We start from the raw sequence: 144,179 nt of genomic DNA, 5'->3' as shown, positions 1-144,179 counted from the left end.
CCACACACACATGTGCATAAGGGCAACGATTCCCTGTGGAGCCTCATAGGCTATTGACACAAGTCACGGGCTAGTGGTGGGGAGGAGGGGGAGGAGAGGTGGAGGGGGGGGGCTGGTGGTGGTGGGGGGGATGCGGTATGAACCGGTTAACCTCGGCTCGGCCACGGCTAACGTTAGTCAGTATCAAGGCCGTTATTATAATAATCAAATATGCTCAACATGTCCCCCAACAATATATTGCAATAAACAATATATTTTTTTAAATAATAATTGTTATGCTATGTAAATAAAAACAAGAATTTGCTAAACCTTGGCCGCAATATTGGATTTTAGGCAGTAAATGGCAGGAAATTAGTTTTCAAATTTAGATTTTTTTTCTGGGGGGGGGAGGGCGGCCCCTAGACCCCCTGGAAGATTTGGTCCCCACCAATGTTGACTCCATGGCCTTCGGCCTTGGTCAGTAGAGACTGCCTATATCATCTACATTTTAGCACTGCATTCATGTTCGATTTTCATAAGTAGCACAATCAAACACTGTCGTTATTTTTACTACAATAAATAGCATATTCTTCATCATCATCATCACGATCTTCAACAACAACATCTTCGTCATCATCATCATCATCATCATAAAAATGGACCACGGCAGATATTTTTGACAGGACTTCTGACAAATCCGTCAAGTGGCCTTTTTGTCCCTTGCACAGCATGAGGGGGGGGGGGGGAGCACATTGTTACTCACTCTGCAACGAATTTCTTGTCGCTCGACACTCAAACTCAATGGCTGTCTCTGCAGAATTCTCTTAATCTCTTTCATTCTCTCGACATGCAGTTATGTTTCTTTTATATTGCGTTTGTTACGGGTGCACAGCCCCCCTTTCAACCCACAGCAGTCAACGATGTTGGGAATTAGTTGAACCACACTTCACTATGCCAGTCAGAGTGGGTTGGTGAACCTGCCATGTAGCATAGACCAAATGGGGGTTAAAGTAAAATACAATTTAAAAAAAAATCCGTCGGACACCACTTTAAAATTGGACGTGTTGATCGATCAACTCAAACTAATTTCCGGCAAATGTGGAGAGCACTAGTTAAATTTACACCAGTTGGGGACAGCCGTGGTGCGGAAGGCATCTTCGTAGGGATCAGCACAATAGGAGCGAGCATCATCTCCACGACATACACCACAAACCTGCTCAGAATAGTAAATTAATCCAACTCCCAAGCATCGCTAAGTCCATTAATGAACTATTCTTTAACAGTGCCTGAATGTGAATCCTGATGAATGTCAGTTCCACTGAGAATTCTCAAAGTAATTTCACTCTGCATAATTTGACTTCCAATCACATTCAATATATCAAGGCGCTCTTTTAGCTTCTCTTGGAATGTATTAATGTATTTACGCGCCCATACAGACGAGCTCCGCAAGGAAATATTTAATTCCATAGATGGTGTATACCTAGTGGTGTCTGGGCAATCTAATCCTTGCATTCGATACACAAACAGAACTTTGAAGTCAAGTGCATTGTGTTTAGCATTTGAAGGATTAACTTAAACTACAAATCCATAAGCCAAATTGATCTGACCTGTTCTTCAATATGTTTCGCACATGAGATATAAAAGACACTGAATGCTGGATCATTCACATGGGCGTATCATTCTTGTGATATTGATATTTTTAGTACTGCCTGTGGCCAAATCACCACCCAAATCATTAATAAATGTGCCCGATTTCGTAAGATCTCAGGGCTGAGATATACTTGCAGACATATACAAAGATCGCATGCACACGAACACCTGTACTTATGCGAGACATCAAGCTTGTGTGCATGGACAAACAGAAATGCATAGATGACATATGCGCATATCAATGGACACAGTATACAATAAAACACTTTTTTTATTAACACTTATTGCATATAATTGCAACCACATATTTGAAACATTGTACAAATAAAACTGGCAAAAAGGAGGCTTTTTTATTACATGCATAACTAACTTTCAATTTAACTAACTGTACACGTTTTTTTAAATACACAGTCAAATCATAATCATGGAATATGAGGAAGGTCTCGAGGCTTTACTTCAAGAGGAGTTTCAAACAAGACACCAAATGATCTGAAAAGCATTCGGCCTTTACGTGTTGTGAAAACAAGTCGACAGCAGTTCCTGAAGTGCATTGTGGTTCTATTATCTAAGATGCCACATTGACACGGATACAACTGTAAACCGGCGTCATCTTTATTAAGATTCATCAGCAACAGCATAATCACGAATGCTCACTGCTGCAAGTTCAGCAGCAGCACAGATAACTGGTGAAAGAGGAGTTCCAGATGACCAGAGCAACAGTGAAGGAGCGACCGCACACAAAGCAGAGGCTGACTTGGGGCTTCCACGGAGGGACTTGTTTGCTGGTGTGGGGAGCACGCATGCAATGGGCTGCAGAGTGATATTGAAGGGGGAGCAGTGACAGGAGCCGAGTCCATGGATGATGTCGAAGATGGGGAGGACAAGCGCGTCGTTGTTCCAAGACTAGATTTGAGCATTGGGGTGATGTGGTCTTGTTTACATGTCTGAGCAAGAAGAAGCGACCAATTGGCTGCTATAAATGTCCACGTGATAAGCCACTTCGCGCAGCTATCAATCGTGGCCAGGTGGCTTCTGAAAAAGTGCTATATAGCTCAGCGGGCCTTATGTGGTTAAAAAAAATAAAAAATAGTATCCGCCATTTGGAGATGAGAGATGTGGGGAGAGTGTGGAGGAGTTGTTGTAGTAGTCACTGTCGATATGTGACGAAGGGCGTGTATGGGGATCACAGCGACCACTGGGACGAGAGGTGTGCAGATGGGAGGTGTGAGGTCCTGCAAGGACAATCAACTAAAGACAAAAAGCAGTTCTAAAGACGTGAGCGCTCGGAGAGAGATACGCTGAGAAGAGCAAAGGGCCAAGGATGGAAGTCTGTGGAGAAGGAGATGGCCACCGTGTGGAAACGTCGGAGGAGACATTCGAGAGGCAAGAGCAGAGCCGGCGACGCTTACAGCCCCTACGCATCTCCTCGTTTAAAGGAGAGTGCAATTCAACAAACTAGAGGGGGCACGGCGCAGGCGATGTTTCACAGACTTTCAACTATTTAGCGGAGGGGGTGAGGGCTGAGCTTTTATCATGGGGGGGGGGGGGGGGGGGGCATGGCCCCTTGCAGCCTCCCCGCCGCTAAGGGGCTAGATGCCTGCGTGGGATGGAGATGCTTGAGGAGGGTACCGTATCGTGGTCGTTGGTGTCCAAAGCGGTGGGAGTGGTCACGGAGATCTTGGACGGAGAGGCATCCACGGTCAAAGTGAGGAGGTGGTGGACCGCAAAACAGTTTCATGTTCAGAAAGGTACGTCAACAAACACACGCAGGTGCTGCACGTATATTGCACCAGGCATGTCGATTCATGCAAAATTCTGTATAATTATACACAGTTTTGTATAAATCCATGTAAAATTATGATGAAAAAGGGCAATTATGGCCTTAGGGCAGACATTTGAATGGCTCTGGTGGATGCACTGTTGTGTATTCTCTAGCTCGGCCATGATCGGCATGATTAACCTCATGTTGTAAAATGGCAAGGGACACCCATTTATCAATTATCATACAAGCACTGACTTAATGGCTTCATTTCAGCCTTTGACTTCTTGGAATTCCCCCCCCCCCCCCCCACGTGGGGTCTGCCTTCTTAGCCCTCCTCTTCCACTCATTCCTGTCCTGGGTCATCATCTCCAAATCCACTCCACAGTCCTTCACATCCTCGCTTACCAGCTGGAGCCACCCCTCTCAAGGCATGCCTCCTGCCTCTAGACCTCTGCCCTGTCGCTTCCATGTCCATCACCTCTCTGCTTCCGATGTGGTTCTTTAGAACTGTTTTTTGTGTGTGTCGTTTGTTGTCCTTCCCCCGAACCTCCGATTTGCACGGTTAGCTACGTACATCGGAGTCAACTTTCCCTCAGCCAGACTGAGACGGGCACCGCTAACACCTAAGCCTAACCGACATATCCCCCTCGCCACCTGAGTCAATTTTCTGTTGGCTTGCCTTCTTCCTGGACTCTTTATTTCAGACCAAACTTTTCGCTCCTACTTTAAGAACTTAAGTACCATCCATTCGTCTGATTTGCTTCTTCTGTGCTGTGGCATTATCCTTGTTTGCGAAACAATAACAAAGGTTAGCGTCAGCTTGTTAAAGACTGCATGTAATGAAAGGGGCCAAGATAGTAAGAATGTGTTCCTGTTTTTTTTATTCATCTTAGAAAACGGACAAACGGGCCTATATATGCACGGCATGTCTGTAGAACTTTTTTTTAGCACCGCACGTAGCCAGCCGTGCTAATCGGAGGTTGCAGGGCAAGAACAACAATTGGGCCTAGATATGAAATTTCGGAAGATCTGAAAAAAAATATTCATAGATATGGATTGACCTGAAAATGTGACGTCAGAGAAAATAACATCACATTATGGCAACATCTCTGATTTACCCGCCAAAAAGCAGCGTCAAGTGACACTGGGTGAAGTAGATTCTTGTTAAAGCGGAGACACGTTAAGTTATTTAATGACTTAACAATCCAGAAATCTGAAGATATCCTAAAACTGTCTTTAGAAATACAAAATCTGAAACATTTAAATCCGAAACTCTTCCCTATAACATAGCATAGCGATAAATCTGGAATAACAATTGTGCACTCTTTGCCTTACATTTCGATTTAAAGCTTTCGTGACTGCAGGGATTCATATTATTGGTTCTTTTGGTAAAGTCACGTAGAAGGGAAATAATAAAATAATAAAAATATAACAATAAAATTCTCACGACGTTTCAGTTCTGTTCTTCGCCTGAGGACGGCTGCTTGTGTTGTGGCCGAAACGTCGTGAGAATTTTATTATGTTTATTTTTATTATTTTATTATTTATCATCTACGTTACTCTTTGCCTCGTTTACAAGATGCAATATGATTCGAGCATCACACGTGAACAATTACATTAACATAAATTCACAAGCTGGAGTTTGCCAGCACATTTTTACGATGCCGTAAAAGGTTCAGGCTGCCAAATGTTGAGGAATAAAAATAAAGCAAGGTAGGCAGAGCACATTTCATTTTGCTACGATGATAAATCAAACGCACAGACAGATGCTCCCCCAAGAAGCTCATACCACTAACAGGAGCACACTCTCTTAATAGAGTGTTGGCCCCAGAGTGATTATATCTAAAGCACCCTTCAATTATCTGTTTCGGTAGCCTTCTGTTTAGCCACGCTCTCCAAATAAAATCATAGTCCCTTTGTCAATCCACCGCTGGATGAAAGCATCCCCATGTCTAGTATCACACTGGGCAGTGCAGTTTGGTGAATAGATTTTCAATACTGATTCATATATTACTTGCCAGTGATTAGATCCCTGGCTGGGAATTACATATTACGTTGTTTTGTTTGTTTTATAGCCACTAACGAGCGTCAAAATGTCAGAGTTGCAAAATAATATTGCACTGCATTATTTGCCACGGCCGTGGCTTCACACACAATGGATTATGCGTGTGTAATCATAATCATCAGGCACGGTCAAACGTTGATGGATGAAGTCCTACCCCCCGAGGAGGTCGCTATCTTGGTCCCGTGATTCTGCGATGTAATAATCCACGTGGTGGCTCTCCGCACGCCGATTTCATCGCTCTATCTCTCGGTGGTAGACGTAACGTTTGAATTTAGTGTTTAACCCCGGTGTATGATCTCCAAATCACGTCTCTCAGTGTAATCCCAAGCGTGCATCTCTTTCAGTGCATCTTTGCACACTTTTCAATTGCTGTGTGGCACAGTGGTATCACTCGTGCCTCGCACCAGAAATGCCCTGAGTGTGTTTCCCTACACGAGCGCCTTTTTCCGTGGAGTTTGTACGTTTCTCACGCTATTCTGCGTGGGCTTCCACCGAGTTCTTCCTAAATTAAAACAAAACACACAAACACAATGTAACTGGTATTGGCCAAACATCTCATTCCTCAAAAAAATAACGACGACATTACTCAATTGGGATGACAACTTCTGAGCAGCATAATCACCCACTCATGAAAAGGACAAAACAGTTGACAGGACCCTCGTGAACAAGAGACATGAGACTCGGTGAGGTTTTTCATGGGTTAGTGTACACATAATAATAATAATAATTAACATACCAATGCTCCCGCAAAAAAAACATATTTAATCGGTAAGTACAACCATGTAGCTTTGAAACATGGCCAGTAACAAACAACACAAATAATTAGCGAAATCTATAATTTTAAATAAATCTGTTTGTAAAAGCAAAAGTACTTGTGAGTGGAAGGTATAAACCATACAACAAAAAACTAAAATCCACGTGCTCTGACCTTAATCGGATTTGTTGGGAACAAACTGCTCCCAAAGAAAGCGGCGGTACGATCGGTGTGCCATTGAAAATGCAGCCCCACAAAAGGCACCTTTGACCTTATTCCGGCTAGCTCGGACCATGATGAATGCCTGGGATTTGGCATATCGATCCTTATTTTACAAAAAACCAATTAGGAGCTTTAAAAGAATTGCCGGGGGGCGGGAGGAGGGTGAGAGAAAAAATCTCACCTGACCCTTGTTGAATGCTCCGTGATACCATCAGCAATGTGTGATGCAAAAAAAACACCCCCAGAAAACGAGAAATAGAGAAATTAGGGGTGCCCAAACAGGTGGCCACTGGGTGCGTTTAATTGGAATTTTGCAATGATAATGACCCAGATGGCAGTTGGTGATGTGTAGGGCTGATGTGCCACACAGTGATTGTGATATTCTACATTTACTCGCGCAGATTATGTTAAAGATCATTAATATATGGATTCATATATATTGAATTATATATCAATGCATAATCTAAAAGGCGCGGCCATGCAAGTGCTTGATTACGCCACCGCGAGCAGAATGGTCTCCACTAGAGGGAGTTTTGCAGAGCTCCTCGAGAAAAGGTATCGGCCTCCTCTTCTACGCTGACCAGTCGTCTCAGAAGGGGTGGACACACCTAACGTTGACTCCACCACCCACAGCCTGCGATCCACAAACGGGAGGTGCATCCATTTATACCGTGGGTACTAACAGAGGCGGGCGCATTAAAGAGCTTGCCCCACAGTTTCAACTGCCGCACAGGTTGATCGAACCGGTGACCTCTGGATTGCAAGTCCAGTTCCGCCCACCATTATATCACAGGAGCATCCACCCCGCCCCCCCCTGAATGGATTAACTATGTATATATATATATGCCGCATACAGGACGGCACAAAAGACCGGCATTTATTTTAACAAATGTTTAAAGCGACTTCCGTGAATATTAATGCACGCACGAATTAATTATCTTTCGAAATGAATTTATTGATATAATAAAAATGTTTCATCGGTGAACGTTCATGAATTACGTTTTGTCTCAATCCACTCAGGGTTCTTGGTTGAGTTTTGTACATGACGGATTTGAGGTGACCCCACAGGAAGAAGAAAAAATGATATTAATAATAATAGATACAATATTAACTTGAAGAATAACCAATACAAATGTTGTAATGACAGTGTTGAAATAAATTAAATAACCCTATATGTCCTGCCTTTGGGGCATTATTATGTATAGCATGAGTATGAGGTATAATACATCTTGAGAAAAGCCCTTCTAAGTAAAACTGTAATCTTTTCCCCATATTGAAAAAAAGGCTCCGTTCCTGTGGTCTTATATATATTATGACATTTGCTATCATAACCTGGTAGACTGCTGAATGTACCAGTGAGAAAAGCTTCTTTAAATAAATTTGAAATCTCAAGTCAATTTGCTCTGATGAAATGCAAATCTTTCTATTGTTTGCTTATTGAAAAAAAGGCAACATAATTTAGGTTCAGTGAATAGATAAACTATAATAGCTGGCAAAGACTGAAGAATTATAGTGTGTTCACTCAAACGTAGTATGCATATACTGTACAATTGAAATGAATAAAAATGTTACAAAGGGCTCATTGTAAAGTCTGATATAAAATTGGAGGGGGTCAAATGTGGTCACTAAACAATCATTTTAATCAACAGAAGCTTGTACAACTTCGTAGCAAATAATATTGCATTACATCTTGTTTTTCTTCCACTGTTCGTATCGGAACTAGACACAAAATACAAATGACACTTGAAATGAATTGTTCAAAATCACATTCAATAGTTGTAATTTAAAATTCAATCAATCGGTCTCATTTAAATAAATGCGAGCGAGTTACCTGCTGTCGTGATTATTTATGTGAACAATTGAAGACTCAATCCCATACTTGGCAAAATAACTACATTGTCAAAGCAATGGTGTACTACAACTACTCATTCGGATCACACAGCAGTAAAAATGTAACAAGGCACAATACACAAAAATGTGCGTTTAAGATTCAAATGTAGTTTGTTTAACCAGGTGAGAAAGTCAAGAGACCAGGATGAGTCCCGTTTGCAAGAGTGGCCTGGGGCATTAGTCTGCCAGTAGGGGGCTACGATTACTGCTGTGTGTATAATCCCAACTGTGTAATTTGCAGGTCATTTTGTTTTTTTACATTGACAAATATGGCCTACTCCTGCGACTGATCTCAAGAGATCTTGAACATCCACCGTGCATCAGACTGCGCGTATCGTTATGGTCACTACACCCCACAGTAATAACCAGGGCGGCCGCTGGATTAGAAAAACACGCACCTCTTCAACAAGGGGCGAACGCGCTACGGCTGGGCAACGTCACCACCATGATCCGTGGACCCAGTTGGGGTGGTCGCATATCATTGACAATCACGTCTGCACAGCTGAACCCTTGCGCATAATGTTTTCGGCTGAAAGACAAAGACAACGAAATTCCTGGAGAAAAATCTACACGAATTTAAAAAAAGTATTGAGCCAGCAAACTACTTTCTGTATTGTTCCATGCATATACTCGGTGCCATGGCAAATAGGTGGCTCATTTACATGTGATCCACCCACACTGCCTCCAATCGGTAGATTGTAGGTGGTGCCATCACGATACCTGGCCACAATGCCATTCCATTAGCGTTGAGTGTTTGTTGTGTTAGTTTCCAGAAATGTTAATGTATTATCGGCATCATGTCACGAGACTATCACAAATCTGTTTGAAACTCTTTCAGCTTCCAGCGCAATTCAATCAGGCCTCTTTATTCAGACGCACCTTGAATAGGCCCTGCAGAGAGTGTTCGTCGCATTTTAATCAGAGATTTAAAAAAATCTTCACACAACTGGAATAAGCCAGATTGAGTGACAAATCAAATTCAGCGCGCGGCTTTTTGTAGCGCTATTGGTGACCAGGCTGAGACCATGAACTCGCTTTCCTTGAAAACCCGGATGAATAATGGTTGGCTGAAACTTGTAACTTTGACCGTTACCTGTGCATCGATAGTTCAATGTTCACGTGCCGTTTTATTGAGGGACCGCTGCTGCCCTGGTGTTATCTTGGTGTGGTCTGGGATTTTTTATTGTCCTTTTTGCTGCCTTTCCCAAGCTTGATAAATCGGATGTATATAATGATTATTGTATTTTATGTATTTTTTTATATTTAGTGACTTGCTTACCTTTTCCTATATGTTGCGATCCTATCGGGTTGTGTTGTATTTATTTAATTATTTTATACCCACGTGACTTTACCGAAAGAACCAAAGAGTATGGATCCCTGCAGTCACGAAAACTTCAAATCTAGATTGTGTTGTATTAATCTTCTTGGTTCTTTCGGTAAAGTCACGTAGAAGGTAAATAAGAATCACAGCGGAGTGGCAGCCAAGGAATGGGCACGGTGGCTGCCGAGGACACGCACAGGCGAGAGGTGGAATGTTGCACGCCAGGTGGAATGTTGCACGCCAGGTGGATTGTTGCACGCCAGGTGGAATGTTGCACGCCAGGTGGATTGTTACACGCCAGGATCGTGAGGGATGGCGGCGGCTTTGGGAGGACTTCATCCAGCAGTGGATTGACCATGGCTGATGATATGTATGTCGCATCTAATAAATTATGGAACAAGAAGTTGGTCCTTTCGAGGACGTAACATTCCTGAATTGTTCCACTGTTTCCCTTGCGGCCTATTTGCACATTCGGTCATCGACCAGTTTCTCTTTAAATTATATGGCTGCTTATTAAAAAAGTTAGAGCTCGTACAATAAGCAGTTGCGAGAGTGATTCACAAGTGTTGAATTTTGTGTTTATCAATTCCCACTATTTTTTTTATTATGAAAATTACACTGGTTGCCAGTAGGGTTAAGTTTAAAATGTAAGTTTTGCACACAAAGCAGTGAACATGTGAGTACCTGCTGCTCATAAGTGCAATCTGTTCAGGCCGTATAGGTTACCAAGAGATCTCCTCTCAAACAATGAGTTAAGTAAATCTGATCACTTGTTATTGCGCGCTCTTATCAGTCCAGTAAAGTCCATTACGAATGCGTGCTGATCACATATAGTAGCCAGCTCTTTGGAAAAAAACTGCTTTAATACTCTTCTTCTTGGTTCTTTCGGTAAAGTCACGTAGAAGGGAAATAATACAATAATAAAAATATAACATAATAAAATAATTATCACGACGTTTCGGCCACAACGCAAGCAGCCGTCCTCAGGTGAAGAACAGGTCTGTCGGAAAGACAGCGTCTGAAATACTGCTGCAAAACTGGCTCAGACTCAAGGATGGATACTGATCCTTTGCTGTCGGTAACTGGGCCCGGTGTGTCTGGGCCAGAGACCCTGTATCGCCGCAAGAGGTGTGACACGGTTAGAGCAGCAGCAGGAGCAGTAGGGTCACTGTGGACTGCTCGTCATAGACGACGTCGATTGGAGTCCATTGAGGCTGCTACTGCACACTGCTTAGTGAGATGGGACGGTGCAGATCGGTGAAGACTCTTTTAGACGAGTAGACATAGTTGATCAATAATCCCATGTGCGATGGGTAGCCGATGTAACTCGTGCGCTATCGAGGTCGTGATGGGATCAAGTTGAGCCGTAGCATTCAACACCGACTGTAGCGGATGTGTAGTGACAATACAGCGCCTAGCGCCATCTACCGACAGAGAGAGGGGAATTGCGTGTGTAGTAGCCCTCTCTGCTAGCAGAGTACACGATGTCATGGAAGAGGTCTCTAGGGGAGCATGGTTCTGGGGGCTGGCAGAGTAGGGGGCATTTGAGGATGTAGTAGCCCGATTGGCTGGCAAGGGCACGTGATAGGGCGAGGTGAAGATGTAGGCCGAAGGTGACAGAGGGGACACGTGTCGTAGGGCCCAGAACCTTCCAGTAGGTTCCAGAAGGGGGCGTGTCCGAGGGCGGAGCGGGACCACGCTGAGGGGCATAAAAGTGGAGTCCTGGGGCTGCATCGGGGCTGTCTGCTGGAATGGATCCCGCCGTGCTACGTCTTCTCCTCCGTCTCCGGTCTCCCTGCTCGGCATCGTGGGTCAGGCAGTGTGCCAACTGACTTGACCCGTTAATATAGTTACCCCGTGGTGGTTACCGGTTATGTAGTTATCCCGTTGTGGTTACTGGATATGTAGTTACCCCGTTGTGGTCGTAGAATAGACGTGTTGCCTCCTGAATTTGTGTGTCTCTCAAGTGAACCTACTACAGATGCACTCACTGCTAGCACAGCCAAAGCTGCAATAGTCGGTGTGGCTGATGACGAATGCATGGACAAGCACCGTAGCTGTCTCGACAGTCAGTGCACGACGGACAGCGCACAGTTGTCGAAGCCGATAGAATCACCGTCGAGCCAAACGCCTGATGTGAGCGGCGGTCAATGGCAAGTCAGCGGTGCCACGGTCAAGGAGGGTTGATCGCACATTTGCCTGTGCTGCACTGACAATTAGGAATGGACTGGTCGTGCAACAATCAGCCCAGCACCTCCACATAGTTAACCCTCTTATGGGATTATGTCCGCAGCGGTGGACTGCTACGACATTGTCATTTCAGGCACGGTGCACACGCCTCAAGGCTACCCCCTCCATAAGATGTCATCGATTAAATGCAACAACTGAGTGGTGAGCCATATGACGACAATGGCAGCATCATTGGGAAAATTAGAGCTTAGCTTCAAAGACGGTGACTGCGAGAATCTCGGTGTGCATTGTCATGTCTGCTTCTGAACTATTGGGTGAGCCGCAATCATTTGACACTGGACACTGAGATTCTCTACCAGCCACCATCTTGGCCCATTATAATGTCCATTGTAATGGACATTGAGATTCTCCCAGCCATCATCATTGTAATGGACATTGAGATTCCCTACCAGCCTTCATCATTGTCATGGACACTGAGATTCTTCCCGCCATCATCACTGCAATGGACACTGTCCGTTATAATGAGCACTGAGATTACATTGTGAGTAAATAAAATTAAGAAAAAACACATTTCTGGCGATGCCATTGACTACATTCACATTAAATCCCAAAACAATAATTTAGATTATTTTTCACCCCCTTTAAATAATTCATGCCGAACCCACTACTGAAGACGCAGACCCCCTTCTAAAATAAAAATGTGTTCGTAAAATATTTCACACGAGTGGCAATTAAGCGATGGTCGTGTCCCCGACCACAGGGGCTGAGTGCTGGAGCAGAATGCATGACAGCTATCGTTCCTCGTTCTCTCACGACAGATATCGTCACTCGCTCTCTCACGTGACAGCGCTGATTCTTTCATCAGAGAGTAAAACGTTAAAAGGTTAATCAGGGCCATTATCGCCTCCATTACTGTGGCTATCGTTATCGTAATCAAGAAGTCCACCTTCAAGACAGGTCTTAAGTCAAATTTGTCCACATTGGATTTTCCAGATTTTGCATTATTTCATTGAAGGAGGTTTTTGTTAATATTAGGGTACGGGTATCGGGTACCCGGTTGCGACCTCTGGCAGAGGCCCTACCTTCCACACATTACTAAATAAAATACTCTTATTCCTCTTCACCAACATCAGTCATCATTTGCATGAATTAAGAATCGTAATTCATCATGTGCTGGTTTTTTTTGTTACACAATATAAACTAATAGATATTGCATATGCCCAATTACGTGGCTGAAAACACATGTGTATTAAACGGAAGTGTGCAAACCTCCTCACATTAATCCGTCAAAGAAAGGCGCTGTAATTATTGTCCAAATCAGTGGGACACCATCACCTACACCGTGTGCCTGCATAGGAGATAGAATACACGTAAATCTGTCTCATCTTGGTTATGCAGACACACTCAATTTCGCCTTCCTCCTCCTCCCCTTCCCATCACAAAAGCTCACCATATATTGCCTGCCCACATGTTCCTCCTCAGTATCCTGCCGCTTGCATACATGCCACACAGCGTGGGGTTATATAGCCTTGAGCGCGCCTCTTTAAATGTCAGATTCACGCCCACACGGTGACGGGCCAGACTTATTTTTTTTTCCTTCCCCAAAACATTTTACACAGGAGCAGAGAGAACCACTAACTCAAGTCAAATATGGTTTTCCTTTTCCATAAAAGGATGTGCTGATTTTATGGTCTTTTTTTTATAAGGGCCCTGTTATGAACAATTATTCTACAGTTTCACGTCTTTCAATTTTTTATGTATTTCCAACAGCAGCCCGCAGCGCTATATAACCATGGGCGAAAGCTAGCTGTTCAATTCAATTCTACGTGGAAGGTTCCAGCATACGCAGCGAAATTTCTGGACCTTACACTGAACAACACGCGGTAAGAACCCAAAAACACATCAGAGAGCTGTACAGCACAGCGGCCAAAAACCTACGCAGCGCCATTCCTAATTTACATCTCCCGTGGATGTTTCATGAAAAATAAAAGCTACGAGGCTTGAATGTTTTAGTAACATTCATAATTTAATCTTTGTATTTTCTAGCAATGTTTTTTTTTGCGGTGAACTGCAAGCTATTCGTCAGGCTATGGCCTGAAGCATCACATAAAGCGACAGCTTTTAGCACGCCACGAATGATTAATGCATTTCACGCGGGAATGCGGCCATTTAAAAGTATTATAATTTTCCCAGCCTTATTAAACCAAATATTTCTCAAATAATACTCGAGACACCTTGCGAATATGAATGTATATATGTTTATTAATATCAGAGTAAATGAGCGCTGGCCCATGTTGAACACGATTAGACATTCAAGTCTTTAGGAGGGAGACAAAAGCACCGCATCGAAGGGCTGCGTGGTAATGTCCTTACCAAGGACTTGAATGCATAATGTGTTTGTAATGAAGCTAGGTTAGAGGTTTGCCTCTCAGCCCGGCGTCCACGACGTCGCAATTGCCAAATTATACGTTTTCCATGAATACATTTAACTATTATTTCAGTTCGGAAATATTTAATAGCTGTTACAGTTTTTGGAGACAAAAAAAAATATTAATCTGTTCCCTGTGTGCTAGATATTCTCTTGATACCAATCAACATTGAAATCCATTATGCAGTTCACTTTTTTTGCCCATATTAAAGGTATAAACATCTTCAAAACAGGTGTATGTTAAATATATAATTTAGTGATCACACTCATAATTAGCACTGCCTTTTAACATAAAAATATGCAACAAGGTACATTTTTTGGGGAAGGAATAACCTTTTTTTATCCATAATGTCAGCCTCTTATGTTGTCATGAAGCAGTGTTAATGATTCATGTGATATTTTTTTTAATGGTATTCTTGTGCACAACTCTTTTCAACGCGGTGATTTTAAGGCGGCATGCATATAGTGTATGACAAAAATACAAGATACAATTACAAGTTGGGAAACGTTGAATAGAAAAAAAGTAGAGATACAAAACACCTTGCAGCACAACCGTTCTCAAGAAGAAGAGCATGCTCCGGACAATACCTCATTCCAGCTCCAAGCTCCTCAAAATGGCTTAATGCATCAGCTACACGTGCATAACGTCAATTGCGTTCTGCAAAAGAGCGTTTCAAGTACGCCGGCCCGAACAGCGTCTCTCCCCCGCTGCAGATCTGTCACCGATTGTGCCGCGCAAGATTGATGAACAATTATACCTTGTGAAGGCGGTAAAAAAAGCACGCACTTGCCAGGGATTGTTGTCAAATTAATATCCTGAGTCGTGCTTGTTTCACAGGCAGCCGGCCACGTCGCTGAGCATTCGCGCAGAATGAGTGAAGACACAAACGAGTATTCCGCACAAACCAATGTAAATGTATACAACAACAACAACAAAAAAAAGCATAACACTCCCGAGGGAAAAGTAATCCATTCCGTTTCTGTGTAACGGCTATCGGCAGCATTTTAATGAGGTAGATTGTTCACCTCGTGGGAGACATGCTCCTATTATTCACATAGACAACGTACACGCAAAAGTAAATAATTATACCCTTTACCCATTCATTTATTTAGTGGTTAAATAATGCTCACTCCGGACACTGGGAAAGAAAAAAAACACACAACTTGGATATGCCATTCAAATTGCACATTCGCACAAACCTTTACGAGTACATTGGAATGCTCAATGTCACTGCAATGTTTATAACGGTCCTGCGGCTACGGTCAAACGCAAACATGTCACCTCTCAGTGTCAGCATCGCTCCTAGAATACAGAATTGGGGTTGCCAGTGAACATGGAAGAACAGCTATTGGAAGAGAGCCAAAAGAACTCACAACAGCTTTGACAAATTTGCTTGCACAGTCTAGCAAGTACATTCGATCAAAATGTTCCTTTGTTACATCGCTTGGTGGAGCGAAGGCGCAGTGGTTTTGCCCATCGTCTTACGAACTCAGCGACATGAGTTCAATTCCGAGCCGCCGCCCCCCCTGCCAGACTTCAACCCACGCTCACGAATGGGAAACCGTGGTGAACCACGATAAAATACACACAAACATACACACACACACACAAAAACACACACACACACACAAAAACACACACACAAAAAAACACACACACACAAAAATACACAAAAACACACACACAAAACACACACGCACAAAAAGCACACACACACACAAAAACACACGCACAAAAACACACACACAAAAACACAAACACACACACACAAAAACACACACACACAAAACAGTCACCAACATTGCATGGGGGAGCCTTTATCTAGCAGTGCTTTTACAAAAAGGTCGTAAAAAAAGTGTGACTAATTTACGAGATTAATTTCCACCTCTTATTAATGTCAGCAAAATTAAGAACCGATTGATGACAAGAAGGGCGCAAATGCTCTGCTTTCTCTGAGTAGCTGGGACGAAGCACAGAGGTCAATATTCACACATTTCTCCCAGCAGACATGCTTGCCATCCACACATCCTCCGAGCCTACAGCTCTCATTTGTGTGTGCGTACGTGCATGCGTTTGAGTGCATTATATTACATACATATTTATTAGCTGCCCAGCATGGAGCTCATCACTTTATCTTGAATGTGCTAAGAAAAGCAAAAGGAATCGATCAATGATGCCAAGATTACGTTTGTTTTCTGGTGAGAAACATTGGAATAATCAGATCTTCTCCCACACAGCCTATCGAGCCAAACCCAGCAGGCAAAAATTAGCACGCGCGCATCGCATGTCCATCGTATGACGCGTTTCTCAGGTGTGGCACTAATTGCAATTCAGTTGTGAGCTGATTTCATCATTCCCAGCTGATAGCTGTCCGTGTCGAAGCGAAGACGACATGGCTTAAATTTCGATTTAAAGCTTTCGTGACTGCAGGGATTCATCTTCTTGGTTCTTTCGGTAAAGTCACGTAGAAGGGAAGTAATAAAATAATAAAAATAAAACATAATAAAATAATTATATGTAATTATAATTATATGTAATTATTTTATTATGTTTTATTTTTATTATTTTATTACTTCCCTTCTACGTGACTTTACCGAAAGAACCAAGAAAATGATTTTGAATTTTACGATACCGCGATCATTTTCATATCAGTTGCACTGAACTTTGTCGAGTATCTTACATCTTTGTCGTCCTGTTTCTATCCTCATGTATATTTTATGTACAAATAAACTTCACTTCAAAGTTCTTAAACTGTAGTCCACTCAACACAAGCCTGCCTTAAGTCTTCTCATCATCGCCGATTTTCAAACTATAATGCTCATGCATGGATGTGGAACTTCTTTCGCACCAAACGTAACCAACCGTGCTCATCAGAGGTGTGAGGGGAAGGTTCGCAACGCACACGGTATCCGAAGTGATGACTTGGCCATCAATTACTCCGGAAAACGCTTTACATAGCAATGATTTCATTGGTAATAAATATTTGTTTCGAACTATAATTGCTATTGTCAACTTTAATTACTATAATTATTTGAGATTTTTTTATGGAAATTAAATACTTGTGAGAAATTAAACGAGCGACGATAACCAGGAGAAAACAACGAGTACATGACAGCCGGTCTATTTGTAACGCTGATGGGCAAGGCGTGGAGTCAATGCCATTTACCTAAGAAGGCGTCACTGGATCTCACAACTCTTGTTTGGGAAGGCCCTGCGTTTTGCGATGTTTCGCCAATCCATGAAGCACCTGAATAAAATACCGCGGAATATAAAAGCCACGAAAAATACAAGCTGCAGAAAATGAAACCGCGCGCAAAATAAAAGCCGCGCAAAATAAAACCCACGCTAAGTAAGACCCGCGCAAAATAAAACCCACGCCAAATAAAAACCGTGCAAAAAAAAAACCCCGTGCAAAATAAAAGCCGCACAAAATAAAACCGCGGAAAATGAAACCCCGTGCAAGAGCCGTACAAAACAAAACCCGCGCAATTTAAAAGCAAAGCAAAATTAAACCCGCGCTAAATAAAACCCGCGCTAAACTCAAAGCTCCGCACAGATACAAGCAGCCCACAGACTCAATCCAAAGACTGGATCAAATTTGTCCATGGACCACACTCCTTGCTGTACTGCCACCTACTGGCACCTCGCAGCCCTCACGCTTTAGCACAGTGCAGTGTTGGTATCCCAAGAGAAAGAGAGAGCGATATTTAATTTGTCGTGCTTCCCCCGCACCTTCGATTATCACGGTTGGCGACGTACGGTGTCAAAGAAGTTCAACATACAGCACATACATACATGTTTTTCTTGGTGTGAACACCGCGCGTGCAGGTGATGCAACTGCACCAGGACTCTCAGGTGAGAGGGGTCGCAGGTACTGGACTACGAAGAGGTGGGGGGAGGTGCAAGAGCGGGGGGTGAAGGAGGAGGGGAGGGATATTCATCAATGGCACCAGGACCCGTGCCAACAACACTAAGCTACACTACTGGTGCAGACACCACACCTCTACCCTTCTGCTCAACCAGAAGAGGTCAACTTGACGAAGGTGAATTTAAGCAGTCTACATATAATCCTCCATTACATCAATTTGCCACGTCTGCCGCGGAAAATGCGATAAAAGCCAGGCTGAACATTACGGAAGCTTGCGCCGGTAAGCAATTCCGTCCTCAGCCGATCACAACACCATCTAAGTGGGAGCTCAAAATGTAATTAATTAATTGCTGTCAAACAGCATTTTGGCCCGATAGTAAATGGGAAATAAATTCTCTACGCATTTTAAAGGGCTACAATAGATATTTTATTTCTGAAGGAAGAGGCATGCAAATGTGACTGACCTTCGTGGTATTTTGCAAATGTGTTCATGGCATGGGAAATGACCTCAATAGTGACGCACAAAACAAATATTTGCCACATATACTTCAGGTGTTTTCAATGGGTTTTTCATAATGATTGTTATTACATTGTGTAGATATTTATTGCGTATTATTCCCAACAATATATAACAGAAACATGCAGAGGTAATCTTCAGAGGGCATGTTTCTGTTCTATCCTGTTCTTCTATTTTCACTAAATATATAGCACGTAATACACACAACGCAAAGGTAAATGTGGCTGCGAATTCCATGGACAGCAGGCGATTCGCTTCACAACGGTGTATATAACAAATAAAGGTGCAGCCCTGCAATTTCTTACTCACGCCACTGCTCCCACAAGAGGAGATCTAGAGAGGGTATTTTTGGCCTACTCTTTCCACACATCTTGGAAAAAGTGTGAGTCGTCATCATCATGGTCGTCACGATCCATTGGGCAGAGAGACCTGTAAATGTCCACGATGCATTTCATAATTTGTTTCCACTTTCCTCTGTCCTGTACCAACATGCTCAATCGACATTGTGAAGCCATTCTCTGTTAGGTCTTTCTCTGTTTACATTATTTTTTTTTTTTAAAAACACACACTTTTAATTTTCCTGCTATTGTCCATCCTACAATTGTGCCCATCCTACATGTGTCCAAGAAGAGGGAGTATCCACCCTTTACCACACCAAATTCTGCCGATCGACTAACAGTGGTGTATTCATGATATTGATGAGTGGACAGAGGTGGGAGTATTTTAGACACTTTCACCATTGTTACAACTACCGTGCTGGGAGATCGATCTGGCAACCTCTCTGGAGTGTCCAGTGTCCAGAATTGGGAGTTATTTGTATGCTACACCTGTATGATGTAGCCTATCTGAATAGGCTGGTGCTCAGCTTGCTTGCCATTGAGCAGATTAGACAGCATTGGTATTTTTATTCCTTCAGCCATCCATCCATCGCAAAAGTATTCTCTAGGACACGGAAAGTGAAATAGCCATTGAGTGAACTTGAAAATAGCCGTTCAGTGTAGCCAACATGACAAGAGTAAAGATTTCCCACAACTTAAATGTCTCGGCATCTCACAACTTACCCTCCCAGAAATGCAATGCACTTGTCACAATCCGGAGTCACGATTAGAATCAAGCACATGTATTTTTTCGTCGTAATTTTAGCCACCTATTGGAGACGTCTGTCGGAGGAACAAAACAGGAGAACACAGCTGTGTGAATGTGTGTGAACGTGGGACAGCTGGTGAAGGTGGCCATGAAAGAAATATGAATATTAAGTAAAGAGGCAGATGAGAAGATGCGACACTGCTTTTGAGCTGAACTTACCAAAGAGCCTAAAGAACAAAGTTTCCAAACATTGCATAGCACCTGCCACGACATGTGGCTAAGAAACAAGTACGGTAATTAGACATGCAAAACAAAAAACTAAACAGTGCACGAGAGAAGCGGGGAGAGATACGTGCTTGGAATTACATTGGGGAGACAACGATAAACACGTGGATGAGAGAGCATACACGTGTCAAACACATCCAAACTATTAATAAGAGTGAGTTGGCTTGTGCAGGAGACGCTGCTGGCAGATATGATGGGCGATTGTAAAGAAGAGTAATGGAGTGACAGCCAAGGAATGGAACGTATTTTCAGAGGGCGTCTACCGCGGAGACAGAGTGATGAAATCGGCTCCTGCGCAGGAACCGGGTGGATTATTTATACCGCAGGATCGGGAGAGGTCCCTGCGGCTTGTGGAGGTCTTCATCCAGTAGTGGATTGACCATGGCTTGTAAGGGTGTCGCTTTTGGTTCGCTCACATGTTTTTCCAGTAAACATTAGAATGCACTTTTCACGAATTGTAAACAGCTTATTTAAATTTTCGATATAAAGCTTTCGTGACTGCAGGGATTCATCTTCTTGGTTCTTTCGGTAAAGTCACGTAGAATGAAAATAATAAAATAATAAAATAAAATATAATAAAATAATTCTCACGACGTTTCGGTCACAACGCAAGCAGCCATCCTCAGGTGAAGAACAGGTCTGTCGATAAGACAGAGTCTGAATGACACGTCCTGGGCTTGGAGCGTCTATTTAAGCTGGGAGGGAGGAGGAAGAGCGCCTTGACAAAATAATTTACATATCAAGAGGAATTTTAGCATATTTTTGTAATATTACACTATGTATTATTCTACCCACCCTACTGCACACCACACTGCTGCATATTCACCATACAACTACGCGAATCGATGCATATGTCGTGAAGGTCAGACAATATATATAAAAGTATAAAGTATGCATCGATGCATCTCTAAAATGCCATACATTTACCCTACAGTAGTGAAGTTACCTTCACACTTTACACTCGAAGACATTTGGTCTCAGTGGACTGTTACTTTGTTTTTTTTTAAATGGACACCAACAAAGGAACATTTTCAGCACCGCGATGCATATGAATACAACAACGGTTATGGATTTACAAATTGTCTTTTAATGGTAATATATGCAACATTATTCATGACCATTTCATTATTATTGCCAGCTTTGTCTTGTACGCAGAGACTTAGTACTAATGGGAGTTGCGATGATTAAGGAGACTAATGTTCCAACTGTGTTATAATGTGCATGCACATACACAGGGCATTCAATCGATCTGCACTAATTACAGAGCACCATATAATAAGAATGCATTTTAGCTTCGAGACAGAAGCTATGTCTGAAAAAGTATCTGTTAAATATTAGGAAATAAATGTGCATACTTGGACATATAAACATAACACGTTTGTAGGAAAGCTTTGTCGCTTGACATGATACTATTACAAGCAACACGTAATCTTTTTCACAATTCCTTTTTTCACAATTTCTTGAACTGATGACACTGTGTAACAATTTGTTTCGTTCCTGAGTAGTAAGTGTTATTTTATAATTGCTTATGCCTAAAAAGTACAATAAATGACTGTTATTCCCCACAAACTTTTCTTTTGTGACCAGGACAGTGATATTTTGAAATTGACCAATTTTCCAGAATATTCCAGATAGATTCAGTGCTGAGTAAACTTGGAGTAACTTCTAGAACATTCTATTACTTTACAGCAGAGGTGGGACAAAGTCATTGTTATGCAAGTCCAAGTCGAGTCGCAAGTCATCAAATTCATGACTCGAGTCTGACTCGAGTCCAAGTCACATGACTCGAGTCCACATCTCATAGGTGGGACAAAGTCATTGTTATGCAAGTCCAAGTCGAGTCGCAAGTCATCAAATTCATGACTCGAGTCTGACTCGAGTCCAAGTCACATGACTCGAGTCCACACCTCTGCTTTACAGTAATATAAATAGTAGCATAAATACAGGGGCCTTAAGCCCACCAGTTCAGTTTAGTTCCAGCTGCCTAAGTGGATACATGTCTGCATTTTTCTGAGATGGCATCAAGAAGCTGCAAGCATCCGGCAGACACATTTTGCTTTGTCTGCGGCCAATTTATCAAGACAAGAGCGAAAAAGTACTCTGTTGAAGCATCTGCTAAGATGTGTGAGGCCTACAAGGCATATTTCGGCATGCCTGTCGGGGATCAAGACAAACCCTGGGCACCTCATTTCACCTGCGAGCAATACAAAAAAACTCTGGAAGGTAAGATGGACAATTGTTGCTCGGAATTCGATGTCATCACATTTTTTTTTTTAAATGTAAGTTTTTAATTTTAAAATGTTTTACAGTTTTCAATGTTATTGAAAAAACAAATCAGATATGAAAAATGCTGTGATAATCTCTTACACATTAGTCATGAGTGAAATAAATGTATTTTTGTAGGATGGTACAGAGGGGAAAAGAGAGCCATGAAGTTCGCTATCCAAATAGTTTGGCGGGAACCCACTGACCACTCTAGTATTGCTGCTTCTGCGTGGTGGACCCTTCCAACCGTCGGACTGGCAAGAATGCACCTGCTATCACGTACCCGGACCTTCCTGCATCCATCGCCCCGGTGCCACACTGCCATGAGCTCCCCGTACCCACTCCTCCGGAGAGAAAGCAGCCGTCTTTAGAAGAGAGCAGCAAGTCAGAGAGCGAGGAAGATGATGTAGATCCAGATGACAATTTCAGAGGTGGAGCTAAGGAGAGAAACCCATACTACCCCAACCAAAAAGACCTTAACGACTTGATCAGAGATCTTGGTCTCACCAAGTCCAATGCCGAGCTTTTGATGTCTAGGCTCAAGCAGTGGAACTTGTTGGATGAAAGTGTGCAAGTCGCAGATCAGAGGAAGTGTCACCAACCTTTTTGCAGCTTCTTCACACCTCAAGATGGGCTCTGCTTCTGCCACAATGTGACCAGTCTGTTCGAGGCAATCGGAATCGCCTGTAACCAGAATGAGTGGCGCCTCTTCATTGACAGCTCATCCAGGAGCCTTAAAGCCGTGCTGCTCTATAATGGTAATAAGTACCCGTCTCTTCCCCTGGCTCACTCGGTGCACCTCAAAGAGGATTACAACGGTATCAAGACCTTGCTGGACACCTTGAAGTATGGCTGAGAGGTCATCGGAGACTTCAAAATGGTGGCATTCCTGATGGGTCTCCAAGGCGGTTTTACCAAGTTTCCCTGCTATCTTTGCCTTTGGGACATCAGGGACACCAAGGCGCACTACCACAGGTGGGACTGGCCACAGCGGACCGAGTTCTCTGTGGGGAGTAACAAAGAAAAATGTATCTGTTTTATTTTAACCTACGTGACTTTAACGAAAAAACCAAAGAGTATGGATCCTTGCAGTCACGAAAATTTCAAATCTAGAATTAAAACCGTAATGGAACGAGCGCCGACACGTAACAGCATCTCGTCGTTTGCAGTAGCGACGGTGTGTGTTCCCTCTATGTATATATTGGCAACACAAATAAAACAACTTGAGTCTTTCAGTTAAAACTGTCTGAAGTTACGTTAAAAATGTACAGCCTTCCTTACTGACGGATTCAATATTTGGAAACTTTTGATAATGGCGCGTTGGAAATGTGGGGCAACTTTTAGAGGCAAAGGTTCAATGTGTTGGCAGCAAAACTCGACACACTTGGGTTGGAAGGGAGAACGGTGAATTCAATTAAGAATGACCTGCCACTGAAATTGCATCGGGTGTATCACACGGAAGAACAACACTTTTAATGCATGCCCAATATATAAAATCGATGGAGGCTAAGGAAACACGCCACTAAAAGACCGCGTGAAAGAGTCGAAGTAAATCATTCCAGAGGCACATGTTTTGTCACAGATGGAACGCAACACGACATGTGAACAATGATCAACTGCACAGGGGTGAGGCTGTGCGAGACAGCTGCTCCAGTTAATATTGCTTGTGTGGGCACTGCATGTGCAGTCGATAAAAAAAAACGCACACGCGGGCCGCAGGGAGCCTGGAATCCGAGTGTCATCCGGGTTCAGGTATGCTGAAAACGCTAGGTACTCGCCATGTGTTTGCGCATCTTGAAAACGCACAAATCTTACTTTCTCCCTCGTAAATTAACGGTCTAAACGTGTAGAGGACACACATGCAGGTACACAGGGACAAGTGATCAAACTGTGATGATGGCCGGTGTGTAAAAAATGACATGGCAGTTTGTCTCCAACACAAATCTAGGCAAGAAGTTTACATATATTATATACTTCCACAGGCGCTGGAGAAAATCTGCACAAAAGGCTTGTGTCACTATGTTGAGATACAGTCCCATCTTCCCGTCAAAGAGCGACTGTTTGCGAGTTACTAACCATCAGCTTTCTTTTTGCCAATTTCACGTTTACATCGTTTTTGTTACAACCATAATTTTTGCACGATGGATTGTGCTATCACACGACCACGAAAGATTGTGTCACACTGGGGAGGACTTCATACGGCTGCGGAGAGCTCATGGCCGATGATGATGATGATGCTGTATCGGCATTGAGCTGTATCAACGCCAAGATGCTTCAACAAAGGACATTACATTACAAGTGGAGCCTGGTCTTTGTTCTTGCAACGGATTTCATTTTGTTATAGCCACACCTTTCTGCTATAGACTTGCGCCAATAAGAAAAGGTTAATTAAATTGCGGCGCCACGGGCTCTCTGCAACAACAAAAAATACATCTTGAAGATTACATTTATATTGCAGCAATTAATTAGGCATAGGCTGTTATGTTACTGTGATGACATGTAACGAAAAGTACATTGATGTATTTTAATGCAGTAACTTTTTCGGTGCACTTTAAATTAAGTATGCAGTTTGTAAGTGGACCGTGAATAAGCACCAGCTTGTTTTACAAGTAATGGAATCGCAATAACAAAAAAATGTACTCCAGTCGGAGCCATTCCATGTTTGTACATTAACTTTCCTGTGCAATAGCAGCTGGGGCATCTGCCAGGGTGTACAGGGTTAGCATACTGTTTTGTAATCAAGAGTTGACAGTTGAAACAATGGGGCACGGTTATTAAATCTTGCACTCCTCCACCCACACTGTCCACACGGCAGTGTAAAATAAAATAGCGCAGTAAGGTCGATCGACAGCCCATGTGCGGCAGGGTGGGTCGAGCGTGGGTACCGAGATGTCTCGCCTAGCGTGGAAGAGTTGGCCAATATATATATATATAATCTATTTCTTGAGATGGTTCAACCAGATCTATAATAAAGGTTCGGTTTAGCATTTTTTCCCCTTCTAAATATGCATAGGCAGGCATAAGCCAGCGCGTGTAGCGAGTGGCAAATGGCAGTCATTTAGCCATGAATATACAAAAACAAGCCTCTGTATGTGTTCAAACTGGTGCCCTATGTGTGTACGAAAATGAGAGAATAGCCACTGATATTTGGATTTAAAGCTTTCGTGACTGCAGGGATTCATATTCTTGGTTCTTTCGGTAAAGTCACGTATGATGATTGCTTGTGTTGCAGTCGAAACGTCGTGAGAATTTTTTTTGTTTTATATTTTTATTATTTTATTATTTCCCTTCTACGTGACTTTACCGAAAGAACCAATAATATGAGCCACTGATATGTTTTGGAAAAACCCAAACGGATTTACGTGACCTCAGACGGGTGGAATGAACCTGCACACTAAGCCTATGTAAGCCTTCCACATAGGAATGGTTTCTTGGGATTAAGTGAGAATGCCCAAGGCTGTGAAAGCTAAAATAATTAAATAAGCCACCTGAACTATATGAGAATTAAGGCATTATAAGACATGGTTGGCAAAAATATCAAAACCATCGCAAATGCTATAATTATGCAGTGACTGCGATATGAAACATGTATTATGATATCCAGTACTTTACAAATGTTTGGCAAAATATGTGAATTTAGCAACTGAAATCCCGTAATTAAATTCCAGGACACAATTTCGAGCTTGCTCGATCTTCGCTGCAGTCCAAACCAAGAAAATCAGTCCTTAAAACTAACACACTCATCGAACTCGCCACACACACACGAAAGCATCCTAAATCTTGTACACAGTCACATGTAACGCATTTCCCAATTGTTTGAACCTCTTTTTTGTGTTCACTCATCGGGTCCTGTTCACTTATCTGGCGCCGCTCCTCCACACGTTGTTTTCTCGCCTCCACGCAGCTGCGAACGCGTTTCGAATTCACTTGACACACATGCCATCCAGCGGCTTTGCCCAGTATCACAGAATTAACAACAACAACCGCCATTCGCCACTAAGTGGCGGTGACGTCACCAAGACGCCTGTGCCAGGCCAAGTGCACCTTGAGGCCACGTGAAGTGTCGAACGCCGGCTGGCAGGAGGTCACGGGGCAGACCCAGCAGGTGCCACGGGTCGACTGACCGAGATGACCGAGATGACTTAACATAATTAACACACCCCCAACACTGCCTTCTCAGATAAAAATAGGTTCCAAGCAATGGGCATTCTTCACGAAGTGGCCTTGTTGCACCACCGCCAAAGCAGCATCGAAATAATTTGCTCGAACGGGAACGCAAAGTCTACGCGCTGACAAGCGGCAACGGAAATTCACGCGAATGGATACAACGGCGCTGCGATCCAATTATCGATACGCCACTAAAGTCACGAGGATTGTGGGTTTATACAGCAGCCAGAGTTGTATCACAACGCCTCGGCCACGTCTCCCGCCAATCTCCAGAGACGAGTTGACCCGAGAAACACTCTCATCTGTAAGATATATGGAGTCGTCGCTTCCCATCGTACAATGTTAGCGTTCATTTAGCGAACAACCAGCGGGGTTTCTATTGATGGACCACCCCTGTACGTGCATACTATTCAATTACACAATAGAATATGCTGTACTCTCTACAAGGTGGCATAGTCTACATCCTATAACAATGTGAAGCCGTCTTCTTGGTTCTTTCGGTAGTGTCACTTTACCGAAAGAACCAAGAAGATGAATCCCTGCAGTCACGAAAGCTTTAAATCGAAATTTAATGTGAAACCGTGTTAATGTTTTACCCTGGCAGCCGCAAGAGAATGAATTCCAGTTGGACTCCAATGAATAGAAACGTGTTGAGTTTGGCACTACGCATTGGGCATTTTGGCACGTCACAGAACTCTTAACAGGATCGTTCTTCTTCGCACGCATAGCGGGAAACATCAAGCGTGCTGTCCACGTGTGACTCAACAGCTCCGTGAGATACACGCGGCGTGCGAAAGTCGTGACAAAGACCCGTGGCTGATCGATGCCCGATAACACCCCATGCGTCCAATACCGAGCAAGCAATCATCCAGCTTCAGGGGTCATCCATTTAGCACGTACGCATGCATGGAGGGGGAAGGAGGGGGGGTAACCAAAATGCGTACCGCTTACGTATGGGGGGGGGGGGTCTACTGACATTGTTCGCATAGGAAACGAGGGGGGGGGGGGTGTCAAGCCTCGATAATGATTTGTCTACATTGGCCTTCAACTGAGTCAGATAGTCCGGCGGTGGACTGTCTGTTTGCGTAAACACGTGGATATTATTAATCCTTGATCGTTTCTGCGTGGATTAAATATCGGCCGTTCGATAGGATTCGGGGGGGGGTGCGTCAGGCGTACGTACGCAGGTGGGGGTAGGGGGGTAACGAGTCCGCGTGCGTACGGGGAGGGGGGAGGGGTCAAGTTTTGACAGATTTGTGCGTACCTACTCAGTGGGTGGCCCCTAAGAGGGAATTTCTTAAGCAGAGCGCTTAAGAGAGATTCAGACTCATTTAGTGGGTGACCCGCGTCGGATAAGTGAACAGTGTTGGGATAAGTGGACGTATTGAAAACTATCCATGAGACAGGTTTGTTGCGTTAGATCGCGTAAATATATAAATGTGTCGTTAAACCCGCCACCACCCGACACAGCCAATTAGAAAAGGTTTGTCACGTAGATAGAACGTGGCCAATTCGTTAAGAGTACAGTACACCCGTGTGTTACGTGATCTAACCCCAAAACAGCTGTATTATGGATGATATTGGTCGCAAAAGCCGACTTCGTGTTATATTGAAAATGAGTTACATCGTGAACATAAACAATCTGGGAATACTTCAGAAAATTCTTGCACGAGAGATTCAGAATATTTTAGTGTGTGTGGGTGTCGGATAATAATGGAACAGGGTTGGATAAGTGAACATTTTGGAAACGTGTTACACCATGAACACAAAAAGGTTATCGAACTCACAGGCAATCGCGACTGACTAGCTTATGTAAAATCTTATAATGTTCTAGAAAGACTAGCAACCTGAAATGGTATACATACTATAGTCGACGCTATGTTAATAACTACACAACTCTGAGAAGCTATTCTTAGGTTTTTTTCGGTAAAGTCACGTAGGTAAAACATAAAAATTAATAAAAGTCAAATAAAATAAAAATCATGATTTTTATTTTATTTTACTTTTATTAAAATAAAATAAAAATAAAGATTTTTATTTTAATCATGATTTTTATTTTATTTTACTTTTATTAATTTTAATGTTTTACCTACGTGACTTTACCGAAAAAACCTAACAATATGAATCCTTGCAGTCACGAAAGCTTCAAATCTGAGAAGCTACGTCCATCTCCATGACGTTACCGAAAGAGCCAAGAATCTGAGAAGCAAGAGCTTCGGCCTGGAAGTTGCTCGGTCTCACTCGGACAACCGGCTCAAGCCTGACATTCCACATTAGCTATACTGAACATTGTTTTAACCTTCACGGCTCTCACCATCCCTATCATCAGTGAATCAAGTAATTCGCCTCCCGTGGCGCTTAAGCGGATAAACGGGCAAAATGCCGCGACAAATTGCTTGCTAATTTACCATACTGCTCACAACGTGATTGCAAAAACACCAAGGACCCTTTGCAGCTCTCTGAATAAAGCACGCAACACGACCAGTCGTTCTACAGCAATATCCCATAATTGGATTTAAGGTCTATTGTTCGAAGCTATTATACATTTAATTCCGTCCAAGTGTGTTACTGACTGCGGTGTTCAATTTGAATCTCCGCGAGAGACACGCGGACAGAGAGTGCCAGAGGGTCGTGCTTTTACTTGGCTTGGTTCTCCACGAACTTCCGACGATCGAGTTCATGGCTGGAGTTGGTTGACAAAGAAGAAAAAATTAACCCGTAAAAACAAAGTTTTTCACTATAAATCCTTTATTTGCGTGGCGGCTAGAGTCCTCTCGTCCCCTGGCTTGAGATGGCTGCCACCTATGGGTCAGATGATTGCATTGCACCATTAAGCAATTGGTAAATAAATATAATATTTTTGTCCTAAAAAGTGTAAAATTTTGGAAAAAAAATTTCACGAACATTAATTGTCACGCACAACGAGTCTGTGTGCAAAATGTCAGCTCGATTGGGTCACGGGAAGTGGGTTAAAAAAGGACCGAAAGATTTGCACGGTCGTAAGCGCGCAAGCAAGCAAGTGAACTTAATATAAAGGATTTAAAAACATCGTATCGTGATGAAGGTCACTTGACATTTCACATTTGGTGCCTGGGCTAAATAATGATGGAATTATCGATGGAATTATCAAAGGCACATTCAGGTTCCAAATACGTATATAATTGCCGATCAAATGTGTTGTTTGCGACACGTTTGCTGGGGCAATTGACGACATGATGGCGAGCTGATATGACCTCGACATTTTCGAAGGTTAGATAATTATTTACTGGAGAACCCAAGCCAGACATAGCCTCAGCTGTTGAAAAGTGAAACACAGCATCAGGCAGGACACTTACTGTAGACGTGCTTAATTTGCATATCGAAGGATCCCAACTGTTAACCACCTGTGTGTATTCAATATATCGAACAAAAATAATCAGAATATTTATTCATACTGGAGGAATCCGGTGAGCGATAAAGCTCTTTTTTCACAGATGTCCAGTAGAGGCAGGTCAGAACGTTACAACAAACAATAGAAACAACACGATAGGAATATCAAAGTATAGGAAAGGTAAACACATCACTTAAAATTATACAAATAAAACTAAACGATTTATTGTATTTCGATTTAAAGCGTTTGTGACTGCAGGAATTCACATTCTTGGTTCTTTCGGTAAAGTCACGTAGAAGGGAAATAATAAAATAATAAAAATATAAAACAATACAATTCTCACGACGTTTCGATTGTAACACAAGCAATCATCATCAGGTGTGGTTTAACCAGTTAAAGCACTTCGAGCTATGTAGATTCTTTTTCAGAAGCGACCTGGCCTCAAATGATAGCTCAACAAAGTGGCTTATCACGTGGAAATGTATAGCTGCCAAATGCTCGACAATAAATGCATCGTGTATGATGTCCATTCGATTCATGTTCTCAAAGTCCCAGCGAAGGCTGACGTTTGGTATGGCTGAGGTCATGTTTATCACTAACAAAAACTCAAAACACTTGTCAACGACACCGCCTGTAAAATTGCAATATGTATCATCGGCAGACGTTTCGGCCAATATGGCCCTTAAGCATGTACACAATATTTATAAGTAGGGATGTAACGATTTACACCCCTACACGCAACGGTTAGCCGAGAGACCAACCTTGTTTTAAGTCTCGTGCTAAACGCTTCCCAATCTACTGTCCCTATAATCAATTTTGGTCATATATTCACATATTCACATATTCACTTTAAGATGTTTTCTTTTTCATGTTTATGTTTTTTTGTTTGTTGCGGTTGCACCCGATTCAAGAGTCGAATGGCTCGCAGGGCTATACCTAATAAATGAACTTGAAACTTGAAATTAAGGAAATAAATTTTCACCTTCCGTAGAGTGTGACGCTAAAAGTCGAGAAGCAAGCAATGATGATATTGCCGTGGTCAATGATCGTGGCCAGAAAATCCTGCAAAGCCACCTTCCCAGACGACCAATAACTCAGCCACAAGGGGGCGAACGGAGGTCAGGAACTCGCCCTTCAACTTTCTCCTCCGCTGTACGTATTTGCTCAGAGACGTGCGGCTACATTGAGTCCTTGCGGTCACTGAGGAGACACTGGAAGTGACAATGAAGAGGCGATCACGACCTCTGGCCCATTGATATGATCACACCTCGCCATCGCTTCTTTCCTTCTGAACTTTTATTTTTTTAATTTCTCCAAAATGTGATGATCTTTAATTCCTATTCCATGCTCGATCACACTCAAACCCGCAACATCGTGTACCCATGGTCGATCCCATGCTGTAACCCGTGGTCATGGATCCAGTGTAACTCGTGGTTGAGCATGAGGTCAACCACTCTGGAAAGGTGTTATAGATTTGAGCACGGAATCGAGCACGATGTCGACCAGAATCACAATATGTATTTATACTGGAGGAATCCGATGAGCCGTAAAACTCTTTTCCTACAAATGTCCAGTAATTCCTTGTATGGACAAGCATACGCCCAGGATAACCATATTTGGCCATCACACACCGACTTTATCATAATGTAGCCCTCCATGTCCGTGTGTGTTAATTTCTACGTATGTGCATTTGCCAGTTTTTTCTTTCAACCAATAGCTAGTCATTCAATAAAGAACACTTAATACACTTAAATGAATACAGGGATGGTAAAAATGTTGTCACATAAAAGGATTCTTTCGCAAAAGGTATTTTCCAGATTGTAAGAACATTTATACGACATTTTCTCATGTATTTGTATTTCATTTGGCTTTAAGATTTATGTTCGCATGCAGTTTATTTATCTTAGCTATGTCCAAATGACATACGAATGATACATTAGTTTCCTTCTTTTTAAAAATGTAAACTTTATGTGCAACTGATATATCGTTACCATCTTGCCAGGCCCGACTTGAAATAGAGATGTTTTTAATTATTACTCTATTTTGTTGTTCTAAGTAAATATCTGATTATGGCCGTGTTTTTCCGGATTATAAGATGCATTTTTTCCCATATGTTAAATCAGCATTGTGGGTGTTTGTTTTACCAGATTATAACTTTATTGACACTGGGCACAAGTTTGGGGTGCATCTTATTTTACGGATCGTCTTATAATCCTGAGAATACGATTTTTTATTAAACTTATAAGCTATCCAGTTATTTTTCAAGCAATTGTCCGTTTGAAATTTAATTGCACATTAAAGTGCATAGAAATATACAGTACTTACAAAACCTGTCCAAATATAGTTGTCTAAATGTCAGGATTTTTTTTGATCCCACATCAGACCTTCAACAAAATGTTAAACTGTAATTATTATTTCGTAAAAAAGAAATTACATTGTGCTATGCGGTCAATTTAGCAATTTGCCATACCCACGTGTAGAATTCAAATATTTCCAGTTTAGCTCCTATGGCATTACTTTTCATAAAGCACGCTCCAAATATTTGCTCAATTAGTTTGCACGCAATGAACCCATTTGAGAAGGAACATTTGGAACATCAATTTAAAAAGTGGAATTGGGCCAGGGCACGTCGTAAGAAGAGTTGATGATGGACGATAGTCAATAATAGTGACGGATTACCGGCCAAGAAATGTAAAGTTGGCAATAATTGAAACAACTTTCAAGACTTCTAACAATCCCGGAAGTTGGGGATGATGAAGTCAGCACGTGCTGACCAGCAGTGGAACGAACATGGCTGATGTAGATTTTGATGGAGCACATAACATCTATGACTGTACAATGTTCAACACGCGTACTGTTTTGATTTATTTACACATTTACATGTCTGACAATTGAGCCTTTGAATTTCTGCCCTGAGGATGATGGGTGGGTGGGTGGGGTGGAGGTGGGTGAAACTTTTTGAAGAATTAAACTCGATTTGATATTTCGCCACAGCCAATCGCCGGCAACCCCTGACGACCCCACGCGTGCTCGTGGCACGGAAATGTGCGGAGTATAAAGAGCAACTTGGGCTCGTACCACCCCCCCCCGCCTGCCCGCCCCAACTTCACGAGCTTCAAGGACTCTTAAAGGGGGGAGATGGGGGTTGAAAAACAGAGGGTAGGGCGAGAGGCGGCGTCGCGTGGCTCTAATCAACGACTCTCATGGAATATTGCTCAGTGCAAAAAACCGAGCGCACGGGTTACGCAACTGACGTCTCGCCCTCCCGTCGCGATGCCTCTCGTCGTTGTCACGGGCGCCACGAGGCCTCCGGCAGGAACGACACCGCGGTCTACGCATCAGGTAACCGACTGACGTCGGAGCTCCGATTTAAAGCGCACGCGGAGCTCAAAGCACATGCGGGGGCCACGCGTTTGTTGTTCGTGGGCGAGAAACTTCGCGTGAACGGCTGGACCCTGTCAGGTGATCGATGACAGACCGGGTACTGTGGTTAACATGAAATGCAACGCTACTTGCTGCTTGCTTGAGCTCAGTGCTGGGGTTTTGTTGGCTGCTGTGTACTTTTTTTTTAAGACTTCGTTGTCAACAAAATCGGCATTTATCACTTTGATTTAAAGCTTTCGTGACTGCATGGATTCATGTTATTGGTTCTTTCGGTAAAGTCACGTAGAAGGGAAATAATACAAATATAAAACAATAAAATTCTCACGACGTTTCTTGTTGTGGATTTCACACCTGATGATGATTGCTTGTGTTGCAGTCGAAACGTCGTGAGAATTTAGTTTTATATTTTTGTTATTTCCCTTCTACGTGACTTTACCGAAAGAACCGATAATATTCATCACCTTGTTGTGTAACTCAAACAGGAGCATTTTTGTCCAGCGTGCTGTGGGTTAGCCGAGGTCGTCACTGCAGCTTATGCGCTTTTAAATCTCGAGTGAAACCCCCACGTCTTTCGAACCGCTTGCTTGTGTTAAGTTCATCCTCCGAACCTCCGAGAAGCACGGTTGGCCACTACACACGGTGCCCAAAGAAGTTCTACTTAACAGCACGGACAAATTGGTTGTTTGGGACGCCCTATTCTACTCTGGGTGCGTTCCCCCGCCGCATGCGATAGTCATCGCCGTAACTGTTGCCAGGACCCAATGAATCTGGGCTACGTGAGACGGTCACATTTAGCGATGGTGGGAATTGGGCCAAACACCGGCAAGACGACAACCTGCCCGTGACACCTTCCAGCGTTACAGTACCACAACACCGGCGTGTGCCTAAACATGCGTGTTGGTATTCAATGGACATTAACTAACATGTTCATATATAAGAATCGTGTTTTTTTTAGAAGAGTCACCGAGATTAACGGACGCTATTCACGCTTAAAACATTCCTGTGGGGTCATTCAATCTATCATGTCACGAAAACTGAACGCATTTGTCAATAACACTGCCCTCAAGAGGAATATCTTTTGTTACGAAGGGACATTGCCCGAAACGTCACGTATTATGTTTTTTTTTTCTCTATCTCTAAGGCAGTGTTATTGAAGAATGTGTTATTTTATTATTTGCGGACCCAGTATCGCAAAAAAAGTAATTTTCCGTATGTCACTGCAGCGGAAACGTGATAGCTCATTTAATACACAAGCTTGACGTGTGTGCCCTATCAGTGACAGATTAACAGGTTCGAATCAATGAGGACCTAAAGGGCGCGTCTAATGTGACAAGTTAAATGGAATATTGGCCGCAGGTTTCAGTGCAGCGTTAACAGTAATAATATAGGGGATGGTTGTGACCTCCGTGATTTCTTATCGGGACATTCAATAGGACCGCTCTCAGCTGAGGTGCTTTCAGTCGTAATTACAATTCCAGACTACTTGGCCCACAGATTCATACGGACAAAATTTGTGGGTACTATTGTCCATAACAGCAAACGATAACTATTCAACCATAATCTCTCAACCGCTGAACTTAACTAGAAACTCCTAAGCTTAAGCCCTAACCCCTGATGTCCAAACACTAACCATGAACGTTTAAGTGGTAGCCATATACCGCACCCATAAACAGCACATATAAAACTAAACTCACTTGACCCTGACGCCTGTGATCGGATGAAAATATGGTCAATGCTTGAATAAACATCTTTGGGGACAGTAGCCACAATAAATAACACATGTATGGTTCGTGTTATAGGTGTAAAGCCTATGCATTTCTCGAGAAGTAATGCGTATTTTTTTTTTTACCAGGTAAGGTCCACTGAGCTGTATAGCTCTTTTTCAGAAGTGACCTGGCCACAAATGATAGCTCAACAAAGTGGCCTATCACGTGGACATTTCTGGCAGTCAAATACTGTGCACGCACGATTGTAAATGTGGAGGGAGAAAGTGGAGAACCCGGACAAAAAATCCACGTGACCACGGGGAAAGAGACACGCAAACTCAAAATACACGGGCGTCAGATCTGTCGACCCAGCTGTGAAACGCCCAAATTTCACATTTTTGCATGTACTGCTCAATGTATAACTTGAGTATATTAGTTAAATAATTTGCATTCGTAAGTCTTGTGTGCTCACTTCATACTCGAGATCCCAGTTTGAAATTTACCTGCAACTGTTTAATCATGCAGACGTGGGTACTTGCATAGGCTTCCGCATTTTTCTTGCGAAAGAGAATGTATCTCAATATGCTTCCACAAGATGACAATATCCTGCTGTTTAAAAACAACGTGTTTAAATCCAGTTGTATCTAGACGCTCTAAACAGTCCAACCTGTTTTGCGATGACATCGGTGGCGAGTGGTATCTGAACTGGCCCTGGTCACTCTTTCAATAACCAGCACTATCCAGGGGCCCACCATCCAGCCAAGTGCTGCACATTGTTTTGTTAGAACTCAGACTTGTATACAATGGGTGCACCACGGTCAACAGACATGGTGTGTGTTGTTTGGCAATGTGTGTGGATATCCCCACATCTTCCAGGACAAACTGGCCAGTGGAAGAGTAGGCCAGATTCCTTCCAAAATGACTCTCCAGAATCCCCCACCCCTCGAGTGGAGGTGTTCCCACCAGCGGTGGTTGTGAGCAAGAAATTGCAGTGCAGCACCTTCGAGCATTTTATTGCGTTGAATTGAATATAATGTGTAAAAAATTTATACATTTCCTCTTAATGAATTTTTGCAAATGCAGTAAATAATTGCAAACATAAAGTGCATAAATGCTGTAAACAGATGAAGTGCAGTGGTCAATTATTCACAAAGGGCTGTGAATGATTATTTACCATTCCATGGGGTTGTGAGATAATGCCACTTCTGCGTTTGATCTCGTGTGCAAGCAGGTGGCCTGCAGGCACAGAGGGAGAAGGGGCCTTTCCCTGCACATCGCCACCATCCTGCTGCTGTGGCTGTGCTGTGCGCAGTCGCTGACCCAGGGACCCAAGCGGCAAGCGGCTGCGGCCAGACCCCCGGGGGACTTGCCCTCGCCGCGCAAAGAGCGTCCCAACAGCTCGGCCGGACGCGCGCCCAAGGACGAGGTGCTGGCCTCCAGCCAGGACGCCCTCGTGGTGACGGAGCGCCGCTACCTCAAGAGCGACTGGTGCAAGACGCAGCCGCTGCGGCAGACCGTGAGCGAGGAGGGCTGCAACAGCCGCACGGTCATCAACCGCTTCTGCTACGGCCAGTGCAACTCGTTCTACATCCCGCGGGGCGCGGCAGGCCCCCTCGGCGCGAACGCCTTCCAGTCGTGCGCCTTCTGCAAGCCGCAGCAGGTCGGCACGCTCGCCGTGGCGCTGGACTGCCCGGGCCGCCAGCCCGCCGTGACGCGCAAGCTGGTGCCGCGCATCAAGCGGTGCCGCTGCATGTCCGTAAGCGTCGGAGACTGAGCTACGTTTCGTTTTTGCCGCCGCTCGGCCCGGTCTTGCTCGCAAGAGACGCCGGGAGAAGGCGACGATGGACTTTCGTGGTTGTCGGGCAGTGAAATGGCCAGTGTTACGTTTTCTTAAAAATATTCAGCCGTTTTTATTTCAGGTAATTATGGCTGTGAGTGGATGAAAATGACTGCAACTGCCCACCGAGATTATTACGGGAATCTTAACGAAGTCTGACTGAAAATGCAGTCTAAGATAATTTAGTTAAGTTCTTAGAGACAGCAGTGTACCGAGGAAGATCAAAGTAAGTAATTTTCGAGACCTTAGATGTATATACAAGATGTTACCCAGTTCACCGATTGGCTGACCTGATAGTATTAAGAGAAGGGGGTCAGATTGCTTGCCCCTTTACACCAACATTTAGCAACTGAGGATATACTACATTTGACTGCCTTCCCACCTTAGTCGACTAGGCTAAGATTATAATTAAAAAGTCTGACTAAACGAACACTGGTTTCGGCTGTATGTTTTTTGATGTTCCAAAATTGCTTCATGTTCAGGTGAAAGTCACCCAGTTAAAACTTAAAGTTTTTTTTATTTTACCAGGTAAGGCCCACTGAGCTATAGCTCGTTTTCAGAACTGCCCACAAATGACAGCTCAACGAAGTGGCTTATCACGTGGACAATTTAATGCAGCCAAATACCCTAAACGCGCGTTGATTCTAAATGTGGAGGGAATAACTAGAGGACCCGAGGAAATGTCACAGTCGGAATCAAACCCACGACATGCTGTATACCAGGCGAGGTAGTTAACATCTCATCACCATGGCGCCCCAATTGTTGTTGTTGTTGTTGTCTGGAGTAATAAAAAAGAGAAATACCCGCGCGTGCACGATGGAAGAATTACCGACGGCCGCGTGTAAACAATGAACAAGCCTCGGCTATTCATCTCGCCTACTCCTGGGGTTTTTATTTTCTTTTAGAGTATGTTGCTACAATTAAAACACTTAAACCTGGAAAATATCGGATCAATAGCGCATCAAAGAGGGGCACGCGGTTGGAATAATAAACACGACCCTCTTGGGAGTGATCCCTTCCTTGGACCACTTCAGCTCCGTGCGATCGACTCCACTCAACACGACTGCCGTTGAATACCCCTCCAGGAATTCATAATTTCCGATTGGTTTCCATCCGATGGGTAGCGTTCGAGACGATTTTCAAGCCAAGGGGTCTTAGTGTGTTGTGTGTCAAATGCTTAAAACTGATACGAAAGAGGTTGAATTATTGTTTCCGAGGTTCCCTATGGTGTGTGTTTCTGTACGTCTGTCACAGAGGTGGTTCTCAATCAGAATATAACCCAAGGTTTTTTGCAAAATCAATAAGTTACTCAAATGTTCAGATTTTTTTTAAGCAAAAATGTGACATTGCCTATTTTCCGTGCTTTACCGAACACAGTAGTGAACTTTAATAAAAACAAGTTTACGCAATTTCAAGATGTTATTTCATGTAAAACTAACCTATTCTCCAGAACATTATGCACCCCCAACTTTTGCTGAAGAATACTGGGGGTGGGGGGGGGGGGTGTGGGGGGAAAGCAATTATATTTTAATACGTCACAATTGTGCCATTATCGGATACATTTGATTTTGCGCGGTAGATATGAAAAAGTATATTATTATTATTATTAAGAAGAATAAGAAAAGCCTATTGTGTGTTAAGCAATGTGCATTGTATATTATGAGTCTTCATATGGCAATTGGGTTCAGTTCATTAATTTAAACCTGGGGGAAAAAAATATCTGGCCCAGGTTTCTGCAGCCCTCGCAAAGGCGATGCCCTTGCATGAAAAGCTACATCATTCTAAGCATACAGTGCAACAGCACTTTAGAGATTATTACACCACATGAATATTTAAAATTGGATTTAAAATCGTTTTTACGGCATTACACGTTCAGGTAACTGGATACGTAAAATACTGTTGGTCATAAAGAGACGCTCGTAATGATGTGCATAGTTGTAAAGATAGCATCCGAGATTTACAAAGCTGATGTTCTTTACAATGACGTGAGAAGATTTCGCCTGGGTTTCATTTGTTTTATATATAAACTGTAGCATTTTGCCCAGTTTCACTATCTTCAATAAAAGAGCCAAACTTGAGGACTTTGGACCCAACATTGATAATTACTTTGAATATTTTTTTGTTAAATATTGTCATAAAAATGCTTGGAAATATATTTTTTTATTTGTAAACTATAATCATACTTGCTTATTTGTGCATTGCAGTCCTTTTTGTGAAATACATAAAAGATACGTGGGAAAAATGAGGCTTTTAAAATTATGTGTTGTCTTTTAATAAAAAAAAAATCTTGAACTACAGTTCATCTTGATTAAGATTTCAAGATGTGCATGTGATGTGTACGCTTGTGGGCACGTGGCGATTAAAGGGCTTCGGCCTGGATAAAGGGCACATGATCCGTTTTCTTCAAGGCATCATTAACCACGAGCAGCAACGAGCGATCCACTGCTGGATGAAGGCCTCCCCTCTAGCCATCGCCAGCTCACCTAATACACAGGAGCCGATTTCACCGCTCCATCTCCACAATGGTCGGCGGTGCTCTCAGACGCGTCACAATCCTCGACTATCGGCCATCTCTCGCCATGTGTCGTGCCCACTCCCCATTTTCTTTTCTTGCTGTCGACAGTTTAAAATACATCATTTAACCACCTTATTCTAATTTGGGAGTGAAACGGAAGATGCCCACTGCAACTTGAACCCCGGCTACCTGAGTTAAGATTCCTGGCCGCTGCTAACATCGGTGGCGATTTGAATCGGAGCTGCACCTGGACACCCCTTCAGCAACTCTCACTGACCAGCATGGTGAAAAAAATATGGTCAAGTCACTCATTTATTTCTCAAATTTCCAGATAGCTGCGAGAGTAGTTCAGTAGGGTAAGTGTACAATGTCGACTTAAAAACAAAAATACTGCAGAGTTCATAAATGGCAATTATGCACGCAAAAAGACCAATGTCTGATAAAATATGGCAAGCTATGCTATAACGGCACGTACACATACACACATTGGGGCAAAGAAATAAAATTGCAAGTACACATTTGATACATTCAAATTTGAGAGACAACTACTTCACCTATACATTGCTATTGTAGGTGTAAATTATGTACAATTATTTACAATGTGCAAACTATTGCTTTTCTTGATTTCTATTTTTTTGGGAATCCTAAGCTGGATAATCATTCTCTTCGAGTTAAGGTGGCAACAAAAAGTGCATCCACCTCAATTACATCCACTGCACAAGATGCATTTTTCCATTCTCTCGGCGATATTTGCTTCCGTCGCGTGGATCTTCCTTGATATATTTTTGCAATCACTCCAGCTTTCATCATATGACTGCAACACTGGCGGATGTGTGGCATTACAATTTGGAATGTTCGAATGCACACACACACACACACGGGGGTGACACAGTGATGGCAAACCACCGGATAGTGCCACCAGTGTATGTCCTTCCTGCTATACCTTTGTAAACAACGATGCGGTAAACGGTATCACGCAGACTTGCAGAAGTCTTCAGGGCCCACTTATAAACTTCAGTGAAATACCATTGGCCACAAAATGTGCGTGGTGAATATGCAGGGGGCTTGACACTGGAAGTTTCCACGTCGGTCAACGTTTGCAGAGAACTAGGGTTTGGCCTCCTTCTGATGTAGTTTGGCTTTCTGCAAAGAAAAAAAAAATACAAATGTAGACACGTGTCTCAGACAAGTCACAGACCAAAACTCGACACATTCGTCAATAATACTACGGCCTTAAAATTGAATAAATAAAAACCAATCCTAGGTGACGTTTCAGGCAATGGCGTTTCTATCATCACGCATAACGAGTACGCAACTTTGACGCATCAATATTTGCACCAGTGCCAACGTAGCGTCGACAAATATATATTTTTGTTTCTCAGACGAGTAAGTGCTCGCCACAATTCAACATGTAACGAAGCTCTATTTTATAAGAAGTGCTCCACAGCAGCGCATGATGGGTTTGTGTACAGGATTGCGTTTTGCATCAAGTGCGAGCCCTTTCTTTTATATGGAGCGTTCTTTCCGCGAACATCCCAGAGCATTTATTTACAAGTTTTATTGCCGATGAGACCCAGAATTGTTGAAACCAGTCCAGAGTTTGCTTGGTTAAACAAATGCTGTTTGGTAATATTGGTCTGGAACGCAAATGGACTGATGGACGAAAATATTATTTTATTCTAATGTAGAGACACAGAACAGTGTTCTTGCCAATACTTATTTGACAACAAAGTAGAGGAACATAGTTTGAAAAATTTTAAAAATATTGCATCGCATTTAAAGTCTTAAATCTTGTCATTGAACACTGCTGTGCATTATTAAGAAACTGTGTAAAACATTTGAGGCATAGCTGGGTAAAAGAATGAATTGTGCAGTGTTAGACACATTGAGATGATTTACAAAAGAAATTCGTGCTGCAAAAAACCCGAGCATCACAATTTTTACGACCAACAAAGTGATTCAAATCATTAAACATAACACATTCTCATGCAATTAATTAAAAACTGTTACATCGCAACAAAAAGCTAGTCAGTATTTGTCAGTCACCCGATGAGACTACTGTACAAATGCACACGACTACACATAATATACAATGATACATTAAAGCTCTTGACATTGCCTTAATGTGTTTTTACTTGTGTTTGCAATATTTCATAAGACTTTTTTTAGTACAGTTAAGTTCACAATTGCTGGGGTGAGCAGCTGGTATGACCTTACCAGTCCTGTTGACTTTTTGACAGTAGTCGGTGCCTTCTTTTCTTCCATCTTCTGCTGGACATTCTGCTGTGCTTGTTTGAGTCTAGAATAAAAAAACAAAACCACGCGTATATGCACAGGCATGTTGTATTCTTGTCATCTTAAAAGTCAGCCGTATTTTAATTGTGATAGGAATGTCTGGAGCGCTAGGGCAGCAGTAAACGCACTGCAGTATGAACCTTAATTTGAATCTCATCAATAGCTAACATCAGTGTTGAGTGATATCTGATAATGGTAATGGGGTCAGCTACTTTGCGAATCCGCATTGACTAGTGTGGCGAAGTATGGTCAAACCCCAATGACCTTCAACATTGAACTGACCAAGGGCTGTAAATTAGGCAAAGATGCAGTCCTGTAATTGTTGCTCACATCACTGCTGACAAAAGGGCCTCTATTAAAGGGATTAGTCTTGAGGGTATTTGGCCTACTCTTCGACGATTGCAATATGCAGTCAATAATTTGTATAAAAAAGCGTATATTTTAAACACACAAGAGTACATTAAAGGGCAATGATCTCGTTCTTACAATGTTATTTGGGGGTGGTTGCCAAATACGTACGGAAAGGTCTGTGCGCCTGGGTTTGCGTGCCACTGAAAGTCACGCTAATAGCCAACGTGCAGAGGCCATGCAAGCGAGGGAAAACTCACTCATGCCAACCGCCTCGTAGAGCAGCAAGTAAAAATAAATAGATGATGCGGGAGAGGCAAAGTAAAATAAATTTCCCTCCATCATATTAAACCTAAAATTAATACATTAAAACTTATGTAGTGTAAATTATAACCTATGACAGCTTGTGTGTGTGTGTGTGAATTTTTTTAAAGTGATATACAGTGTGGATTTGCTTTTATTTATTTGGGCGAATGTGGAAAAAATTGAAAGATTCTTCAGCAACGTGGTAACCCGAACGGAGAGTTTGCCTCTCCAAATTTGTAGGGGAACTGTTTAGGCAACCACAGCAGTAGAATTGTATTTCAAGCAGATTTTTATTTTACATGTATATGAAATTTAAAACGACTCCAAATTTATTTCCCCAACTTTGTATTGGACCGTGCATTATTTTACACATACTTGCCCACCCTACCGATGGTTAAAGCGGTATGCTGGTTATTTTAAACCTTTTTCCTCTCCACCGATTTTCTAAGTAAATCATTATCGCTATATAACATTTCCGAACAGAAATTCAACGCCTTGGATGCAACACTTGTGCTGAAAGTCGGCAAGCAGTAAAAGGGTTAGCAAATCGTCAGCCTACGACTTTCAGATATGCTTCTGCAGCCGTCTGGAACGCTCTTCCTTCCAACATTAGGAAGCCACTGAAGCTACGTAATTTTAAATCTCGGATGAAAACTCATTAATTTAGAATTGCTTTTTGTGTTGAGTTTTTCGTCCTTCCCCCGCACCTTCGATTATTACTGTTGGCTACGTACTGTGCAAAAGAAGTTCAACATACATACATACATAACTGGGCAAGGACGTGACACACATGTATCTGAACTTCAGAAAGCCTCCGAGTGTCTCAGCATGGCCATATATATTTTCCAGTCCTCCCCTAATGAGCATTAGGTAGAAGCATTAGTCATCAGCGTAGGGGTTTTTATTTACACCATGTGATGATGGGAGTCGGTAATGTGACTAAGACTGGCACGGAATTAACAACGGGGAGTGTAAATCTCACGATGCGCGCATGGTTAGCTCTAAAAGCACACAAGGTGACATTGCAGTGGCAATTTGTGCCATTGTTCATAGCACACCCTGAATACTTGCCTCACCCCCAAGCCCCAACGCGCATTGCTAGCCGTCTCGTACGTAACTTATTCAATGTTACGTCAATCGCAGTGGCCGTCGCTATTATTTTATATCTGCAATTGTTTTTTTTATTTTTCCTACAAGTTAGTTCCGTAAAGAAACGCTTAAAAACTCACGTGTGAACTAAACAAAATGAACATTTTACACCACTGTTTATTATTAAAATTGAAGCACTTTGGTATAGTAACACTTAAAGTGAACCACGAGAGCCAGTGTGATTAAAGGGGATGGGAATACATGTGCAGTGGATGGCTAATTGCAGCAGCTCGCTCAGCGGTAGAGCAAGCGGCTCACATTCTGGAGGTCCCATCATCATTCCTGGGGTCATTAAAACGAGTACCACTTTGTGGTTGCCCTGTGGAAAAACCTGCCACCACCATACAAGTGTGTGATATGCACCACTGGCTCAGGACTGTAAAAACAGCAGATGACCAACACTTCAATGCTCATTGAAGCAATAACTTACTTTGAAATTCAGCAGACCGATGGGCATGTTACATAAAGGTAGAGTGGATCATATCACCAGTACAAGCAAAAGCTAACAAATATCACATAGCTCCGCATGATTGTTTAGCCATGCCTCGCCGTGCCATAGCGTACTAGAAATATCAGGATCTTACAGCTCTGCAGCGATGAGCTTGCTGTCTTTCTTCCAGCAGTCCTTGAAGTGTGAGCAGAACTCGTGCCACAGCGAAAAGAAATGATTTGGAGAGACCTCCTTCTCTCCTGACCGGGGCTTTATACCAAAGAAGCGAGCCGTCTCGAGAAAACTGACCCGATAAACAATTGCAAACGCACATCGTCATCATCATTATTATCATCGTCATCATCATCACTGACACAATCGCCTCCATCAACATAATAAAACACAGTACACACCGTCACATATCCGACTTGCAGGGAAATGTTGTTGTATATAGGTGGATATGTGAAAAGGGCCAGATTTTTGAACGTATAGATAAGCATGAATGTATCCGCCAATGCCACACAGTGAGTGTGGGCAGTCAATTGTACAAGGGACAGTCGGATATGTGTCATTGTGCTGTACGATCGTTCTCATGAGCATTGCCTTGTAACGTTAAATGTCAGCGTTAAACATGCACAAAGATAAATCGAGAAAACTATGAAATGCCACTTTTAGTAAAAGCTACGAAAAATAAAATAATTAACACTGCTGGCTTATTTTTCTGGAAAGTTAAAACATTTGCTTCGAGTGATTCAATAGTTATTTTGGCGCCGTAAAAAAGTTCGTTAGATCATGCCTGGTCTTTCATCCTGTTCCTGTGGGCTTACCTTGTGTGCGATTCTTCCAGAAACCTCTCCTCCGCATCTTGTTCAACTTTTGCTGAAAATATATACAGACACGGTAACACAAGGAGAACTCTTTAGAATTAATGTTTATTGCGCCAACTGGAATAGCGAAGCGGAATTCTGGAAATCAATATATTCCAGCAACAAAACCAATGGTGCATTACAAATGTGGGGGGGGGGCTATTCATATTTACTTGAGCGCAAGGTTGCCTTGTTTTGTCGATATCTGTGTTAATAAGTTGTCTGCTGTTGGCATTTCTCACAGCAGACTGAAAATGTGAAACACTATATCATTCATTTATGCATCAAAGCAATGTTTGGCAATAGTCATGTAACAAACACAAGTAAAAATACATATTTTTTGTTGTGTTTACTAACTCAAATCACCAACAACTATCATGGACATAATAATGCGAACGTTTACTAATTATTCAAATGGTAAGCAAGTTACACAGCATATTGATATCGGTTGAATCTAGATGCAAGATAAATCTAAATAGTAATTGTTGTTGTCATGTATGCTACATTTAAAAAATAGCGGAACAAGACAGAACACATTAACAAATACATTGCAAATAAAGATCATACAATTGAGACAGAGTGGATTCCTGAATAGAATTGTGACCTCAAATTGTGACACTTGGAAACCAGGCATGCACATTTAGAGCGCCGACACGGCCTTTCGATTTCTCACAGTTGTATACAGCTTGGAAGCACAAGCACACAAGTAGTTCGCAATAATTGTTGCGCGAATGGATCTAATTGTTGCTATTTAGCAAAGACGAGGAATTGTACTGCTGCCAACACCGTTAAACATTATTTTTTTTGGTTAGGCACCGTAAAAGGTTGGGAGTTTATTTTTCCCCACGCGTATATATTTATTGGCTTCAGAAGTCCTCGCGGGCGAGCCGAGATGCCTGACGCGGGGATGAATGTTGTTGCTGGCCAAGCTCACAGAAGCTGCGTCCAAAAACAACCGGGCGAAGACAAATCTGCTCGGTCCACTTGTTACAAAAAGCCACTGCCGTTATGGACCGCGATGTTTTCTGCTGGCACCGGGCTTACGTTACACATTTTAAGTGAATAATTTCTGATTAATATCAATCTATTTTGAACTATTAAATAGACTGAACAAAAATGTATTGCACTTTAGCGAAGTAAATTGCAAAGATTGTTTCAAACGTTAACGCAGTATACTGTCAGAAGGTTTAATTGGCTGAGGCTCAATGTAGGAAACATTCTGGCCTTCTTACAGGCTATTCTAAACGAAATCAAAGCAATCGTCCAATTATAGGCAACATTTTTTGCTACCTGAACCTTAACTCATTACACTGTTCGAGCTTTTGCACCTTAAAAAAACAAACCAAGTCTTAATCATTTCAGGATATATGCAAAGACATGTTTTAAGGTGACATCAAACACTCCTGACGTCTCGATTTGAACTGGAAAAGAATAACACGAAGAAGAAAAAAAAGCAACAGTAGAAATTTTCCAGTGAAAGAAGTTCTTTCTTGTTAAAAAATAAACAAGCAACTCATTAGACAAACAAATACGCTTGCAAGCAAAACTGCCGGCGTGACATCGCCGGGGTCTTTAAGGGGTTAAGCCCCCAGAAAGAGGGATAGTGTCCCTAACAAACCTCTCCCACTTGGGCGGCAAGAAAAAGACCGCTTAAGTCTCAGTTTTTCCCCCCTCCGCCACTCTCTCACGCGTTTGCCATTCCGTTGGGAAGTCGGACAGGATGAACTATGTATCACTTGGTGCCTCCGCAGGGTGCAGCAGCACACAGCAGGGGGGGGTGGGGGGGGGTGAGGCAGGGAGGCCGCTGCCTGGCCGTAGCCGCCCTGACCTCTGCCCTTTCTCTCCGCCCTCTCGCTCCGCTGCGCCTTTCATCAGGCGCCTTGTGACTAATGCATTGGTCTCAGGCCGTGACTTTTCCCCGCGCGCAGGCAGGCAGGCAACTCGCTGGCCCCTCTCTCTCTCCCGCTCAAATTGTGAGGCCACCTTTCATCTCGCGCGTGTTGTTTCTTCGCTACTGTTACAACGTCCACCTCCTCTCTGTCGCCGGCTCCAGCGCCGCACTCGCAGCACGCCGGATGATGGGGGTCAGGCCGTGTTGTTCCAGCAATTACATCGGCGACGCTCGAAAACTTTTCGGAAAGTTGCTCTCAATTGTAATTAAGATCGGCAATTGTACCCGTTATGTCACTACGCTGAAAATGCCACGGAAGATAAGGCAATTAGTGAAATGTCACACTTCCAGTCATGTTACTAGAATTTTTATTTAGAATTTATTGCGCCGTGTATGCATGGATGAATGCCTCCACCCACCACACTGTTGTTGGTCATGGCGGTTGATTGACCATATACTCTTAGCTTTTTCGGTAAAGTCACGTAGGTAAAAAATGAAATTAATAAAAATAAAAGAATATTATTAATTTTAATTTCATTTTTTACCTACGTGACTTTACCGAAAAAACTAAGAGTATGAATCCTTACAGTCACGAAAGCTTCAAATCTAGAATTGATTGACCATACTTCACCATGCTGTTCAGTGCCCAGGGCTCCTTCATAGATCACTCGCCACGGATGTTAGTCACGGCCGGGGAACAAACCCAAGTGGCTAGGCTCACCACGCAGTGGGCTAACCACTGTGCCACCACTGACCGCACAGCTGTGCCATTCCGCTGCAGATTATGAACAATCAGGATTGACAAAGTATCGAAGTTGGAGTTGCGGATTAATCACTCGTTACAAGGAAGCCTTGCAAGCTTTGAAAGCGGCTTTGCGAATGGGGCGATGCGTTCCTGCACACGCGATACACCAATATTCTGACACGCGAGCTCTTTACCTCCGCAAGCTGCCTTCATCTCTACGCGACATCAACTGCTCACCTTACTAAGCTTTTTGGATCAATGCGGCTGAAAAAAAATCAATTTTGAGTGGCACTGACGGAACCCGCTGTGAAGCATTTAATAGGTTGTTTTTGTAAACAAGTCACCCGATATATTGTTTCAGCACTACCCTACGGGCAGCACCGGCCCACTGCAACTGGAGGAGGGCCTAGGGATTACTGATCTGAGGGCACACGATGAGGCTTCACTTCGTCAGCCACCGCGACTACCCGCGGAGAGATACATTTCATCAACTGAAGACCTACACATATGTGAACAGATATTATTTCAGTCGCCACGAATTGTATAAAAACACGTTGCAGGCATAACGTTCTTGTTGTTGTAAAAGTAAACGTGGATTGGTGGAGACTGCCGTGGCGTTAAACAATCTGTCTAGTTTTAACAAAATATCCCTGCCACCGTCCACCCAGCGATTACAAATGGGTGCCCCACAGATAATCATCAGGTTGCATATCGTGGGGGTAAAGTGTGGGGATTTCCAACTTCTTCCAAGATGTTTGCTCAGTGTGGAAGAGTAGGCCAAACTTCCCTCCAAGGGGGCTCTCGAGACCCCTCTTGTGTCGGCCCTGTTGCTAGCAGTGGAGTGAAAAAGAAATTGCAGGACTGCACATTAACCTTTTCCATATCCACAAATCAAACATTTTTTCGTAATAATTTCTACACGAAGCAATTTAATATTTCTGTAATTGATAACGCTTAAGTTGCTATTTTAATGAGGCCATTAATGCTCACAATTACAATTGCTCTTGCTGGCAGTGTGTTCATTTTCAAGAGCAGATTAATTAAGTGGTATTTGGCCTGCTAACAAAGAACACTTTATTGCAATTTGAGAATCGCACTTTGATTAAAAATCAGCCACGGTGACCCTACACTTGCACATTATGGCTGTGAGATCAAATACAGTAATTAACTTATCGGAGGCCAATTCACTGGCCAACCAGTGGAAGGGTGTGATGATGTGTAATTCCCTTCCTGCTCTGCCCTTCATACTAAACCAAGGTCTAAGAGCCTGGGCTAAAAGCCAATGAGCTGGCAGACTCTAAGAGGGTTAAGCGAAGATACCATGCTGCGTTTCCACGGCCATCGGTAACCAGACCCGAGTAACGCTTCAACGTTCTTGTCATAGCCCGGCAGAGCTCATTTCTTGCCTCAAAGTTTCATTTTCGCACGGCTCCATGGGCTCGGGACTGGACATCTGTGAAAAAGAGCTTCATAGCCAGTGGCGGCTCCTGCAAAATCTCTCAGGGGGGGGGCAAATGTCTGGATGATTGATAAGGATAAGGTCCACCCATGCAATGGATAAATTAACAGCTTAAGCATGTAAAGGCAACTTCACTTCTTTAATATTAATGAAAAATAAAGTGACTCTTACAATACATCTTGTTTGTTTCTATACTCACTATTAAAACAAACCACTCAGGTTTATTTTATTAAAGATTCCACTAGGTGGCGACAAATTATATTGTTGGATGAAACGTGCTTACGTATGATGACGTAAGCACGTATGATGACGTAAGCACGTTAGGGCGAGCCCTCCCGGAAGCCATAGAGAATGCATTGCAGCGCCCCCGTTCGAAAAAAAACATCTTTGAATGTAAGTCTATGGGACCACTCTGGGCGATTCTCAGCTGGAGGGAAATCGCCCAAAAAGAGGCGGTACTCCACAGAACGTAGCATGACGCTGATTGGACTATATCCAGAGGCACAGTGACGGCTAGCATGACTCTGTGGTTGAATGACATTGGTGGTGCGTCGCCCAATCGCCCTAATGAAGAAACCGCCCCTGTTCATAGCTCAACGGATTTGTCCAGGATGAAGAAATATTTCTGATTCCGACTCCTCCTCCATCCCTCGCCACCTCTCCCTTCGCCCAGAGGTGGGCATGAGTAATTCATAATAAGGTTTAATAGGTGTTTGTGTTAACACATACTATACAAAGCTAAAATCTCTCCATATGTAATTTTGCCTATGCGTCGCCATTTTATGCAGATATTTCATTTTTTACTGGTTTTTTTTCTTTCTTTACAAGTGCAATTTATCTTTTTAGCTAAATAAGGCACTTAGCAGCTTCCACATAAAAGGTGCTTTAAGAGAGTACATTATTATTATCCGATGGCATTATAACTACTTCCGGAGAGCAGCTCCAATTACCGGCCTACTTTGCAGGTTTCTGATATCGAGCAAGCGGGCCTCGCGCGCGAGCCTCCTCGGCCCAGTTCGGCCGACGTGGGAAATCCGGGCCGGCTCGCCGCAGCTACCGCAGGGAACGTGGCACGAGAATCCGAAACTCCGAGCGCGGGATGGGCCACCGGCCACCGTCATCCGTGCCTTACGGCGGCCGCGCACCTTTCTCGATGAATTCTTCCATTTCGGACTTGAACGGCTCCAGGTTTTCCTCGCTGGAAAGTCGGCAAACCTTCGCCATCTCAGTCTCGCACACTGCAAGGGAGAGATGCGAAAAGGGGCCCGGTGGTTTAAGTCACAGACTTGTATGGCGAGTAACGACGCGTTGAATGAGCAATCACAGATGTAGATTTTTTCTTGCTGGTAATAGATGCGAAAAATCACGCGTGTTCATGTGCGAATGTGGAGCTTCTGTTACACGGAGCCTGATCAGAGCAAACGAAGGTGGAACTCATAGGAGGCAGGCAATACAAACGAGACAGGACATGGGAAACGGAGGGTAAAGCGAGATTGCACAAACAAGGCAGTACGAATTAATTTAAAAAAGACAAACGGAACATGAGACCTCACAATTAATCAAATCACTTTGAGGGTGAACTGTCATACGTGTACTAATCTAACAAGCATTGCAACTCGGTGGATAATAGAGCCATTGGGAATTTAAATTTGTTGACAAGTTTAAATAGTAGGTGCCAACATCAGGGGATTTCGTCAATGAAATTATATTGCTTGGTGCAAAACATGTTGCCCTTTTGTTTTCATACCAGATGTTATTACCCACATTTACATAAGTGGTACCACGTTAAGTAACAAACTTAAAACACGCTTGGCTGACATAATCATTTGAGCCTTTCTCCAGACCTGTTTTCACACCATTTGAGGCCCGGATTTATTTTGCAAAAGGAAAATATTCGGCAAGCAAAACACAGGGTGACCAGCACGGACACCTTTCAACGGGCAAACACTCACGCACACACATGGAGATTTCTTTAAAAGCTCGCAGACATTCAAAAATGCCACGTCGCACGCCACCGACCCCAATTCAATACATTCACCGAATTCTCTCCTGGACGACAAAACAACAACCCACGACACCTGAACGTGTCATCGTCTGCTCAGTTTACGCGCTGCAGGGAACAATACGTTGTTATTTCACAGTCTCACGCCTCCTGCATTGTTTCCCATTACTGCACCTTTCCTTGGTTCAGGAGTGAAGAGAGGTGCGAAGGTGGTGCTCGATTTCAGGACAATAGGTGTCAGTAACAGGTGTCCCAAGGCCTCCAAAAATAAAAGCAGAAAGTGGAAGAACTGAAGCGGGTTTTTATTTTGTTTGGAACATATATACCCGCATTTGCCAATCCACGGCTGGATTAGGGCCAAGCCACTCCGCGCAGGCCATTGCGGTTATTTAATAATTCTTCACCACGCTGGTCAGTGCGGGTCGGTGAAGATGGGAGGACACAGTCGTGAGGGCATGTTACAGTACAACAATTTATTTTGCTGCATTGGTGACAATGTAACCCCCCTCCGCCCAGCAACAGCAGCCTATAAATGCATTTGCGTGCATCGAGGATCAACTTGGAAATAGTGCTTGGAGATGATTGGGCGAATTTTAGGTAATTTGGCCATAGAGTGTGTGGGTTTATGTTTTTTTAAATATTTTTTTGTTATGCAGCTTGTGCTGGAAAATGCAGACTCTAAATTACGACACTCACGTAATAAGAAGTATGTTTAATTTGACCAGGTATGGCCCACTGAGCTACTGTATATAGCTCTTTTTCAGAAGAGACCTGGCCAACAATGGTAGCTCAACGATGTGGCTTATCACATGGAAATTGATAGCAGCGAAATACTCTAAACGCATGTTTCTAAATGTGGAGGGGAAAACCGGAGGACCCAGAAAAACATTCACGCGACCACGGGGAGAGAGACATGCAAACCCCAAATATACAGCAAAAATCATGGAAGGGATCGAACCCACGACCTCCTGTATACCAGGCGAGGTAATTTATATCTCTCCACAGCGGCGCCCTTGCACCAAGGAAAGCCTCTCTGAGTGCCACAGGCACCTTTTTAGAAGGGTCGTGCATTTGGATGTTTGTTCAATTCCAATAATAGGTATTTGGCATGTGGGAACAACAGTAGAATAGATGGGAGTAACCCCATTCATACGAGGAGGTAACGGTCTCAAAGTTCCCCACAGACAGTTTCAAAAATCCATTGGCCACATAACCCAAGCCTACATTCATCTATTCCCATAAGCCTCCCATTCAAATACCAAGTTCAAAGCGTGCTTAGCTCCAGAGATCAAACCAGATCAGGCGCAGAGTGATTTATGGAGTTCATTGGGTCGACTACAGCATTCATATAAAGGTGCGCACAAAAGTCCTTGAAGCATTGTAGGCCAAGTTTCCATGGTTGTCACCCATCACTACAGTTTACCCAAGATTGTTCCAGCTTTAATTTACAGCTCTGCGTGTGAAATATATCCTCCATGTCAAAACAAAGACAAAGATCCCCCGTATAGCCTGTAGCAGACTTTTGCGGCAAGTGCCGTTCACGAGCACAGCACACGAACGGGCCAATACCACGCTTGGCTGCCTTCGTCTCCCTAGTAGCGATGTTTACACACCGCACCAGGTACTAGTTTGAGGCCGAGTCGACCTAGGGGAGGCCCATAAACGGTTCAGATAATCGTCACTGGCGTTGGCCGTGAGCGGGAATCGAACTCGGTTCGCCTGGTTCGTAGCGCAGCGTGGCGCTAACCGCTGCACCACCGCTCGCCCACACCCACACAGGTGAGAGCACGTCGAACCAGAACGTTCAAGAACGCCAAGCGAAAATGGCGGCAGCGTATTTTGTATTTTGACCCTCATTACCTTGGTCTGTCTGTAATTTTCTTTTATTATTAGCTGTGCATTATTGGGGGGGGGGGGGGGGTGCTTCGAGTGACGCAGTACGGTAGCAGGGGCTCCCACTGACACTTTTACACTTGGGGTCTCCCCGTTTATCACCGGCTGTAAATTGTTTTTATAGACGCGCTGATTACCAGCCAGCGCCAGACACCGCTTCCTGGGGTCCAACAACCAAGGACCCCCTCTGCACTGGGCTAAAGTTTCCTCTAATCCCAGCCCGCTCTCTCTTTCATCCCATTTATTGCCGAAAACAAATTATTTTTACAACCTACAGCGATCGATCGCCAGATTCACCTTGTAACCGAGAACCTCTCGCGCCGTCGACCCGTACACGTCGCAACCGTTGCGGTAACGGCGCGTGCACCGCGCTAAAGGGGGCAGAAGCGTCCGTCAATTGTGAGGTCCATATCCCCGTCCGGCGAACATACCTCACCCCCAACCCCCCGCTCCACTGACCATCTTTGTCTTCCCAATGCGATGCCTCAACATTTTCCCAGCCTCCCCGGGCTTTCCGTTACCCTGCCAGCTACGACCAGGCCTACCGCCACCACGACCGCTCTCCTTAACTCTCGCGCGCCTGTTCTGCCGTCACGAAAACTACACCGACACTTTCAATAACCCCCATTGGTCGTCTCAAAACCAGCATCGTCTTATGGACAATTTTAGAATCGCCTTAAAAGCGTCTCTTCCAAGGCCCTATACAAATTTCGATTTGATGAGATCTCAAGTGGAGATGTTCGACAAGGAACAAGCAGCAACAGCTTTGAATGCTTGCGTTCATATTATATACGAAGGGCGTTTCAGTCGGGGTACCATTATCCCCTTCATTGTTTTCCAACCGAAAAGGTTCTGTAGCAAGCACTTCCATGTCTGTATGTTCTTTTTAAGGAAAGGAGCACAAGCCACCTGTGATTATTGTGGGGGTCCGGGCACCCAGCTAAATGTTTTGACATGGCTGAGAGGCACATTTTTAGGGGGGGAAACTCGCGGTATATTATTGAGTCCAGGCTTTTTTCTCTCTTCCACAAGGTGATTATAATCGCTGATTTCTATGTCGATGATGGAAACATTGAATACACAGCGGGGCACGCAAACAGTCCGGCTCAGTACCGAGCCAGTAGCCAGTAGTGGCATAGATTTAATTGTAGTTAGAGGACTCCTCTTATCCGCGATGATGTTGGGGGGGGGGGGGGGTGAACTTTAGGGATCCTATCTATAATCTACCCAAGAACCATCATGAACCAACCATTCACTTGTTGGGGATGCCATCTATAATCTACCCAATAGCCACCAGGAACCAACCATTCCGGCGTCGGACAGCTCCCAACTAGGGGTCGGCACGGTTTGAACCGACTCAAACTGGTTTCAAATTGAGCAATCCAAACCAAACCAGCGACGACTGAACCAAACCAAACCAAAACCAAACCAAACTAAGCTAAACCAAACCTCTTAAGTTGGCTTGAACCAAACTAGTTTGAGCCGGTTCCACCCTGTCCGAGCCAAACCGAGTCGGTTTTCGTAGCCCCAAACCAAACTGAACCAGTTCAAACAGAGCCAAACCAAACCGATTTGGTTCGGTTCAAACCGCGGTTTGGTGGTTTGAGCCAAACCGTGCCGACCCCTACTCCCAACTTCCATAGTGTGGCCGCCACCCCCCCCTCCCCCGCCCCCCGCTTGCAGGTCCCGATGCCGCTCAAAGCCCGAAACGGTCCTTTTCATCATCGGCGTTTCGACAAAAACGCGGCAGACCCCTCCGTCAACCGACGATGCGGCAAACTGCTGACGCGATGCAAACCTGGCCGTTTCGGCAACGCGTGGAGCTCGCGGCCACGATGTGGCGCTCGCGAGGTCAATGGGGCGCCGTGGTAAAGTCAGGGAATCGTTTGCCGCGTCGATATTTCTCCTTTGGTCACGATCCATCGACCACGTCCGCTCGATTACATCATCGTGCAGCGTTGTTACCGCTTTCACTGGGGTCTTCAAAAACGAAAACACATTGTAGATATTACTCTTCACTCAGTGCACGGTCAGAATTTTTTTTTCTTTTAATTTCTCTCACGACTGCCGATCAAAAGATGTTTTTACCTTCTTAAGGTTAATGAGTCAGCTTATGACAGAATCACCCAGAATTCACCTGACCTCAGCAGACCTGGGAAGCTAAGCAGGTTCGAGTCTGGATAGCCCTTGGATGGGTGACCACCTTGCATAGACCAGGTGGTGTAGGCCGCTGTGGGGTTAAGTTGTCAGCACAGACCGGTGCAGAAAAATCCACTGTTGTACTGTACAATCCTAGAACGTCTATGCTGTCCGCATTCACGAACCCGCATTGATCAGCATGTGGTCAAGTATGGTCAAATATCCCCCATCACCAGCAAGGCATTGGCGAGAGCCTGAGCCAGAAGCGGGCTGACAAACACGGATGTACATGTACAAAGTTACTGATTTAGAAAATGTAAGCAGACACCTTGTAGATCTTTCCTCAATTTCCGCAGATCTTTTTGAAAATCTTCAAACTTGAGCTGCGAGACTTGGAACAAATCCTGCGGCTCTGGCAAGGGGAACACACTGTGATCCGTGCCAGCATTCTGAAATAAGGAGACAAAAACAACCCAAAAAAGCATAAAAAATACAACTCTACACATTTTTTTCAAATAAAATACATCAGCTGCATCATTAAGATGCAAGCGCTGCTGCAGCATTTTAGGATTGTTAAAAACAGTGCGTCCACGTGAAAAATAACAATTCATAAGAAGGGATTGTATTGCCAGATGTGTAGCCAATAACATCTATCCCCTCCTCAGCTCTGAGTTAAGAGCTGTTAAGAGCCAACAGAGTGGTGCATTAGGTAGGCTAGTGCCAGAGTTTGGTGTGAGCAGGTCAGTGGGTGAGCAGTGCTGATATTTAACGTGAGATGGTGGGCATTGTAGAAGTGTTCATGCGCTTACCTTCAAGGCAAGGGCAATCGGACGAGACACATTGCGTGGACAGATGATGACTGATGCACAGAATTTATTACGGTGTGGTAGCGAAGATGCCGAAATAATACAATCAGGGCACGCAGGGATGGGTTTTGGTGATGTCAACACAGACAGATGGCGATACGTGCGCGAGTTTAGTATTGATGATGATGAAGGTGATGATCTGTATTTTATAGCGTCGTCACTTAGTGCACATTACTTGTAGGTGCATCATGGGATGTCAACACAGACAGATGGTGATACATAGATGAGTTGAGAATGAATGATGATGATGATGATGATGATTATAATGATGGTGATAATATTCATTTTTTGGTTTCATTATTTAGTTTTGTATGCATTATTTGTTTGTGCAGTATGACATCTCACGGTTTTGGCTTGTATACACTACCATGTAGTGCTCGTACATGAATTCAGCAATGTGCTACATTATCATGGAACTGTGCACGCATATATTTTGTCAGTTAAAGACACAAACACATTTATCTTCAACAAGGAAGCAATCTAACGCAGACAAGTTGCATTTAAAACAACACAACTACAAATAACAAAAAAAGCCGAGGCATGCAAGACAAGACAAACGGGACCGCCTTTATAGGCACACACGCACATAGCTCTACATGTACAAGACGCGCACACACACACACACGCGTGCAAGAAGGATATCAGGGCGAGCAAGAAAGAGAGAGGAGCATGCTACACAGACAGATAGGTAATCTCCCTAGGGAGGCGAGTGGCATCCATGGCCCTGCCCAGCAATGACAAGCGACAAGCCTGCACAACTAATTATCCGGCTCACTAAGAGGGACCCACGCCACGTCCGAACAACATGTGGAGCCGATCAAGCGAGAGCCCGAAGAATGCAAACGAAGACGGTGACGACTTTGAAACTTGCGGGGGGCTTTGATGCCGCAAGCGGCGCTGCTCGTAATGTCCCCCGAGCGTGGGGGAGGTCCCCATCGCGTTGATTAATGTAGACAGGGGCGTACCCCCCCCACCACCCCCCACACCACCATCCGCTACCTTGTCGATGTTTCTCAGATAAAACGTGACGATGTAGCTGACCAGGCTGATTCGATTGTCCTAATGGGAGGTGGGAAAAAACACAAGAGATCAGATGTACTCAATTATTCCAGGCTCTTGCCAAAGGTGAAGTGGGCAAAACTAAAAACGAATAATAAAAGGCATATGAATACATCACCGGTGAAGAATAAAATAGCTCCGTGATGTGTTCTCAGGTTGCACGGCATGTTGCTTGGCACGATACAATATGTTGTGGATTTACGTGGTGATCTATATACGTGCCGTGATGATGACTTTGCTTTGTATAAACGATCGTTCCAACTTCACAATTGAAAGAGCTCATGAACTGAAGAAGCTTCCCAGCACGTGCATCGAAACATCAGACATCACGCCGCACAACATTTGGCACAAACCCGCCGACGCACCAGAGATCTAAGCAGCGCAATGGTGACATCGCCTGCAGTAGATGTTTATGAAATATTCATTCACTGTGGCTTTCTCTTGCTCCCAAGTTTTACACAAGTATCTCCAGGAATTTTCGATTTAAGCTTTCGTGACTGCAGGGATTCATCTTCTTGGTTCTTTCGGTAAAGTCACGTAGAAGGGAAATAATAAAATAATAACATTAAAATAATAAAATTAAACATAATACCGAAAGAACCAAGAAGATATCTCCAGGAAAGCGCTTGCAGTTGAGATCCGAGCTCCTGGTAACGATGTAACGATGCCGATGTAATCTCCGGTGATATGTCGCGTCCGTTTAAATGTTGGGAGTTTGCCCTCTAACAACACCGGTGGTGCTGCCAAAGCTGTAATAAACTTGGCACGTTTAATTCACGTGACACTTTTATTAATTGGCTTTGTCGGGTGGAGGAGGGTTTACGACAAACACATTATTTAAGACCAAACCCAAAATAAGCCAATTATGAATCTAGCGTTTGTTGGTTTAAAAATCAGCTTTAAAAATGTTAAAAATAAGTATTTACTAAACCTGTGGAATAGCTACATTGAGTTGTACGTAGAAAGCACGCTGTTTGATTGCAAGTAAAGCTAATGTTAATCTGCTGGTAAAGATAAAACATTTAAAAATATCTTTAAAAAAATAATGACCAGTTATTTGTTTATGATAGTTGTTTTCTGGCCAGTATTTTATCAAGTACAATTGTTTTTGGTCTTTACAGAATTAACACGTGCAAATACCATGTAGAATTTCTATTGGCGAGAGATTTGGGTTGCATTCATTAAACATGACATACATATGACAGCATACAGTGAAAACGGCAATTCTGCATAGCCATTTAGAAACTTCAAAATGAAATAAAACGTGCTGTAAATACCTTGAAGTAATCACAGCATCTGCTTTTAGTAAGCATTGTTGATGTATGAAATATCATAAATAAATATTACATTATTTTGTAAAATAAGAACCTAGTCGATTGCTCACCTATACCAATGAGTTGCCAAATGTTTATAAATCACAGCAACATAAACAAAGTTATGCAATTCTTTTTTACAATAAAAACATTCCAGCCACTCAATACACCGATGGATGAAGGCCTCATTACACCTTGTCAGTTATGAGGGTTAGTTTTGAGCTATATTCACCACATTAGTCAATGTAGGTTGGTGAATGGGGATGGTTTTGATATCACTTGCCATTGATGTCAGTCGCCACGGTTGGGAATCGAACTCGTGTCGCTGGTTCCGTAGCACGGCGTTTTAACCGATGTACTCTCCTTATTCCCACAGCCTCTCCATTCCACCTTTCTTTCCACACGAGTGTGAATCCAAGCCCAAGAAGGTCACACGTGAGTTCATCTGGTGACTCTGGGTGCCGTGGTGGTGAAATGTTAACTGCCTCGCCTGGTATACAGGAGGTTGTGGATTCGATCCCGACCATATTTGGAGTTTGCATGTACTCCCCGTGGTCACGTGGATCTTTCTCCGGGTCCTCGGGTATTTCCTTCAACATTTTTAAACGTGCTTTTAAAGTATTTGGCTGCTATACATTTCCACACGGTAAGCCACTTCTCGTTGGGATATCATTTGTGGCCAGGTTGCTTCTCAAAAAGAGCTATAGAGCTCAATGGGCCTCATCTGGTAAAATACAAACAAATTGGTTAGTTTATAAATATTCGGTTGGTTTGAAAATATTAAGAAAAGACTGAAACCTCTGTACCATCGACAAAACTTCCAAAAAAATACTCCGACTCAATCCTGTTCGCGTTTTGGCGTCCTCTGGTCCAACACCATTTGAGACGAGGCTCTAATGAAAGCTGTCTTTGGTGTGGACCAATCAGTTTCAAAGACCATGTTCTTTTTTGTTTGCATGTTCACCACAAGTATATGTGGTTAATGCAGACATGATTCCTTGCAAAAGGTTTCTGTTTGGTTTTTTAACATCTTAACACAACCGTTTTATTGCAAGAAAGGGTAAAACCTATTCTTATGCTTTGATATTGGCAAGGGAGATCCCATGATGATTCCTATTGAGCTTGCTTCTCGGTGCTTTTTGCTTCTCGCATGGCCATGAGCGATAAGCCCGTCTCAGGATGGAAACAAGTCAGCTGTAATGCAAACCGAGTGGTTAGCGGAAAAGAAATGTCCATCAATTAGAATTAGAATCGTTATTCCAGGGTGCATAAAATACATCGTTTCTATCTATGAAGTTGGTTACCCCCACACGCCCCCGTACATATTTACTACTCGGAGGTCAAAGGTTAACCAACCAATTTCATTGTCCCATTACCTCCCGACAGTCATTCTGGTTTCACTTAGACCACATTTGTCAACGTTCGGCCATTTCTTATGGCGAGTATAAGCTTTGAGGCACACGCACAGACATAATAGATACCTGATGCTAAACACTCGACCTACACACTAGGCATGTCATAATTGATTTAAAATTATGCTTAAGCACAGAGTCAAAACTTTAACTGTAATCTGAATATCAACAATTAAATGCTAATTATATTCAAACGATGGGCTAATTGTGCCTTTTGGCTTCCTTGCGGGAACATAACCGCATATAAATGACAAAAATAATGATCACACAAATTGATGAGACTTCAAAAAATACGCAAGCAAGAATATTCCTGGATACTGAATAATGATCCTAAAAAAGTTTCATCGCCATTCTAAAACTACTGAGGACCGAATTTTTACTGTCTAACAAACATAACAATCTAAAGCCCTTTGGTAGTCCACTGCCAGTTGAAGGCTTCCCCAGGCTATCCCACTGATGTCAGCCATGGCCAAGAACCTAACTTAGGTTACCAGGTTCATAGTGTAGTGCATGGATCACTATGCCACTCTTCCTCCACCATGCCTATTTTATGCCTGCAAGTATATCATCATCATCTGTCTCTTCTATCAGCTCATCAGCAAAGATATGGCTGGATGAATTTCCACCATGGTTTTCTTTCTTTATCCAGTATCACTGCTCGTCTCAATCTCATCCCCCATTCTTCTAGATCTCTTACCACTGCATCTATCTACCTGGTGTTCTCTCTCTTCCCCTACTCCTCTTTACTTCCACTCCTGTCTGCATCACCAACGATGAGATCAACTCCTGGCTCATTCTCGTAGCGTGCACGAACACCAATGTCGTCTCTTCTCTCCTTGACTTTGTCCGCGAAAGTTGTTTTCACCACCAACCGTTTCCTTACGTCATCATTTCTCACTCTCTCTGCAGCCTCGATCCACTCTCGCGTACTTCACTGGCAGAGTGAGTAAATCTACCGATCCCTTGACCCTCGCGTGACAAGGGAGGAGAGGGGTAGGGGAGGCGCGTACGCTGCTCTTGACGTCGCTGAGCTTGGGAAGGATCTCGAGGCCGAATCCGTCTGCCTGGCCCCGAGTGCGGTTCCCTCCGTTCATGTAGTTCCCCAGCGCCAGGATGAGCCCCAGCACCTGCTGCACTCCCTCGCTGGTGCGCAGGCTCTGATGGCGGCGCCACCGGCCGCACCAGCAGCAGCAGCAGCAGCAGCGAGGTCAAGCAGACGCAGAGGGAGGACGAGGCGCAACACACAAACGCAACACACGATGATAAATTAGGAGATCAGAGGGAGATGAGGCATGAGAGGGATACGCACGTCGCGTTATGGTCCGAGGCAGTGAAAATACCCGGCGTAAAAACATTCGCGCCATCTGCTTCACGGGAGACGGGGAAGGTGCCCCCCGGCTTATGAGTGGGCCATTGTGTGCCGGCGTCATGGCACAAACATACATATTTTTATTTTACTTTTATTAATTTTAATTTTTTACCTACGTGACTTTACCGAAAAAACCTAAGAATATGAATCCTTGCAGTCACAAAAGCTTCAAATCTAGAATTAAAACCAAATTAAATTACCTGCAAATCACTCAATTGTTATTACACGCAGCAGCAGCAGCAGCAGCAGCAGCAGCAGCAGCAGCAGCAGCAGCAGCAGCAGCAGCAGCAGCAGCAGCAGCAGCAGCAGCAGCAGCAGCAGCAGCAGCAGCAGCAGCAGCAGCAGCAGCAGCAGCAGCAGCAGCAGCAGCAGCAGCAGCAGCAGCAGCAGCAGCAGCAGCAGCAGCAGCAGCAGCAGCAGCAGCAGCAGCAGCAGCAGCAGCAGCAGCAGCAGCAGCAGCAGCAGCAGCAGCAGCAGCAGCAGCAGCAGCAGCAGCAGCAGCAGCAGCAGCAGCAGCAGCAGCAGCAGCAGCAGCAGCAGCAGCAGCAGCAGCAGCAGCAGCAGCAGCAGCAGCAGCAGCAGCAGCAGCAGCAGCAGCAGCAGCAGCAGCAGCAGCAGCAGCAGCAGCAGCAGCAGCAGCAGCAGCAGCAGCAGCAGCAGCAGCAGCAGCAGCAGCAGCAGCAGCAGCAGCAGCAGCAGCAGCAGCAGCAGCAGCAGCAGCAGCAGCAGCAGCAGCAGCAGCAGCAGCAGCAGCAGCAGCAGCAGCAGCAGCAGCAGCAGCAGCAGCAGCAGCAGCAGCAGCAGCAGCAGCAGCAGCAGCAGCAGCAGCAGCAGCAGCAGCAGCAGCAGCAGCAGCAGCAGCAGCAGCAGCAGCAGCAGCAGCAGCAGCAGCAGCAGCAGCAGCAGCAGCAGCAGCAGCAGCAGCAGCAGCAGCAGCAGCAGCAGCAGCAGCAGCAGCAGCAGCAGCAGCAGCAGCAGCAATCATCGCCTCCCTCCCGCTACTGGCAGAGTAACGCCCCGCTGGCAGGTTGGTGCCGAGTCACCCTGTGCCACACGGGGCCAGCTGCCCCTGGGGGTGCCCTTTCAAATGTTTGAGATGAGAAGTGACGTTAAGTTGCTTATTGCGTGTAACGCGCTCTGAGACGGCCCGGCATAAAGGGTGCGATATCAAAAACAAATTATTATTATTATGATGACGATGACGATGAGTAAGTGGTGAGGTGGCGTCGCACCTTGCACACGCGCTGCAGGATGAGCATCTTGCGGCGGATCGTGGTGATGCCCTCGGTGAACGTGGCCTGGAAGATGACGCAGAATACGCGTTCCGCGAAGCACGGGATCCGTGACAGCTCGTACAGGAACCTTGGCACACGAGCGCACACACGCGCGCACACACACACAAAGAGCCACCATTACCAATGAAAACTAAGAAGGCCCGGCGCCAGACTGCAGTCCCCACGGTCAGGGCTTGAATTATCATGGAATGTTTTCTGGACTGCTGATTAGACTGGAATAGGTCCGAGAGGTGTCGTGTATTTAATAGCCAGAGCCCTCGTGAGAGGTATACTGGATGTGGTGTGCTGCGTTGGGAAATATTTTACAAGCCGCTGAGCCGAACAGAAACAGCTGAAATCAAGCCGCGCGTACCGTCCCCGTTACCGTTTAAAACTCGCCAGCGCTTCCAAAAATCTGCTCCTCACAGTACACCGCGGTCTTCTCCGTGAAAATGCAGAAAGGTTCATTACATGCTGAATGTGCCTGAAGCTCGCTAACCATGCGCCACATGGCATAAGATATTCAAATAGCACTCTACATCACGCGAGGCATGTGTGAACACATTCACACAAAAGAGGGCCATTTCATGCGAATTGGTGTCATGTGACGTGGGGGCCATTTCTGAGCACACGCAGCGTGTAATGACTTCATTTGAATTTGAAAGGAGATTGCAGGTAGGTGAGGAACCGTAGACTCTACTCACTGTAGGGGGTTGAGGACTGGAGTTTGGTATACTGTGCTATCGGCAGTTGAACGGTTGCACATGTGTTTTTTTATAAATATGATTTCGTGAATTAACTTCATATTTTTTTTACAATTATTTGGCTACAGATGTTTGATTATTACAACTTTTGAGGGAAACCATCATGCGTTGTTTAGCTAAGACGCGTCATTTTGTTCCTTGCATTCAAACGGGTGTGCTTGAAACATGTCTGTTTTTAATGTTATCGAAGTCAAATTCTTGTTGACTTTGCATCACCGTTGTAGCATATAAACCAACCCATCGAGAGAAACAAGACAAAGGCAATCACGGAGGGCAGCTACCATTGCCATTCAACAATCACTGTCAGCGTGAGAGGCATTGTGATGAGAGAGGCACATTGGGAGAGGCACATTGCCTCTCTCATCACAGCGAAACACAGTCGAGCAGAGTGAGACCGCCACCTTGTGGCTAGCGACGCGAAATGCAACATGCGCTAAGCACACCGCCATTTAACAGCGGGAAACGTGAAAATGAAAGTGGATATAGTGCCGAGATCACAGGAGTGGGGTAGGAGTTTTTTTTGGTTGTGACGCCATCGGTGGCTTTCAAAAGCAACGCTGGCTTGGGCGTAATTGTTGTCATCGATAACAGCGATGTACGTCCTGTGAGTTGGGACACCGGGTGAACAATAATTCACATTGTAAGGCGTCTATTTAGCGCCTTGCAGGTCATTAACATGATCTTATTGTCCACTCACATTGAGTGGAGTTTGCGACACCGGCGGGTGAGTTTAGCAACAAAAAAATGTGAGTAAAGTGGCAAAGAGAGGTTGGGTGTGTGAGCAACGAACAGAGTAGCCAAGATGCTGCCGTTGTTTTTGTGGCAATGCCCATGAGAGAGCAAACGAGCTCAATGGGGAGTTTAACAATTCACCACTTCTCCTCCTCAATCAAACATTTTGTTGTGCAGGAAGATTGCAGTTAAAGTTCAATGTATACATGTGTCAGCAATGTGGTCTTCACCTATTCTATTATTTTCGGAAAAGTCTTGCTGAAAAGAACGCCTGAGAAAGATCTGCCCAGCTCACAGAATGAATCGAGCGATTCGGCAAATCACGCAAACGCCGCATTTCCGTTGAAAATTTACAAACTCGACTCGCCACTTAATATGAGTTCTGGGAGAAGCCAGGCCAACTCGGACCCGCCAAAGTCGCGCCTCGGGTTGTGCGTCCAATGGAAACAAAGCATTTGTGACAACGCTGAGCACAACGATGAACGGCAGACGCGAACGTGATTGAAACACCTTGACGTCGGTCAACAACGTTGGGCTTACTGCTCGGGTTTGTCCAGTGGCTTGTGCTCGCTCTTGTCTTTGCTCGGCTTCACGTGCTTCTCTATTTTCTCAAGTTCTTCCTTCTGGGCTCTCTGCAAAAGCATTTCCATATGAAAGCAACAAACAAGCACACGGCTAAGCAGCACCCTCTGGTGGACGGGAATGATGGACTTTTTAAACCGCAAGCTGTTCGGCATGGCGTTCCGATTATTTGCTCCGCATCATGCGAGCTTCCTTTGGAGCCAAACAGCGCTGCTGGCATTCTACCGCGGTGATACAGAGCGTTGCAGACCGCCGCTGGTGTTACCGATTGGCTCGGCTCAACATCAGCGCCGGCCTATGCAAACAGCAGCAGCCAACGCTTTGTTTTTTGAGGGAGCAATTCAGCAGCTCGATTGGGTTCCTGTAGGAGCTCCTAGTGTGTGCAGAGAAACGTCGGACATGATGCCGAACAACACATTGGAGAGCTACGCAACACAAACGTGAAAACCTACGCAGCGATGGCGGAATGCTCTCCACGGAATGACTATTGGTCTTTTTTGTCTTTTTGTCTTTCTCCCTTTGTGATGCCGGCGTCATGAGGCAAGTATCTATTGGATCTCTCGCAAGAGCAGCGAAATCCTTCATGTTAGAGAATGGCCCACGGAAGTGGATATCACAGAGTGACCTCTGAAACCTCCTTCAAGTGACCTCTGCTCCACACCACAGAGGACAACGCTCTCTCACTCGCTCTGCCACAAACAGCATCGTTCACTGCATGACAATCAAACTGATATTTTCCATTCCCATAGTCGAAGATTAGCCAAATTAAGTGCGGAAGCAAACTTAATGAGACGTTTTTGTGCAGTCATTGGTGACTGGGCTGAGACCATCAACTCACTCCGCTTTAGATGCCGGTTTCATGACAGCATTTGCACCGAGGATCTCATTCGTGCCCTGACCCTCTGGGCTATCCAACCACCTCAAGAATACTGGCTCTAAAACCAACGTATTCCTATAACATTCTAATTGCAAATGAGTTGTATTATATATGGATATACAATGCAAATGTTTATTGAAAAATGCATCATAATAATGTGCAGCTGTTTGTCAATGCACTGTTGGATGATATCAACGCCTTATAATGTGTCAGTCACGAGGGTAGTGTGACCATACTTCTTGATGCTCGTTAATGCAGGTTTGGTGAAGGGGGGGGGGATTAGAACTCGTTGTTCAAATTGTCACTTGCCACCGATTCTGGCTGTGGCCGGGAATTGAACCCAGAGCGTCGGATTGATTGCCAAGTGTGCCAAGAACTCTGCCACCATGATAATAATGTTTTACATATCCATTAACTTTTGTTTATGGACTATATCAATGGGAATGAATACTAATGATGACTTGGAAATGTACCTACATATGCGAATAAATATATTTCTGTTCATTTTATCGTAATTGGCTTTTTTAATCAGGCGAAAAACACAGAGCATCCGTTCCTAAACTTCTTCCATTAAAAGTTCCCCCCTACCCAAGTAATCTGGCGTGAAGCTTCGTGTGTGACACTCACATTTTCATAAAGCGCCTGCAGTGTCTCCAAATCGACGACGGAATTGTCCAAGTATAAGACAGCTGTCAGAGACATACAACATGCAAGTGCGTCACATTCATTGCTCGGAGTAAAGAGATTACACGTTCACGTTTTCAAACATTAAAAGCACAGTGTTTACCAAGAGTTATTTGGAGGCGCACCATACAATAATTAACACTCTAGATTTGAAGCTTTCGTGACTGCAAGGAATCATATGCTTAGGTTTTTTCGGTAAAGTCACGTCGGTAAAACATCAAAATTAATGAAAATAAAATAAAATAAAAACAAAAATCACGACGTTTCGGAGGCAACACAAGTCTCCGTCATCAGGTGGGACCGTCACAGCCAGATTAGATGCAGCTAATCTGGCTGTGACGGTCCCACCTGATGACGGAGACTTGTGTTGCCTCCGAAACGTCGTGATTTTTGTTTTTATTTTATTTTATTTTCATTAATTTTGATGTTTTACCGACGTGACTTTACCGAAAAAACCTAAGAATAAAATAATTAACATGAAGACTATTGCATTCTTTAAAAATCGTTTAAAACTTGCATAACATGGCCTAATTTCAGACGCGAACTGTATGAGAAATTTACAAATAAATTGCATTTTTTTTTCTTTCTCACGGAATTACATGCGATCGCTAACAAAAGCTTTAGGGGGTTGCCTTGCGACACTCCGCAAATTACACCGAGTTATGTTGGACGTTGGACATAACTCTGACAAGGGGCAATTTGCCAGAATCACTGCTCACAAATGCTGACCCTACACGGACTATGACAGGGAGCGTTTGGGTGACAATAGCAGACAGCCAGGGCGCGTTCTCTGTCAGCCGAAGGCCACGGCACACGTGGGGGGTGCTGCTCTGACATGACAAAGCACGCTATTTACTATCAATTTGTGCATTATTTTCATCTTATTTTATACGGATAAAAATCTATCGAGCATCTTACATACGTAGCAGCCACGGACAGGATATAATTCCGGGAACAATACAGCACCCTATGAGGCAGACGTACTAATAATTGTATTTATTTACTGAAGAATACCTCATTGAGTCCCAAGACTCTCGCTTAAGAGGGTTCTGCATTTCGATGTTTGGCAAAATCCCTCTGTTGCTTTTCTTCACAATGTTATCTCAGTTGTGTCATCGGTGTAATGTCTATGTTTCACCGCTATTCCTCGGGGTTCATGCGAATGCCTGAGGCTCAGTGTTCATGCCCGAGTCTCACAAAGAGAGTTTTGAGGGCAGCAACGCAATGTGCACCAGCCCTTGGTCAATCCACTGCTGTGCGAGGGCTTCCCTACACCGTGCCAGCCTTAACATGTTATCTGCCCATACTTCATCCCACTAGTTAGTGTGGGTCAGTGAAGTCGGAGATCAAAGACTTAGAAGTACAGCATCGTGTACAGTACAACAATCATTTGTTTTTGCCCTTTCATCTCCTGTCCACCAAAATAGCCAAATAGCCCCAGAGCCCATAACAGCCAATTGCGCATGGTGGTCACCCATCTATGCCACGTGCAAGTGCCAGCCTGCTTAGCTTCCGAGATGTGTCGGGATCGGACGCATTCTAAACTATAAACTGAAACTATTTTTGTTATTTTACCAGGTAGGGCCCACGGAGCCATATATCACTCTCCACTGGTGGCCAACACAAGTGGAGAGTGATATTTATAAGCCATCTTGCCTTCCAGTTACTAACCTGCACTAACCATGGAGGCAAAGTATGGTCAACCACTAAACTAAAACTAAACTATGTTTTAATATACAAGGCAAGGCCCACTGAGCTATGTAGCTCTTTTTTTCAGAAGCGACCTGGCCACAAATGATAGCTCAACCAAGTGGCTTATCATGTGAACATGGATAGCAGCCAAATACTTCAAAAGCACGTTTCTAAATTTGGGAGGGAAAAATCGGAGGACGTGGTGAAAAATCTACGCGACCATGGGGAGAACATGTAAACTCCAAATATACAGCAGGCGTCAGGGTCGGAATCGAACCCACGACCTCCTGTATACCAGGCAAGGTAGTTAACGTCTCGCCACCAGTGATGCGATAGAAGACGCACCATCCGGTGTGCGTGTCAAACGAAGCGAGAGATGGCACACCTTGCTGAATGTCCTTCATCTCCAGGTGGAGGCTGGACATGAGGATACCGACGGCTTGCGACCGCTTGCTGTCCAGGACCTTCACGACCTGTGCCAGGAAAGTATGAGCACTGCAACAAAGCAACCGTGGACGGCACCTGCATGCGCCCAACAGCAATCCACCGATTTCCTAGAGAACTCTGATATGGAAACAAAAATATCCATCCACAGCATAAAATAGATAGATGCCTTTTGCCACAGAAAATATCAAAGATCGAGGCCGCCTCTGCCATTGCTTGCTCATGGCCATTCTGATGGATGGGCCTGCCACTCGGGGGAGCGGTAGAGAGCCCTCATGGAGGGGTATTTCGGACTGCTCTTCAACACTGGCCAGACGCCTGGGAAGAGGCGGCAGTAACCGCACCTATCACCCAGGACACCCGACCCCACCGATCGTGGTGCACCCATTTATTCTGATAGGCAGAGGCAGAGGCAATTTAAGAAACGTGCCCATAGTTTCAACCACTGCACTGGGAGATCGACCCGACGACCTTCGGATCGCATGTCCAGTTACACCATGCCAGCATTTTATACCAAAATAAGTATAACCCGTAAAAACAAAGTTTTTCACTATAAATCCTTTATATGCGTGGCGGCTAGAGTCCTCTCGTCCTCTGGCTTGAGATGGCTGCCACCTATGGGTCAGATGATTGTATTGCACCATTAAGCAATTGGTAATTAAATATAATATTTTTGTCCTAAAAAGTGTAAAATTTTGGAAAAAAATTTTCACGAACATTAATTGTCACGCACAACGAGTCTGTGTGGAAAATGTCAGCTCGATTGGATCACGGGAAGTGGGTTAAAAAACGACTGAAAGATTTGCACGGTCCTAAGCAAGCAAGCGAACTTAATATAAAGGATTTAAAAAATATTTTATGTTCACAAAGAAGAGCCAACACTGGCTCTTTCCAATAACATCTGGCAGCCCAGCATTATGGATTTAACAGGCCACACTCTTGATGATGCAAGCCAAAAGGTTGGAACCAGTCCACAGTCTGCTTAATTGTTCTTGCAAAACAATCATCTGAAAAGCCCCCCGAGGTTGATGGAGTAAAACAAATACTTTAGATGTAGGCACAGGGCATGTAACTGGTAATGGCCACCTTAGAGAACAGCGAGCTAATGACCATAAGGGTCTAAGTTATAAATCAAATTCAAGGTCAATTCAGCGCCTCATTCCTATGGGATCAGTAAACAAATTATCATCTGTCATGTACCAATGCGTAAAGTAAAAGAAGGCAAGGCCTTTAAAAGCCTTCATTTTTATTTTCGTTCACTGCACTATATGATGTTTCCCGCAGCATTAAATTACATGGCCAGGCATTGGCCTGGGATCGTGCTGAAACGAAAACATTATTTGAGGTGACATTATAAAGTTATACGTTCTGTGGTTCCAGGCGTAAGATCAGGGGCGGTTTCTTCATTAGGGCGATTGGGCGTCGCACCACCAATGTCATTCAACCACAGAGTCACGCTAGCCGTCACTGTGCCTCTGGATATAGTCCAATCAGCGTCATGTCACGTTCTGTGGAGTACCGCCTCTTTTTGGGCGATTTCCCTCCGGCTGAGAATCGCCCCGAGTGGCCCCATAGACTTACATTCAAATATGTTTTTTTTCGAACGGGGGCGCTGCAATGCATTCTCTATGGCTTCCGGGAGGGCTCGCCCTAACGTGCTTACGTCATCATACGTAAGCACGTTTCATCCAACAATATAATTTGTCGCCACCTAGTGGAATTTTTAATAAAAGAAACTTGAGTGGATTGTATATTAATAGTGAGTATAGAAACAAACAAGATGTATTGTAAGAGTCACTTTATTTTTCATTAATATTAAAGAAGTGAAGTTGCCTTTACATGCTTAAGCTGTTAATTTATCCATTGCATGGGTGGACCTTATCCTTATCAATCATCCAGACATTTGCCCCCCCCTGAGAGATTTAGCAGGAGCCGCCACTGCGTAAGATTGAACCCTGAATATAAATTACGTGACTCTTTTGAACTATAACCAAGGCAGTGGGAAGTAAACTTTGGTTTTCCAATAGACAAACGCATCGCAACTAATCAGAATATAGAATTTCAACAGCTGGCTGAATACTACAAAACATACAGTAATGACTGTAATTATCTTTGTTTATCCATGAAGGCCTCAGTGTTGTTTGTCCAATTTCTTTAAGGAGAGTTTCGTTTCACGTGCGGGGAGATCGGCGAATCCAGAGAAAAACCACGTCCATCAGGGGGCAACAATCAAAGTTCTGCATCGATACATTTAAAAATTACTTTGGGGTACTACCATGAACTGCCATCTCACAGCTAGAACCTACAAACACATAGTATTTCCAAGATAATCCCACATCCAAATAAGACACCAGGCTAAAACCTGCAGAGGTTACAATATATAGCAAGATCAAGTATATTCAGTGATCAGGCACATTCGGTGTCAGGGTAAGTTGATCAATAAATGAGCGATTCCCTAGGCTAGAGAGAGCAGCATCGTGGCACTTAAAGTTTGAATAGTCAACACAAGAGGCTTTGTGGAGGTGAGCGATGATGACAGTGCTAATTCACACTGCAGAGACAACGCTTCCTTAACTTTCTTCATCGATCCGTTGCCGTACTCACCTGCTTGACTTTAGACTTCTTAATGAAAGTGTCCGCCAGCGGTTTCTTCTTCTCCTTGACGCTCTTCTTCGAGAAGAGCTCTTCAAACTCCTTGGGGTTGATCACCAGCTCCTCCAGGCTGTCCCAGAATGTATCGCTGCTATCGTCCCTTCACGATTCACAAACCAAAACGGACAAGAGCCCGGCTGTCACGTGGGAGCTCATGTGGAATACGCTCAAAACGAAATACTAAAATATACAGGCTACACAAATTTTGAAGGTAATACAAATATTGCCACAGGGGGGGAACCTGGTTTGAAAGTGTTTTGTTTAATAACAAAATTACCCCACGAAAAGTGGTTCAGCCTCAATGCTCGTTTTAGTAGGAGCTAACTTGAGTCACTGTTGACCTCCAATGGTGTTGTAATTGCATCTTCTTTTGAATCCATGTCAATGGTCATAAGGCATAGATGGCTCATCAATTATACCAAAAGTACGGCGTTCCTTCTCGTTAGAATGGCCCCTTAATCGACGCTCCATGATGACATTTTACTCAAGTGCTGTGACAGACAGGTTCAGTTTCGTCAAGAGTAAACAAGGATCTAAGCCGTACCATCGTAGAGAAGAAGTGGAAGGACCTTTTATAGATATAAGTTAAATATCTGCTGTATCTACAGCCTTCAGTCAATTGTACAATCCTCAACATTAGGGGTGCAAATAATGTTCTGGGCATCTGAATAATTCAACCACTCATTTTGACAAATAATACGAGTTACATTATTTTAACAGGAGTTAGAATATTCATTCTTAGGTTTTTTCGGTGAAGTCACGTAGGTAAAACATTAAAATTAATAAAAGTAAAATAAAATAAAAATCACGACGTTTCGGAGGCAACACAAGCCTCCATCTTCAGGTGGAACCGTCACAGCCACGACATTACTTAGAAGTCAAGACAAACACTGGAGAGTCTTGAAAGATAACTAATTATGTATGCATTAACTTAGAGCGTTACTCTGAACCACTGTGCAGAAAGTCTGCCTGACGGAGGATGGGAAAAGAGAAAAAGTTTCTCATTGTTAATCTGTAAAAAATATATTACAAAAAAAATGATTTCTTTCCAACAGAAATGAAAACTTATTACAGTGGCCCCGTGGTGCCCATTACTGAACGCCCCACATGGGCCCCGATGATCTAGCTGCAGTTTTCTTTTTGGTTCGGTCATGTGAACTTAAGCTGCGTTTAAAAATTGTGCATTACGCGAACGTCGCTGTCATAATTAATATTCTCAATGCCCATAGAATGCCCGGTACGCGGCTTATCCGCAGCTCTGACATTGCCTCTCTGCTGCCCGCCAGCAGAGCTGCACCGAGACAAACCTTGGAAGAAAATTGCTGCTTAGGTCTTCACAGTCATGCCACTGCTCAGCTCTCCGATGTGTTTGCGGGTTGTTACCGCGCTTTGTTTGGCACAATGTCTGCTCACTTTCTCTCTCAAGTAAGTAGCGTTGCTTGCTGCTGCTGCTGCTGCTGGTGCTGATGTAGACTGGCCTACATTGATCTAAGCCAATCAACAAATACCAGCAGCAGGCCTGCAACGTTACACGACTGAGCAAGAATCTTCCAGCAAGAGCAGCTAAACGTCCTCACCATGGCGGACAAATCGCAGACCAACCCGAAAACACATCTGAGAGCAATACAGCTCAGAGGATTACACACCCAACCATGTATTGCTTTACCATGACGATTGTCCACCCATCAGACGGTACCTCTTCACTTTGAGCTGAATGCGGGTCCAATAAAGTGGCTTCATGGGGCAGCTCGGCTCCACGGGTGGCTTCCTGCTCTGCTTGTCAAGGATCGACGTCAGTGGGGTCAACGCGAGGCCTCCCCCGGGTAGCATCATCTGCGCGCTCAGACCGTGCCCTGGCGGTGCCGGTGGGGGCATTGGAGGAGCACCTGAGGCCCCCGGTAGAGGCGGAGGAGGGGGAGGACACATTGGGCCTCCCGGCAGAGGAGGCGGAGGAGGTGGACACATTGGGCCTCCAGGCAGAGGTGGTGGAGGAGGGATGAATGCTGAAGCTCCTGGCAGAGGAGGTGGCGGGGGTGGCGGAGGAGGCGGAGGAGGAGGAGGCGGAGGAGGCGGGCACACAAAACCTCCTGGAAGCGGAGGAGGAATAGGGATGTATCCTTCGGGAAGAGGTGGAAGCGGCGGTGGCGGAGGAGGAGGTGGTGGGGGTGGTGGTGGAGGCACAGAAGAGTCCGGACCTCCTGGGAGGGGAGGAGGTCGAGGTATAAAGCTGCTCAGCTCTGCAGAGCCGCCGAGCTGCAGTTGTGATGAAGGCACTTCTTTGGAAAAAACATCGCTCGGCGGAGAATGCCTCGGTTTCTCCGGCGACGTCTGCACGCCCTTGGCCTGCTGGTTGCGCTCCTCCAGGGCGAGCAGGAGGTTTAGTTTTTCAGTCTGGACCGTCGCGTGCTGCAGCATGGTGGTGTACACATCGCCGTGCGTGTCCACCCCCGCCTCCCTCGTGTCGGCCGGCGGGCGCACGCTCAGCTCGCTCAGCCTCTGCTGGAGTTCCGCGATGGTCCTCTCCAGGTCGGAGACACGGCGCGCATGCTCGCCGCTCGTCTGCGTCACCGCCTGCTCGTTCTCGTCCTGAAAGTGTGCGGGCGTGCAGATCAAACCTCCAAGATGAAGCTGATACGCAAATTTTTTAAAGCTACGTTTTCAAATGTGCGAATTTTGTCATTGTCTTTCACGATGAATACAACTAATGTTTAAAAGTGCATCTGTAGGGATATTCAAATTATTCAAGTCATTTCTAAGCTCAAAGTGAACACTCCTGTGTATTATCAATAACATGTGGCGGGCTTGGAATTTTGGGGCCTCTGAAATAATGCAATGGCTCGATCACAATCTATGAAAACTCAAGGCATATGCTAGCAATTTACTTTAGCATTGCATACCATCGAAGGTGAATGACTTAGTTTGGTGACGATGGGGACCACGTATTTGTGAGTGTTTTGCGTGAAATTAAACGGATTTACAACTTGAAGGTGACTGCCTTATGAGTTAAACCACTCGGTGGCAGCAATTCTGGGGGCCTAAATTCAAAATTTCTAAACTTAGACTCGACTCATATGTGCACCAAAGTTCAGCACCCCAGCCATTCCGGAAAATCATTATAAATATTCACCTGTCACTTGGTCACAGTTATCTATATTTGTATTATTATTATATATAATTTCTGCTTATTAAAACTAAAACTTGGCGAACTGGGTCAGTCTGTCTGAGTGCACAACTCAACGATTAATTTGTGCAAACACGGGATGCCCTGTTGAACCGAAAATTGCCTCTGATGAATGATGTTACTCATGGAATCTAAACTTTAAAAAAAATACGTACCAGGTAAGGCCCACTGAGCTATAGCCCTTTTTCAGAAGAAAACTGGTCACAAATGGCAGCTCAAGTACGTATGCATGTTTAACTTCTTTCGCACCATATGTAGGTAGCCAAATACTTCAATGCATGATTCTAAATGTGGAGGGAAAACCCGAATGGCCCGGAGAAAACTCCAAGTGACCACGGGGAGAAACTTACAAATATGAAGGCGTCAGGGTCGGGATCGAACACACGACCTCCTGTGTACCAAGCCAAGTAGTTAACATCGCATCCACGTGAATCTGCTGCGCAAGATCCCCCGGTGTAGCAGTACCTGAAGCTTCTGTAGTTCTTCTTCATGCTGGTGCTGCACGTGGATGAGAGAAGCCTGGAGCTCTGCAGATGGGCAGATGGGCACAAGGCAGATGGGCACAAGGCAGATGGGCACAAGGTCACCACCTTTGGGAAAGCGCAGCACTGCCTCCGAAAGCAATTTTTGTTTTCTCTTAAAATAATACGTAACATCTCCTACCCATATTTGTCTCTGCACACTTTAAAAACATTATTTTTTTACACAACCCATTGGTTGCACAGCCTTCTGGGTATGCATCTTATCAGTTGGCTTGTATTATTCAATTGCTTGCATTATTCAATGCAAAGAAACTCTGGATGGGTTTTGAAATTCGGTGTTTCATAAGCGGAGTCAGGCTTGCTCGAACTGATGCTGGTGAGCTGGCCATTGTTAATCGACAAGAACTGTGATAAATGGGTCCTGGTTTGATACATCATTATAGAATACATAACACAAATCAATCATTAAGTGCCATTGTAGAGATGTTAATCATGACACAAATAACACCTCCAGATTCACCAGGACTCTGATAGCATGTTTTATTTCAATTAAAAGAATGTGATTTCAATTATTCTCCTAAATTGTTAATTTTATCTTTATTTTCTAGATTGTGGATTCTTATGTGCGTGTAATTGTTTTCTGTTACAGCTATTAGTCAATAAATATATATATCTTTGCTCTCTGGTTGCCCTGATGAATAATAGTGGTGCCGTGTCCTTGCCTAGTTTTGGCTAGTTGGTTCCAAAACTCAATAAATATAACTACATGAATATCGGCGTTTCTGCTCACTATTTCTCAAAATGAAAAGACTCGAAATCCCAAGCATATGAGACAAAGTCCCATATCATGGGCTAAAATCACGCGAATATGACCTCTTAACCGAAGACATTGGGCTCGGATTAAAATGTACGAGAGAATGAAAAGCAGCCCCTAAAAGGAGCCTTTATTTTTGTGTTTCCCATCCCAATCCATGTCTATTCCACTTGGGTCATCACTGGTCACGCCACAAGAGGAAGAAACTTCCAATCAGAAATTCACAGTAAGCAGGGGTCTACCTGGTGCAATACAATAGCACCGGAATGTGACATCGCAAAACTGTTTCTGAAGCCCCCTTTAAGAGCCTCTTATAAAACACAAAGCGATGCCCTTTTATATGCCCTGCAAAGAACACTCACCAAAGAGAAACGTTTGAATTCTCAGACGTGGAATAAGGGAATCTACGTCAAAAAAACAAACAACAAATGTAACTGTCGATAGTGTGTGCAGTCATTGGTAACTGGGCTGACATCATCACCACTTGAACACAATTTTAATTACAAGTGGCCAACAGAAGCTGGCCCCAGCGGTACGAGCGCAGTGCTTTAAAGCAGCATTAGCCTACTGAACTACAGAGGGAGACTTTTGTTTTGCCCAACTACCCATTATTCCTTAAGCCAATTCATTACACCAAGCCTCCAATAACATTGCCATCCCCACAATGTTTCTGTCACTAATGTGAGCTAATCAACTGAGCCGTACGTTTCATCAGCAGGTTTCACCAGCTGCCGTGCGTTAATTCACTCGGGAAACGCACGCAGCCACAAATTCCTGGCCCGCGAAATCGCTGCTCGGGCAGTGTTACTGCGCTGTGCTATGAATACACCCAACAGTTAATTCTAGATTTGAAGCTTTCGTGACTGCAAGGATTCATGCTCTTAGTTTTTTCGGTAAAGTCACATAGGTAAAAAATGAAATTTAAATTTAAAAAATAAAATAATAAAAATCACGACGTTTCGGAGGCAACACAAGTCTCCGTCATCAGGTGGGACCGTCACAGCCAGATTTGCTGTATCACTTGATACGGTAAAGAAAAAACTAAGAGTATGAACCCAACAGTTATATTCGTGGCCATGGCCAACCACCAGTGGTGAGTGATATTTATAAGTCCTCGGCCTTCCAGTCACAAACCTGCGCTAACCATGGAGGCAAAGTATGGTCAAACACTAAACAAAAACGAAACTATGTTTTAATCTACTAGGAAAGGCCCACCGAGCAATGTAGCTCTTTTTCAGCAGCCACAAATGATAGCTAAACAAAGTGACTTATCACGTGGAAATTTAATGCAGCCAAATACTCTAAATGCATGATTCTAAATGTGGAGGGAAAAACTGGAAGTCCTGTAAAAAAAACCACGCACCCGAGGGGAGAGAGAGGAACACGCTAACTAAATATACAGGTGTTCAGATCGGGATCAGGATAGAACCCACGACCCTATTTATACCTGACGAGGTAGTTAACATCTCGCCACCATGGTGCCACAACAACTTGTATGACTGACATGACATGGGGAGGTCATCATCCAGCAGGGGATGGACAAGGTTGTAAATCATTATTATTTAAAGTGTTTGCATGCAGTCTCTTCAATTGCGTTCTATGGTTCACTCATACTATATAATTGGACAGAAATTGAGTAAATCGCCTTCCACATAAAAAAAAAAGATAGCCTTTGTCGCTCGGTTTATTGGCCTTGCCGTTACGGCAGGTCAAAGGGCATTAAGGCCAATTGGTCTTCCAATTATAGAAAATGTTCTTACAGTTGGTACATTATTACGTAATTCAAGCACCGCTACTGCCCAACACCGATTCATAGAAACGTAATGGTGAATATCCGCAATTTTACAAAAGCTTTGAAGAAACTTCCAGTTATGGTAGGCCAATAAGCTGAGAGATTGAAGACGTTTTCAATTTTATTCTGAGAGTTGACATGGAACAGAAAGTGATTTGTTGAACTTTCTACCCAGATGTATGCACTACAGCACTTTGTGAGGTTGTATACGGTCTGTCACGGGATGAATTATTTTAATGCAACGCCTCTCATGAATTCACCGGATTGGACCACGTGTTGTTTGTTTGGTATGATGTCTGTCGTTTCATCCCAGGTGCTTAGAGATTCTTCTGGAACTGAGGAAGCCGAAGTTGAAATATCTGCTTCAGTTCCAGAAGAAGTCCCCCAGCACATGCAGCGAAACGTTGGACACGGTGCCGAACAACACGCGGCGCAACCCGAAAAACATCATCGGAGGGCTGTACGGCACAACCACACAAACCCACACAGTCGTAATGCCTTGCGTGCTCTCACAGAATGGATCACGGATGCGCATTTTGTCAGATTGGCACCAAGTTTAATTTCAAAGTGCACTGATGGTTGATGCATTAGGACATTGCTCTTCGTATCATAGCAACGATAAAATAATGTCACCTACCTTTAATGTCATCCACACCTGAAAACAACAAATAATTCAATTAGTCTCAAGGTTCAGTTATTTTTCTTCATTCTTTTTTTCTGTCAAACATTGACTCTTAAAAGTATAGCAACATAATAAAACGATATTTTAAGGTAGCAAAAGTGACTAAATATGCATACTGAACATTTCACGGTTGGAAAATTATAATTAAGCACAGTCAATCCAGTTATTATTTAATTCTTAGAGCTGAAATGTAGCCAAACTAATTGCAGGGGGCTGCTAGTATTTGATCTCAGGGTCTCGGCAGTGACAGCTCATCACTCTGACCTCGAAGCAACCTAGCCACCGCCGAGTGGGCTGAATTCAAGCGTATGTTACCCGACAAGGAGCTGTCCAGCGTTGGGTGGGCCTCTGCGTCTTGAGGCAGTGCAGGCGGAGGCCACACGGCCTGTAGTCTCTTCCACGAGGCTCTCTGCTGCCCCAGGGCTACCCACGTGTACTCCTGCTCCATCTGTGGATGCACACAAATACAAAGACAAAGATTCCCCCGTGTACCCTTAACAGCCGTTTGGGGGCAAGTGCCGTTAGCGAGCAGCACCTATGAAGACCAGCATGGCACACGAGGGGGGTATGGATGGCCAGCACTTTGCCTGACCGGCTTTGTCTCCCCAGTAGCGATGTTTGCACACCCCACCAGGTACTCATTTGAGACGAATTCGACCTAGGGGAGGCGAAGGACCGATTCAGATAATAGTCACTGGTGTTGGCTATGACAGGAATTGAACACAGAGTCCCAGGTTTGTAGTGCTATGCGCTAAACGTTACCCTATGCACGCACACATAATCACTCATGCCTCATGCAACACCATTCACGTTCTGCTTATCTATTTGTCGTAACCATAAGAGCACTTCAACGCACTTCTCATCCTCTTTAGCTACAAGACTATGAGACAAATTACTTTGTTGACTGGTGGATGGGGACTGCTTATGTTTAATTGTTTAGCGTGATACTTGAAGTATTTTTTTACGTTTAATCCTAAAGATAAAATTATCAAGATCCATGGTGTGATTTTCGGGGGGGTCCAAAACTAAAACTTGTTTTTTTTTATTGTTATAGTTATAAGCAACGACTCAACTATATGCATGCCTATCTTTTAGATCCATCCTAGACAATAATTACGATTTACAACATGTACTCTGTGAGTTACAGTTGTATTCGGTACATGTGTTAGATGTCCACCACCAAGCAGACATTTTCTTTATGGAATGAGCTATTTTGCTGGAGGTGGATAACCAACACCAAACGAAATGACCATATAGTTTAAAGGCAGAGCACTTAACTTATCTACAGTATATTCGATCTCTTAGTTTAAATTATAAAAAAAAACACAAGCTCAGTGGGGCTGCTTGTACTGAAGCAAAAAAAAGTGATAATGCGATGCAGGTCAATCCTCTAAAACTACTGCCAAGTAATACCCTACAGTAAAACAAAGTTAAAAACAGGGATAATTTCCACTGAAACTTAATTATTCCTCAGTATTCACATCCACCTGCTGGATCGGTGACTTGCAGCGCAGCCAAGGCTGGATTGAAAAACTCAAAGGTGACGTCTTTTTGTGTGGAGCGTCAAGGTCAGCGTCAAGGGCAGCGTCAAGGTCAGCGTCAAGGTCAGCGTCAAGGTCAGCGTCAAGGTCAGCGTCAAGGTCCGCGTGGCGAGGGTCTCACAGAAGTCTGCTTCGCCGCTGCTCTCCAAGTTGAACACTCAGACTAGCTAGGTGGCGTGGTGGGCATTCCGTCCAAACAATCTCGCGAGCTCAAAACTATTTGAGATGAAGTAACAAACCACGGTTAATTATTCACAGCACACGGCAGAGCCAGCCGCTTCTGCAGGTTTTTCCCAGTGCTTTGCCCAACCAAACACAGGCACCGCTGCACTTGAACGTGCGCCTATTTTGGAAATGGCACTCGCTTCAATTAAGCCGTGGCTGGCGAGCAAGTGGCAGGTTTTGTGGCGTTCTATAATTGAATGGAGCATGCACGAAAAAAAGTTGGGCCTACCCTCAGAGCTCGGGGCCGGCTGCCAGCAGGTAATCATACCACTACACGTGTGCAGCTTGCATGAATAATTGACCTGCTCTGGTCTGCATCATTTGGTACTCATTGCTTACTGGGCATGTTTGACAGAATTCTTACGATGACCTTCATAAAATACCACTGTCCCTGATGTTTAATGAATTGTAATTGTGTGCGTATCGGAAATTAAAGGGGGTTTTTTTGATGCCTTGCGCATTTCATCTCCTGCGTCTAAAGGTTGAATACTGCCAGGTAAATTATCCACTTTCAAGATGTCAAGCGAAAATAAATTAAACCTTGGACGTCCATGCTATGTTATTTCCTATTTCCCAGACGACAAAACTGCGCAGCGACTGCTCTTGCGAAAAACGTTTCTTTCCATCGCACAGCGACGACAGTGACAGTTCCAAGACCAAAGAAAGACATTTCTACCATCCACTTCCAGCCCAAAACCTCTAAGCAAATCCTCGAGTGCTCAACTATGAAGAGATTAAATAGAAAATCACGTAAAACATGACAAGCACTTACATGTGCAACATGACAGTCGGGGGCATATCAAAGCAAACACAGAACGGCTTTGGTTTTGGCTTATCAAGTCCTCTATTCAACCCTCCTTGTAACCTTATGCGGTTTTACTTCAAAAGCTGACGGATTCACCACATTGTTAATTATGCATTTCCCGTCTCGCCTACTTGTGAGTGAAGTTCAGGGAGTGGTGGATTAGAAAGCAACCCATCGAATTGGCTCCTCCATATTCTTTTGTGCAACCTTCTACCACCCTGCATCGTGTAGTTTCTATACTCTCTGAAGCATCCCCCCCCCCCCCCCGGCTGTAATGCATTAGAATGATTTCATCTTTGGCAAATGGTCTCAGTCATGTTTCATGAACAGTTGCTTAGCTTTGGTTATCGAATGTTGATCGCAATTGTAGATTTGAAGTTTTTGTGACTTGCAAGGATCAATACTCTTTGTATCTTTCGGTAAAGTCACGTAGGTGAAAACAAAATAAAATAAAAATAAAACAACTAAACTGACGAAACGTCGTGATTTAATTTAGTTGTTTCATTTTTATTTTATTTTGTTTTCACCTACGTGACTTTCCCGAAAAAAACAAAGAGAATGTTGATCGCAATTTAATGTCACTTCGATCATATTACCCTTTTTTCAAAAACTGTTTTTAAATAACATATTACTACACGCGCATTGGCTGGGAGGCCTGATAGGTACACACCGTACATGCATTAGCAAAATAATAATTTACTTTAAGTGCTCCGTTCTGTAAAGAAGTTTCAGAATGTCTTACATATTAAGTGAGCGGGGTGGAGTGGTGTCGCAGTGGTACTTGCACTGCTCTGTGAACTCAGTGACCTGAGCTTGATTTCAGACAGCGGTTAACATCAGGGGCGAACGATATTTGAACCAGTCCTGGGCCCCTGCCTTCACCCAACTGCACTAAATCAATCTCTATAGCTCGCACAACCACTTCATGAAGCACTCGATTGACAAAGGGCTATACATAATAATGATTATTATAATGTTTGCCACATGTGAGACTAATCTAAAGTGGAATAATGGATCCCTCCTTAGGGGCCGTTCATAAATGACGTCACGCACCTGGGGGGGGTCAGCCATTTGTGACGTTGTATGACGACGGGGGGGGGGTTTGATAAATGTGATGTCACATCAAAATGCGCAACTTTAAATAAATATCGACAACCCGTTCTACTTAATTAAATAGACTTTTTAATACAAGTTTTCTCCTACAACATCAAAGTGCAGCGCCACATTAAATACGCACTACAATGACAATAGTTTAAAGCGATTTGAAGCATGTTTTATTTGGGGGGGGGGGGGGGTCAGAGCTTTGTGACGTCATATTAGAGGGTGGGTCTGACTTTTTGTGACGCCATGTGACGAAGGGGGGGGGGGGTCAAAAATCTTCCAAAATCGCGTGACGTCATTTATGGACAGCCCCTTATCTGATTTGCCGGGTGTCCCTGTGGTTAGAGGTCATGACCCACGGTGGCAGGGTTGAAAGTTCAAACTCCAAATGAGGGTCTGCTCAACGCATCACTCCCCAAGTCACTGCCACGAGAATCACTTTTGTGGAGATACAATAGTGTTCCCTTGCATAGGAAGACTGTCCCCTGTCATGGAAATGTGGAATTTCCACCACTGGTTCAGGGTCAGGAAAAGAGCACATCAAACCATTGGTGGTCTGTGCAGATGTACAGCACGTCTATACTTTTACTCATCAACTTGTTTTATATGTATGGTACTTTTTACTTTTTACTCCACTCGGTTATTTGTTATAGGCAAGCCAGCTGCTGTAGCGAGTTTACAATTAACTTTTAATCCAATCAAAGTATGCTTATTTCAATAAAAGTAATTTGGAAAATCGATACAGTGGATACAAATATATGTTTTTCCCGAAAACAAGTATTCTACTTGTGAATGGGATAGATATTTATATTCTCCTCCCTTCAGTTTTGTTTTCTATAGATACATTTAGGAAGTGAGATGTAAGTTGAAATAAGCTACACGTGCCAGATTCTATACAATCACAGACCGTAATTGTCAGGGTGCTACTTGAAAAACAATGCATCAATCAGAGCTCAAGATGCCAAAGGTGACTGTGAAAGAGAAACAATTCAATATTACACAAACAAATTACTTGTCACGATGAGCTGGCAGTGACGCACAAACATAAATCTAAATTGTTTTTATTTAATAACACTGTGGGCCTTAAAAAAAGAGAAAACACAACAGGTGATGTTTTGGGAAATATGGCTCTGCGACAACGCGAATACATTTTCCATTATTCAAAGGACAGATTCATGTGCTATGAAGAAGAGCCATTGCATGAAACATCAACTATTATATTTTTACCCCTTTTAAGCCACAGTGTTATTGATGAAAATCAGAAGCGATACTACTACAAGACAGATTTTCACGGTGATGCTGTTAAACCCCCCCTGATGTCCTGTCGGCTTATACTGCAACATCATGGGAACAACACGCGATAAAACCCCCAAAAAACCTGTTAGATAAATTGCATTTTGGAAAACATAACTGAAATAAGCCATGCTATCACTCCCCCCCCCCACCCCCCCCCCCCCCCCTTAACATTGTTTCTCCCACTCCAGCGGAGCCATCCAGTTCATCTCACCCTGAACGTCGACTTGTCGGCATGAGCGTCATCAGCCACAGCCAGGCGGTCCAAAGAGTCCCCGACAGCTCGAAGAAGCCCCACTTCCAGCAAGTGGCAGCAGAGGCCCACCGCGTCACCAGGCATGGCCTCCATGCCGCTTTGGATGCCTGGCCCGCCTGGCCCACCTGGCCCACCTGGTCCGCCTGGGCCACCTGGTCCGCCTGGGCCACCCAGCTCCGTGGGGCCCGTCACAGCGAAGGTGAGAGCCCCCTCTCCGAACGGCGCATGGGACAGCCAGTCCAGCAACGTTTTACCTGTACACACACGCAAAAAACAAAGATCCCCCGCATATCCTTACAACAGACTGTTGGGGCAAGTGCTGTTAGAGAGCATCTATTAAGCCGACGCAGCACACGAGGTAGCCAGAACCACGCCCAGCCGCCTTTGTCTCCCAAGTGGCGATGTTTACACACCGCACCAGATACTCATTTGAGGATGAGTCGACCTAGGGGAGGCCCAGTGCTGGTTTAGATAATCGTCACTGGTGTTGGCCGTGAGCAGGAATTGAACCCGGGTCGCCAGGTTCGTAGCACGGCGCGCTAACCGCTACACGATGGCGCACACAGGCACGCGCACACACACACGTGCGCACGCGCACACACACACGTGCGCACGCGCACACACACACGTGCGCACGCGCACACACACACGTGCGCACGCGCACACAGGCACAGATAAAGAACCCACGGCTTGAACAGTCGACTGGACAAAGCACAGCACGGGGCCATGGTGTTGACACGTGCAAGCGGCGTTCATGGAAAAGTATCGTGTGTAGCCCTGCTATCGACACGCGTGTGTTATACACACGTGTAACGTTCTTGAAGGAGACGAAGACTTCTTAGAGGCCACGCGATTTAATTCACCAAATACTTGCTACACCTAACACAAGGGGTATACGGTCCCCTTACCCGTTATCCTGACGATGCTACAGACTCCGGACTTGCCGGCTATCTCCCCCGCTAGCCAAGCGTCTTCCGGCTGGGACCTAGGGGAGGCACACTGACCCGCCGCTGGCCCGGCAGGTCCCCGACCCTCTGGTCGCTCAGGACCTTCGCCCTCACAAGGGCGGGAAGGCTGGGAGCCAGGGTCCTATCCAGGACCTATCCCCCTGACCACTGGTTACACTGAGCCCCAGCCCTGACAAGGGCTGGAAGGCTTGGTCCAGGGTCCTAGCTGTCTTCGGCCGACTTGGGACTTCCTGTAGCAGAACTAACCAAGAGCTCTCAGCGCTCCGGCTTTTATACCTGTTCGTGGCCGGGTTAACTAATCCCCGGCCACCTCTTGGACCCCTCCGATTGGTTCTTCCCAATCTGGCGTTTGTATCCTATTTCACCCCATTTGACCCTAACTGTTTGATTGAGCGGAAAAACCTTGTTTACCAACTGCTCTCTCACAGCTTGCGAACAGCGAGTAGTTATCACCACTACACACGTTTGTGTGTGTATGCGTGCGTGCAAGCATTGTGTCGCCACTCCCGGTAACTCCTAGTCTGAATGTGCACGTACAAATTATTTAACACAGATAAGTGTGGATAATAGAAAGACTGCTACCACCTCCATAGAATATACCTTATCCGTAGGTAAGGTCAAACAATAGGATGAATTCAAGTTGCGGATTAAATAATTTTCTGCAGATCGATTCAGGAGTATGGGTAATGAGAAAGTGGAATCTTCTATTGTTATGACTTACAGCAGCCATACATAATTCAAGGCCTAATGTGTAGTTCGTGCCATAGTTAACATATTCCAAAGAACACAGGATGAGATGTTACTATCCTTTGCGCAAGCACTTCCAAGAGTTCATGAACAGTGAGCCTGGTGAAATTTGGGGAGCGCATCGTCAGTAGTGAACCTTTGGTTCCTAGGGTGTTTCGGCCTTTCATACTATACACCCTCCCCAAAGGCGGCCAGCGACAGGGTGATCAATCCTACGCTTGCGTCCCATTCCCAATTAGTCATAGGAGTTGCCTTGTTGTTGATAGCCAACATCCCATGGGACTATGCATGGCAGGGGCGTCCTCCTCCCTGAGTCAAGCATTGTTGACTGCATACCTCCTGGCCCTCTCACTTTGGGGCCCAGCTGGGGTCTTTCCTCTTCATCCAGAGCAAATATATGAAGGATTCTCTCCAAACGTGTTTTCAGGTTGGAAAAGTTCAGAAGAATCTCCCAGCACGCGGAGGAAAACGTCGAACTACACGGGGCAACAACCCAAAAACGCATCACGAAAACCTCCATAATGTGACGAGAAACAGGATACTTTATGAGCCGTTCTACATGGCTAATTTGCTTTTAATATCCTTTCCTCAAAGTACACCTAATATTAGACGTGTTTTAGATTATATATTTTTTTAAACCTTAAATGCTTGTATAGCCACATAATTGCATCTGTCTGACATCTGGAGGAAACAGCGGTGAACTTGATACATTTCTCTATTTAGGAATGATATTATGGATTATTTCTAAATAGCACGCAACATGAAACGTCTTGGGCAACACTCAGGCCTGACAAATTATTTACGAACGAATTCTCCAGTGTATCCGAATGTGTGTTCTATTTATGTGATTACTGTACATATATACACAGCATTCATGGTGGAGTTGTAAGCACAGTGGTTAGTTAGTGCACTGCTATATGTACCCAGCACGCTGACTTCGATTCCCAGTCACAGCTAACATCTGTAAGCGAGTGATGTGTGAACAGGTTCTGGATATCCCCTTCACCGACTTGCAATGACCAACGTGGAAAAGTAATGCATGTGGGCCTTCATCCAGCAGTGGATTAAGGCGCGTAAATTCGGAATATTAGAACGGTAAAACAAAAAGGTTCAGTTGTTCACAAAGGGTGGCAAATTATTGTTGTTATTTATGACAGTATTATGAATAATGTGAATGTTGGTATATCCTACATATTGAAGTGAGTCGGCTGGATCAGCTAGCCAGAATGCTGAAATTTGTCGACGATCTATGAGAGAACAGATCAATGCACAAAGTGCGGAGTGCATCAATAACCACGTAGAAAAAACACATTCCTCCTGCGGAGGGAGCTGGTAGGAACGTTGGGTTGCTCGGTCAATGGCCAGGGTCAACGGCGGCGTGGTGTATTCCGCAAATATGTCCGACTGTGAGGGTGGGCACAAGCCGGCGTGAGTAGGTTAAACGTTGAGTTTTATTGGTAGGAACCACCTGGTTCCACCAGCCCACAGGGGATTATTGTGTCCGTCCGTCATGCATCCAAAAATGGAAGGGGTGGGGCTGGGTAGAGACGGCAGGGTGGGGAGGGGTTGGGTGGGGAGGTTAGGGTGGGGAGGGTGGGGAAGGGTGGGGCTGGGTGGGGAGGGGAGGGGAGGGGCTGGGTGGGGAGGGGCTGGTCACCCCGTGGTGCCCTTATAAAACTCAACGTTTAACCTACTCACGCCGGCTTGTGCCCGCCCTCACAGTTGGCCATATTTGCGGAATACCCCACGCCGCCGTTGACCCTGGCCATTGACCGAGCAACCCAACGTTCCTACCAGCTCCCTCCGCAGGAATGTGTTATAAGGGCACCATGGGGTGACCAGCCCCTCCCCACCCAGCCCCACCCCTCCCCACCCAGCCCCACCCCTCCCACCCCCCACCCAGCCCCTCCCCACCCTCCCCACCCTGCACGACGGATACAATAATCTCCTGTGGCCTGGTGTAACCAGGAGGTTCCTACCAGTATAAATACATCTGAAAGACAGCTCTCAGTGATGAGAAGGGACAAACCTTTGAAACATCGACATTCCTCCTTGACTTGTGCGGCACGGCATGCAACGAGCGCCACTTCTCGATGACGAGATACCGAACAACGCTCGACTCAATAGACAACCGGTTCCATTGACGCGCACCATGCCTTCTCCTCTGCAATCCGTGAAAACCAATTATCGCTCCGCATGACGTTACTGCCACAGAATCGCACAACCTTGACTCCAATCCCACGCACTCTCTCTCTCTCTTGGGCGTCAGCTGAGCGAGGTTCTCTGTGTCTCTTCGCGTGACTCACCCGGGTGCTGCCCTCCCCGTGGCTCGTGTGGGCAAAAAACCACCACGCGCTTTTGCCGGCGCATTTTTCTGAAATTGCGTTTGCCGAGCGCAAACACAAAGGACCAAGATGCAAAGCTCCCAGTAACAAACAGCGATATTGAAGGTTATAGTAGACAAAGAGTAAGTATAGTTCTTGAATTGAGCACAGTTGTAAGGCATGTGGAGAAGAGAGATGATGGGAAGGAGGGAGGGGAAGGGACCATTAACTCAAGATACTTATAAATGTGATATAATCATGGGAAGCTTAAACTCAGATTCAAACCTACCACCTCATGTGGCAGGTCACCCCGGGGAATCCTCGAAGTGTGATTTCTTTACACAAAACTCCCATGATTTTTTTGCAATTAATGTACCCACATGTGCTTAAATTACGCACACATACCAATTAAAAATGTTAATCGGAGTAAATGCAATTGGAATAAACGAATTACGACAAAACCTCCAATGCGATGGGACCATGTAGAACGGGCTATTTGTGAATGGAAACATTTAAATCATATCTGGTTACATGAAACCTAAGATAAAAATCTATTGTCCTTCCTGCTTTTAAAGACATCCCGTGGCTTATAGAGCACTATTGATTGCACACTGACGAATACAATTAATTGAGAAGGCTTCATCCCACTGTAGAAATGTGTAATTTAAAAACAAAAGCAGCAAACCACAGCATTAAATAAGTCACGTCATTTTTGCATATTCTTCATTAAATGCGTTTTGTTGAACATATGCTGTTTTCATATAAGTATTGGCAGCACTTAAATAAATCTGATCATTTTCTTTCAAACTTAATGCTGATTCATAAACATTGTTAACGCCTCGCCTGGACCTTTGAGGGCTTTGTGTAATGTGAGCTTTTCGTGTTGTTGATCATTAGCTTGGTAAAAATTCTAAGCAGTTTTGATTAATTTTCACAATTTCAGGAGTAGTTATTAAATTAAAGAATGTATTATTTTGTGTCTAGTTCTGCCGTCTCAATGGTATTCGTGGGTGTGTGCGTGTGTGTTCTATTTTTCGAGTTTTGTTTATTATTCCCTTAACCGACATAAATTAGGGCATACCGTTGCCACATAACGTTCCCAAATTGAAAATGATCAATTCTAACATGCACAAATGTTACCCATCATTTGCCCAACAAGTATATTTGATGATAGTTCATTACACGTCACCTTTAAAGTGAAATTTAGTCAACTTCACGCATACATTCGTGCCCTTCGGACTGTTAAATTGTCTTAACCAAATTAGTGATTAAGTGTTTGTCAGCAAAGATTTGTTTTTTAAGGCAACGAATACTACAAGTGGATGAAAATCATCGCGCATCATGATTCTGACTACTACCTCCCCAAAGACCAAAGCGTGACACACTAGAACGAGACGATATCAACTCGTCTGATCGAAGATGCAGGCTCAGGTAATTTAGTAAGGTTATTAGAGACAGTGGCGCACTTAGGAATGCCACAATGGTCATGAGTTATACTGCATATGTACATCACAAATACGTACTAAGTTCAACATTTAGCCGACCACGTAATATCCAGAAACTGAAAAAGTGCAAACCCATCACACCAAGATGAAACGAATAATAGTGGCCTAAATGTTTGAATGCTTTAGTCGATGAGACAAAGACTGACTAAAATATGAGATTGAGGAAATGTTCTACAGAACAATGACAATGATGCTGCTACTGCTGTTGTAGTTTAAATACCTCTGGTGAAATATATGCTGCAGCTTCAGCCACTGCTGCGCTGTCATCAGCCAAGTGGAACATAAAATTGGTTGCAAACACTGTTCCGAGTTGGGAAATGGATGAGGTTCAATAAATAAAACTGCCATGCCACACGTGACACAATGAGATATCGTATCGGCTCGTTGAACACTCATGGCTTCACAGTCGTGATGTTGTGAGGTCGAATGCTGTAGTAGGGGGTTTATTCAGCCCATCATCCCTCTGGGGTGATAAAATGGCTATCACCTCCTGGGAAAGTCAACAGTGGTTGTCCTATTTATGTATTATGTTGAACTTCTTTCGCACCGTACGTAGCTAGCCGTGCTAATCGGAGGTGCGGGGAAAGGACAACTAAGCACAAAAAGCAGTTCTAAAGAAATTAGTTTTGAATCTAGATATAAAAATACACAGCGCATCCGAAAGCGCGTGATGCGGTGAGCGTCCTTCATCGATTGATTAGCCCAAAGCCACACTGCGAGGATGAGCGGAGTTCGCGTGATGTTTTATGCTCCTTGACAACATCAGCAAGGTGTTGTGGTTCATTTGTGGCAAGCACCGTGTGTGTAATGAGTGCGACCCTATAAGAGCGACTTGCCCCTGCGCCATAGGCATGTCGTAGGAATGTGCAATTCCCACTACTGTCTCAGGGCTGAGAGCAGGAGAGGAGCACAGCCTGAATTCTGATTTGAGCAGGACGTAACTTTTACTGGTAGGAACCTCCTGGTTGCACCAGCCCACAGGGGATTATTGTGTCCGTGCTGCAGGGAGGGGCTGGGTGGGGAGGGGAGGGTGGGGAGGGGAGGGTGGGGAGGGGCTGGGTGGGGGGTGGGGGCTGGGTGAGGAGGGGCTGGTCACCCCGTGGTGCCCTTATAAAACTCAACGTTTAACCTACTCACGCCGGCTTGTGCTCGCCCTCACAGTCGGGCATATTTGTGGAATACAGCACGCCGCCTACCAGCTCCCTCCGCAGGAATGTGTTTTATAGTGGCAGGTGTATGAAGTTAAAATAAAATAAACATAGAAAAAAAACACTTTTCTATAAAACACGACATAATGTTACTTTTAGCAGCATTGTCGGACAAATTATTTTCAAAATCTTACGAATCGCAAAGAGATCATCTATGAATGGGTTGTTAATTACATGTATTGGCTACACTGATTCTCATTAACTGAATCCAAATGTGCCGCTTAAATTCGTTGACTTTTGAAAGTTTGCAGTTACGCACACTTTGGAGTGTTTGTTTGCAAAATAAAACAATGCACTGAAAGTTATGTATTACCCTACTACCGCTGGAAAATAAATTATAATGAAAAAAACCCTCTCCCTTGGAGTTTTTATATCCACTGTTACATTCATAAGGGGGGGGGGGGATTTGACAGGTTTGAATATATAGACTAGCCTGCACGCCTAATTCTGCATCCATTCACAAGGCTATAAATAATATACTGCATACCTATCACGGCAGCCGAGTGAAAAACGTGCACAGCCATAGATTAATAAAAAAAACTAACACGGCAGAGCGCACAAAAAAACGTGCATTAACCCTGCAGCGCAGTTTTTTGGTACAAGGGCGGCCATAACACTTGAAGGCGATGGTGGCGGTTAAAATGCCAAAACGATGTAAACCTCACTGGTGGTCCACACCAATCCTGGAGGGGCCAGCTCATGAGGAAGATGAGTCTTCTGCTCCGATCGCCATGGCGACGAAGCCTCCATGGCTCCCGCAGAGCTCGCCGGCCGGGATTACAGGAAGAGTGAGAAGCGATGGTCGTGGGACCGTCTTGCGGGCCCACGCAAAACACTCCCCGTGCAACAGCTGTCAACGTCGCACACTCATCCATCATGCCAATTCTGAAGCGCATTCTATTTATATGCACTGTATTGTAAATACCAATAATTGTACAATACAGACAGGGCATTGAACACACCCCTTTCTTAATATCTTCCTGCAATGCGGATGATGTATTATGTTATACGGTAAAAATACAATTAACATACATGTCCCATAACATATATACAGCAGTGTTATCGTATACAATAGAAGAAGGATATAGGCACACATGTAAAGTAAGCAATGCATCCTCAAATTACACTGGTGGTGGGAGGCCAAATGGAAGCTGGTGATATAATCTCACGTGCATTTACGGTCATTGGGTCGGTGTACATCCTGCTTTACCTGTATATATAAACACACAATATTACAAAAAATGTTGTATTAACATTCACTTTCGGAGGCTCCCGCATTTGGGTATTTGGCCAATTTGATTCAGGAATGTTTGGTTTCATGTGTGAGGAATCTAGTAAACCTGGAGAAAAACGTATGAATAGGATGACACTCAAAGCTCTGCACAGATATATTCCAGAACCCATTGATGGACTGGCATGGCCTGGCCATCAAGCAATCCTAAGGCCTGATATTCCCCAGGCAATCTCCCATCCAAGCACCAACCAGGATCCACCCAGCTTAGCTTCGGACACGTGATTAAATTGGGTGCATGTATGATAATTTTCTTGTCCTGTACTTTTCCACAAGGTAAGAGCCCACTAAGCTGTCAGCTCATTTTCAAAGGCGACCTCGCCACACGTGATCATAGCTCATCCAAGTGGCTTATAACATCACGTGGGCATTTCAAGCAGCCAAATTATCTAAACGCTTGTTGATAAATTGTGGAGGGCAAAAACTAGAAGACCCAGAGAGTAATCCACGAGAACACGGGTGGAACACGCAAACTCCAAATTAAAATATACATGCATCATTAGGATTTGGATTTAACCCACTATATCCTGCATCCCAAGCGAGGGATATGTTGTTGTCAGCTCTCGCTATATATATGGACTGTATACATGGAAGTGACAAGATGGTCATAGTGTGGAGCCAGCATTGCTGAGATCCTGGATTTTCATCCGAGTTTCAGCCCACTAGTGATGAAAGTGTGCTCTCAAGTCTAGTGAGTTGATGCTCTCAGCCTGGCCATCAATCACTGCAAAAACAAACCACAACTGTAACATTGGGGGGTTTCACTTAATGTGGCCTAAATGCATTTCTGAGGATAAAAAAAATCAGCTTCACGTCATGGCACAAAAAAACGTCATAATGGGAAAATGTAACTCTTCCTGCGTCGAGAAAAGAATGTTACGCAGAAGGTTGCTTCAGCGGAAGTCCTGTGAAAAATCACTTGGGCAGCTGATTGGTGAAGATTTCCAAATGGATTCTTCATTGCATGGCATGACACCAATAGCACAATTGGAATAACATGACGGGGGGGGGGAATATGAAGAAATATTTTTAAAGGAATAAATATTGCAAAGCTGCGAAAAATATTAATTGTACTACTAGTACTAATTGTAGCACTAGTTGTACAATTAACCAAAAAATCTGAATTAAAATCAGTTTAAGAAAAATATTGCAACTCATTGGTTCAGGATTGTGACTCACAACCTTCGAACCAAGGTTGCAAGTCCTGCAGTTTGATTTAGCCATGAAAAACATCGAATTGGACATCCTTTAAACTGTGTGATCAAATAAAATGTTTTTTTTATGAGCCATCTCTAGATACATTAATTCCATCCGCTTGTGCATATCAAAGGAAGACCATTATATTGCACCGCACCCATCACCCACGATACCCGGCTGGAGTCTAAGAACATCAATGGAAAAACAGGGACCTAATGACAATTTGTGTCCCGAATTTGCATTTCTGGTAAAACAGTGTTGGCTGTAACTGAAAGCCAGAAAGGGACTCGATGAACAGGATGTGATTACTGTATATGGTGAGTATGAAAAACTGCTAAGTGTCTTTGTTAATCTACATACTGCAGCATTAGTAGTAGAGTACTGGCGATTGCTTAAACATACTATCATCTGTTGGCAAGCATACACTGCACTATTGCAAATATTTCAGCAGTTTTTTTTTGTATTTGGATAATTTTCTCAAAATGTTATATTCTATGTTGTATTTATAAAGCGCCTTTCATCAAGGAGCTTAACATTGTGCCGTCAACGTCATAGCATGAAATGGATTATCTATTGGGATTTCTGACAGAGCAGTGCTATTGATGTCATATAACGCGAGATGGATTACTGATTGTGATTCCTCAGAGCAGTGCAACCCTTTGTGTTAGAGAATGGCCCATGGAAGTGGACACTACAGAGCTACCTCTGAGATCCCTTCAAGGGACCTCTGGTCCACAAGATAGAGGACAGAACTTTTCTCTCGCCATGCCACATGAGAGGAATGTTGTCGCATGACAGTCAATCTGACATTTAAATTCTCAGAAGTATAATTTGGCCAAATTAAGTAGTGAACCACATTTTATTTAAATGGGTTTTCTTGTGTAGTCAAGTTCAATTCTCTATTATGCATTTTGCCAGGTGAGAGACAAGGATAGTTTAATTTTAGCAAGAGTGACTTGGGGCATTAGTCTGTCAGTAGGGGGCGACAACTGCCATGTATAATCCTAATTGAGTATAGATTTGGCTCGCTTTATGCAAGTTCCGTTTGTGCCATTTTACGTACATGCAGCAAACCTATTTCTACACAAAATGTGCTCTGCAGTTTGAATTCATTCATATGCGGCGATGCGGTCAGAAGTGGGACAACGCTGTGTGTGTATTGTGTGTGTACCGTGTACTGTGTGTCTACCGTGTACTGTGTGTACTCTGTGCGCGCTACTCGGTAGGCTGCTGTTTCGTGCGTTTTTTTCTTCGGTGCGCCATTTACTTTGGATGGCATCTACCGCACGAAGTGAGAGAAACCTGTAAATCCCTTACAGCCATTGGTCAATGGGCTGAGATCATCAACTCACCACCCTTGAGTACACCAGTTTAAACAGAGGCAGCTGACTGATTATAAACCCCAGGGTCCCAGTGGTGCCAACTCAGCGCTGTTACGTGCGAGCCATTTGGCCACGTACGGTACAGCAGCAGCAGCCTTAAAGATGATGAAGTTTGAATGCCATGTATTCCAGGGGAAGTTAAGAACACTACTTTTGAATGACCACACTATATTTGTAATGTATATACAACTATTCTGCGGAGATTTAAAGAATGAGGTAGGTAGTGTCGCAGTGGTTAGCGCACTTCGCAGTGAACCCGAGCCACCCGAGTTCAATTCCTGGCCATGGCTAACAATAGTGGCGAGTGGTATCCGAACTGGGCTTGCCTTTCACCAGCAGGCACCGAAAAGTGTGGTCAGGTATGGTCAAACAACTCCAGTGATTGGTACAATGTGGAGAAGCCCTTCATCCAGCAGTTGATTTACAAATGGCTGTAAAAAATAATCATGGCCATGAACATCCAAGCACACATCATAAACATTTTTAAAATAACGAACAAATTTGTATAAAATGACTTTTATTGCACGAGTCATTTAAAAATATTAGCTGTGATAACGGTTAAGTGTTCTACTATATATGTAAAGTAACAAAGTTTCAACAGTGACATGTTGCAAGCCGCTATCCTAGCACAGTCCCCAGTCTGCGGTGACAGCCCACTCGCGGATTATAAAGAGCTTTAACATGTATAGTTGAGCAGCTTGAAGAATTTCTTTCCACCAAAAATGCACCAATTTCAGAGCACACCACCTGGTCTGCACTGATAACTAAAGCCCTAAGTAAATGGTGCGTGGCTCTGACTGTCTCCTTGGCACATACTCTAACTTGCAAATGCTATTCATGGGCTGCTGGAACCACGAACAAAGTATTATATAAAGGATATCTGAAGCTCACCATCTTTTAAATGTCATTCATGGCTTCAATTATTTCCCAAAAAAATTGCTAAGTTGTTTTTCTTCCGATTGAAGGCAAACATGATATGACAGCGTGCGGTGAAGCTCCTCTTATTGAAAGGTGATTTTGTGGTCACGAGTGGAGGAGCCTATTACCGTATCCACATTCATCCATGCAGATAATGCATTTTATCCGCACAGTAAACGCAGAGATAAATGTGAATAGGTTGCATATTCCACCACTTATGGGTGACTCTTCCTATCCTCATTGTGGCACGGACAACAGGAAGAATTTGGTGCATTTAAGTGATTTCCACACATCAATCCAGGGCCATGGAACAGAAGTAGCGACTACTCGGGTTGTGGATGGCGTTTCTCTGTAATTATAGCAACAACACATTTTATTTTCATGGATTAATGCGTTTTTTTAAATCGAGTGGGTGCTCATTGTAACTTTTTTTAATGATAATTTCTGCAAGGTCGGAAAGAAGCGTAATAATAATATTAATTACAGATTCCTGGCTATGGCTCATTATTTCCCACCCCCCCTACAATTGGCGTGCAGCAGAGTGAGGCAAGCACGATTGTAATGTGCAGTCCCAAATCTGAGAGAAGCGGTGGTTCAGTGGTTGAGTGCACTGCGCTCTGAAATCGGCCACCTGAGTTCGATTACCGGCCACGGCTAACATCAGTGCAAGTGAGATCTGCGATATCCCGAAACCAAGTCCACCCCTCCTCCCCCTCACCCACCTACATTGACCAGCACGGTAAAGTATGGCCAAACAACCCCCACTATAAACAGTGTGGCAAGACCTTCATCCAGCAGGACATTGACAGAGGACAGCGAGTTCAGAGTTCAGTGTCCCAAATCAAAAGGTTTTCATTGATATATTGCTTTGATCACTGTGGTAGATGGTTAGGGGCATACACATTGATGAATGTTAACACGAATTGTGAGTTTGAGCCCCTCGTGAAAAAAAAACACATTTCGGATGGGCATGCACTGGTACAATAGTTCAGGATGTGTAATGCAGAAGGGTTGTTTCGCAAACGTTGGTGGCATTGTATAGGCCTCACATCATTAGGTATGACCCTTGACCCCAATGCACTCTGCCTCACGCCTCACAACCACCACTTCCCCTCCCACATGAAAGAGCTTTCTCCCACAACTCTCTTGACAAGTGAAAGTTAATCTTATTACTGGTGGATAGTCAAGGCGGCCTTCCATCTGCTGCTTTAACAAAGACCACTGAAGCAGACGCTTATCTTTCCTCTTATAGCACAAGTCACAGAAAGACAATAATCCATGACCTTACTTTACGTGATCGTAGAGAGACGTGTGAATTCATCTCGTAAGCTTCAGAAAGACAAAAAGCCACCACCTTAAGTTACAGCATGTGATCATAGTGAGCATGTGAATATATCTCGTGAGCGGAGAGAAACTGGCTGGTGTGGGAATGCGTGATGTAAAAAAAATATTTATTCTTCTGGGTTTCCACCGAGCACTTGAAAGCAGTCCTGTACATAAAGTAAACCGACAACTAGCCCAGCACAAAGGGAAAAGGGCTGCCCTTTTCAATTTGTGACACGTCATTAAAGAGCCTTTAAACCCAGAGGGCCAGGGAGATGGGGAAAGCATGAAAAGAAATCCCTCACTGTGCCACCCACCAATTGTGCCGAGTCAAGGATTTATGGCAGAAGCGTACACAAAACGAAGATTTGCTTTACATTTCAACAAAGCATTGGATTAAATGCATTCTTGTAAGTACTTTAATGCCCACAAATTTACCACCTTTGTAATTCAAGCCTCACTGGTTGCCATTACGTGGTGTGCCTACTGCCGCTGTGTGAGGAAGCCCTGCCAGTCTCAGTTGGGGGTTGTGAGAGAACAAAAATGTGCGTGTTTCTTTTATCCTCTCAACTTGCTCCCCCCTCTCACGCCTCTTTTTCTTTCTCTCTGTGGAGTTCAGCTCAGAACCAACTTGCAGTGCTGACCACTGCAACAGGTCTCCCCCTATTAATGTGCGCACAGATAAATAGCATGAATGCGCCATACAATAAACACGTTGATGCCAGGTTACCGCAACACTGCCATTAATATTAATAATAATAAATTATCTCGTAAGCTTCAGAAAGACAAAAAGCCACCACCTTAAATTACACAATAATAAATTACAGACATGCTAAATCGGCCAATGGCAAGGCGTCCCCATGCCGTGTCACTGAAGGAAGTTTTTTTTCTTTATCCATACTCATCCACATGATCAGTGCGAGTTGGCGAAGGTGGCACAGGGTAGGGCCACCATGTTTGTATGCCACATTCAAAAGTAAAAAAAAAACACAACACGCCCCTCACCAACCCATCCAAGCCTCAACTGCACACCCATCCCCACCAACGCCACTTCAACGACTCATCTTTTCCACACGAACCAAAATGTACACCGACTGAACTTTCCAGAAGCGGGCGCAAAAAAAAAAAACACACCGACACAACACAAGAGCAGGTAACAATACCTCACGGACGGGGCACGACACCCACTGCGCTCACCTGTGAAAACGGCGACGGTCGGTGACGAAGGCGTCCCGCCTTGGCCCGCTTCGGGAGATCCGAGGAGGCTCATGGAACCGGCCCTCCTTAGGCGTGGCTCTCCGCACGGCAGCCTCATCATCTCCCCCGTCCAGTCAGCCGAGCGGCTCATCACCACGGCATCCCAGGCCGAGACCAGCGGCTTGGTGGCCACCGTCATCGTGTCCCTCCATCGGTGTCGATTCTCCCCGGGCTGCCCCTGGTCGCCCGGTGTCTCGGGCCCGGCCAGACGCCGCTGCAGTAGCGGGCTGGGCGCCGGCGAGGGCAGCGGCGAGGAGAGAGGCGAGCTGAGCTGGCGCGTGGTGGTGATGGCGTACGTGGTGTTGATGTGATGGTGGTGTTGGTGGTGAGGAGATACGCGCAGAGTCGAGGTGGCGAGCGGCGTGCCGGGGTGCGGATGAGAGTTTTTGTCAGCGAGTAGCATGGTCGCGCTGGTGCCGGCCTTAGACTCTCGGCGTGCCCAGGCCTGCTTCGTGTTGCTGCAGTCCCCTTCAAACGCAGCAGCGTCCAAGCTGGGTTTTCTGTGATCCTGCAAAGCTCCCTCCACATTCGTAGCACCAGCATTAGCCAGAAATGATGCAGGTAAGTTGATATGGCCAACTTCTTGATCTCCATCGAATTTGAACTTATTCCCTTCCGCAATTCCACCATTCACAGCTTTAACAGATGGTAGGTCACCGACCAAAGGTTGTACATCAGCCACCTCTGTACTTCTAAAATTGTTTCCCATTGCTTTTCCATCGGTTGACTGCAGTTCTGTAACTTCCAGCTGTGTAATGTGGTCTTGAGCTCCTTCACTCAACGGTTGTACTGTTTTGTCAAGTTTTCCAGTATCCAAGGTGCTACACGGAGGATGTGAAAAAGTCGTTCCACCTGCCGATACATTGGAAGGACTTCTGCCAACAAGTTTGTCATCGGATGCCTTGTTGTTGTCATGGCACACGTCATGGTCCGTCGAGCCTTCCAGCGATAAATTGTTTGCATCACTGCGCTTTGAAGCTGCTTTGAGTTCACCTGGAATTAACTGCAGTTTCATAGCGAGCTGTATATCAGCCAGCAGGTCATCCCCACCCATGAGGCCTTTGTCCAGTCCTTGGTCAAAGTCAGGTGCAGAGTGAAAGCTGTAAGCGTCTGTGTCAGATCCAGAGCTCAGCACGGTGCATTCTCTCTGTAGCGCTGCGACAGTCTTCGGCTCCGTCTTCTCCTTGTCCACCCTGGTGCCGGGAACGACATTACCGACCTGGGCACCAGCGTGCACCGCCTGCCTCCCGCCGCAGACGTCGCCGACGCTGGCCGTGAAATCACCGCTGTCCTCGGTGTGCGTGGACGATTTCTCGTGCTCAGCTTCCAGGTCGGCCGCAGCAACGGCTTCGGTGCGGCCGTGGGCAGCGGCGGCAAAGACGGCAGCCGCTGATTTACGTTTGCGAATCCCGGAAAAAACGGAGGAGCCCGAGGAGGAATCTCCCTTCGCTTTCTTCTTCTGCTCGCCCTTGCTTCGGCCGAGCTTGCCCTTCTTGCCCGAGTCTTTGTAAGCGGACGTGGGTTTTCCAGAGGCCTCGCCTCTCGCAGCATCCTCGGCTAGTCCCCTCTCGCCGGCACCCTCGGCAACGCTGCCCTTCCTCAGCTTGCCATCCTGATTCCCCATTTCCCTACGCTCGCCGCCGCTGCCGCGGCACGCTCGCAGCCGGAGGGCCGCAGCACCGACGACAACGTTCCCACCTATCGAGTCACCATCCCAGGCTGCCGATATCGCGCGCAATTGGCTCACGCTTTCCGGCAACAATACAGGGGTGGCTCTGAGCCCAACGCCCGGCAGCGGTTCGTCTGAGCGCAGGCAGCTCACGCGTAACGAGGCGTCGCTCCCTCGGGCATGCTCAGACCCACCGGACCTGGCGCCCCAATCAGAGATCGCGTTTTTGTTCCCGATGCGAGCGCTGTGCTCCGGCGCCAGTGCGGACTGATACGAGCGCGTCAGGCACACGTCCCGAAAGCGCGCGTGCAGCGACAGCACCGTGTGATATTTTGCCATGCCACTCCTCTACCTTGGTAATGTTGCAATTTTTTTTCGTCATTTACATATGAATATTACATTTTCGAGTGCGTGTCCATGTGAAATGTGGCCATTCATTCATCCATAGTCATATTCCTTTGTCCCCCCACGCATCGGCTTAGGAGCAGCTGGTTATAAAAACACAAGGCAGCTGCCGCAGCTGAGCTTGGGGGAGGGCGGCCGGAGCTGAATGCTAATTGCGGAGGCCGGCACGCGGCGGTGTTGTCTAGAACGACGGTGGCGAGAGCTCTCCAAAGGCAACGGACCACCATCTGTGGAGAATGCAAAGGGCCAGCATGGATTAAAAAACACAAACCCTCCGCGCCACCTTTGCCCCAAGGAAAGAACACAACTGTGCAGGCGACCGCCCGCGCTGTTTGCGTTGGTTTAACCCCACGCTTGAGTCGAGTTCTTATTTTATTTTTCTTACGACAGAATACGTCGTTAATGTATGGCAGCGAACACTTAAGCCTGACCATACTTGCGCTCCATTGGCCCCTCCCCGTGCCTCCCCCCTCCACCCCAACACTGATTCCCCTCCACCCACCCACCCACATTGCCCCACAGGGCCATCTGCCACACGGAGCATTTTCATCAACCCTCTAATTGATTTACATTACATTGTGTGCATTGCAGCGTATTGCACTACACGTGCGCTACACATACGATACGTGAGCACGCACGGCACACGCACTACGGTCGCGATGTGCGCACAAATCGCCAGGAAATGCGCCCGATCTCGACAGATCTCAAAAAGCTGGGAAGAACCGAGCCCGAACGCTGCTTAGAAGGGTTGATCACCATGTGCTAAAAATAAGTGTAACAGACGTTGTGGGTGGTGGAGGGAAGTGTAGCAACATCAATTGTTCAGAGCTACCGCCACCATCACCAACGTTTGCTGACCGGAATGGTGAAGTATGGTCAAATAGCCATCATTGCTAACAAAGCATGGGCAGGCATTTGTTTAGCAGCGTATGAACAAAAACTGGCTGTACGAGTGCATATTTATGTTGAACTTCTTTCGCACCATACGTAGACAACCGTGATAGACAACTTTACATTTTTACTGTAGCAGAAACTATTAAATTGTTAACACAAGGTTAGCATCTTTTAAATATTATTATTAAAGCTTTGCTAAGCATTGAGGACGCCACCACAAAGCTCATGTTGGACTTGGAGTTAAAGTTCAAGATCTTTGAACAATAATGTGACATTATCTAATTTTAAAATACCATGCACAAAATTCTTGTAGTATTTCAAACGTACGTGTACTGCAAAACACTTAATACAATGTATTTTGGAATAATCATACAGTAATAATTCACTATGCATATGTCAATTTAATAACTGGCTGTAAGAAAACACATCAACTATTTTCTCATGACGCTCCATGGTGTAAAATGCAGTCTCCACCTGACTCAATATCTATCTGGACTCTCTGTTCATAAGCTCTGAAGAGCCATTGCTCCCAATGTCACCAATTATATATTTTTTCTTTGAAGGACACATTTTTTTGTTGACGAATGTGTTGAGTAATACTTGAATATCTCTTTGTCAATACTGTTGGATGTGTATCCTATCCACGTGCCTTATCTGGCAGAAAGGTTGTGTTACCATCCTTTATCAAAATGGTCAGTACTCGGACATCGCTTGCCAGGGATGTGGTCAGGAAGTGAACTCGCAAAGCCAGATTCACAGTGCACCGCGCTACCCACTGAGCAACTGCTCCCACCTCAGAATTCTTCAGGTTTTTTAGCTCACTGATCCTCTTTCCGGGTTTGGGCATGACACGTGGCTAGAAGGGATCATGGGCCAATGGTTGAGACTGGCAACGGAGGGACAGCAAAAGGAGGGGAAGCGCCTGGGAATATGTCCACCACGGTAATGGAACGATGAAACTGGACGCATGTGTAGGAGATAGATGGATTAGATGGATCTATTTACATCACTGGGCGCCGAGGATTATTGGCGCCTCAACGAGTCTTTCATCTAGCAGTGGAATAGATCGAGGATGATAAATGAACACTTGAGCATGTAACAATTGAGTTCATAATAATTGTATGCCAAACGGATATCATGCTTGAGTAAGAATCGTGCCCTGACAAACAGGACTGCCGAAAAATTTTTGGACGCCCGGGGCAAAATGCCAGATGAGGCCCCATCTAAGCCCCCCCCCTCAGCCCTTTCTGAGCCCCCTCTTATGCCGGAGTGAAACAGCCCCAACTGCACCCCCTCTCCCCTCTCTCTCTCTCCCGACCACCACCCCTCCCCCTGATGAAGGCTGAACGGCTGCCAATGAGAAGCAGCCGCAGTTGAGCAAACTGCTGAAGTCAAGAGGCTGTAATCTTCCACTTTATACATATAAGCGCGTTACAATGCAACACAATTCGTCGATTCATACATTTTAAAATGAGGCAGAACAAGCGAAACAATAATAAACGTACGAAATCTTCAAAATGAGATAGTAAGAATTTATCATTGAATTAAATTGTGACCCCCAAATTATGACAATCCATAGAATCGCACAAGGCTTGGGGAGGAGCTGGGAATAAAGAAGTGCATACCCACCCAATACGGCGTGCAAAACGTTCAACCCGTCACCGTGCAGTTATCGAGTGTGCAGGTGCTCCAACTGCACCATGGCTACAAAACAGGAGGGACATTGGACAGGGCCCTCATTTCATTGATTGGTGCAGAGCCCATGCCAACCACAGCTTAATTCTTTGCCAACAGCCACGTTATTAGAGTTACTGGACTATATGCACTGTTGATGTATTTATGCTGAACTTTCACCGCACCGAACGTGGACAACCGTGCTGATTGGAGGTGTGGGAAATGTGGTGATGTGGTGTGCAATTAATTTCCTGCCACGTCAATTCCAGACGCTTAATAACGCCACCGTATCTGTTCTCCCTAGATTGAAGAATAATTTATTTAGAACTGTTTTGTGTGTGATTAGCACGGTTGGCTACATATAGTTGCAAAAGAAGATCAACATACATACACACCTAACACTGCCAAACGTAATGTAACGATTTAACTAAGCTTGGACTGAATATCTCCCCTCCACTACAGTACGGCATTGCAACAAAACCACAATAGAAACCGATCCTTGGCCACATTGGCCATGGCGGTGAAGTATGGTCACACAACCCCCATGACGGACATGACATGTAGATGCCTTCACCAACAGTGGATTGACCAAGGACCTATACATTCATATTTTATATGGTTGTTATTTTCTTTAAGAACCTGACAATGAAAAAACCCCACCGAGATGAAACACCCATTTCCATAATCATTGTTTGCACACGCACACACTTTTCTAACCACCGATGTCAATCAATTATTGGAGCCCACGTGAATAATCGTATAAAGTAGCCCACATTTTTCAATTAGGCTAAAAGCTTCTGGGGGAAGGAGCGGTGCAGTGATTGCCGCACTGAGCGAGAACCTGGCAAGCTACGTTTTTATTCATGGCCACAGCCAAAATCAGTGGCGAATATTACTGGAAGGAACCTCCTGGTTACACCAGCCCACAGAGGATTATTGTGTCCGTCGTGCAGGGAGGGGCTGGGTGGGGAGGGAGGGGCTGGGTGGGGAGGGGAGGGTGGGAAGGGGCTGGGTGGGGAGGGGAGGGTGGGGACAGGCTGGGTGAGGAGGGGAGGGTGGGGAGGGGCTGGGTGGGGCTGGGTGGGGGGTGGGAGGGGTGGGGCTGGGTGGGGAGGGGCTGGGTGGGGAGGGGCTGGGTGGGGAGGGGCTGGTCACCCCGTGGTGCCCTTATAAAACTCAACGTTTAACCTACTCGCACCGCGGCTTGTGCCCGCTCTCACAGTCGGGCATATTTGCGGAATACACCACGCCGCCGTTGACCCTGGCCATTGACCGAGCAACCCAACGTTCCTAGCAGCTCCCTCCGCAGCAGGAATGTGTTATCTGAACTGGCTCCAGAGCAGCCCATCCCCTTACCAACCCACACTGACCAGCATGAAATGTAATGTTCAAACAACACCCACTCATGACTGTCATGAAGTGGTGAGGTCTGTAATCCAGCAGTGGATTGAGAAAGGGCTGTAATTCTGCTTCGAAAAACGCTTCAATAGCTAACATTTTGATCAAACAACATTGAATTAAACATTCACGAACAGTGCAGTAAACTTTTATGGCAAATGGCTATCATTTTTTGGACATTCTATTCCATGTAATTTCATGACCAAGTCAAGGATATGCACATCAAAGAGAGACGCGTGTTGGTTACTTATTCCCAAGCCTACCCCCACATCGCATCAACACAAGTCAACACAAGTCAATCGGCTTATACCGTGGCGGTTGGAGGCGGGGGGAGGGGCTGCTATAAATCTGCTTTCCACCTGTCGATCCAATAACACCTTGCCTTCTTAATCAAAGCAGTAATTATTAATGATATGAGATAAACAACCCAATGCCATGTATGAAACCCACTCAGGTGCCCATCATACTTAACCTAACAACTTTCAGAAACAGCACTGATTGTTCAGCTCACAAACCATGCATGAGACGACACTGAGATTTAAGATTGAATTAGGCATGCCATTTTGGTTGGTTCTACAGTAATCGACCTATACATAGTGCAAACGCACAATTATTCATTTACATAGGACTTGAATTACATGTATATTATACTTGACATAGTTTGATCTTACATAACGCCACAATGTACATGGGTACCGTTCACCGAACAATCAGCAAGGCACAAAACTGTTTCAACAACATGAGCATCTATCCTCAAAACACATGCACGCAGGGCGAAGCTTTTACGTATACAATCTCCCTTGTTTAAGTGTCCATACCCTTTCATAAGCAGAGCTCTGCATGAAACTTGGACTCCGGCTACCTGCTGTGGAAACGTTTTGAACGTTGGGCCTCTGCCTCCCCCGTCAACGCCACCCAACTGAGTCTGTCAGGAGAGAGGGATAATAAGCTCCCTCTGTGCAACTTGTTACCCCTTTAAAACATCCCTCCCCTTCAAACAAGAAATCCCCTCCAAAAATCATAGCATTGGCTTCATTCCCTAAATTCACTTCGAAAAGGAAGCGACAGTAGCTGTTATACTGGTAGAAACCACCTGGTTCCACCAGCCCACAGGGGATTATTGTGTCCGTCCGTCGTGCATCCAAAAATGGGAGGGGTTGGGCTGGGTGGAGAGGGGAGGGTGGGGAGGGCTGGGTGGGGAGAGGCTGGGTGGGGAGGGACTGGTCACCCCGTGGTGCCCTTATTAAACTCAACGTTTAACCTACTCACACCGGCTTGTGCCCGTCCTCAAAGTCGGGCACATTTGCGAAATACACCACGCCGCCGTTGACCCTGGCCATTGACCGAGCAACCCAACGTTCCTACCAGATCCCTCCGCAGGAATGTGTTATACACTCTGGCAAGAGACCGGTACAAGGCACAAACTGTAACAAACGCGGTGGGGTGGGGGGTAGAGACACTGTGCAGACCGAAGCCCGAAGTCAGTGCTATGCATTGCGACTCTAAAACGGGAAATCAAATGCTTTGATATTTTATAATGTGAAGAAGCACCACGCTGAATCCAGCACTGCACATTACAGTGTCTTAAAACGATCCGGGTCTTGGCGGCTTAAACCTGACGCTAATGTGAAGTAATCCTCTGGAATCCCCCCTTCCGTATGGCACCACCAACATGGTTGTTCGGATTAAGTTTTATAATTTTGGCAAATGCGTCAATTCCGTAGATTTCGATGACTAGAACCCTGCTACGCATTGCTTGGAATTTACTGCCCAGAAGTTTAACCTCAGAGACATCTCGAACATTGCCTCTATATATTATTCACAAAAAGCGATTGACCGTCAACTGGTCACGGGTGAAATCTTTGTTTAAGACTCTGGGATTTGGCACTGCCCTCTGCTGGTCCACAGTGCATTGGGAAGAGGAGAGGGCACGTGGATAAATTGGCTCGAGCCCTGAATGCTCCTCTCATCCGCAGCGAAAGGAATTTGCCGTTAGGCCCAAGAGCACTCACGAAATTACCCTTTTCATAAGCACTGCTCCGGATGAAAAGAAAGCCGAACTTTTAATAACTCACGAGCGAATAAAAAAGTCAATGAAGGCTGTACGGCTCCTTTTTTTTTTTGCTACATTGCAGCACTAAATTACATTTTCATAACGACATAATAATATTAATAAATAAGAAAACGAATTCTTTGAAGATCTTGTCAATGACTTTCTGGATGAAAGCCCTGCTTAGTTTAATTGGTCGAGGGGATTGTTTGACTATATTGTACCGTGCTGGGGGGGGGGGGGGTGCTGCCTGTGGGGGCGGGGGGGGCTGCCCAGAACTGGTTGAAATATCACCGGGACACTGCTGTTAACTAGAGCCAGGAATCAAACTCGGGAGTACAGCATTCAGAGTGCATCGCGCTAATCAGGTCCCGAGATTTTTCGCACCCTCTGCCCACCTAAGGGCTGCGGGGGGCCGAGGGCTAATTGTTTGCAAGGACTTTTCATAGATTGGCGGTTCGGTTTTACTGCCGGTTGCCACCAGACGCCAACCTATATCTTGGCTTGGGACAGACAGAAACAAATTTCTGTCGGAGACGATGCTGTTCTCTTGAGCTTACACATGGTTCAGCGAGTGAACTTGAAATTTGACACACTGTACAATTGCTCCACTGCATCCAACAATTACCCTTTGTTGTTTTGGGTTCTTCACCATGCATAAATTACTAAAGTAGGATGACAAATAAATGCCCAAATGAAAATATAACATCATCACACTGCTGCCACCTGCAGTGGATAGACATCCTAATGCTTAACAAACGCCTGCCTGAATATGTTGGTCTGAAACCTGCTGTGAATCAATGATGCTGTGGAGTGTTACTAAAGAGTGCCGATTGACATAAATCAGCATCTTGAGATGCAGCTGCATGATGAGACTGCAGTGGTACATATATGCAAAATTAATTATAATTGTATCATTATAATGCAGGCTTTGAAGGGTTCGTGACTTGCAAACATTGTGCGCAATGTAAAATCCAATAATTAAACCTAAAAGAATATTTGTAACACTGGTGAGGCAGGTCAAGACACAGTACAACTATGCATTCTCATGGATGTATAGTGAACTTTCTTTCGCCCCGTACGTGGCTCAAACCATACATACATAAAACACATGCCATCTGCTTCGCAGTGGACAAGTTTTGATGTTCCCTAAAATAATGTGGGTTTTCTCCAGGTACTCCTGTTTGCCCTCATGTGCCAGGCGCTCATTAAAGTGATCAAACATCCCTGTGCAGGGCCCTCCTGAAAAACAAATGTTGAGATTCAGACTTTCCTGGGTACAGCACATTTTCATTTATTTTTACCTATTCGTGCGACTTTGTCGAATACGTCCATGTGGCTGCACATCAAAGAGCTGCATATTTATGTCAAGCCATCTATCGTGCAAGAATATTTGCAGAAACCAAAAATAAAATCCGAAAATCACCTAAAGCGTGAAGCCTACCCGGATACTTTTTTCAACTGAACATTTTATTTGAGAGGGATATATCCAAGCTAAACGAACAAAAGTAACTTTATAGTATTTGTGATTAGGGCTTATAATCATATAGTTTAACAAACTGAATGTAAAAAGGTAAAGGTGCAGCACTGCTGATGGAAGGGCCTCCACTAGTAGAGGGAGCTTGAGATGTCGCCTCTACACTGGTCCAACATCTTGAAAGAGGTGGGAATACCCACACTTTACCCCACCAGGTGTTACCTGCCCACGAGCTAACTGTGACTGTACCTGTTTATACTGCTGGGGTGGACAGAGGCAGTGGCAGGGAGGGGGATTGAGTTAAACTTGTACCATGTGGATTGGGAGACCAGTGTGGTAACCACTACAACGGTATTAACACCATAGCGGAATCCTTGAAAATAACTTAATGTATGCCTATTAAAACGTAGCACTAAATCTGTACCAAGTGGTCTAGCACACACGACTTCATGCCAGACGTGGTTTTCAACAACTCATTTCAACAGGAGTGATAACGTACTTCATATATTGAATAAAAACACTACTGTACATAACAAAACTACCACAATACTAGAACATAATCGTGATTTTTAAAACCTCCATCCATCATGATATGGTTCACTCTCAGTCCCTTGCATCTGTTTAATAACCATCATTAGGGTTAGCTAGTCATATTGGTATTGACAGTAATTTGTCTTAACCAGAATCTGATTCATAAAACATACGTCTTGAAATTCATCGTAGAAAGCCCTTTCCTAAATCCAGTTTGCTCACATGGTTTGTGGTATAATAAAACAGCCAGTATCTCCCCAATTAACTTCACAAAAAATGTACGTACACGTGACAGGAAGCACATGGTCTGTAATTCTTGAAGTGATTTTTGTCTCCTTTTGTTGATAAGAATGAATGTGATAATTATCTGTTCAATATTTCAGGAACATATCTGATTATTTTGTTACAACAGCTGGATCTGCGTCTATTATGAAGTCGACCATGATCGGAGCTGGTCTATAAGCTTCCAGCTTGGGGAATTCATCAGCAGCCATGTCCAATCCACTGCTGGATGAAGGCCCCCCGAAGCCATAACCATCTCTCACGCTCTTAGTCCACCTATAACACCTACATAGGAGCTGATTTTATCACTCCATCTCCTCCTTGAAACTGAATTTTAGAAGGCTTGTGAAATTACACAGTACAATTTTAGCGCACGGAACCCATGGCGGATGCAAGATATGCCAAGCTGATGAGCTGAAGAAGCGGCCTATTCTCATTGCCGGGAGGCGAACAGACTTGCACGTCTCTCTTGATGCAACGTGACAGTGTCTAGGTCCAACAGAACAACTCACCCACCACCCTTCAACACGCAGCATGCACCCAGTCGTCAATTAAGGCCCAAACTGCTAACACAGGCCACCCCACAGCATTAGCCGAACAAAGCAAGCGATTGCATGTGGGCAAATTATATTGAATACGTGTAAACAAACGTAGTTGTAATTTTTGTGAATTCTCTCTCCTGTAGTTTATAATCCCATACATTGCATACTATAGCCGAGTTTTGCAATGCTGCTATTACGACTGATGTAACTTGCATGTGTTAATTGATAAAATGCCCATTTGCCTATGACCAAATCACCCTGAATATGCCCGTTAGATCTCAGAAATAAAGTCGAGCCTGGTTAGTGCTTGGGATGGGAGGCTGCCTGGGATTACAGTACCCGGTGTTGTTGGAGGCTTGAGCAGTCAATTGACCAGTAGAGCAATGGATCATTGAATCCAACTGTGCGGATCTGTGTTATCCGCTCGAACGCATATTTTCTCACGGTAACACACACTGGTTTCCTTCTGCAGGAAGGTAGACCCTCATGATTTAAATTGACCAAATATCGCAATGTAACAGGAGCATCGTGAATAATGGTCTTTAAAACCCAGGATTTTCTGAGTACGGCACTATAAATAACGGGCATTAATAAGCATGCAATCGAGACGAGCATGTAATTGTGGGTTAGGATAACGTATCCCTGCAGCAAATAATAACACGTTATGTTACTGTGCGAGAACTGGCTGCAACTGTGTGTCACGCTTGCATATGCAGTCTGACGCGCAATTAAATGTCATTACAATCATCTCTGCACTAATTATCGTCATTACCCGCGCGAGCCCGGAGCAGCTTTTGTTCTGCGGCGTGCATAATTTGAAACCGGCACAGAAGACAATCGTATATATGTGGGTTATAATATAATCTACATATTGTGAGGTGTGCACAACTGCAAGTACTTTGTGCGTGCAATGTTTGCCTGAATTAAGTCAAATACAGAAGACTGCATAAATAATAGGCCAATATTACAACCACTTTGTCAATCCACTGCTGGATGAGGGGTCCCTCTCTCTCTCTGTTTCGGCCGTGGGGAGTTGTTTTTTTCCCATACTTCACGTTGCTCAGTGCAAGAGTCGTGATGTTGAGAGAAGGACAGGTTCAGGTAGAAACTCGCCACTGATGTTAACCGTGAATCGAATTCAGGTGGCCGTGCTAGCATCACAGTGCGCTAGCCACCTTATTATATTACTATTATACGATACTTTAATAATAAGCAAGAATCACAATGTGAAAACGCCAGCGCTCATTGTTAACATTCGTGTGGTTTCATTTATAAAAGGTGAAACATTCCAACTTCAACGCGGTACTCGCAATGAATTCACACGGGCTACGCGCTACGACACACACACACTTACCTATCCCAAACTTTAGTTCACAGTTTCTTCAAACCCTATATTATCAGACTCGCATGAATCAGTTATACTTGCATCATTTCAATGGACATCGCGTTTTTACGACAGTATACTTATTAACTTTTGCGCCCATGCATTTGCACCGATTATAATTATTCAACCTCGTCGATCAAACAAAACATCGGAATCGTTCATCACTGCTATATGGTAATGATCGCATTACCTGTTAGGTGTTGTGTGGTTTCTTCTGAGAAGCTCCACTCGCTCCAGCACACATCGTTTGTTCATCCTCCACGGTATTCCCTTTGTGAGCCATCTAGAACAAGCATCCCCCCCCCCCCCAACGTGTTATGATGTCGATATAAACACACGCGCTCTCAAAGATACACTTCGGTAGTATAACATCAACATAACACGCTAATCACCACTATTTGTTTTATATGTATATACACCACACTGCGTTTCTTCTGTCCCGTGCATTCAGTCACCATTCCTTAGCGCTCATCCCCCTGCATATGATGAAAACCACGTGTCTGCAGCGATGGCGCAAGCCGGCAGCCCCACTCCACCGTGAACCCGGCAATCCCCGAGTTCGACTCCCGGCTCCTGCCCCGGGCTAACCGGAGCAGGCGTCTGACATTCACCAACCACGCACTGAACAGCGCAGTTGAGGTGTGGCGAAACAACAACAACAGCAGCAGCAGCCGCGAACTGCAAGGCTTGGTGGGAGGCTCTTCATCCAGCAGTGGATTGCCAATGAATAAGAAGAACTGAAACCCACGGTCGTATATTCTCCCGGCCTGCCTGCTCGCTCTCCGCGTGCCTCTCTGGCCGCCTGCCTTGCTTACATCCCCGCATGCGTAGCCAGCTCCACCCCCCTCCTCCCACTCACACGCGGGCAGACGTTCTCATTCAAGCTGGCTGTGCGGTGTTGAGTGGTATCTCTATATATGCTCGTGCTTTATGTAATAAATACGCAACGGCGATCGGAGGAGTTTCGCGTTTGTCAAGTTTACAGTAACGATGCCCTTTGGGGCCGTCCATAAATGACGTCACGCGATTTTGTACGATTTTTGACCGCCCCCCCCCCCCCACAAAAAGTCAGACCCCCCCCTCAAATATGACGTCACAAAGCTCTGCCCCCCCCCCCCCCCAATAAAACATGTTTCAAATCGCTTTAAACTATTGTCATTGTAGTGCGTATTTAATGTGGCACTGCACTCTGATGTTGTAGGAGAAAACATCAAAAAGTCTAATTAAGTAGAACGTGTTGTCTATATTTATTTAAAGTTGCGCATTTTGATGTGACGTCACATTTCTCAAACACCCCCCCCCCTCGTCACACATCGTTAAAAATGTCTGAACCCCCCCCCCTAGGTGCGTGACGTCATTTATGGACGGCCCCTTGTTTCACCTCACTCGTGATGTAATGATCAGCGACGGGTGCAATCCATCCGTCGATGGTCGTGTTCGATATCATTGGCGCGACAGCTAAAACGATGAAGTTTCTTAAACTCCAGCCCAGCTCCGTCCAGACAATTGCAGTCAGTCGATCAGCAGCAGATCGCGTGTGGTCGGGTAAAGTATGGATACTCCCACCTCTTATGGAAGAGTAGGCCAAATACAGGAGCTCGCTTGGATCTATCACCCGTGAAGGCTCAACTCGCAGCAGTGGCGTGAGCAAGCCGTTGCAGGCCTACACCTCTTTGTTGTCTTTCACCTGGAGAGGTGGCGCAATTCGAAGGCCAAGTGTGCAATGGTTAGCACACTGGCCTTCGAAACCAGTTACCGGAGGTTGGCTTCCCAGCCACGACGAACAATCGAGGCGATTCATATTTGAACACATTCCTGCGGAGGGAGCTGGTAGGAACGTTGGGTTGCTCGGTCAATGGCCAGGGTCAACGGCGGCGTGGTGTATTCCGCAAATATGCCCGACTGTGAGGACGGGCACAAGCCGGCGTGAGTAGGTTAAACGTTGAGTTGTATAAGGGCACCACGGGGTGATCAGCCTCTCCCCACCCAGCCCCACCCCTACTTGTGGTCAAAATGCAAACAAAAAACACACTGATAATATATGCATTGTCCTTGAAACTGATTGGTCCACACCAGAGACGGCTTTCTTTTGAGCCTCGTCTCAATTGGTGCTATACCAGAGGATGCCAAAAGGCAATGCATATATTATCAGAGTGTGTTTTCTGTTTGCATGTTGACCACAAATATTGTGGTTAATGCACACATGATTCCTTGTAAAAAGGTTTCAGTTTTGTTGCCAGAAAAAAGGGGAAAACCCCTATTATTATTATTATTATTATTCACTTTAAGATGTTTTTTGTTAATGTTTTGTTTGTTGCAATTGCATCCGAGTCAAGAGCCGCATGGCTCACAGGGCTGTACCTCATCCATGAAACTGAAATGAAATGAAACTGAAAAGGCTGATTTGAATGCCAATACGATCTCATCGAGTTGTGAATAGGCGATTGATGATGTTGATAATGTGTTGATGAAGATTTAATGTCTCACAACTTAGACAGAATAGTAACGCCCTGCTAAACGTGTCAATTCAAAATTAACTGCTTTGTAAAATATGCAACTTGAATGTTGTTAATCTTGCCTAAATATACGAGCAGCTTGCATTGTTGTTTTATGGGATCATAACACTAAAGTTATGAAATCAAAGACGTATGCTACATGATATAACAAAAACAAAGTGCTGCTATTTAACTAAATATTCCTTTAACCATTTATAATTAAGAATGTAATCAGAGACACAATTTGCGTTTGTTCTGGTCGTGAGTTCGAACCCGATGCTGACACCTGTTGTATTTTTGGAGCTTGCATGTTCTCCCTGTGGTCGCGTGGATTTTTGGGCCTGATTGACACCAGTTGCGAGTGATAGCTAAACCTGACCTTTTTCGATTTAAAGCTTTCGTGACTGCAGGGATTCATCTTCTTGGTTCTTTCGGTAAAGTCACGTAGAAGGGAAATAATAATATAATAAAAATAAAGCATAATAAAATAGTTCATTATTTTATTATGTTCCTTCTTTGTGACTTTACCGAAAGAACCAAGAAGATAAACCGTACCTCTCTATTCATAAACCCATTGGTGTCCAGCGTGGTAAAGTATGGCCATAGATCTGATACTACGTAGGGAGGAGGCCTTTTCCCAACAGTGGATGGACTGTAAGGATTACTTAGTGTTCTTTTCAAAACAGACAAGGCTGGATTAAGCCATTATTCTACTGCCTCTTGTCTCATGTTCAGGGAGCATTGCATATATTCTCATAACAAGGACGCTCTTCGTGTCCTTTCGTGGCCACTCAGCTGACAATTTACATGGTCCGCCGAGTGTGTAATAGCAGGCTTTTGTTAATAATGCTTGTATAATGTGCATGCTTTTTCATGAACGCACAGTGGCACTTTGCGTAACAGCATATTTTTTGCAGCTTTCGGTCCAACACACCACTTCAGCATGTGTTTTTTTTATGTATCGTTATTTTACAATTTCGACTTTGTTCATTGCTCGCATCTAATAAATACGAATAAGAATGTGCAGCCCTTTGCCAGTCCCTTGTTGGATAAAAGCCCCCCCCCCCCCCCCCATGCTGTCGGGCTTGGGGATGTTTCACTGTGCAGTACTTCACCACGATGGCCAATATTGGTGTTGGTGATATAAATTCGCCACTGATGCTAGCCGTTGCCAGGAACTGAACTCAAATCGCAGGTTCATAGCGCAGTCAGATAACCAGTGCTCCAGCCCTTATAATGCCGAAACACAAGTATGTATAAGAATGTTAATTGTTCGGATGACATTTGTCGGAGTTTTTCACGCTAGTAATCTATGACCCGAAATGACAGCACTTAAGATATGCTACTGCTGCTTCTCGTGGTGGTGATCGTCGTGGTGATCGTGGCGGTGACGATCTTGTTAGACGAGCTGGGCTAAACACCTACGGTGACCGCACTTTTCAGAATGTGGGTCCTGTCGAGTGGAACAACTCCCAACAGGACAAACACCTCGAGTTCAACCACCGTTTCAAGTGAGACCTTAACGTTCAACCTCATGTCCACAGCGCGTCGATGAGACGGCAATGCACATTAGAGATGATTTTGGCATGATTTTGAGTTGCTTAAATTCCATTTACATAAAAAAAAATGTTCAACACTTTATTCAAGAGCACTGCCCGAAAGGAAAATGTGTACACAGTACTGTATAACAAGCAGTGTTTTGGGTGATGATCATTCTTCATAGGTCTACTTAGAAGCAGGTGGGGCGCCATACACATTTTCAGGCCACATAAACAAGCAGCGCTTGTTGTACTGATTCAAGTAGTTGTGATATGTTAATCCAACAACGTGATTTTAAATAAGTAAAAGTCAGTTTATTTCTACGTGGAAGTATTGTTGAGTCCATCAGCGTTATGAGCCTTCCGTATGGACCATTGTTTTTGAGCTGTTTGTTTTAGCAGGGGGACTGAACCGTTTCTGCATGATGATTTACATCAGCAAAATCATGTCCGTTTAAAATATGTTACCGTGTAATGTTTTAAGTCTTTGTTTTATGAACGGAGCTTCAAAAGTGTGTCAAACACCCCAAGACATAAGAATGTAAGGGAAATGTTTATGCAAGATAACCGTGGGTTTACATTTTAGGTTGAACCAATGTTTGCAGCTGGTCGGGTGGCGGCTCAGGGCTCGGGGCAGAGCCAAACCCGGCTTCTGGTCTCAGGCAGGTCAACGATGACATTATGGAGCTAAAACGTAGCTAAATTCCACCTCTGGAAATGAAATATCCATGGAAAGGTTGCACTGACATGCCACGAACATGTCTGCGAGCACTGCACGTATGAAATGTAAAAGTGATGATGTCAGAAATAGTTCTGTGTTGCACGCTTCCGCAGGATAGGTTCTTCTTCGGTATTCTTTTCGTGGTGTGATGTTGACAGCACAAATGAAATACATTTGGGACAAAAGGACAAAAGTGAAATGTTAACATTTGAGGTGTAAAATAATGTACTGTATATCAGTATAAGCACAGGTTTCGTGTTGACAGTACAAAAACAAAAAACTTTATTCTGAACTTCCTCATTCCTCCCAGCTGATTATAACCGGATTCTTTGGATAAGATGCAGTTTGCCCGGAGTTTTAAAAGCAAGCCTCTTAAAATCTGTCAGATGGTGAGTGTGATAGATGGAGTTTGTGTAACTACATTCAGATTGGGCACAAGTTTAGAGGGCGTATGTTGTGTTTTTGTATATCTCTGAACCTTACTCATTAGGTAGTTTCGGGTTATTGCGCTCAGTATAAGTGTTCCACATATTTTAGTTTACGGAGTGCCTTGGAATCCTTAAGTTCGAAGTAAACAACACAAAACGCTGCTTGTCAAATGATCTGGTTTAACATGTTTTTCTTGTAGACATTTCTGACAAAACCAACAAGGAACTACTATTTCCTACAACCTCACAGGAAAGCATGCATGCTGCCTCTTATGTGAGTACTGCCAAACTTGTTAGTAATTCTACTACATCACAATTACATTGAATTAGATTTAATGCCAAACCTTCAAGAGGCTGAGCAGCCTAATTAGCAAGGGACCGCGGCCATGTGTGCACATTTGACAGGGAAGGGTTATTTTAGCCGTCAAGTGAGCGCGGCCCCTCAAAGCCAACCCATGTTACGTGTTTACAACGCTATGCAGGATAAACACGTTATAAATATTCCCAAACTGCAGCCAACAGCTTAAAAAACAACAACAGAAGGTATTGCGATGACACGGACTTGCCTACACTAAATATCAAATCGGCGTTGTAAGTTTTAAAAGGCGTGCTTTGTGCGTGTGTCGGCCACCGGCAGTGAACGTGCCGGCGGCCGAGGCACCCTCGTCTTCCCCGGACGGCGAGGCTAGGACAGGGCGTAGGCTTCGGCCTACAACTACGCACGCGAAACGGAGTGGCCACGATCGTAATCATCATCGCGTGCAGCTCGCTGCTTGCGTGCGGATGTCTTGCGATCGGCTCCATAGGCTCTGGTGCTGCCTATAAACGTAATTATTTTCCAACCTGTACTCGCAAAAGGCCGTGTACTGTGCATGAACAGCAAGGGGTTAGCGTTGTGGTTCTTCGTCAAGGTTCGGCGTTGTGCCTAGAATCGTGTTTAATCATAAAAGGTTCGTGTTTAATAATGCAAGGTTCCTGTTTAGGATTGGGGCTAAGGTTTTGAGACGTGGTTAATCATTCGGGTCATAGCTGGGGTTAAGGATGATGATTTTTGCGCACAGTAATATAACGTTCACGTTATCAAATAACACCAGTATTTAAATATGTTCATGTTCACTTATTGTATAGTATTGCTTGATTGTATAAGTCTGCAGCGCATTCGATATGCTTAAAAGTTACATATATGCACTGGCAGTGATAACTTTTTTTTACTACAAAATGCACGTCGATTTGGCATTAAGAACAGTGTTTTTATATGCTATGGTTCTTTCGGTAAAGTCACGTAGACAGAAAAAATAATAACAATAACATAATAAAAAATAAAGTGAATTAAAATGTTGTTTTCATGTAATGTACTCGATTGACATCTCGGTTATTTCATTACCATTATTTTGAAGCACACATTTTCACGAACGTGCAAGTCTGCACGTGACAAAAGTCTCAAGTTCACAAATGTGGTTTACAGGTGGCGCTACACAGTCATGCTGCTGCTGCTGCTGCCAATGCTGCTGCTGCTGCAGCAGACTGGACTGTCGCTCTGCACAGTCCCATCTCTCAAATCCACCGACATGAATACCGTGGTCAACTCTCCATATTCTTCCCTAATTTATTTTAAACAGAAAAGTAAGACCGGTTAGCTTTGTAGATTTAACTCCCCCCCCCCTTCCCCCCTTTAACTACTTTTATGTGCTTAACCATGCACGTGCATTCATTGAGATGTGGACCATCGGCAACGGACATTTATTGACAATCCGTGCATAGGTTGAGTATGAGCATATCACTTGATGACACTTGTGGAAGTGGTACATTGTGAACGTTATTTCAATGTGTGTTTATTTGATATAGTGCTTTCGCTATGTAATGTATTCTCTTCCAAGATGTGTGGCCAGTGTGAATGTGTGGGCCAATACTCCACCAGAGGCTGTCAATCTCCCATCTAGTGGAGGCCCTTCCACCAGCAGTGTTGAAATATTTCGAGTAATTATTTCAAGAAATGTGTTATTTAAATGCAGCTGTATGAGTTGGTTTAGGCATTTAAGTATTCAACTCCCCCGCCCCACCCCAAGTAATTTGTTGAATTGTTAGCGGTTAAATTTAATTTTTTTACTGCATTCTTATATTAATGTTTTGGTCGTCTTGTCGCCTTTATACAATTGTATTCTGCTCCATTAGCCTAAATAAAACAATTCTGGAATACCCTTGCCGCTTATCTGCAGCTTAGTTCCCTCCCTTCTCTCCATGTCTGTATTTCCCTATTACACCAAACCCAGAGCATAATTGCACCTATACCTAACATTCTGGCACCTCTAGCCGCACGTTTGCAGCTGTTTTTTTTATTTGCGTGTTTATGTCACTGTTAGACTAAAATATAGAGCTTGTACCTACCTCTGGCGCCACTCACTCTCAGATTTGCATGTTTGTTTTTAATTCGCGTGTGCTTAGTTTACGACTGTCAAACACCTTGTTGGTTGTGCAATATTTCTTAATGACCCCAAACTCGTTCTCTGCAATGTTTATGTTTTTGTTTTGTTGTTGTTGTGCTCAAGCACCAGAGATTTCCCTTGTGAGATAGCCGGGGAAACCAGCTAAACGCGATCATACGTGTTGCAAGTAAAATCAACTTAAAATGTCATCTTCGTGTCATTTTCATAAACTAAATAATGTATTCTCACATGCACTACTTCGTGCATGGATCATGAGTGTGAAAATGAACGAAAATTGATTAATCGATGAGGACATTTAAGCTTGTTTTTTTATGCTCTACCACAGGTACCATCCAAGTCAAACATTTTTTGAAGAATCTGGATAACGCTTCTGAACTGCTTAAACAGTATGCAATTTCAGTTTGGCAGGTATTTACATTAAACACAGAGATAACAGGGGTAACATATTAAAGCATTATATGAAAAAAGTGATGTGTTTATCACTGTGTTTCTCTTTTTGTATTACACTGTATAATATTTTTCAGGTTGACTGCCAAGAAAACCACGTGGAGCACTTTTGTGAGAAAGACAATATTATCAACAAAGCCTATCTCTTTCAGTAAGTGTCCAGTCTTGACATCATTTTATTTCATGGGCCACAGCTATGGTGGACAGAAAGTATTTCTATAGCTTTGGAACGTTATCCTCTTACATCAACATACGGTGTGTAATCTCTATTGCAGGCTGAACAAACTACCTCAACCCCTATACCTCGACACTCTATTCGATGTCGACTCGATCATGGCCAACACTCTGCAGTAAGTATCATTGTGACCCACTCCAAAATGCGGGAATTGGCCGAGCAGCATTTTTTTTTGTTTATCTTAAAACAACGTGTACGCTCATGTAGAGGGTAAATGTTGCATGTAGCAAAAAACCCTCCAGATACTGGGATGTGTTTTTAAAGGGGATTTAATGTGGGGTAATACAACATTTATAGTAAGTTACAGGATATATATAGAAATGGCTGAACATTATATTTTGTTATGCACTTATACTTTCGTTATGCATCTTTAAGTAACAATGCCATACAGTATATATGTGTTATAGTATGTGATTCAATCATTATTCTAGGTAAAAAAAAAATCTCTTCCTGAGTTGTTTAAGAAAGGAAGAGTACACCATCTTGTCAAGTGTCATTGTTATTTTGGTTAAACTTCCACAGCTTGCTCTTGATGGAGGAGGTGAGATTTGTCCAAGATAAGCAAGGGCTGCAGATCCTCAAGGACACAGAGAAGGGCCGTAAGGATGTTGTGTTTGCTTATCTCCGTGCTACTGGTCTTCCAGGTAGGAATGCCTTGAGAATAAAAGTGCAAATCACTTTTCTTTTTGCGTGGTCAGTGTGGATAGATCAATCCCCTAAACTAACTGCACATGACTTGTAACTCTAGTTTTTCATTTCCTGCCTACGATTGAATATAACTTCTGTTAAAACTCCATTATAATATGCATAAACAGGTAGAAACAGAGTGATCTATTTAAAGACACAACTACAATTTTCAAAATAAAGAGAAATATTCATTTTAATTCAAATCGTCTACATGTCTCCCACCAATGTCAACGTATTTAATCTTTTAGAATTCTCCGAATACACTTCATCCAACATATCTGGAGTAATTTATTTGCAGCATTCAATTATGCGTATACTGAGGTAATTGGAAATAAATGAGTTGTCTATATATGGATCCCCTTGTACTTTTGTTTAGCATTTTACAAGATTACTACTAACCTCTCTGAGTGATGTGGTTTTACTTTCAGAACACAGAATATTCATAGAAATGGCATTTGTTTATGGAAACAAATTCATCTTTGCCTTCTCAACAGACCAAAACATTCTAAAGGACCTTGGGTGAGCACTATTAATAGTTTTGGGAAAATAAACTGAGAGTTTGTACCTAAATCTTGATTACAGTAATTAAGGGAAAGTTTATTAAGTTGCTGTTTTCATTAACCGATGCATACAATTTCAATGTTATTTGTATAAAACAGCTTTTACCATCACTTAGTGAAAAGGAAGAGCTCAGCATTTCAGCCTCCTGGCTTTTATTTCCTTAAGATTACTTGGCAAAAATAGCTTTCCAATGTGTTTTCCGGTTGTACCACGTGTTGTTCGCTATTATGTATAATGTTTTTCTCAACATGCTGGGAGCTTCTTCAGTTTTATTAGTTCCCAACGGAGCTTCCAGCATGTTGAGAAAAACACCGGATGTAATATATAACACCAAAAAACACGCTGTACAACCCAAAAACACATTCTTGTTTTTTTTCGGTAAAGTCACGTAGAAGGGAAATAATAAAAATAAAACAATAAAATTCTCACGACGTTTTGATTGCAAAAAACTTTTTCAAAAAATTTCTTGCTGTGGTTTTCACACCTGATAATGATTGCTTGTGTTGCAATCGAAACGTCGTGAGAATTGTATTGTTTTATTTTTATTATTGTATTATTTCCCTTCTACGTGACTTCCGAAAGAACCAAGAATATGAATCCCTGCAGTCACGAAAGCTTTAAATCGAAACCCAACAACACATCGGAGAGTTACACAGCACAATCGCGAAAACCTCATCAGCCAAAATGCCAAGGTCTATTTTTTTTTTCTCTGTGACAGCATGAACAGCATTTTCCATCTACCTGTTATTTCACGTAATGGATGCGTTTGTTTATTAATTGGTGACAGTTTCCTTGGTTTTAATCCTACATTCCACAGATGCTGGTGTGCATTACGAATTGTTTTGTTCCTTTGCTGTCATACAGAGTGCTGGAGAGCTCCTTCTCCCCACACCTATGGCTCATCAGCTGTGGGGCTTTGTCACTGAGCGACGACCAGCCATGCCCCGAGACCGCCTTTCGGCAGCCCTTCACCTTGCCTTACTTGCATCGCTTCTTTAAGCTCGCTTCAGGGCCACCTTATGTGAGTAACATTTGGAAAGAATAATCATTTATTAACACAGATGGTAAGTAGTTGTAGTCCATTGCTGATTGGTTGCACTAAAGTACCTTCATATTAACAGAATGGTAAATGTATACTACTTACAACTGTAAAAAATATGCAGCAGTAGTGTGGTGTTTACCACACTGCATTATGCTAACCACCAAGCCACTGTCCCATGCACTTGTAGGTATTTGTATATATATTTATTTTTTGCTAACTAGTTTCGTTTTCAGGTGGAAACAACAGAGGATCCTGCACATGCGCAGACACTTTTTTCGGAGCTGCACATCCCAGAGGTGTTTTTGTTTTCACGGAGAGAGACGTACCAATATGACAAAATCACCGCGCGCACCTTGTCCCATCGCCTGCTGGGCTCAGCCGGTGTCGTCCTTGTCCGCTGGTAATGTTCTCTTTACAACAAGGCCACAGGACATTCCGTAGGCTGCCTAGTCATCCTGCTGATTGCATTAGGCAAACTGCAATGAACCGTGCTATTTGTAATGTTTCGTGTTGTGTTGTGTTATATCATGTGCCACAGTGAGGAACACGGAGTTGCATTTCCAACTGATTTCAATGTCGCCTACAGAGGTGCAAATCCAGTAAGTTTTACTGAAATCTGCATAGAAACATGCTCTTAAAAGCTGTTCTGTCGGCATAGCCGTGGTTAGCGCTGCTCCTTTCTGCCTGAGGATGCCTCCAACGTGGGAGGAGAAACGTCACGAAGGAGAAAGCAGTGGTTTCCACGGCTATCCCAAAATAACATCTTTTATGAGTGTTTTTTCATACATCAAGCCGTGAAAACCTACATCAGTACATCTACATAAAGCACATGATTTTCAACATGTAACTAAAAAGTGAATGGCCAAGCGTGTTTTTTTTTCAAGAATGCATTTCTGGTTACAGAGCGCAAAGGTGGAGCATCTGTTGATGCAGTCATTTGAGGCGGTGATCACCCGAGTGGAGCGGGAGGAGACGCATGGCTCCGAGCAGGAGCCAGATCACAGTGGTTATGGTCAGCCCCAAGAAGAAGATGATTATGACCCCTCTTCCTCAGACTTTATGCCACTCTGGGGTAACAACTCTTCAGTTTCGTTAATGTTAATATCTCAGCGATTGACACTGCAATCAAATGCATTGACATCACTGTAAATAAATAGTTGCAAAGTGGATGAATGCAATTATACTGCTTGCATGCTTTAGATGTACTTGGTGCAATGTAGTTTATTGTTTCATATTTAACTGGACTGATCACAATTATTGTGGCTGGAGTTTGCAATAGTTATGAGCAGTCCATTAAATATGATTCCAATTATCCGAACTGGATATCTCAATCATTCGTGTCATTTTTTGTTATCTTCTTCGGGGAGAGTTTTATCGTGAGTTTTTTTGTTAATTGAATTCATTATGAATCGGAAAATTGTGCTTATGCGTAAAAGTATCGGCTGTGAAAAACCTATGTGTAAACTTGAATTGTGTAACATGGGTTCTTCCCGCAAATTAGTTCATAAATTGTCACAGAAATTGCAATGTCCATGTGTGTAAGTATTCAAATGTGCTGGTTTTTGTCTGTATGGTCTTACCTCGCAGCCATGCAGGATGATGAAGTTGTAATGGCTGTAGAAAAAATAAAAAATAAGAAGCTCAACCTGGAAGAATCAGTCCCTGCACTCACGGACGTCGGCTACCAAAGGGTCTTATCACAGCCAAACATGGATCTAGTCATCTTCTATCTTGGCTGTACGTTTATACAAATGAAAAATATGTATTCAATGCAGGGTAACGAGTCTTAACGCTGCGTAAGAACTTGTGCAAAATGATTACAACTGTTACTTTATGTGCACAGTTTATGTATTGTTATTTGTAAAATACATTGCTGATTAAAAAAGTATTGCTTTTTAACACATGTATTACAAGAACATAAGTTGTCATGCCATTGACATTTTTCACGTTGCAGCTTTTGCTGTTGAATAAATGTAGCTTGTGTTTTCATCCACAAGGGGATGCTGTCTCTAAAGCTTTTTTATGGACCTTTGCAGAAGTTGCCAACAAGATATCAGGTATGTGACTTTTAAGGAGTTTAACTGGTAATCAGCTTTTGGCTAGTTTAGAATTAACTTTTTATTTTGCGATATAGATCATAATTTACATCCTCAAAATATGGTTATCTAAGCTAGTGAATGTCAATTTAGTTCTTGGCAAAATGTTTGATGGATTGAGAAAGCAGACACTAAATGGTTTAGTATTTAAATTCATCATAATGCATTCTACAACACAGCAGATATTTACTGTCATGAAATATGGTCCACCTACCAATAAGTATGACTTAAAAAAAATTCACTCTCCGTGCACTTAAAACTTGAAAGTCTGCCCGCGTGCCCTATCCAAGACAAATATTTAAACACAATTTCCATCCAATAAACGCCTTATTTGCGGATGTGAGAGCAACCTTAATGGCATTTGCTGCACGAGTCCCAGCCCTAAGAAGTCTGACATTTTGTGCACACAGCAGCCTTCAGCGGTGTTGGCAGACGAGTCTCCCCGTGGCGCGTGGACTGTGCCGAGTGGACGGATGTTTGCCAGCATGCCAATGCGAGCCGCCTCCCCGTGGTGTTGCTCTTTTCATCACTGGTTCAGGGGCCAACCGCCTACCCCGGAACCTTGTCGAGGGATGCGCTTCTCAGCTGGGTGGCGATGTGAGTAATTTGCTCTCTCGTTATCCCTCACAGTGACTCTCCTGAAAGAATCCATGAGCCCGAATCCCATATTGGCGGAAGGCTTTTTCACCTATTGTGTGTTGAAAACGCACCAATTTTTTTTACAATATACGACGTTTGTTATTGAATGTTTGGTGATAAAAGGCTTTTCACTTATAGGAAATTGTACCCCATGCGTGTCAACTTCCCTTGGAGCATTCAAAACATCGAGTGTTGATTTATTTTGTATTCTCGTCTCAGTAATGCTGATCTCCAAATACCTGTTTAGTTTGTCCTTCCCCCGCACCTTCAATGAGCACAGTTGGCTACGTGCAGTGCGAAATAATTGTAACATACATAACGTATTATTCATATAAAGATGCATTCAAGTAAATATACCATGATGGTGTAGCTGGCGAGTGCACTGCTATGAACCCAGCAACCTGAGTTTGATCCCATGCCATGGCTAACATGGCAGTGGAATAATATCTCAACCAGTCCTCGCTATCTCCATTCACCATCTCGGCGTGGCCAAGTATGGCCAAACAATCCCCATTACGTATGTGGCTTTGCAATGTCTTCAGCAGTGGATTGATAAAGGTCTATTAAATAAACTTTACCCATGAAATTTGCATGATCTTGTCAGTGTTTATACACTCTTTGCCTGAATAATGAGCACACGTATTTTGATTAAATTTCGCTCACTTTCACTCCCTCTTTAACAGTAGCATTTACTTGCTTTTTTTCAATCCTTGTGTGTTCAACATAACAGGAAATTGTGGTTTTAGCCACAGCAACCATGTAATTCTAAATATTATCTCAAGTGACCGAACACCCACAGGGTGCGATTACTGTTATTTTGGCATTTGTGCGTATAATATTACTCACTTCTCACTTTAAAAGTTACGTCCTACTTGTAAAATATACGTACGGTATGAATAACCAATTTTAGAATGTTTCAAAGCACATTATCAGGAAATGGATAATTCTGTTTGGCTTGTCAATATTTATGTACACTAGACAGTTGTAAGTCAAAGTCATACAATGTTTGCATCGGTTTCCAAAAGCAATATTAGTTGTCGATTTGAGCATATGCAATATTCCTATAGTTGGTAAGTGAAATATTGTTTCTGAAATTTAGTCCATTTAAAATACAACATCGGACAAACTCTGGAATGTATGTGTAATCACATAAGGACGCCATAAGTAAATTATTATTGAAACAACGCTTGACACAGCTAGGCAGGAGAACGCAGGGGATTGGCGGATAACTTGAAGAGATTTGGTGGGAAAGAGAAAGCAGGGAGATGGTTGTTTAATTTAAAATTTAGTTTATTTGTTACACGGATGATCCTGTTTAGCCAGTTGTCTGGCTATTTTACGAGCAGCAACAATAACAAAGACAAAAACACCAATATTGCAGAGAACGAGTACAGGGTCCTTTAGGAATATTGCACAACTAACAATCGAGGTATTTAATGGCCCTAACTGAAACACTTGCGAATATTTAAAAAAACCTGTGCAAATATGAGAGCAGGAGGTGCCAGAAAAGGTTCGGTACAATAGCAAGCAGAGCGCTATATTTTACTGGCATAAAAGAGAAGCAATTAAAAAAAAACTTTAGAATCTTGCACACGACAATCGATGGGTGTATTGTGAGCTTAATTTATGTTAATGACTGCAGAGTAAGACTTTTATTCTGACTACTCAGCATTTTCTCGTAAGATTAACCATTTAAAACACAACAGAGGAATGCAACTCCACATATTAAAAGAACTGTCGACAGAAGCAGATATTATGGAACTCGATTTGAGATCCCTTGAAATTACCTCGTCCACGCGAGGAATGCTTCTACGTGACGATCAAAGCAATATTTGTAATTCTCAGATGTTGAATTTCGCCAAATTAATTACAAAACCACATTTTAAATGTTGTATTTGTGCAGCCATTAGTGACTAGGCTGAAACCATCAACTATTTACTCTTGAGAATCCGATGTAATATTTTCAGCCACCTTTTGTATTTGTTTTACCTTACTGAACCAACAGTACCTTTAATTCGGTGCCATTTTCATTTAGGCTGTTGACAACACTTCAGGCATATTACAAATCTTGATTAAGCTATCATAATAATGGCTGGAATATTCCAAAATGTTTCTAGCTTCAGCAACTATCCTCTCTAAGTTAAATTAATTATATGGCGATACTGCATTAGCGGTGGTGCACAAGCACAAATAACAAAAATGCAACACATTCATGAATAACACTACCCTACAATAATACTATATACATATATACCCGTATAAAGAGTTGATATTTCTGGCAATGTCCCTTCTTCATAGCAGAGATATCTCATGCCTCAGACAGTATATGTATTTTTGTAACTTTTAGGGCAGTGCTTTTGATGAATGTGTTGTATATTTATCATTTTATTAGCCTAATAAATCATAATAAGCTATGTGACCCAATGCAAAGCTGTTCAGTTTGTATAACTGAGCATTTATAATAGAGGGTGTTTGGGTTAGATCGCTTAAGTATAAATGTGTCGCAACCCTCCACCACCCTACATAGCCAATTAGTAAGGGATTTACCACAGCCAGCTTCATCGGGCGATTTGCCAGAAGCGCGTAATTACCAACGAAACATCGTACTACTCAAATTGTAAATGTTGTGGATTTGCTCTCCAACACACCGGTGGGCTGAAGTAGCAACTAATTGGTGTTTTGTTTACGTGGCAAATGCATTACTGATTGACTGTGTCGGGTGGTGGAGGGTTACGACACATTTATATTTACGCGATCTAAGCCAAAAACCTTTATTATGAGTAATATTGGTCGCGAAAGCCTGCTACTACGTGTTAAACTGAATAACCGAGCATGTTAGGAAATGAGATGTGAAAAAGTACAGATGCTTAAAAATTGTGTATCATATTGTACATATTAAAATGAGCAATGTGTTAAAATCAGGCAGTCCATATGTCCCTAATGCGAGTTTATTTAAAAGTACATTTGTAAATATGTTTTGCAAATATTATTATGAGAATATTTACTTTTGCAAGTATTCAAACAGTAATTCGAACCATGATAGAAAACATTTGTTTTGGGACGTCATGGTGGCATTAGCAAATGATCGTCGTAATAGATTGAGTGGGCTTCCACTGCTATTAGTATAACTTTGGTAAGTGCTGTCAGAGCCATCATAAATTCCATGTAGTGCGGGTTTTTCTGCATTGTATATACACAGCACAAATGCCTTAATAAACTTGCGTAGTTTGCCAACACAAAAAACAGCATTAGTCATAGAATCTGCAGCAACTGGCCCCAAGCCCCAATTCTCCCACAAACCCCTGTACGTATGATGTAGGTGTCAGTGTCTGCACACTGTCCCTTAGCACATTTAAAGTTGATAATGTGCACAACACACACATATACTGTCTGATGTATGTGAGAAAGTCTCAACAATAATATGTGGGGAATGTTTTTGTTATCTCTTTGCAATCCCTATATACTCTTCAATGGTTTTGCAGCACCGATTAAATCTGCTGGCCCTCGGGTTGTAAGTATGCCAGCGATGAGCCTGTGCCAGTATATTTATGTCACTGGCAGCTGTGGGTGAGTTTTTGGAGGTTACAAATACAGGAAAATTACACTTTGTCCTGAAAGTGTTTTATCACTGTCAAGCTCAATGTTAAGGCTCATTACCATCCACAGCAAATATTTTATCGGTAACTACATTGATACAGGGGGTTACTTTTTAATCAGCGGGATAACAATTAACATTTGTAGTCATGACAAAAACATGTCTTTGATGAATCCTTGACAATTGCTTGCACTTGCTCCAGTGATGAAGAAAGTGTAAACGAATAAGATGTTACTCAGATACAGCAACCCTTTGATGATTACACATTAAATATATCCTCGGTGTGAGCATTATAAAGTGCATAATTACAATTCAGTGAGAAATGAGTTCTACAACAAATGGAATCACCCAGACAAATACAATAACTGGATAGATTAATTATGCCCTGATTATTTATGCCCTCGTCTATAGGCTTCATTAAACATATTTGTCATCCATATCCAAGGCCTCTTACATTACACCTTCCATTTAGAAGCCAAACAAACACATGGAATTAACTAAAGCTGCTTGCTCTGAGTGAGTATTAAATAACATTTGTACCAACATCACATCGGTGTCTTATCGCCCTTCCCTGTCATTTTGTACATTCGAGTGTGTGCACTCTTACACCGTTTGATATTTGCAATGTACCTAAAATGCCCGTAAATGTGTTTGTTCATTGTGACAGGATTAGAGTAGACAGCCCACTACCGTTGCACTCGGTGGAAGAAGCGATGAGTTTCTTGCGAGGGGATTTGCCCAGCTGTGCTGCCGACCTTTGCAATACTTCTGCCCTTGCACTGCTCACAGTCAACATGCCTGCTGGTGAGCCGTGCCTAGAGCACTTGATTTATTACAAACTCAGGCCAACGTAACAACTTAAAAGCATTTTCTATGCAGAGTAACTGTTTGTTTTTGGAGTTCCTTCAAATGTTTGTTCTGTGACTCAATTTGGAGTGTTCACCTATTGAAGCTTCTAAAACACAACCATCTGGTCCTGTAGCTGCAGGTTTGGGTTTCATCTTCTGGATTTAAATAACAATAAATTGAAAATTTGTTAGTATTTTCTTGCTTGTGGGTGGCCTTGAGGTTATTTTTCCTGTCTCTTGATTAAGTGTTCATACAGTCAATGTCCCCAGTAATGTTCTAAGAGAACATTATGAAATGTGAACACAATGTGTGCTAACTCTATAAGGTAAGTGGTCTAATGTCACTGCAAAAATATGCCATTGTATGCTGGTGTCTCGCCAACATTTCAAACAATTCCAGAAGATGAAAGAGTTCCCAACTCACAATCAAACGCTTGTGAATTACAATCACGGTTGGGGAGCTGCTCAGCCTATTATCCCTTTGTGATCCACAAAATGAGCATCACTGAAAAACATCACGCTGCAGTGGTTGTCCATTGGAGAGGCTGGCTCCTGCCATTAAAATGTGGAATGTTTCACTGCTAACAGGATTACCAAAGTAAATAACTACTGCCCAAAGCCTGTTTAAGCCTAAGTCACTTTCACTCGACTAAATACTTTATATGGGGGTTAGCTGTGGTGCAGTGGTTCACACACAGTACTATGGACCCAGCGACCCGAATAAAATCAGAGCATCAATACATTTGGTATTCGCGTCGTTATCACACAAGGCTATTACAGAGGTACTCTATTTCACAGATGATTACAGTCTGCAGTAGTTTCACAGCAGTAGATAATGTTGCTACGTGACTTTCCCCAATTATGTCTTTTGCAAGTGATCTTAAAATTTTGCTCATTTGGACCATGAAGCTGGCACACGTGGACTACTTTACTTCATTAACGTCCCGGGTTCTTTAATGTCCACTGCTAAGCAGATGGCGGGTATTTTTCGTTAATACACACGGCATATTAACCAGCACCAGAACCGAAAACCACATAGCCATGTGCCATGTCACCACTGGCTTGAATTTGATTTGCTGGACATGGCTTAATGTATGATATCTGAACAGTTCTTGCTTCTCCCACAATTTACTAAACCTGCACTGACCTTCGTGGTAAAATATGGTCAAACAACCCCCATGACTGGCACACCGTGGGGAGGCCTCCTCTAGTTGTGGATTGACAAAGGACTGTAAATAAAAGGCTTTATAGGGTTAAATGCCCCTGCTTTGATATGAGAGGAAATCACACTGATCCAAACTGCTGCGAATCAATACACGGTGAATGATGATGTATTGAAAAAGTGCTTTTTTTATTTAATGTTGCAGAGACCACAGCCTTTGTTGAAGCCAGTAAGGCCCTGAGAGGAGAAGTTCTGATGGGATTGTGCATCACCGATCGTGTGGCCTTGGATGTGTAAGTCACACCTGCCACCATGGCTCAGTTCCATTCTGGAGGTGAAATCAGTTTAAACTCGCGTGGCTGACAGTGATGGCCTTATAAACACCATTAGTGATCTAAAAAGCCACATAATGAAAGTGGTAAAAGTAGTGTATACAGTGCAGTAACGTTTTGTTGTGTTTGCGTGGATATTTCACAGTTCATATTGACATTTTTTTAATCGTTTTTTTTCTGCTCCAACTTTAAACATCAGCATTCTAAAAAACGAGTGTTGTGTCTGTGTTGTATAATGGTGATGGCTTTCCTTTTTTGTCAATGTTTTTACTTGTTAGGTCCACTCAACTTGGCAGTACCATTCCTTCCATAATTGTCTTCAAACGAGGGGAGCCTTTTTTAAAGACATTTGCGTTCCCACGGCCGATCAGCGCAGATGTCACTGTGAAAACTATCCGCGACTCCAGCCAGCCTGCATTTGTATGCTGCTCTTGTAAATTACGCAGATTCAAACATGCATATCAACAATGAGCCTCCCATATTATTTCCCACCCTATCTCGCAATCCCTTCTATTTGAAAGTATTATTTACACACCAGTATCTTGGCATTCCAAACATTTGGTTTCGTTAAAAAATTCCTCCTTTATCTTTAATATCAATGCGGATGTGTATTTTGTACTGGAAATGTACTACGCAGCAGTGTTACATAACATGTTTCCATGCGTTGGGGGTGGTAGTATTGTGGTGTGCGTGCCTTGTTCTATGGTCCCAGTGGTACAGGTCTAATTTCCTGCTGTCCACACCTTTGGCAATGGATATATGGAAATGCCCTGAACCTACCCAAGGTTTACCCAGCTTAAAGTAAATTGGTGCGGTGTGTCAACATCAACGTCATGAAAATGGTGGTAGCATGCATGAGGCTGGCCACATCATCCCATAGTCAGCCTTACCATTGTTCCATACCACTATATGCAGTTGACAATAACCGATTAAATACATTATTGCCAACAGCATTCACGTTGACAGTATTGAAATTTACCTATTTAATCTTTTACATCTTTATATATGTACATTAGTTTGTTTTACCGTTTGGAGACTGAACAGTGCATGTAATGAGTTTTCAAATTTAAATGCATTTTCGTTTATGAACTCATGTTTCAAGTTTGCGCAAACGTTTGTGTTCCGAAATCTCTAAATAACGCTGTTGTTCGTTTTAATTATATGGAATGCACTGTTTCCTGTAAACTTGAATTGACAAAACTGTCCAATTTAGATGTTCATTTTATCATTCACACGAGTATAATTTTTTCACCAGTAATGTTTTTTCATGTCAACGTTCAGCATTATCTTGCCTGTTTGCATGCAGGTTCCAATGGAATTTTGTAGAATACTTTCATAAAGCACATTCTTATCAATTTCATAGCACCTTGTTTGGCCACCGAAGTAATTTGTGTTTGTCGGGCATTTACATATCAACATGCAAATTTGCAATTGAAAGTGTCAGCTGTGTCCTGTACGCTTCATTGCAATGTGCAAACAGCTAAATGCTCGTTTTCAGAAAAAACAAACACCCAACGAGAGTTTAGTTCAGTGCCGCACCACTAACAACTCAGCATCGCCTCGTGGTGGTTCCACTGATTAGGAGAACAAAGTGAAGTCGCTGGATTAAAGTTAATTGTCTTACAGATATCATCTCTGACTCTTTTTAAACCGCCACGCTAATGTATTCATAAACAGAATAAGGACATGTCACAAGGAAAACGCCCATAATACAAAATTCACTTGAAACCAAATCAAGTCACCTATATTTGTATCTTCCATACAACATCTTTAGCCATATTTCATATAAAACAAAACAAACTCGAGCTCATGTTACCCCACTTTAGTACCATAAACGTTTACTCATCATCACCCTTTACCATGATTAATCCACTGCTGGATGAAGATCTTCCCTTTCTTCTTCTTGGTTCTTTCGGTAAAGTCACGTAGAAGGCAAGTAATAAAATAATAAAAATAAAACATAATAAAATACAATTCTCACGACGTTTCGGCCACAACGCAAGCAGCCGTCCTCAGGTGAAGACCATTCAGACAGCGTCTGAATGATCTTCCCTTTCTGTCGCTGTCCCGCGTCATACCACGGCTTTAAAATTGAAGGACGACATCGTCCCTCAATTTTCACGTCTGTTGTCCTCTCGGGAGCGTTTTCCTCTTTGGCACGTACAAACGCGTTACATTTTAACTCGCGACATTTAACGCTTGTCCTGCAGGCAGAGCTGAGCGTGTCGCTGCTACCGAAGCTGCTACGTGTCGGCCGGCCTCTCTTAATCCTGTTTGTTGGAGGCCGCGATGGAGCCTCCGTGTCAGCCATGCGTACACTGGAAGCCGCAGCTCGAAGCGGGGCTCTGGCTTACAGCACGGCTTGCTGGATGGACACGTAATGCCTGCACACAACTGCCCCATCGCGTATCCATTCCACGCTGTAGTCAACCTGACCAATCTTGAGCCGAGAAGATGTTTTACCTAGATTTTTTCGTCACAGTTACTGAGCATAGACCCAAAAGCCCGATACACCTTGTGGTCAGCAAAAAAACGCTTTCACTATTATAGGTGTATATAGATAACAGTTCGTATGTTTCTTGAATTGAACAAGCTTGAATTCATTTGGTAATCGAGATGATGGAAGGGGGAGATACAAAGTCCAGCAGTGTGAGGGTAGATGCATCAAGAAAAGTGTAGAGTGAATCGTTTTCGACAAAACCACGAGTTTGACTTGGATTTTTTTCTTCTAATTTTAGTTGCATTTCCCAGGACAATTGAGACATTTCAGCAATATAATGAACACGTTACCGGACACGTTACCGGAAGCGTGTCATCGCCTTTAGGAAAACTAGGCTACACTGAATGCATCTGGCACACTCGTGAGCATTCCTTAACATGGTGCACAGCTACTTGGAAAATAAATTGTGGAATCATCTTGTTGCAGGTTTGAATAGAGTGATTCTATTCAGGATATCCACCGGTGTCTCATTTAATTAGCCTCCTATAAATAGTCAACTTTTGGGAGCGCACCTTCGCGTATGCTCGGTCTACGGCTAGGAGCTCACTTCCCAGTGAACTGCATGCTGAGAAAAATGTAAATCTTTAGAAAACTTCCAAAATGTCATCTTTTAAACCAGACATGTATTTAATGTGGTGCGCTGCTGGTCTGTATTGTACTCGGCACGATATAGGAAACGTTCGTACTTTCGTACTTGTCTGGGTGGAGCGGTGGCACAATGATGAGCATTCTGAACTATGAGCCAGGGGAACCTGAGTTTAATTCCTGGCGATGGCTCGAACATGAGTGGAAGTTTAATATCTGAATCATTCCCTTCATCAACGCACACTGGACAGCATAGTGAAGTATGATCTTAACAACCCTCATGGAAGACATGGCGTGGGGAGGCTCTCATCCAGTCGTGTATTGACAAAGGGTTGCACATGATTCTTGTGCATTTTCTGGTCTCCGCACATGGATGGAGTTTGCGGGGGGGCGGGATAGGCAGCGCCCCCCCAAACCAAGCACCTTTAATTTATTTTCAGTAGTTTACAATTAATATTAAACATGAATTATATCCACCCTCCATGCCTAATATGAGGGACAAAGCGAGAACCCCTGCCAAACTCCGCCTTTGTCTCCACATGTAAAACAAACAACATGGTATGTGCTTCTTATATCTCTTGTATGCAGTGTGGACAACCCAGTGGGCTTGGAGATCCTGGAGACATACTTGCCGAGGACAGCCAACCCTCCGGAGTTGGTGTTGGTGAACCCACACAAGGGCGCAGGACAGGTCTACGCATTTCCCAAATCTGACAAGCCACTCACCGGCTCTGCCATCTCTATGTGGCTCACGAGTATCCGGCTTGAAAACCTACAGCCGACAGGTTTGGACAAAAAAATATCAGCGATGTATCATGAACACCCAAGTGTTTTCTCGAGTGGAATGTTGTCATTGTCTGAAAGGTCAGCTGTCGTCTGAGTATTAGGGTCGTTCTTGGTATGGATCTGAAGGAGCACCATGATGTTATCTGAGAACCTAATGATACCACTGTGACTATTTGGCTATCAAGATATTAACGCGGCATGTGTTAGAAACCTTCACATCGTTTTTTGTGCCATTCTTATAGCGCAAGGCTATCACAAAGACGCAGTGTTTCGCAGATGGGTATAGTCTGCCAGTAGAGGGTGATGTTGGGCGCTGCGGTGGAAAGATATTAACCCGCTCGCCTAGTATGCAGAAGTTCATGCATGGGTTCGATCCCGACCCTGACGCCTGTAAGTTTGGAGTTCTCCCTGTGGTCGCATGGATTTTTCTCTGGGTCCTCCGGTTTTTCCATCCACATTTAGATGCATTCTTTTAGCGTATTTGGCTGTTATAATTTCCACTTGATAGGCCGCTTCGCTGAGCTATCATTTAGATCGTTTTTGAAAAAAATGCTGTATAGCTCAGTGGACCTTATCTGGTAAAATAAAAACAGTTTAGTGTGATTTTACCTAATTAAGTCATTGAGTAATTTTTCACGTGGCTAATTTGGACCGTGATGCTGGTACACATCGCCTACTCTTTTCCAAATAACATCACGAGATCTTAAATGTCCACTGTGAAGCAGTTGGCTTATATTTGTAGTTATTATACCCACAGTATTAACCAGGGTGGCCACTGTGCTAACATCACAAACCTTTGCAACAAGTGGAAAACGTGCTCCCGCTCAGACATGTCACAAAGTGATGAGCTTCATTTAGGGAATTTGATTTTTTTTTTGCAGTGTGAATATACAAATATTTATTGCATGGCTGTAGCTGCAATGAGTAAATAGGTTAATTTAAGCAAGGGGAAAGTTCCACTTAGCACGTGGTAAAACTGTCAGTCATCCTTTTTGACTTCTTAAAATAACTTCAGTCTAAGCTCACACAGCGCATGTGCAATACATCCGAGTATATGACTCAGAAATGGGAAAACCATACTCCTTTGTATTTTGCTGCATTTCCGCCAGTAGTCTAGGCATTTCAGGAAACTCTGAATGCAAAATTAGTGGCCGGGGAAATTATTCTCAAGGGCAATGATGAATATATTTTACGGTAAAAAAAGCGAAGGGAAAATAGTACTAATTGCACTGATTCACAGTCAGTAAAATTAGCCTCCGTGTATCGCAGCAAGCCGTCCGAGTTGTACACCCACATGTTTTCACTTAGTGATGGAATGAGCCACTTTTTTTGAGGGTGCTTTGATTTCTGGACAACACTGTCCTCCCCGCATCGCCACCGATGTGTAACTCCTTTTCAAACAGCACACGTTTAAAATTCCATTCATGCAGAATGTTACTCACCCGTTTATAGAATCTCTTTCCTTTGCATATCTTTTTCCCACAGCATGGGAGCATGCAAAAGTATAAAGTTGTCCTGATCAGGGGAATGTTTTACCTCCCTGCCCTCCCCTCATTAAACTAGCGTTTGCGAATCTCTTGTACTGGCACTTTGCCAATATGGCCTGAGGTGTTAAGGACCACTGTTACTACAAGTACTTGTCCAAAAGGCAGAAATTGGTGAAGTGAAACTTACAAAAACTTGAAATATTGCATTGCTATAAAATTTCAACGAAACACTTTCTATTAAGATTCATCCAGTTTATAACTCAAAACAACAAAATCGTACTTTGTACTGTAATCCTTCGATTATTGTTTCAAAATCAAAATGATTTCCTGCTCAAATGAGATTTGCGGCAGCCCACGTCTGTTTATAACCCTGAGCCAGTTGTAAAACTTCTACATTTTTTACGGCGAGTCCATCCATAAGACAACCACTGTTACCTTCTCCACGCGATGCTCATTTCATCCACCCCTGTGGGATCATTGAGTCGACCCCAACCAGGATTTGAACTTACAACCTTCCGATTATGAGCTGCTCGCCATACAGGTGAGCCACATTGCTGGATATATTATTGTTAATAATGTAATGAGCGACTTTTTTGACATTAGCGGAAGTCGTATTGAACCATAATCTTGATGTTTTCAATTGGTAAGGAAAAGTAGCGGAAGAATGTTCTCGTAGTTTGAGAAGAAATAAAAAATTACAACATTCTGGCAAGGAGTTGTTTCCACCCATACTCAGTGTGTTGCCTTTGGCACCACCGTCATGAAGGCTGTTTGCACAGCATTTGATAGAATTTCAAAGTAAACAATAAAAGCCTCTTTTATTCCTCAATTGATGCCACATTTCATGACACAATTTATTTTAAAGAGCCTTCGATTTCTCAAATAGATTCTTTGTGGGGGAAAAAACACTTCCTTTTCTTGTCACTTTAACTGCAGCACCTCTGATTTGCATTCGAGACGGCTGCACATATTTTGTTTGTGTTATAAATGATACTCATTATTATTGGACGAACAAAGCATGACCATTTTTATGCCAAATACTTTTAGACGTTCGGTGCCATGCTCTTACATAGTGTTGCTTCTCAGTGACTACGTGAGTAAGATGTTACAGCACGTAAAAATGTGAATGAACTCAGGATTCATGCCATGGAAAACAGGTTGTATTCTGTGGTTCGATTCACTGACCTGGTCTTCTCAAGTCTTCATCATAGGTGTGGCTGGTGAAAGCACTGTGAATCCAGTGATAAACTGCCACACTCCAGTCGCTGTTTATGCGAATAGCCTCTCTGCAGCATCAATTTGATAAACCCTTGGTAGATTACAGCACGATCTAACTCTGAATGGATGTCTGAGCCAAAGTGTATTTGATTTTTAAAGTGTAATTATAGACTGTTGTTCAGGTTTCTAACAGTGCTTTTTGTTTACATTCAGCACTTTTCTTGGCTTGTGTTTTCGAAGTTTCGTGTCAGTTGATGGAGTGGGTTTCCTTTCATTTTGCATGGCTTCACATATCAACAGTAAACGACATTTTGGGCAGTGCCATTAAAACAAAAACGTTGCTCATTTCCATTAAATTTGTATCCAAATCCGCATACTGCAGTGGTTTACTATGGGACCATTTAGTAAACCACTGTGGCCTGTGCTCCTTTAAATGGAGGAGGAGGAACAGAAAAACGACACGGATTATTCTGAAGTCCTCTTATGGCTATCTGACCTCGACATTGGCATTTAACTCCTGAACATATTGCTGTAGGCAAGAGGAGAATATAATGAATGCTTTCATTTAATATCAAAACACAGAACATTGAGTTTCATAACAATACGCAGATGTTGAGATTTGTAAATGCAATGAAACAAAGTAAAGTCCTTCAAGCTGTATCTAACAAGACCACAACATCCGGCAAAGTTATTTTACAAGCACATTGCTCAAATACAGCAATGGAAAAAATGTATATGTATATCATTGTGGCTGGTTGCAGACTGACGTATTTAATGCCACCAACCCACCCTATTTGTTTTCCCCAGCTGTTCTGCCAGACAAGACATGGCCTCCGTCACGCCAAAATCTGGACTTTCTGGCCATCATGGATGCCGAATCACCGGGGTTCGCCGAGAACCGTCAACCGAATGGAGCCGACACCGACGACAGACATGCAGGGGACGGTGAAGAAGATTACGATGACAACGATGACGCTGAGCATAGCGGGCAGCAGGAGGAGTGGAGTGAAAGGGATTCGAATCACAGGGTGTCGTCTGCTTACAATGGGAGGGAGGAAGGAGTTCTACCAGCACGTGTGCCCCAAAGTGCTGGCGGCGGTCATTTTGCCCCTAATGAGAAAATGCATCAAACCCGGCCACCACCACAAAGCCAGCCTCATGACAGACATGACGAGCTATGAGTGAGAGCGGCACTTTTTTTTCTCCACCCCACTCTTATTCCAAAAATATATTATACAGCTGCCCGTGTGTTGGAATGTCCTTTCTTATCGTGGTGCATGCTGTGTATCTGACTTGTTTGGATAACTTTGGGTGTTGCCTTGCTCGTGCTCTTTGCGGGGGAGGGTACTCCATGCCAATCAAAGTGCAGCTGTTTTGTTCCATGTGAAAAAAGCTCACCTTTTAGCCCATCTGGCTCTGTTAAGCTTCACTTGTCAAAATCAATATCCCACCATTTGTCCAAAAGTATTATCCGATACATCATTTGACCCAGCTCCCACACACACACTGGTCATTCGTTACTGTCTCTGGATTGTGGGAGTGCCATTCACCAGATCTTTAGATAGTGTTGCCGCCCCCCCCCCCTCGTGTGTGTGATGTTTTTTCTCCATGTGCTCTGGTTTCCTCCTACATATATATAAACACTCATAAATTGGCTTCAAACTAAATTAAAAACAACAAACCCATTGCTGGACCATCCTGAAAAAAGAATCACATGACTCAGTGTGGCTTTCCCCTAAAAACAATTATCCCAAAATAAGTGCATTAAAGCTTTGTTGTGGACATACTGAAACATGTTGGACATTGGATACATATGAAAGTTATGGAACCATAGAAAAGTTTTAATGTTCATCAATTAGTTGTGCCATGTTCCAAATGTTTCTCATAACTTCAGGCGAACTAGAGTATATTTAATAGAAATTTCTCAATTGTTCCCATTCGCAAAATGAATCTGGACAACCATAAACGAATAGCACTATGACATCATAAAAACAACTTCATGTATATTATGATTTATGAGCAACTGTTGAACAAAATTAAAATACTATTTAATTTATTTTTTATACTATTTAGTTTCATTTTAAAACAGGTTTAGGTTATAGAAGTTAATCGTCAAATTAAGTGTAAAGAATGTGGAACTAAAGAAAAGTATATATTTTTTCATCTTACAAAGTCAGGGTTTTGTAAGTCAGGTTTCATATTTGTCCACTGCCAGGGAAGAATACATCCCAAATATGGGTTTTTTTTCTCTCCAAAAGAGCATGCTTTGTGTACTCTGACCAACCTTTGGCAATGATCCTTTATATTTTTGAACGGCAAGCAATGTCATCTTCACCCTATTTCCCACTTGCTTGTCATCGCATCAATAAAATACTACTGCCATTCATCGCAGAGGAGAACAGATTTTCATCTCTAGCCTGTGCGGTTGATGACGTACTTGGAACGGTTGTCCCGACAATAGGTCTCTGAATCAATGCTACAAATGTAAATAGCTTATCGTTATCGCACGTCTGGGCTTTGCTGTTTTACAATTACTTTTGGTATTTTACAAATTCGAAATCGTGCGTTACTCGGCAACAAAACGTTACAATTTTATAAAGTGTACGTTTATAGAACAATGTGTTTTTGGGATTTGGATTGTAAATGTTTCAAATCGCTGGAATTTTGTTCTGGTTTTGTCTAACATAGCATTGCAAACATTTAAAGTTGCGATCATCCATGTGGTTTGTGTTCTGTGTTGCAGCACATGTTACACATGACACTGTTCGCGTGTTTGCACCCCTAAAAGCATAAAAAAATTCGCGGTTTTATATCATCCCCTTTTTGGTTGTAACATTTTCTGTATGCCATATGGCTTTTAGGGGCAATGCCCCTTTAGCATTTGAAACATACGTGTATGTAACTGCAGCTACATACTTAAACTAAATCGATTTTTAAGTGATTTTCTTGTTCTTTTATACATTTTACTAGCAGAAGTACCCGGCGTTGCCCGGGTGAAAAATATATTTCTTAATAACCTTACATATATACACAGATGGCCTGCTACCCCTGCCCCCCCCCCCCCAGCCACGATCTCCTCGGCCGCTGTGCAGTAATATGTACGGCCTATAGTGGTAGCATCTAGCAAATGTATAGTAGTAATCACTGCACGCATCGGGGTGGGGGGGACATCACGCAGTGAAGAATTTACCTGAGCGTTTAGTGTATTTTTAAAGCATTTTTAACGCAAAATAAAATGTTCCCCTCACTACCAACTATTAGTCTTTTATCAACGTGACACTTTTTTACTGATTGGCCGTGTCGGGTGGTGGAGGGTTACAACACATTAATAAATAAGGCGATCTAAACCCAATAACGTTGTTTATTAATAATGGTCGCGAAAGCCTACGTGTTACAAATTGACTAACTTTACTTAATAACCAGGCTACATTCTACATTATAGACTGCCAGTACACCCACCCAGCTTAATAACCAGGCTACAGTCTACATTATAGACTGCCAGTACACCCACCCAGCTTAATAACCAGGCTACAGTCTACATCAGGGGTCCTCAAACTTTTTAAACAGGGGGCCAGTTCACTGTCCCTCAGACCGTTGGAGGGTTGGACTATAGTTAAAAAAAACTATGAACAAATTCCTATGCACACTGCATATATCTTATTTTGAAGTGAAGAAACAAAACGGGAACAAATACAATATTTAAAATGAACAAGTAAAGTTAAATCAACAAACTTGCCAGTATTTCAATGGGAATTATGGGCCTGCTTTTGGCTAATGAGATGGTCAATGTCCGGTTCCATATTTGTCACTGCTAGTCGTAACAAGTGATGCAAGTGTGCATCCGTTAGTCTAGATCTGGTTGGAGATTTTAAATGTTTCATTCTGGAAAAAGTCTGTTCACAGACATAAGTGCTGCCAAAGATGGTTGCCATTTTGAGTGCATGGTTCCTGAGATGAGGATATGTCTCCGAGGGGAGAGATGCATAGAAATTATGAAGGCTGCTTGACTTGAATGCGTCTTTCAGAGAGTCACAATTCTGCAGTTCAGCCAGTTCCATTTGGTAAATTGTATCCATATTTTCAATGTCAATAGAAAATGGGTTACGGAAAAGCTGTATGTCCTGTTCATGGAGATGAAGCTCTTTAAATCTAAATTGGAACTCCTTTTGCAATTTTTCCAGTGAATCCACACATGTTTTGTTTGGGAATTGCAACCAATGGTTTTTCCGCTAACAGATTTTGAGTTGTGGGGAGATGACAGAAGTTTTCCTCCTTAACTTGGTTGATGAGGAGGCCTAATTTTACTTCAAATGCTTTGACATGTGATTGCATATCACAGATGAGCTTCCCCTTTCCTTGAAGTTGCACATTGAAACTGTTGAGTAGATCTGTTACATCTGTCAGAAAGGCAAGGTGCCATTTCCATTCTGCATCATTGAGCTCTGGTACTTCTTTGTTTTTTGAAAGCAGAAAAGCTGTAATCTGTGGAAGTAAGTCATATAAACGTTTCAAAACTCTCCCTCGACTCAGCCAACGGACTTCTGTGTGGTACAGAACATCTTCATAGTCAACATTTAGTTCAGACAGAAATTCCTGAAATTGTCTGTGGTTTAGTGCATGAGCTCTAATGAAGTTAACACAAGATACCACAATTTTCATAACAGTCCCACTTCAGTGATTTACTACACAGCGCTTGTTGGTGGATGAGAATGGTTATGTTTGTCCATCTCTTGGTTAATGCGAGCAATTACTCCTTTCTTAGACCCCACCATGCTAGGAGCACCATCAGTTGTCACACTGGCTAGTTTAGCCCAGTTCAGCTCCAAACCATTCACAGTTTGGCAAACTTTTTCATAGATATCCTCTCCTGTAGTTGTTCCTTTGATGCTTTGCAGTGCAGCAAGCTCTTCTGTGACATCGAAATAGTCATTCGTCCCACGAATAAAAATTAGAAGTTGTGCAGAATCACGAACATCATTGCTTTCGTCGAGTGCCAAGGAAAAATAGGAAAGTTTTTTTGTGGAGTTTTGCAAATGCTGATGCAAATTGTCTCCCATTTCTTCAATCCTCCGTGTAATTGTAGGTCCTGAAAGACTCACTGTACTAAATAAATCGGCATTCTTTAACAAATTCTCCCTCCACGAATGGTCTGCCAGTGCACGCTATTAGCTTGGCAACTTGAAAACTTGCTCGCAGTGATGAAATATTTAGCTGCTTCTGCTTCACAAAAGTATTTTGCAGAGTTGTTAATGTATTTCAGTTTTAATATTTTATCTTTTCTCACTTCTCCGACCAAACAATCATATTTATCTTTATGTTGAGTTTCATAGTGTCGACGTAAATTGTATTCTTTGAACACAGACACTATATTCTGGCATATCCCGCAATCCCAAACAGGTGAAAGTCCGCATCGAACCGAACCCCCAGCAAGGCCATCTACTTAACGATGATAGAAAATTCACTCGAAATGTCGTTTTCAATTAAGTCTTCCAGATGTAAAATGATGTAAGCTTTTAATGAAGAAATACAATGATCTAATTCAAATCATAATACAATTCAAAGATGTTTCATATTAAAACTTCAAAACGGAGCATCGGGTGCTTGCGTGAATGCGTCGTTCGTGTGCTGTCCAATCTAGTTAGCACATCGAGGTCTACACTTTAAAATGTAGGTGATGGCAGTTTATAAGTAAATTAATAATTAAAGGACAATGTCCGGTCATGCCGACGCCAAGTCCAGTAACCACAATAAGTATGGCCCCATCGACAGACCTCTATCGTGTAAGTGCACACTGTATGTGTGCGTGTATATGTGTAATGTGGGCGAAAGCGACCTTCCGGATGTGACGTCACGAGGAGGCGGAGCCAGGTGACGTGGGTGAAAGGTAGGGGGTCCTTAAGCGGGTAAACCGGAAGGAGAAGTCAGTCGGGGTGTGAATGGAAAGGTGTGGGGCCACGCGGGCGTACGAGCCGAGGGGGCACCGTGAGAAGCGGGAGCCAACCCTGGGAACAGTAGGGAGCTACTGGGAGGTGTAAAGCTGCAGATAGAGATAGGCAGTAAGGCTGTGTGTGAGGAGCAGCGGGGTGGCTGCCAAGAGTCGCAGGAGCGACGAGAAGGCGAGACAGCACGAGGCTGTCAGAGCTGCAGCAGGAACAGCCAAGGGAGCTGTGTGAGAGTACAGCAGCGGAGCTGCTGTGGGGCTGCAAGAGCGACAAGAACAGCAGCGGGGCTGCTGATGTGGACTGGAGTGACATCGGAACCAGCACAGAGAGAATAAGAGAGACAGCCGTGTGGGAACGCAGTACGGACCGAATAAAGGACACTGAGCCAGAGATCGTGGTCAAGTCTTTTATTACACTGGGGTCAGAAGTGAAACGGCATGTCTAAGCAAGTAAGGAAGAAAATTCCCCCGGCGCCAGCATCGGCTTCTTCGTCCGACGACGACGAATTCCCTCCGACCACGGATTCTGCTGGGGTGGTGGAGGAGAGCCCTGCTGAGGCGAGCACGGGGACGGGCGTGGAAGATGTCGGCGCGATGGCGGGTCCGTCAACAACATCGGACGCTCACCAAAGATGGCAACAGGTGGCAGAACAACTGGAGACACTCAAGGACGTCCTGGCGCATCTATGTCACCTCGTTACGCCAAGGACGACGATGGAACGAGAAGGTGCTCCACGGGCCGCCACGTTGCCTGCCCTGCCGCCGCCATTGGCCACGCGGCAAGAAGACGCCATCTTGCGCGCTCCGCGGCGCCAAACCGCCATCTTGGCCACGCCGCGGGCCGACGCCATTTTGAATTTGCCTCCAGAACAACCATCATTGGAAGACGGCGTAAAGAGGAGTCGGAGTCGCCACCTTACTACAGTTAAGGAATTCTCTATCGGGGGCGATTGGAGCGCTTTCGCCTGCCGATTTTTGGCGGCGGTTCGTTCAGCAAGATGGACCGATGCGGAGGCCTTGGAAGTGTTGCCGACTCTACTGGACGACGAATCTGTTCGATTTTTCCGTTCCATAACGGCCGATAAGAAGAAGACTTTATGTGGAGTTTTTGAGGAAATGGCCGACGCCTATGAGCCACCTGACGACGCGCATCGGCGATTCGCTCAACGACAACGAGCACCCGAAGAATCGCCCGTGGCGTTCAGGGGTGCGGTGTTGGAGCTGGCCATGGCAGCATATCCTGACACGCCACAGGATCTGCTCGAGCCTCTCATATTGGGAAAAATGCTGGAGCTGTCACGGGATCTGGGGATCCCCATGCCTGTGTGTGGGCATGAGAAGCTCACGTCCCGGGCGGCAGCAAAGTGTCTGGATGCGCAGTTTAATCTCCGTCGCTGGAAGCAAGTGGCGGCATGGACGGGTGGGCCCGTCAAGGAAGGAGGCGCGATGGGGTGGGACCCCACAAGGGCGATCTATGTGCCGGATGAGCGGGGTCCACAGGAGCTGACGGCTGCCTCCTCTCCATGGTCGGGACGCGGAAGGCCGGGGCCGCGCGCTACGCCATCGGGACGGGGCCGCCGGGATGCAAGACCTGCGCTTCGGCGCAACGAGGCCGATTGCTTCCGCTGCGGCCGTAGGGGCCATTACGCCAAAGATTGCTGGGCCCGCTTCCCGGGTCCGCCGCAGCAGGAGCCCACAACACCGGACAAGCCGACCAAGGAACCTCCGAAACAGGCATGTCGGCACGCACCAGACACTCGGCAAGGCTTTACACCTCACCCACCACCCTTGTTGCGCGATCCTATTGTTGTTGTTAAAGAAAGGCCATCGACGGGGCCTTGTCATTCAGTTACGCAGTGGCGCAAATTGGCACGGAGAGTTGTCGCGGCCGCTACGGGTTCGTCCACTGTGCCGGGGTCCATACAAGGTGTGGACGTGCGCATTTTGGTCGACTCGGGAGCGTCTGCGACTATTATATCGGATGTCATTTTCCATCTGTTGGGCATTCCGCCGGGGGCTGTGCGTCCGGTTTATGGGTCTTGCGTCGCTGCGAACGGGGGTAGTATGGGTATCGTGGGCCAGGTGGATGCTAAGATATCTATAGGGGATGTGTCGGCTTCGGGCGTTGTGTTAATATCGAGATCTTTGGCGGTTCCTTGCTTACTAGGCACGGATTTTTTGGCTAAGATGCCCATTTTGATTAAAATCAATGAGAATTGTATTGAATTGCCGGGGGGCCGTCGAATCTCGTTTCTGCCGTCGCCCTGGGGGCGACCTGCTTCGGCCGTACAGGTGCAGGCGCTGTCCGTCGCATCTGTGGACATCCCACCTGGTTCACAGATGCTTATACCCTTGCGGTATCGGAAGCCCCTGCCCAATCGGCTAGGAGCACAAGGGGTCTTGTTGTCACCATCCGCCACGATAACAACGGGATTGGCGTTAGTTGGGGCACAGACCATCGTCCGGCCGGATCAATTACCGGTTTTACAGGTGCTTAATGCGGGGGTGGAAAACATCCGTGTTCCGGCCGGTACGGTTGTGGCACATGCCACTACGGCGTTTGCGACGCGCGATTGTCCGCATCGCCGAGGAGTGGTCGCTGGTGTTTCCGAGCCAAGGGGTTCGGATAATCGTTGGATCGCTACCTTATGTGATGAAAATTCTTCCCTGTCCGTGGGGCAACGTGATGCGCTGCGTAAATTGTTGCTGACGTATTCGGATGTGTTCAGCTCCGACGATTTGGATTTGGGACGCACATCGTTACTTTCCCATCACATTGAGACGGGCGACGCTGCCCCTATTCGGTTAAATTCGCATCGGATGAGTCCAGCGGAGCGAGAACACGTTCGGGGGGCGGTGGAAGACATGTTGGCTGCGGACATTATATCGCCATCTAACAGCCCATGGGGCGCTCCTGTGGTCTTGGTTAAGAAAAAGGATGGCAACTTGCGATTTTGTGTCGATTTCCGGAAATTGAATAAGATATCGGTGGCAGATGCGTACCCCCTGCCGCGTATGGACGACTCCCTTGACGCATTGTCGGGGGCTAAGTTCTTTTCCACACTGGACCTCTCTTCGGGATTTTGGCAGCTTCCCCTTGACGAGTCCTCACGGGAGAAAACCGCATTCCGTACGCCGCAGGGGTTATTTCAATTCAACTGCCTCCCGATGGGATTGAATGCGGCCCCTGCTACATTTCAAAGATTGATGGAGCTCGTTTTGACGGGGTTGCAGTGGGAGACGTGTCTTATATATTTGGACGATATTATTGTGTTCAGCCGCACATTTG

At 44.1% G+C, this 144,179-nt stretch overlaps 3 protein-coding genes across 14 annotated transcripts; 2 read left to right on the top strand and 1 right to left on the bottom strand.

Moving 5' to 3' along the window:
- Positions 1 to 33,023: 33,023 nt before the first annotated feature.
- Positions 33,024 to 39,044, top strand: LOC144728734 (uncharacterized). The gene is made up of 3 exons (XM_078608340.1): positions 33,024 to 33,282; positions 33,960 to 34,066; positions 36,142 to 39,044. The coding sequence occupies exons 1-3, from the start codon at positions 33,024 to 33,026 to the stop codon at positions 36,682 to 36,684; spliced, it is 909 nt and encodes a 302-aa protein (XP_078464466.1). The 3' UTR covers positions 36,685 to 39,044.
- Positions 39,045 to 39,556: 512 nt separating this feature from the next.
- LOC144728793 (uncharacterized) lies at positions 39,557 to 122,303 on the bottom strand. Of its 6 annotated transcripts, XM_078608442.1 has the most exons (23): positions 122,148 to 122,302; positions 121,282 to 121,315; positions 109,294 to 109,386; positions 96,738 to 99,098; positions 82,636 to 82,931; positions 77,772 to 77,904; positions 77,412 to 77,429; positions 75,345 to 75,386; positions 74,152 to 74,213; positions 72,202 to 73,091; positions 70,458 to 70,605; positions 67,795 to 67,882; positions 65,661 to 65,722; positions 64,115 to 64,206; positions 62,037 to 62,166; positions 60,446 to 60,592; positions 56,651 to 56,710; positions 55,114 to 55,234; positions 49,897 to 49,989; positions 44,618 to 44,669; positions 43,945 to 44,094; positions 41,480 to 41,561; positions 39,557 to 40,405 (listed from the first exon to the last, which is right to left on the bottom strand). In XM_078608442.1, the coding sequence occupies exons 4-23, from the start codon at positions 98,803 to 98,805 to the stop codon at positions 40,370 to 40,372; spliced, it is 4,770 nt and encodes a 1,589-aa protein (XP_078464568.1). In that variant the 5' UTR covers positions 98,806 to 99,098; positions 109,294 to 109,386; positions 121,282 to 121,315; positions 122,148 to 122,302; the 3' UTR covers positions 39,557 to 40,369. The 6 variants fall into 6 exon arrangements, 5 of the variants coding, with proteins under 5 accessions (XP_078464568.1, XP_078464570.1, XP_078464571.1 ...); XM_078608444.1 differs by lacking the exons at positions 121,282 to 121,315; positions 122,148 to 122,302 and adding an exon at positions 120,028 to 121,260; XM_078608445.1 differs by lacking the exons at positions 121,282 to 121,315; positions 122,148 to 122,302 and adding an exon at positions 109,852 to 110,110.
- On the top strand, positions 114,315 to 140,539 carry TXNDC16 (thioredoxin domain containing 16). Of its 7 annotated transcripts, none has more exons than XM_078608450.1 (21): positions 114,315 to 114,559; positions 114,923 to 115,112; positions 115,751 to 115,908; positions 117,055 to 117,137; positions 117,254 to 117,327; positions 117,452 to 117,526; positions 117,934 to 118,055; positions 118,527 to 118,617; positions 119,524 to 119,680; positions 119,935 to 120,101; positions 120,240 to 120,300; positions 120,605 to 120,773; positions 121,289 to 121,438; positions 121,699 to 121,758; positions 122,208 to 122,394; positions 126,699 to 126,835; positions 128,247 to 128,334; positions 128,652 to 128,793; positions 130,584 to 130,750; positions 132,047 to 132,243; positions 135,757 to 140,539. In XM_078608450.1, the coding sequence occupies exons 3-21, from the start codon at positions 115,767 to 115,769 to the stop codon at positions 136,128 to 136,130; spliced, it is 2,643 nt and encodes an 880-aa protein (XP_078464576.1). In that variant the 5' UTR covers positions 114,315 to 114,559; positions 114,923 to 115,112; positions 115,751 to 115,766; the 3' UTR covers positions 136,131 to 140,539. The 7 variants fall into 7 exon arrangements, 6 of the variants coding, with proteins under 6 accessions (XP_078464576.1, XP_078464578.1, XP_078464573.1 ...); XR_013587568.1 differs by lacking the exon at positions 114,315 to 114,559 and adding an exon at positions 114,680 to 114,828 and having other exon boundaries at positions 128,652 to 128,806; positions 135,757 to 135,893; XM_078608452.1 differs by lacking the exon at positions 114,315 to 114,559 and adding an exon at positions 114,682 to 114,828 and having other exon boundaries at positions 122,211 to 122,394.
- Positions 140,540 to 144,179: the final 3,640 nt, after the last annotated feature.

The sequence above is a fragment of the Lampetra planeri genome, chromosome 30, assembly GCF_965212315.1.
Source record: "Lampetra planeri chromosome 30, kcLamPlan1.2.h2, whole genome shotgun sequence".
NCBI classification, from domain to species: Eukaryota; Metazoa; Chordata; class Hyperoartia; order Petromyzontiformes; family Petromyzontidae; genus Lampetra; species Lampetra planeri.
Note: the sequence above shows the minus strand (reverse complement) of the source record. Positions and strands in the feature narration are given on the sequence as shown.

Bases quoted from the DNA above. Each gene is read 5' to 3' on its own strand.
- TXNDC16 (XM_078608450.1), top strand. From the start codon at position 115,767: ATGCTGCTGCTGCTGCTGCCAATGCTGCTGCTGCTGCAGCAGACTGGA. The intron at 128,335-128,651 runs GTAAGTCACACC...TTTACTTGTTAG, and splicing joins GATCGTGTGGCCTTGGATGT to GTCCACTCAACTTGGCAGTA. The intron at 130,751-132,046 runs GTAATGCCTGCA...TCTTGTATGCAG, and splicing joins ACGGCTTGCTGGATGGACAC to TGTGGACAACCCAGTGGGCT.
- LOC144728734 (XM_078608340.1), top strand. From the start codon at position 33,024: ATGGAATATTGCTCAGTGCAAAAAACCGAGCGCACGGGTTACGCAACT. The intron at 33,283-33,959 runs GTGATCGATGAC...AACTGTTGCCAG, and splicing joins GAACGGCTGGACCCTGTCAG to GACCCAATGAATCTGGGCTA. The intron at 34,067-36,141 runs GTACCACAACAC...GTGTGCAAGCAG, and splicing joins TGACACCTTCCAGCGTTACA to GTGGCCTGCAGGCACAGAGG.
- LOC144728793 (XM_078608442.1), bottom strand. From the start codon at position 98,805: ATGGCAAAATATCACACGGTGCTGTCGCTGCACGCGCGCTTTCGGGAC. The intron at 73,092-74,151 runs GTACTGCTACAC...GCACACTTTCAG, and splicing joins AAGAACTACAGAAGCTTCAG to GACGAGAACGAGCAGGCGGT. The intron at 44,095-44,617 runs GTAAGCCCACAG...TTATCGGGTCAG, and splicing joins CTGGAAGAATCGCACACAAG to TTTTCTCGAGACGGCTCGCT.